The 144,179-nt window shown below is 35.6% G+C and overlaps 10 protein-coding genes, 3 long non-coding RNA genes and 3 pseudogenes across 25 annotated transcripts; 9 read left to right on the forward strand and 7 right to left on the reverse strand.

Annotated features, from left to right (window-relative positions):
- Window positions 1-4,919: 4,919 nt before the first annotated feature.
- Window positions 4,920-6,083, reverse strand: LOC137722094 (uncharacterized). Its single transcript, XM_068461076.1, has one exon. It carries the CDS (start codon window positions 6,081-6,083, stop codon window positions 4,920-4,922), a length of 1,164 nt encoding a protein of 387 aa, XP_068317177.1.
- A 4,630-nt stretch (window positions 6,084-10,713) lies between these two features.
- LOC137721660 (pyruvate decarboxylase 2-like) lies at window positions 10,714-13,599 on the forward strand. Its single transcript, XM_068460680.1, has 6 exons — window positions 10,714-11,385; window positions 11,569-11,732; window positions 11,835-12,485; window positions 12,573-12,690; window positions 12,892-13,080; window positions 13,193-13,599. The coding sequence occupies exons 1-6, from the start codon at window positions 10,864-10,866 to the stop codon at window positions 13,361-13,363; spliced, it is 1,815 nt and encodes a 604-aa protein (XP_068316781.1). The 5' UTR covers window positions 10,714-10,863; the 3' UTR covers window positions 13,364-13,599.
- Window positions 13,600-21,069: 7,470 nt separating this feature from the next.
- LOC137722095 (uncharacterized) lies at window positions 21,070-21,843 on the reverse strand. Its single transcript, XM_068461077.1, has 2 exons — window positions 21,614-21,843; window positions 21,070-21,448 (listed from the first exon to the last, which is right to left on the reverse strand). Exons 1-2 carry the CDS (start codon window positions 21,841-21,843, stop codon window positions 21,070-21,072), a joined length of 609 nt encoding a protein of 202 aa, XP_068317178.1.
- A 910-nt stretch (window positions 21,844-22,753) lies between these two features.
- On the reverse strand, window positions 22,754-26,212 carry LOC137723796 (transcription factor bHLH140). Its single transcript, XM_068462982.1, has 6 exons — window positions 25,927-26,212; window positions 25,725-25,849; window positions 24,617-25,566; window positions 23,665-24,319; window positions 23,405-23,575; window positions 22,754-23,246 (listed from the first exon to the last, which is right to left on the reverse strand). Exons 1-6 carry the CDS (start codon window positions 25,955-25,957, stop codon window positions 22,911-22,913), a joined length of 2,268 nt encoding a protein of 755 aa, XP_068319083.1. The 5' UTR covers window positions 25,958-26,212; the 3' UTR covers window positions 22,754-22,910.
- Window positions 26,213-26,909: 697 nt separating this feature from the next.
- On the forward strand, window positions 26,910-29,970 carry LOC137723799 (uncharacterized). 2 transcript variants are annotated; one of them, XR_011066969.1, is made up of 4 exons: window positions 26,910-27,066; window positions 27,848-27,916; window positions 29,291-29,338; window positions 29,683-29,970. It is a non-coding gene; the product is annotated as an uncharacterized lncRNA (long non-coding RNA). The 2 variants fall into 2 exon arrangements; XR_011066968.1 differs by having other exon boundaries at window positions 29,690-29,970.
- Window positions 29,971-30,826: 856 nt separating this feature from the next.
- Window positions 30,827-38,839, forward strand: LOC137723797 (uncharacterized). Of its 9 annotated transcripts, none has more exons than XM_068462987.1 (10): window positions 30,828-31,965; window positions 32,043-32,186; window positions 32,581-32,628; window positions 33,395-33,592; window positions 33,868-33,974; window positions 35,075-35,165; window positions 35,262-35,405; window positions 36,178-36,285; window positions 37,393-37,476; window positions 38,310-38,839. In XM_068462987.1, exons 4-8 carry the CDS (start codon window positions 33,409-33,411, stop codon window positions 36,207-36,209), a joined length of 558 nt encoding a protein of 185 aa, XP_068319088.1. In that variant the 5' UTR covers window positions 30,828-31,965; window positions 32,043-32,186; window positions 32,581-32,628; window positions 33,395-33,408; the 3' UTR covers window positions 36,210-36,285; window positions 37,393-37,476; window positions 38,310-38,839. The 9 variants fall into 9 exon arrangements, with proteins under 9 accessions (XP_068319092.1, XP_068319088.1, XP_068319085.1 ...); XM_068462984.1 differs by having other exon boundaries at window positions 36,178-36,275; window positions 36,876-37,476; XM_068462986.1 differs by lacking the exon at window positions 38,310-38,839 and adding an exon at window positions 37,761-38,292 and having other exon boundaries at window positions 36,178-37,294.
- Window positions 38,840-39,450: 611 nt separating this feature from the next.
- On the forward strand, window positions 39,451-40,645 carry LOC137723798 (receptor-like protein 33; annotated as a pseudogene).
- Window positions 40,646-41,537: 892 nt separating this feature from the next.
- LOC137722096 (receptor-like protein 43) lies at window positions 41,538-56,843 on the forward strand (annotated as a pseudogene).
- Window positions 56,844-57,532: 689 nt separating this feature from the next.
- LOC137723781 (uncharacterized) lies at window positions 57,533-59,839 on the reverse strand. The gene is made up of 3 exons (XR_011066961.1): window positions 59,387-59,839; window positions 58,217-58,394; window positions 57,533-58,070 (listed from the first exon to the last, which is right to left on the reverse strand). It is a non-coding gene; the product is annotated as an uncharacterized lncRNA (long non-coding RNA).
- Window positions 59,840-62,543: 2,704 nt separating this feature from the next.
- LOC137722097 (uncharacterized) lies at window positions 62,544-64,431 on the reverse strand. Its single transcript, XM_068461078.1, has 4 exons — window positions 63,960-64,431; window positions 63,767-63,868; window positions 63,039-63,628; window positions 62,544-62,942 (listed from the first exon to the last, which is right to left on the reverse strand). Exons 1-4 carry the CDS (start codon window positions 64,429-64,431, stop codon window positions 62,544-62,546), a joined length of 1,563 nt encoding a protein of 520 aa, XP_068317179.1.
- A 25,311-nt stretch (window positions 64,432-89,742) lies between these two features.
- Window positions 89,743-90,261, reverse strand: LOC137722098 (uncharacterized). Its single transcript, XM_068461080.1, has one exon. The coding sequence runs from the start codon at window positions 90,259-90,261 to the stop codon at window positions 89,743-89,745; it is 519 nt and encodes a 172-aa protein (XP_068317181.1).
- Window positions 90,262-93,701: 3,440 nt separating this feature from the next.
- Window positions 93,702-96,933, forward strand: LOC137723575 (receptor-like protein 7). The gene has a single exon (XM_068462773.1). The coding sequence runs from the start codon at window positions 93,714-93,716 to the stop codon at window positions 96,879-96,881; it is 3,168 nt and encodes a 1,055-aa protein (XP_068318874.1). The 5' UTR covers window positions 93,702-93,713; the 3' UTR covers window positions 96,882-96,933.
- A 15,328-nt stretch (window positions 96,934-112,261) lies between these two features.
- LOC137723633 (receptor-like protein 7) lies at window positions 112,262-115,919 on the forward strand (annotated as a pseudogene).
- Window positions 115,920-123,658: 7,739 nt separating this feature from the next.
- On the forward strand, window positions 123,659-127,223 carry LOC137723634 (receptor-like protein 6). Its single transcript, XM_068462830.1, has one exon. The coding sequence runs from the start codon at window positions 123,779-123,781 to the stop codon at window positions 126,980-126,982; it is 3,204 nt and encodes a 1,067-aa protein (XP_068318931.1). The 5' UTR covers window positions 123,659-123,778; the 3' UTR covers window positions 126,983-127,223.
- Window positions 127,224-129,868: 2,645 nt separating this feature from the next.
- LOC137723111 (uncharacterized) lies at window positions 129,869-133,250 on the reverse strand. Of its 4 annotated transcripts, XR_011066850.1 has the most exons (9): window positions 132,591-133,250; window positions 132,071-132,451; window positions 131,810-131,889; window positions 131,627-131,723; window positions 131,142-131,235; window positions 130,960-131,050; window positions 130,772-130,875; window positions 130,182-130,312; window positions 129,869-130,046 (listed from the first exon to the last, which is right to left on the reverse strand). It is a non-coding gene; the product is annotated as an uncharacterized lncRNA (long non-coding RNA). The 4 variants fall into 4 exon arrangements; XR_011066852.1 differs by having other exon boundaries at window positions 130,772-131,050; window positions 132,071-132,363; XR_011066851.1 differs by having other exon boundaries at window positions 129,869-130,035; window positions 130,772-131,050.
- Window positions 133,251-135,670: 2,420 nt separating this feature from the next.
- On the forward strand, window positions 135,671-139,722 carry LOC137722844 (receptor-like protein 7). The gene has a single exon (XM_068461946.1). It carries the CDS (start codon window positions 136,166-136,168, stop codon window positions 139,565-139,567), a length of 3,402 nt encoding a protein of 1,133 aa, XP_068318047.1. The 5' UTR covers window positions 135,671-136,165; the 3' UTR covers window positions 139,568-139,722.
- The last annotated feature ends 4,457 nt before the right edge of the window (window positions 139,723-144,179 follow it).

Consider the following 144,179-nt stretch of genomic DNA (forward strand, 5'->3'; position numbering starts at 1 on the left):
CGTAGAAGTTTATATCGATGATATGGTTGTGAAATTGAAACGTCGTCGAACGCACCTGGATGATCTTCGGCAAGCATTCCTTCGTATGCGTCAACATAATCTCAAAATGAACCCGGCCAAATGCGCATTCGGTGTATCGACGGGTAATTTTTTTGGGCTTTCTGGTGCACCATCGTGGCATCGAGGTCGACGAAAATAAAGCTCACGCAATCATTAACACTCCACCCATGATGACCAAGAAGCAACTACAATCGTTGCTCGGGAAGATAAATTTTCTCTGCCATTTCATAGCTAATTTGGCAGGCAAAATGAAAGCATTCTCTACACTCCTCAAACTTAAGGACTCCGATAAGTTTGAGTGGTGCAAAGAACATCAAATTGCTTTTACGCAAATCAAGGTCTCCCTTACCACGCCACTAGTACTAGTTCCACTTCGTCGCGGTAAGCCTCTCAAACTGTACATTTTGGCAGCCGCCAAGTCCATCGGTTGCCTCATCGCGCAAGATAACGATGTTAGGCATGAACAAGCTATCTTTTATCTCAGCCGCAATCTGAATTCATTGGAGATCAATTATTCACCCGTCGAGAAACTTTGCTTAGCTCTGTTTTTTGCCGCATCATAACTTCGGCACTACATGCTCCCATCAATTTTGCAGGTCATTGCCCAAATAGATGTTATTCGTTACATGCTCACTTGACCTATCGTCAAAGGCCGAATTGGAAAATGGACAATGGTTTTATCAGAGTTCAGTTTGCAGTACGTACCCCAAAAGGTCGTCAAAGGTCAAGCCCTCGCCGATTTTTTGGCCCAACACCCATCTCCCTATGGCTTTGGGGGCAGCAACGTTGACATCGGCTTAATCAAAACACGCGACAACCACTAGACAATGCATTTTGATGGCTCCAACACCTCGACCTCGGCTGGTGTTGGTATCACCATTTAATCCCCTAACCACTACCGCTGGTATTTTTCTCTCAAGTTAGATTTCGGCTGTATGAATAATCAAGCCGAGTATGAAGCTCTTATCATCGACCTTCACGTCCTGCACGATTTAAGAGCAACCCGTGTCCTCGTCCTTGGTGATTAACCAACTCAATGACGTTTTTCGTTGCATGAGTTGTACTCTGGCACCCTATCACATGGTCGCCACCTATTTGGCCGAGTCGTTTAAACGAATTGCATTTGAGCACATTTCGGGTGTTCAGAACACTGACACTGACGAACTCGCCCAAATCACCTTTGGAGCATAACTCACGGAAGGCAAGCTAGGCCAGGTAACACCCATAGTCCTGTAATCTTACCCAGCCTTGGTCAATCAACAAGTTCTCCAGCGCAATCACGTGATACGCACGAGAGTGATGTCTTTACCATCGTTACTAGAGCGAGGAGACCCTGTAGAAGTATGTGCCGTCGAGACACTACCAGACGATTAGAGAAGGGCGATTTTACGATATCTCGATAACCCCAACGATAAACATGACCTGAGAACGAGGGTCCACGCGACGAATTACGTGTCATACCAGAATGAATTATATCAAAAGGGTAAGGATGGGTTAATATTGCTATGCCTCGGCCCACAGGAGGTTGTCCAAGCAATGGTCAATGTACATGAAGGAATTTGTGAAGCTCACCAATTAGGACGCAAAATGCATTAGTTGCTCCGACGACATGGTTACTTCTGGCCGAGTATATTAAAGGATTGCATCGAATACGCACGAGGATGCATACAGTACCAGATTCATGGACCAGTACAGAGAGCCCCGGCCGAATTACTCCACTCAGTTACTAAACCATGGTTGTTTAGAGGATGGGCAATGAACGTAATCGGTAAAATCACACCATCTTCTGGAGCAGCAAAACACGCATGGATATTAGTGGTAACCGAATACTTCACTAAGTGGGTCGAGGCAAAATCATACACTAAATTAACAACCAAAGAAGTTTACAATTTTGTAGAAGAAAATATTGTGACCAGATTCGGCGTGCCAAAAACGATCATAACCGATAATGGCACAATCTTCACAGCCGACAGGTTTAACGAATACACGGCGAGTTTGAATTTCCGAATTGAGCAGTCTACACCGTATTACCCACAAGCGAACGAGCAAGCTGAAGCAACCAATAAGGTATTAATCGGCATTCTTGGAAAAATGGTAAGAGAGAGGCCTGGGATGTGGCATTTAAAGCTAAACGAAGCATTATGAGCCTACCGAACTTCTCCCCAATCCGCCACCAGAACAATTCTTTACACGTTAACTTACGAACACGATGCTATGTTACCAGTCGAGCTAAGTATAAACTCATTATGAGTGATCGAGCAAAGTAGTTTGTTCAGTGCCGAATACAGTCAAGCCATGAGACAAGAGTTAGAAGACTTGGAAGAAATTCGACTCGATGCGTGTAATTTATTAGTAGCACAGAATAAAATTGCCGAGCGATCTTATAATCAACGCGTCAGACAAAAAACGTTCGGCGAGGGAAAGTTGGTTTGGCAAACTGTGTTGCCCGTAGGGATTAAAGACCCCAGGTTCAGCAAATGGTCGCCGAATTGGGAATGACCATTCATCGTCCACAAAGTTCTCGGCAAGGGGGCATATCATCTTAGAGACTTGACCAGTTTAATTCACAAATTACCAATCAATGGGAAATTTTTAAAGAAGTATTATTTGGTCATGTGAGAGATGCAAGAATAGTCTACTTCATTAATAAGCTCACAAAAACGAGTATACAAGTACGGATGGTCGATTTGTTTATAGCTAAATACCCTTAAGTGAGGAGGGAATGAGAGTTTCAAGAACAGCCTTCAATTCCAACCACCTCAAGCAGGATTTGCCGCCCGACTCGAACTCTCTTGCTAGCTCGAAAGCAACTGCCGACCTCTAGTTTTGAAGTTCAGTAATTTGACGATCGAGGTCGGCCAGCGCTTCCTTTTTCGTTTTCAGCATGTCGACCCGTGGATGCAAAGCTTCTTGAACGACCATTGCAGCTTTCAAGTCATCTTCGGCCCTTTGGCCCGAAGAGCTCTTTCGAAAATACCAAAATATTCTCGAGTTTGTTCCAAAGCAGAAGCTGCTTGAGTAATAGCTTCGTTGCTTAACTGACCATCAACCGTAAGATCGTTCAGATATACTCCTACGGAGTTGAGGCCCTGGCACTCAAGAATTTGTGACACCGAAAGGGACAGCAGTTCCTGCAGCTTGATGAGGGCATCTGGTTCGACCGTTGACACGGAAGGTTTGGTTGCGGTCGTTGAAAAGCCAGCCCCTCCCGATGTAGTCACAATCAAGGCGTCGAGCTTGACCTCCCACGAAGCCTGCACAGGAAAAGAAAATTTGTAAGCAGAAGGAAAGTTATATGGAATGCATAATAGAGGGAATTTGTTTCTAAACCTGCCGAGAAGAGACTTCGGCCATGTCTTCTGGTTCAGTGCTTGAACTTAGAGAACTTAAAGGCCGAGCCCAGTACCTAAAATTGCTTTTCAATTCACGCGGCCGATGAAGTTTATCTACATTTGATGGCCACTGAGGTGGCCAGGAAATGTAGATCACACCCTTCGGCGCATAGAATTGTTAGTGAAATGAACGTTCGGGCACCTGACATTTAATATTTGCCTGGGTTCAGATGCGTTATAATAAAATTAATAAAGAAAAAGGAGTGAGCCTTACAAAAGCTGAGGTAACATTTTGTGGAGGAATGTTAAGGTTTTCATCTTGTGGATGGAGCGGCGTTTCTGCGTTCGATTCAGGTTCAACCAGGGGTCTCTTTCCACGATTGGCCGTAGGAGGATCTGGTTGAATAGCCGCCTCTACCACAGGGGGAAGATTGGCGAAAGTAAGTTTGGTTGGTCGAGGACGACTCATCAGCGAAATCTCGTCACCCTCATCGCTCTCATCGTCCTAAAATAAACAGCTGTTAAGATTTGTAAATTTGATAAAATGAAGAAGGGTCATTAGCGACATAGTCATACCTCTTCCAAGATTATCGTCGACTGTTTCTTCGGGGAATTTATCCCGACGGGTGGGGTTATTTTTTCCAGGATAGGTGCAATCGTTGTCCCCAGGACTACAGGACCCTCGACCAGCCAAGCAGTCCCTAGATCAGCCACGACCCCAAGGATGGCCTGGGTTGCTTGGCAAGATGCCGTTAGCCGTTCTTTCGTTGGGGCCGGGACGACCAGGGCGGGGGGAGAATTGCTTGTTGCGGTTGTCCTAGTAGCGTGGCTGGAAATCAAATGGATCTCTCGTTCCCCCTTCTTCGCCAATTTCTTAACGCGTTTTGAGGGTTGGAGAGCTTCACCGGCCACTTCAGCTTTCGGGCGAGGCCATTTGCCTTGTGAAGGTTGCACGACGGTTTTACTCATTTTAGAGAGAGCAAATTTCTTCTTTGCCGCAGCCACGACGATCACATCCGCTTTCTTCAACGACCAACCATCTGAGAAAACGAGATCACATTAGCAAGGATCAGTGACAATCGAAAAGAGAAAAAGAAGAAACGGTAGCCATCTACCTCGGGCCGGCTCTTTGGATTGGGTGGCAGAGATTTTCTTTGGTCGATCGTCGAAAATTTTATCGGTGATGTTTTTAACCGTAACCCCAAAGAAAGTTCCAGTGTACTTTTCCCACCAATCGCCAAAGGTGTCTGTCACATCCTGGCCCGGGACGAATCACTTCTTGGGCCCGCTACACCACCGTAGTACGATATTGTCCGCTTTGGGCTTACCATTCCCTCACGGTTTTGTTTTTGGGAACTCACGAGCAACTTCCCAGTAGGTCACCCATCATGGGATTGCTCTAGCCCCCTTCTCGCTTAACTTCGGAGTTCCTACGGAACCCGAAGCCAGTGAGCTCCCAAAAGGCCTCATGCTAGGTAAGGATGGGAATATACATATAAGGATCACTCCCCTAGGTGATGTGGGATGTCACATGTCTGTGCCAAGAGATTCAGGAAGAGTTGGTCGGAGGTGAAATGTTTTGCACCGATCTTGAAACTCTTTCTTGGAGTCTCTGCACTCCCTCTCCCATGAGCCAGAAAGGCGTTCTCGGCTGAGGAGGGAACGGGAAGTGAGTAAAGGTATCAGACAACCTTGAAGGTATCCAAGTTGTCGGTCTGTGAAGTGGGGGTGGTAGACTTCCCAACTCGCTTGGCAAGAATCACAACCAAGGGGAAGGTCGCGTGTTAGTACGATCGACCCCCAATTTTGGCAAAGGGCAGCATCTTCATTTTCATTCCAGGCTGATGTTGGAAGCCTGATGGAGCAAGGGTGCTCTTGACGACGACACATTAAAAATTCGTCATCGGAGAGGACTTTTAGGCCGAAAAGGTACTTGAAGACTTCTTTGGCCTGGTGAGAAGGCGGCGGCCGAGATGCCAATTGAAGGCCGAGCGAGGTAGTAAGTTGGAAGGCAGAGATATCTAGCCGAAGTGTGGCGAAATAGACTTGTAGCCATAGTTGGAAGACCCAAAGGGGACCATTCTGGTTTGGACCAATTTTTCCAATGGTCGCCTCGGCCAGGCAGCGGAGAAGATTTGTGAGAACGGCCGAGCTAAGAGCCAGAGTATGACCATTGGCTAGGGCTTCGGCCACTAGCATGTTTTCGACCAAACATTTAATTGACCGGGTGCAACAAATAAATTTGTTGTACCAGTAGAATAGGAAGGCTTCGTGTTTTCCCTTCCGAAGACTTGCCTCGCCTCGACCAGCGAAGTGGTGGATAAAAGTGTTGTAGTTGAAGAAGTTCTTGTGTAGCTTTTGAACCTCTTCCTTCGAGGGCTCTTGACCATCTCGACTCAATGTTTCGACAGCTCGATCGTTAAAAAGCGTCTTAAGGTCGAGGTTCGACGGGCGTCCAAAGAGAGCGGCATCTATCGGGATGCCAGATAGAGGAGTCCTAAGAATAGCTGAGACATCGAGGATGGTAGGGCCGAGGGGGCCAAAGAGAAGGACCATGGTATTGGTGGCCGAGCACCAGAGACTCAGCGCTGCCATAAGGAGTTCTTTATCCATGACTAGCTCTATGGTCGAAAGTTTGATGGCATTGTAGATACCAAGAGCCTTCCACTCTTGGCCGAAGAAATTTTCCATTCGGATGACCCAAGCCGCCCAGTTGGCATTGGTCGTAGGCTAGGCTTTTTGGGGTTTCGATAGGTCCCACTTTGACCAGTCGAACCCTTGTAGTAAGGGTGTCAGGTAGTGAGCCTTGAAGAGGTTAGTGATAGACGAAGGTACTGCATCTTTGAAGAGTGGCCCCAGGATTTGATGGGTAGTGCTCAGGTCACTCTCGAAGCGCAGGGTTTTGATGGCGCTCCGATCGATGAAACTTTTGCATTTGCTACATTCGTCGTTGAGCTTGGAGATAAAGGTGTTGGAAGTCATTTTGGAAAACCTAGAAGAGTTTGGAGGAATGCTTGGGAGGATTTCTAGGATAAAGAAGTTGTTTTCTGGGATTTCGAAAGCAAAATGGCGAAGAGATTTTTCGAAGTTTTCTAGAAGCGTGAAATATACGAATGGGAGGATTTTAGGTATTTATAGGCGTATCGAGAGGAAGGTCAAACGTTTGATAATTTGAGGTGTTTTGATTTTCAAATTTGAGGAAAAAAATCAACCAGGAAATGGCCAATCATTTCAGATATCTCGGGAATCTCTAAGGATAGGATCAAGGTTCTCTAGGTTTTAGGACGCATGATTGTGTGCTGTGGCGGAATCAATGTATTAATGTAGAAGAGACGTTCCGGCTGGTGCATGTTTTCGAGGATCATGATTGAGAGCTACTAGGTTAATCAAGGAAGTGACACGTGGCAGGGTGTGCAGGAGAATTCGAGTCTTGTGATCACACTTCATAAACGCGCTCGATGGATAAGACGTGTGAGGCTTTTTCGTTATCCCATGGGTATCTCATAGGGTTCGTTTCTTCGAGGTCGAAATTGTCTAATGATTTTTGGCCAAGGACATCAGAAGCGAGGGGGCAATGTTTGGGCCCAAAATAATAGTATTGGGTCGAGTGTAGGTTTATGTTCGGCCCAAAGCTGTTTCAAATATACTATGGGCTACCTGGTGGTCCTGGGCTATTCAACAAGGATGGTCGAGTCTTATCGCAAGAAGGAGTAGTTTGGATGAGCAAAGGGGTCGAAGAAGTCCAAGTGCAATTTGGATTCTTGACCAATAATGAATATGGGCTCAAAAGGAGGTGAGTTCAAAGTCCTAATAGAAGTGGGATTGGCCAAGATAAGATGGATAGGGGTAAGGAGTCCTAGTTCGAGTATGGTTAGGGTTGGGTTTTGCTGCTAGAAATAGAGAAATTAGGGTGCAATTCAAGGACCTCCAATTCAACACACAACTACCCTGCGCAAAACCTCTCACACATCTTGAGATTTTTTATTTTCTTTTTTCTGCCGACACATTTTCAGTTTAGATAAACAGCATTGTGAAGGCAATCGGCAAACATCTTCAGTTTGGATAAACAGCACTGTTGCCGTAGAATTAGCCGTTCCCAAAGCACCTTCAGTTTGGATAAACAACACTGCGTCGAGGCCGACTGGTTATTTATCCAAGTCTCGATCGAGAAGGATTTTCGAATCTTTATTGGAAGAGGTCATCTCATTAGCCTTCTCGGCGAAGTGAGGTGTTACCAGGTTACTACATTCGGCACCTTGAGAGCCGAATTTGATATTGAACTTCACAGAACTAGCAGTCTTGTCTTCAGGCTCCAGAATCCAAAGGCCGAGATTTGTTCCTTCCTCGGCCACAATCGTAAGATCAAGAAGTCAGCATCGCATTCAACGTAACATCAACAAATTTTACTCCTCGGCCGAGCTCAGCCGACGAGTTGGCACACCCCGCATTCAACCGAATGACGTTAACATATTAGTTATTCGGCCTACGCGCCACGTAAGCTTGGTGGTTTTTAGGGTCAACAGTTCCACAAATTAGGATTGCAGTGGGACTTTTCAAAATTATATGGCTGCGCCACACAACATTTGCCTATAAATACAAGACTTAGTGTAACTGAAGAGGCCTATCCAATTCAACACACAAATTGCCCTACATAAACCTCTCAAGCATCTTGAGATTTTTTATTTTCTTTTTCCGCCAACACATCTTCAGTTTGGATAAACAGCACTGTGAAGGCAACCGGCAAACATCTTCAGTTTGGATAAACAACACTTTGCCATAGAATCAATCGTTTTCGGAGCACCTTCAGTTTGGATAAATAGCACTGCGTCGAGGCCGACTGGTTATCTATCCAAGTCTCGATCGAGAAGGATTTTCGAATTCTTATTGGCAGAGGTCATCTCATTAGTCATCTCGGTGAAGTAAGGTGTTACAGGTTACTACATTCGGCACATTGAAAGCTGAATTTGATATTGAACTTCGCAGAACTAGCAGCCTTATCTTTAAACTCTAGAACTCGAAGGCCGATGCATGTTCCTTCCTCGGCCGTAGTCGCGAGATCAAGAAGTCAGCAGCGCGCTCAACGCAACATCAACACATTTTACTCCTCAGCTGACGAGTTGGCAAGCCTCGCACATAACCTAAGGACATAGTTAACTAATTAATTAATCAGCATGCGCGCCACATGGACTTTGTAGTTTTTAGGGTCAACAATTTTATTTACGAAAATAATTTCTAGAATATAAATCAAAATCAAGGATACGATAAAATCATACAACCAAAATCAAGAATTAGTAGGATCATTATGGAAAAAAATAAGATCATATTTTGAGTGTGTTGATTCTAAAATTTTTAAAGTCTATATGGCGCGTGGTCTGAGTAACTACTGAGCTAACTATGTCATTTTGATGATGCATGTGTGCCAATTCACAATCGAACTCGGTTGGGTGAATGAGATGAAAATGTGGTAGTGTACACTAGCGGAGCCACATTAAGGGCTATCATGGGCTATAGCCCAGTTAGCATTCGGGAAAAAATAAAATTTTACATGTACTTTTCATTGATTTCCGAATGTAGCCCACCATATATTTAGTCAATAATCTTAGTTGTCTCAACTTAATTATATAAAATTATATAATACAGTTTACAAATCATCTATTTTTCTTATGACTTCTTGTACATATATGTTTCAAGTTTGGATTTGTTTGAATTTTAACATGTATTTTTGAATAAAAAAAAAATTATTGGCTCACTTTGTGAAAGTTTTCTTAAGCTAGCTGATACTGTGAAAAAATACAATATCAAGTTTCTTTTGTTTATAAAAATTGAAATCTTTAAACTAGCCCACCCTATGAAAAGTTCCTTGCTCCGCTATTAGTGGTGTGCTAATGAAATGGGCTACTGACTTTTGCACCGAGCGATTTTGGTCGAGGAAGGAACACTCTCGACCTTGGGTTCTGAAACATGAAGATAAAATTATGCCTTATGGCTACAAAATTCAATCTTTTGCATGTGGTTCAACTGCTTCAACTATATTTGTGAAAATATAAGTTTGCCGAATTGGTATCAGGATGTAGGGACAAAGATACTCAAAAGAAATGATTGTCTTTATGATGAAAGTAGTTTGGATGTCTAAACGACGAACTCTGAAATATAGTTGTTAATAAGCAATCATGGAACACCTAACTTTACTAGGAACGCTCATGAAGTGATCTCTTTCGATGAAAGAATTGATGAATCTTCGACGCTTGTATCTTGGGATAGATAATCAACCAAACTAAAAATAGTGTTGTTTAACCAAACTGAAAGTACTCCTAGACCGACTAATTCTACAGCTTCGGTGATGGTCAACCGAACTGAATATGTTGCCGGTTTGTTAACCCATTGATGTTTAATTAAACTGAATATGTGCTGCCAGAGGGGTTAATGGAGCAGTTAGTTAGTATTTTTCTCATGACATGAGAAGATTTAATGTAGAGCAAGGATTCAGCGTAAAGTGTTTGTTTATGTGGGTTGAAGATTGCAAAACCACTTATATTTATAGAGGCGAGTTTCATGATGTCCAAGTTTGCCGAGTGGTATAATTTTGGTTACATTTCAATTCATCAACATATACTTCAAAATACAAAATTATCTTCACATTTTCCTTCACCAAAACTCATCACCATCGAGTTTCATTTGCACTAGGGTTCTGAATCTAGTTGCATGAAGTGATAAAGTGAACCCTGATTTAAAAACCAATCATAATTCTTTAATAGATAACTCGAACCTCATCAGAAACCGATTTTGATCTCAAGACAGTCATACTTTATCCAGTATCTAGTCGAATCATTAGCATCTCTCCACTGGGTTGAGACTTGCAGCCAACCTTCTGAGCTGATTTCAATTAAGTAAAAAATGTGAATTTCAGGCCCGACAAAGTGATAGCCATCTATTAAGCATAACACACATTACACAGGGTATATTTTATAACAAAAATGACTTATTATAGAATACAAACAAAATCAAGCTTTAGTAGGATCATCAAAGAAAAAATCAGGGTTATAATTTGAGTGATATTAATATACTAAACATAACACACATTACAAAAGGTAATATTTTATTAACAAAGTAATTTCTTCCATAATACAAATCAACATCAAGGTTTAGCAAGTATAAGGAGAAAAAAATTAGAGAGTTTTAATTGGATAATTAGAAATATCTATGTCCATTCCCATCTAAGATTTTTGAACCAAAAATTAATATTATAATACTTGCGCGCCACTCATTCACCCCAGTATTTATTATCTTCCTCTCACTTCCCCTATAAAAACTCACCTCCTTCCAAACCATTTTACCAAACCAAATTCCATAAATCCCAGAAAAACCCTAATACCATTTTTCAAATCCCGTCGCGAAGTTCCCATCATTTCTGTTTTCCGAGTAGTTTTCAAGTACGGTTTTTGAGTACGATCAAAACCCAGTTCAGAAACCCATGGACACCAAAATCGGTTCCCTCGACGTTTGCAAGCCGGCTTGCACCGACGTCGGCAGCCTCCCGAACGGCGCCACTTCGGCAATCCAAAGCACTGCCCCCTCCACCGTCAACTCCTCAGATGCCACTCTGGGTCGCCACATCGCCCGCCGACTCGTCCAAATCGGCGTTACTGACGTGTTCACTGTCCCTGGTGACTTTAACTTGACCCTCCTCGACCACCTCATCGCGGAGCCCGGGCTCACCAACATCGGCTGCTGCAACGAACTCAACGCCGGGTACGCTACTGACGGCTACGCTAGGTCGCGGGGAGTCGGGGCGTGTGTTGTTACTTTCACTGTGGGTGGGCTCAGTGTTCTCAATGCTATCGCCGGAGCTTACAGTGAGAATCTGCCATTGATTTGTATAGTTGGAGGACCCAACTCGAACGATTACGGGACGCACAGGATTCTTCACCACACTATTGGGTTACCGGATTTTAACCAAGAGCTGAGATGCTTCCAGACCGTCACTTGCTATCAGGTTTGCATGAAATCAAGATTTTGGTTTTTTAATTTATTTTTTATTTTGAATTTTGATGTTGGGTTATTGATGGGTTTTTCGAAAGATTTCTAGTGAGTTTGGTTTTGCTAAATTTGGTATTGTTTTGCTCCTTTTTGGTTCGTTTTGAAAGTTGCTAATTTTCATATGGTGGGTTTTTACTAGGCTGTGGTAAATAATCTGGAAGATGCTCATGAAATGATTGATACCGCAATTTCAACCGCCTTGAAAGAAAGCAAGCCTGTTTATATCAGCATAAGCTGCAACTTGGCTGGAATTCCTCATCCTACTTTTAGCCGGGATCCTGTTCCGTTCTCATTGTCTCCAAGGTACACATTTTCGGGTTTCTGTTCCATTTAGTTGAAGTGTCTGGAAATGCTTTGTAACTTTTTAGGTGTGAAATTTATATATTTGTTTGTTTTGGTCTGCAGATTGAGCAATCATTTGGGCTTAAAGGCTGCCGTGGAGGCGGCTGCAGAGTTCTTGAACAAGGCAGTGAAGCCGGTTATGGTAGGGGGGCCTAAACTTCGAGTTGCACACGCTGGCGATGCCTTTGTTGAACTAGCTGACGCTAGTGGTTATGCTCTGGCTGTCATGCCATCTGCAAAGGGGCTTGTGCCAGAGCACCACCCCCATTTCATTGGAACATACTGGGGTGCTGTGAGCACTACCTTTTGCGCCGAGATTGTGGAGTCTGCAGATGCATACTTGTTTGCTGGACCGATTTTCAATGACTACAGCTCTGTTGGATACTCTCTGCTTCTGAAGAAAGAGAAGGCAATTGTGGTGCAGCCTGATCGCGTGACCATAGAAAATGGCCCTTCATTTGGTTGTGTTCTCATGAAGGATTTCCTCCGAGCTCTGGCAAAGAGGCTCAAGCGCAACAAAACTGCTCATGAGAACTACAGCAGGATCTTTGTTCCCAATGGACGTCCTCTAAAGTCTGCACCGAAAGAACCTTTGAGGGTTAATGTTCTGTTCCACCACATCCAGAATACGCTGTCAAGTGAAACTGCTGTGATTGCTGATACCGGGGACTCATGGTTTAACTGCCAGAAACTGAAATTGCCGGCTGGTTGCGGGTAAAACAAGGAGAGAATGCGGTTTTTCATGTTTCTTTCTATGTTATGGTTTTTTATTCAATTGGGAAGTTGAAATTGGGTTTGCAGGTATGAGTTCCAAATGCAGTATGGATCAATTGGTTGGTCAGTTGGAGCTACTCTTGGGTATGCTCAAGCTGTTCCTGAGAAGCGTGTGATTGCTTTCATCGGCGATGGGAGTTTCCAGGTACATTTAGTTCTTTTTCTCTAGCACGCTGTAAATTGTAAAGTACCCATTAGGAACCTTATCAAATTTTCTCGGTTGATATTATCGGATTTGCAGCATAACATTTCATCAATATCGCGAATCACCCGTCTTTTGAATTTAAATTATGCACTGTATTTGAAAGAGCTTGTTTGAACTTTTCTATTTTTCGCTCGCCAATAGGTGACTGTTCAAGATGTGTCCACCATGATCCGAAATGGGCAGAAGAACATCATCTTCCTGATAAACAACGGCGGATACACAATTGGGGTGGTGATCCATGACGGACCCTACAATGTGATCAAGAACTGGAACTACACTGGACTAGTTGATGCCATCCACAACGGGGAGGGCAAGTGCTGGACAACCAAGGTAATTAGTTTGTTAATGCATTCTAATCGTCTCCTTAATCTGTTCCAACTAACCAATCAAAGGGTTTCCCGGATCGTAAAACTCCTTGTAACCGAATCTGTCAATTCTGCAGGTCCGTTGCGAAGAGGAGCTGATTGAAGCGATTGAGACTGCAACCGGGGCGAAGAAGGATAGCTTGTGCTTCATTGAGGTGATAGCCCACAAGGATGATACCAGCAAAGAGTTGCTTCAGTGGGGGTCTAGGGTTTCTGCTGCCAACAGCCGCCCACCCAACCCTCAGTAAAGTCTCCCATCTCGTTTCCTTTCATCATCGTAGCGTCTTTCGATCTGGAAGAAGAAAAAAAATTAGTATTTGTTCCTTCTTGTGAAGGGTTTCTTATGTTTTGTTTTTAATATTTTTCCTTGAAAAAGGGTTTCTCAAGTACATTCCCCTTTGAATTACAGTATCCTCTCATATCTTAATTAGTTTGTGCGATCTAGTTTGCGTATTACATATTAATGCAAAAACTTGCATTTCAAGTCTGACTCTCAACACATCTGTTTAAGTGTTACGCGTGAATCTTTTTTATTTAACATGTGCATACTTTTTATTAGATAACGCGATACAATAATATTACTGGGCCTGTTATGTGAATAGCATTCTTTACTACCATGTTATGGTGTGTATCTAATCAAAACTAACTGATCGAGAAAATAAGTATTCTTGGCAAATCCACTTGTTTGAGAAGCAACATTATTGACTGTAATTTGTAACCAAGCGTAATGTTAGATAGGCTAATTTTTTAAATAATAATTTGATTATTAACTATATTTATAATTTATAAAATGTAATGTGAATATCCAACATTACCAAAACTCTTGATTTTATTTTAATTTCCAACTGATATAATATATTGAAATGTCAATATCATATAATTTCTGGTTAAATTAATTGTCAATTTTGTACTCATGGAGTGGTATAACTCTGTCGTGGTACTTTTTCAGTGCGTTATGAGAAGGAAAGGACAAAAGAGAACTATAACAAAAGTGCACCGACGTCGTTGGTTTTTTCGCCATGTTGTTTGTCGATTTGATCGTATGACAAGAATATAAAACGACAGTTTACCTCTGAACTTTCACCCGTGAAGGGGTCTATCAAAACGGAACTTTTTATGAACTATCTGCAACTAAATATTTTTAGCATAATATTTTATAATGTGGATACAAAAATTTTGTCAAAATATAAGGTGTCGAAAAATACATAGAATTCAACTTTTAAGATAGTTTGCTTAGTATTTCCCTTCACCCTAATATTGATCCTAAACTTCAATTTAGTTTAGATTTAATTCATGATCACATATTTAGATATATGAAACCAACATGAATGGCGAATTATTATATTAAGAAATCTTAATGAAAATTAGCGACATGGACAAAAATAGTGCATGTTTGTTAAGTTCAAGAACCTCAATCAAGAAATTTTTCGTTCAAGAATCGGTTATATATTATAGCGAAAGTTCAAAGACAAAATATAAAATTTCCTATTGCCAACATGTTTCCCAATTTTAATTTTTTAGAGATACTAACAATCTTACGGTTGACAAGTTTGTGGAGAAAATTTTTAGTATGCCCGTAACACGAGGCGGTGCATCCATGTCATCATACAATTAGAGGGAAGTTTACTTGGGCTCTTGTTTCTCAGTTGCCAGAATTTTTTTTTTTTTTTTTTTTTTTAAGTTTTGCTTGACGTTTATTGAAAATAAAGCAGAAAATACATTATAAATTATTACAAAACTAACTAGAGCTAGTATAATTCACTTAAAAGGTGAAAGTAGAGAGCACACTTCTTTGTTTCTTGGATCTTAAGATACCTCAAAGCCATTTCAACTTCCTTTGATTTATGTGAACATGTCTTCAGTGGCGTCCTTTTCTTTCTTCAAGCTGAGCAAACACATTAACAAGGATCTTATACATGGCTTCGTAATACCATTTACTCCATCTCCTGCACAACACAAGTGAGCCAACGACAACTCCGAACGCAAATGCGAATCCAATTTCGATACTGATAAGATCTCAGTCGATCTCATCTCCACAATTTTGTTTACTTCCATTTAATGTTGGTGGTGGTGATGATGATCCTACTTTGTTGTCCACAGCCAACGGAGGCTCCTATAATCCTTTGTTTTCGGTAAAGGAGGTTTTTTGAAATGTCGAAAACTAAGTAATAGTTGGAATCCTGCCGACCAATTGATTGTTCGAGAGATTCAAGAACAAAAGGAAAGTAAGCTTTGTCAACTACGATGGAATTTTGCTGCTTAGCTTGTTTTGTGATAAGTCTAAGGACTCGAGCTGTCTCATTTTCCCAAATGATGATGGGATTTCCCTTGTGGATGCATTACTTGTTTAGGAAATACAATGACTTGAATTCTCCCACTTCCTCAGGTATTGGTCACTGAAATTGTTGCATGAGAAGTCAATCAAGGTATAGACTGTCACAATCTTTACCATAACCATCTCTAAACCTTTGCCGGCAACTATTATAACATGCTCATAAGAAATTCTAGGTCCTCCAGCAATGTGTGGATTTTCTTGGAAATCGACTGTCAATAGGGAATCATCTTAGTTACCATCATTATCCTTCACGTTGTCAAGGCTACTCTCGGTACTTCACCACTGAAATTGTTGTAAGCTAGGTCTAGGATTTGAAGCACTCGCCAGGTGCCATTGGTCTCTGAACATCCAATGCCCCGTAGAAGTTGTTGGACTACAAAGCAAGGACACGCAAGGTGGAGATGTTCTTCAAAAAGCATGGGAATGTATCTGTCATCTGATTGCTATCAAGTTTTAGAACTTGTGAATGTTTGCAGTTGGTTGACGACTTTGGAAATTGACCTTGTATTTGATTTCGATTAAGCTTTAAAGTTTTCAAGTCACTAGTTTCAGGAAATTCAAAATTAGAAATAGTTCTCGTAAGGTTGTTTCTCTTTAAATTGAGTAACTCTAAGATTGCTCATTGCACCCAGGCATTGGGGAATCCTACCACTTAAAGAATTATTCGACAAATCAAGAATGATCAATTCATTTGCATTGCATATTGATACTGGAATAAGCCCATGCAAGTTCTTGCTTGAAAGAGACAAGAACAAAGTGGAACCAAGAAAATCAGAAACGGGACAAGTAAGAACATAACCGATGTTAGATGGTACACTCGAGTGCTCGACCAATCCATATAAACCGCACATGATAGGAAAAGTAGGATAGGCCTCTTAAGTTGGTTTGAATGAAGGTCAAGGATGTTCACCGGTGATGTAGATTTGATTAAATGACCTTCAAGACTTACCAAGGCGTTACAAGAAAGATTTAGATCATAAAGATAACTGACCCCCAAAATCCAATTGGGAACTTGGCCTTGAACTTGGTTTTTCGAAAGGTCCAACTTTCGTAAATAGGTTTGAATTCTCAAGAAATCTGGTAATGTTCTCAACTTATTGGAACCTAATCCAAGTTGTCTACTTGAAGGAAGAACAACAAATGTGAGGAACTTGTTCGAGTATTGTTAATTACTTAGCTATTGTGGGAAATATCAAGGTACAAAAAGGTGGCTGTTTAGAACTAACATTGGAAGGAAAGCTATTAAAATTGTTGGAAGTAAGAAAAAGTTGTTTAAGGTTTTGAAAGCTAAAGACAGACACTGGTACTGGTCATTCCAAATTGTTGAAACTCAAATCGAAGGCAAACAAGTTGGAAGAGACATTACGAAAATTAGGGAGTCGACCATAGAATTGATTATGGGAAAGTGATAGTAATTCAAATATGGGAGGAGAAAAGATAGATGACGGAATACTCCCGTTGAGAAAATTTTAGTCCAACTTAACATTCACTAGACCATTAGTCATTCCGAGTGTCCAACTTAGAACCAATGACCCATGAGATCCATTGTTGTATAATTCTGGCAAGGAACCATGAAGTTTTGGATTATAGGAAAGGTCAATAGTTTGCAGTAACCCTGAAAAGCTTGTCCCACTTAGAACCAATGATCAAAGAGATCTATTGTTGCGAAATTCTGGCAAGGAACCATAAGGTTCCGGATTAGAGGAAAGGTCAATAGTTTGTAGATCAGGTATCTGACAGATTTCGGTCGGAAATGTTCCTTGCAAACCACAATTACTAAGATTCAAGGAAGTCAGGTTTGAAAAGTTGGCAAAGAATCCTGGAATTGGGCCGGAGATATTGTTGCTATCTAATTTGTAAAACCTTTTATTCTGTGTGAATGGTTTTCATTAAGAAAAGAGTAATTGGTACAAAGAGAGACTTATACAGATACATGGATCAATCAAGATCCTGGAATTAAGTCATATACAAGCTATTACATAAGTTAGAATCCTATGTGGATGAAAAGCAATCTGAGATGAATGTACAATAATCAAGGAGATGGACTCCTTAAATCAAGGGACTGATGACAGACTTTGCTTTACTCGACACTCCCCCTCAAGTTGGAATGGATGTTGATTATTCCTAACTTGCAAAGCAAAGTCGTGAACTGGTAGAAGCTCAATGACTTTGTGAAGATGTCGGCTAGTTGTTTCATGGTTGAAATGTGAGATGTCCTGATCATTCCACTTTTAACATTTTCTCGTACAAGGTGGCGGTCAATTTCTATGTGTTTGGTTCTTTCGTGAAAGACCGGATTCAAAGCTATGTGAAGTGCCGCTTGATTATCGTAATATAGCTTGACTAGATGTTTATGTTTGATACCCAAGTCTTGTAAAACATATTTCAGCCAAGTGACTTCACAACAAGTTGCAGCCATTGAACGATACTCTGTCTCTGCACTAGAATGTGACACAGTGTTTTGTTTCTTGTTATTCCAGGAGATCAAGGAATCTCCAAGAAATGCACAATATCCGATGGTAGAATGACGTGTGTCACGACATCTGGCCCAATCCGCATCACAAAAAACATTCGGTTGAATTGGACTTCTTGCAGAAAGAAAAATACCTTGCCCTAGTGTATGCTTAACATATTGTAAAACTCTGGGTTGCCTCCAAGTGTGGAGTTTAAGGCTTCTCCATAAATTGACTAAGAATGTGGACATCATAGACCAAATCAAGGTGCATGATCGTCAGGTAGATTAGTCTCCCAACAAGTCGTCGATAAGAAGAAGGACCAGTCATGCAATTTTTTCGTCATTCTTGAGTGATAAACTTTGCTCCATGGGAAAGCTGCCTGGTTTCACGCCAAGGTAACATGCATCCTCAAGTATTTCAAGGGCATATTTTTGCATTGAGAGGCTGTTCACCTTAATAAAGCGAGCAATTTCGATGCCCAAAATCTATTTTAATTGCCCAAGGTCTTTCAACTTGAATTGCTTCATATGAAAAGACTTGGTATCCTTAATTGCTTGTATGTCATTCCCTGCCAAGATAATATCATCAACATAAAAAAGGACGACAGTGAATTTACCATCATGGTTTTAGACGAACAATGAATAGTCTACCTTGGAGTGTTGATAACCGACCTTTCTAAGAGCACAAGAGAGTTTGATAAACCATTGACGGGAGGCTTGCTTAAGCCCATACAAAGATTTATGAAGTTTACAAACTTATGTCTTCTCATTTCGTCCGAAACCAGGAGGCAAAAACATGTAGACATCTTCTTCAAGATCACCATGGAAAAAGGCATTGTTGAAGTCAAGTTGGTGGAGGCATTGTTGGACCGAGGCATGGCAAGGAGAAGGCGGACTGTAGTTAGTTTTGCAACCGGAGCAAAAGTCTTGCGATAACCTAAGCCTTCAATTTTGGCTATAACCTTTGGCGACCAAGCGTGCTTTATATCGTTCAATGGATCTATCGAATCGAAATTTGATTTTGTAGACCCACTTACATCCAACCGGTTTCTTTCTAGGGGGCAACAGTTGAAGAGACCACGTTCTATTCGCAGCAAGGGCTGCCAGTTCTTGTTCCATGGCTAAACATCATTGGGGGTCGCGTATAGCCTGTGAGAATGAATTGGGTTCTATGGCAGCTGAAATGGAAGTGGTGAAAACATAGTGTTAAGCAGATAAACGATCATATGTGAGCACATCAGACAAAGGGTAAGAAGTACCTATCACTTTGGCCAACCCGAGTGAGATAAAGGGATGGACCGAGAAAGAAGGTTGACGTCAATGTGATATTGTTGAAGATAACCAGGTGCATGAGTGGGTCGTTTAAGACGTGACGATGATGTTGAAATAATAGGAGAAAGAACTGAAGCAGGACTCATCGGCAAAGAAGGCGACGAGTCGATTAAATCATGCTCTGGTGGAATGGACTGATGAATGATGGTGTCATGAAAGTCAGTATCTTGAGCATGTGGATGCACAAAAGGTGAAACTACAGCGGAATATGAAAAAGGAAACACATTTTCATGGAAAATAACATCACGAGAAATAATATTTTACCTGTTTAAAGGTCGTAAACCCGATAACCCTTAGTGCCATATGAATAGCCAAGAAAGAGACAACGAGTGGCTCTTGCATAAAAAATGACAGAACGATGATGGTGTGTGGAAGCAAAACATAAACAACCAAACACTCATAAATGTGCATAAGCTGGCTGCTTGTGATAGAGTACTTCATAGGGTGATTTGCTATGAAGAAGAGAAGTGGGAGTCCTATTTATGAGATAGGTGGCAGTGAGGGTTGCATCACCCTAAAATTTCTTGGGAAGACGAGATTGAAAAAGTAAGGCTTTAGCAACATTGAGCAAGTGACGGTGTTTGCCCTCTATTACTTTGTTTTGTTGTGGAGTAGAGACACAACTTGTTTGATGTATAATTCCCTTATCCGAGAAAAATTGTGTCATAAAAAATTCTAGACCGTTATCACTGCGAAGAACTTTAACTCGTGTGAGAAATTGTGTTTCAACAAGGTTGATGAATGTGATGAGATATGATCGTGCATCCAATTTGTGATTCATTTAATAAACCCATGTGCAACGTGAGAAATCATCCACATAGTTAGGAAATATTGTGCCCCAGTGATAGTGGGAACATGGTAACCTCCCCAAATGTCAACATGAATTAAATCAAAAGGTGCATTTGTATTAATAGAACTCAAAAGGAAAAGGAGCATGTGTTTGTTTGGCTAATGGACAAATCAAACAATCATCAATACTGCAAAAATTCAAGTTCTTAATGTAAGGAGAGATAGCCTATTGGAAAGGTGGCCAAGACGTTGATGCCAAAGTTGATGAGACGAAGGAACAACTGATACTGAATTGCACCCAATTTTTGTCACATTATCAAGGTAGTAGAGTCCTTCTCGTTCAGTTCCCATCCCAATCATCTTCCCGGATTGTTGGTCCTGAAGTAGACACATTTTATCAGTGAAGATGACAAAGCAAAATGAGGTATTAGAAGCCTTGCTGACAGAAATTAAATTTCGTTTAAATGATGGAACACAAAGCACATTGTGAAGGATGAGATCATTCGAGAGACGAATTGTGCCAATAAATGTGACTGCTGCAAGTGCATGATTGGGTAGGTGCACTTGTCGATTGGAAACTAGAATGCTTGTAGTCATTAAACTCGGTGAGCGGTATCAAAGATCCAGTTCTTTCCCTCATTGAAAGCAGAAGCACACAAAACTCTACCTGAGAAATCATTCATAGTAGAGGTGGTACCGACATGATTGGCTGTGGAGTTGGATTGGCTCTTATCAAGGAGTGCAAGCAGGTTGTGATATTGCTCGAAAGTGAGACTATATGACGAATGAGATGTTGCTGAAGGTATTGGCTTGATGTCAACATGATTAACCTTGGAGTTGGAAGCCCTGCGATCTTGATAATCTCCCCTATCGCTGTTGTCCTTTGCCTTTTTCAGTTTGCGGCATTAATCAATGGTGTGACCCCTCCAATTACAGTAGTCACACTTGAGGTGTGCTCGACAGATATCTGAAGTGTGTCTGGTTGCATCACAACGATCACATTTGAGAAGAGGATTTTTAGGAGAAAAATTCCTACCAGAGTTTCACATGTTGTCCCACACAGCGAAAGCTGCTGCATTTGTGATTGAGGACCTTCCAGGAGCATGTGTTGAGACTGTTTTTTGCTTCTCATCTTGAATAATGAGTAAGAAAGCCTTGTTGATAGCAGAAAGGGGATCCATAAGTAAAATTTGCTCACGAACTGCAACATAGTGTTCATTGAGACTCATGAGAAAATTCATGGTTTTCTGACTTCGCTGAAACTGCATCAATTCCTTCGCAGCACCACATGCACAAGTTGGGAAAGAGCACAAGGCATCATGATCATCCCAAAAGCTTTTTAGTATGGTAAAATACGCACCAATGTTCATATTTCCTTGAACACTTCCATGTATCTCTTGTTCGATATGGAAGAGATGTACGCTGTTTGTGTGAGAGAAACGTTCATTTAATTCATTCCAAATATCATATGCAACATTGTTGTAGATGACACTTGCTCCGATATCTTTCGAGACAAAGTTGAGCGGCCAGGATTTCACGAGGTTGTTGCAACGAGTCCACTGTTAGAATTCAATTGTGGATGCCAACGCAAGCTCTTTAATGGTTCCATTAATGAACCCTTCCTTGTTCTTGGCATTAAGGGCCATGGTCATGGCACGGCTCCAAGTGGAGTAATTTTCGTCATTTAGTGGATGTGTGACGAGAATCGCTCCAGGCTGATCGGAGTGATGAAGATAAGGAGGATCATTGGGATCTTCGTATTTGGTGGTCTCAAACTTGGTTGAGCCTTTTTGTTTGTTGGAATCTTCGGTCGCCATGTTGGCGAGAAGAGTAGTGCTATGATTTCTTGGTATGTTTGAACGCTAAGGATTTTAGGTTATCAGGTTCCCAAAAAGACTCAACTCTGGTACCATGTAAAACCTTCTATTATGTGTGAATGGTTTCCATTAAGAAAAGAGTAATTGGTACAAAGAGAGACTTATGCAGATACATGGATCAATAAAGATCCTGGAATTAAGGCCTATACAAGCTATTACGTGAGTTAAGACTCGTGTGTGGACTCCTTAAATCAAGGGACTGATGACAGACTTTGCTTTACTCAACACAATTGAATCACGATGAGACTCTGAAGCTTGGAGAGGGACTCATCACGTTTGGTAAATTCGTTACTAAGGCCAAGGTTGACAACACGCCCCCTTAGTACTACTGCAAGTAACACCATCCCAAGAATAATAGTCGCTACTTGAATTCCAGGATACGAGCTTGGTGGACGTACAAGAATTGAACAGAAGTCTCTTCTTGAAATGGAGGAGTGCTGATAGCTCATCTTCAAGACACCGGCTGTGAAGCGGGACAACGATCAAGAAAAAGAGGCACAAGTAGTGGAACAAAGTTTTCGTTTTTGGTAGTGATAAATGATAACGTACTAAATTTGGAAAACCTCATTTCATTTTCATCTTAGGACTAAGTTTGCATTGAGACGGCTCTGCCGTTTAGGTTGGGGCAAGTTGAAAACTTGTCTCACGATATGACGAAGTCACTTTGAAGAATCGAAAACTGGTCACACGAGATGATGAAGACACTTTGACGAAAAAAATCAAAACAGGGTGATCACACAATTTAATTAGATCCCAAATGCTTTCTGAGAAATTGTTGACTTTTGTTGTTTTAACAAGTTCAAAAACACTGTAATTTTGACAACTAAAAACGAAATGGTAATCAAATGAGTACTTGAAAATGCATTTTGTTACTACTAACCCCTACGAGAACACAAACTTGTGAGAATCATGGAAAGCCATACCAAAGATCTCGATGCAATAACGTTTAAGCCACCAAAAAGCATTTATATACAGCAAAATTTCGATGAGATGCGATGGATTGTCACCTACGGACCAATGCTGACATTGCTTGGTGCGTGAACAAGACGACCATTTTGGAGCAAGGTGCTTGGAAAGGTGGCTCGACAGTTAGTTATGTGAGATTTTAATCGGGGTATGTTGGGGTGAGCGCTTCTACATCGGTGGCATCGCAACTCCATAGACAACATGCTATCGTCTTCTTTTAGCTTTGCTTTTCCATCACTACTGACTTCCTCCACCACATCCACTGAGTCTCGAAAGAAAGCAGTATTGAAGGAGTTCCAATGTTTCTTATTCTTCAAGTATGTTGAATCAAAATCCTGGCTGATAACATGCAGATGCAGCTGTCGCATTGAGGGATCCTGCAAGAGATGATGTCCCGAAACACTTAATTTATTATTTACATCTAGTCTGTTGTATTAATACTAACCTCACGAGTCCTTTAGCAAAAAGGATTCCAAAAGGCAATGTTGGAGCAAACGAATATAACAGCAAGCTCTCAGAAAATTAGCATGCGTACCAAGTGATATCCAAGACGGAAGACCAAAGATGAATCATCATGGAAGAATTTCTCAACCCACTTCAGACCAACTTCATGCATTGTCCTTAACAATGGAAGGTGTTCTTTATGAACATCTGACAGTCGATCAAGACCTGCACATCGTGCCACCACCAAAACATGCCTTTTTGCCTGCGAAATTCCGAAGGTTTTTTTTTTTTTCATCAGACAGAAAGTTGAAGAGGATGATAAACAATATATGGAAACTAGGTATCATTTACCTTTGGATAAAGATCATTCAGCACAACGACATCATCTGATATCTCTAGCACTGCATCCTTGTGCTTCTCTGGGTGCATAGCAGTGTTGTAGAGAGCCTGAGCCCATGACCCCCAGGATTTAGTCCTGCTTCCACCAGACTTGTTGCTCAGGTTTGGTTTACCAGTGTTAGAATCTTCAGTATCATCCTGATATGCTTTACTTCTTTTGCTCCTCTCATATTTGTGAGGATCCTCTCTCTTAGTCTTTTGATCGCTGTTTGTAAAATGATTTCTAGAGGCATCAGAATGTTCTTGTGACTTTGGCAGCTTTGCCTGCAGGTTCTCAATGCTTCCCTTGGGTGACTTTGCTTGGGTCCTCACAATTGTTGCGAAACCTTCGAAAAGTGAAGTGTAAGCCTCCCGGAGAACTTTGCAGCCTTTACTATAGTCATTGTTCAGACAATTTGGTCTGTGTGGGTTCATGTTGGGTCCAACAACATGTATGACATGGGTTACCCCCTCCCTACTAAACAAGGGTGAAATTGAAGGGAGAGGCACAACCACAGCACTCCCAGGATACAGAGATTGGGCTTGTTCTTTGGTTGCAACCTCCAAAGATGGACCTCCAGCACTGAAGATTGCAGCATTGACACCTCCACCTCCAGGTTTAAGACGCCTGCACCAGAATAAATATTTATTTTCAATATACTTTATATGTAAAACATATAATCACATTTTTTTCGTACTAACTTAAAGTAAATATTATAAAGGTGAAGAAAACATATCAAACTTTACATTTCAACTGCAGGGGTTACATATGCAAAACTCGAATTCAGCATAATTCTACTACACCATGTTTTGGTTTAACAGAGGGGAAAAATGCAAAATCCTACAGATCTGTTATTTCATATTGTGAACTAGCACCGCAACAAAATATTTACATTTATATTGCATAGTATTTCTAAATGCTTACCAATTAGCAGCATTAGCTATTACATTGCAGTGTAAACCTCCTCCTGAATGAAGCCGAGTGATATCTCCCACAAATGTGAAGAACTTGTTGGAGTTAATGTTTTTCTCTGAAGCTTTAGCCCTTACCAAAGACAAAATCTTTGATTTATGACTCAAGTCCACTAAAACAAGCCTAGCATTTCCAAGCTTATTAAAAAATTCTATAACTTTCTCGACAATAATATCAGACGCCTTCTCAATGTCAAATTGAAAATCTGCTGTCGATATGGAGGGAAATGCCAGAGTGGGGGAATCGTTTAGAGAAACATCACCGCCAACTGAGCCTACAAATAGCTCTCCACCTTCCTTTGACTCCTTACGAGAATTCTCGGACAATGAACCTGTTCCCTTCGAAGAGGTTTCCTTTTCTTCAATAATTCGAGAAGCATTAGAATCTGGTACACTCTTCGAAGTGGATTCACTATTAGCAGGACCATCTGTTTTCTTTAAGAACCTCATTATACCTAGTTGTACTTTCGCACCGGCGTTCTTCTGGCCAAAATAACCACTGGGAAGTGTATCCAACGGACCAAGTCCACTATATGCATCAACAGCAGATTGAACATCACTCTCACTCTGGCAACAAGTGATTCTAGCAAACCCTTCACTCAGTTTGGGCAGTTCTTTCTTCTGCAGCATTCTATTCACAACCACAGCAGCTCTCCCACCTTGCAAGTTTCCCTCGTGGCCCGTTCTCTTCACAGACCGCGATATACAAAGCTTGGCAGGAAGATCAAGCACCACAGCATGAACATCAACCTGGGCACTACCACCAAGCTTCACAAACTCATCCCTTTGTTCTTTCTCCATATTACACCTATCTATAAAAACACTCTTCCCATCCTTCAATGCATTCATTGCACTCTCAATACACTGCGCTTTCGTCCCGGCTTTACCATTTTTTATAGTATCCTACAAAAACATAAAAAATGAGAACCCAACAGCATAAAAACAATAACCCATATGAACAGCAATCCGGAGTATCCAGAGTATCATATGAATTACTGAAAATACTAATCTTGAGCTCTCTGAGCCATTTCATCGAACATATGGTGTGCACATAGATATACCTGGCAAACTCGAACCCAGGGGCGAGCGGAGGAGGAGCGCATGACATGCTCACAGAAGGTGGACTTTCCGCTTCCGGGCGCACCCACCAATATTACTGCGACGGACTTTCCTTGCTTTTCTTCCCCTGTCAAAAGTGCATATAGGTTTTGTAATCGAAGGTGACGACGACCCAGAATTATTAAACGCGGAGAAAGGGCGTACCTTTGGCTTTTTCGTCGATATCCATGTCCATGTTTTGGGAGACTCTGTGTGGCACGTTTGAATTAAGGGCTGAAAACCAACGGTTTCTTCTTCCACTGGGCTGGAAGCTTCTATCGCCGGTGCCTCGTGCTTGGCGGCGTAAAGGGACAAATTGCGTCGACCTGAAAATTGACCCGCCCGATTCGATTTGGATTTATTTCTTTAGACTAGCAAAACCCCAGTTACGACTCACACGAGCACTATCCATATTTGGATTGAGGGCCTTTCCAAGGATATTAGGCCATCTCCACCGGAAAGACTGGTTCATTTTAGACCTCTCACCTCCTAAATATTAATATTTTAATAAATAATGCAGATGGTATTTCTTACCATCTTCAACCAAAAGTCATAAGATTTGTTTTAGTTCTGTCATAAAAAATCATCTCAAACTGAAAGTCATATGGCAAAACATAATTTATTAGAGTAAATTATAGCAATGATCTCTTAACTTTAACTCAATTGGAGCATTGATCGCTCAACTAAAAATTCATTATCATTAGTCCCTGACTAAGTTGACGAAAATAATCATAGCTACACGTTTTGATGAGTTGAGAGATCCTAATTGTAGCAATAGTCATTCCAACATAACTTATTTTGACAAAATTCTAACGAAGTTGACAAAAAAGACCATAGCTCCACATTTAGATGAGTTGAGAGACTAATGGTAATAAATTTTTACTTGAAGGACCATTGCTCCAATTTGATTAAAGTTGAAACCATTACTACAATTTATTCAATTTATTATTCCAATTTGATTATATAATACATATTCTAATCTGGTTACTATTATATGGCAGCATGCGGACCAAAATGCCCCTCAATTCGTTTGTTAAGCCATTTTTTTGCCTTTTTTTTACAGTAAAATGACTTCTTTGCCCTCTGAGGCCAAGCTTTTATCCTCACCGGTTTCGACCTTTTGGTTCTACGTGTCTTTCATCCTCCTTTGCTTTGGCTTTGATTGTTGTAGATGTCTTTTTGCAGTGATTCCTTTTCACTGCTTTTGGTCCATTTTTTTTCCCATTTCTTTTGCTGCTTTTCTTTCGTAGCCGTCTACTCTCTCCTCTTTTCGTCTCTGTTGGTCTCGAAGTGGATAGTTTTGTGGTGAGTTCTTCTAATCTTGCATCTACAACTTTTTTATGCAACTGTATGGATTGTGTTTTGTTCAATTTTAGATGTTAGAAGCTTTTAATTTCTTTGGGTTCAATTTTAAATGGGTTGTTGCTTTCGGAGTTTTCGTTTGATGACAGAGATGGGGTTTTTGGGGAGAAACTTTTAATCCGTGTGTTTTTTGGTTAGGTTGTATTGTGGGTCTTAACAAATGGATTTTCTGTTGAAATTGTTTCTCTTCTCATTTTTAGATTTTTTTTTTTTTTTTTTTTTTTTGGGGTGCCATCGGGTTTTGCAGGTGGGTGTATAAGTGTATAATCAGGTTTTTATTTTTCTGGAACTTTTGTCTGCAGCTTTAGAAGACATTTGTGCTTAAGGTAAGAAACTTTGGTTGCTCGCTTTTGGGTTTTGTTGTAGAATTAAATATATATATATATATATATATTTTTTTTGTAAGAGTTACATTCGTGGGAATTCATTTGTTCTTTTTTCCTGCATCTGAAAAATGCCACATGATGTGAGTTTATAATTAAATATGAATATCAAAATGGGTTTTCTGTGCAATTTCTTTTGTTTGATTTTATAGAACCGAAGAGGATGTTAACAATAACATTATTGTGTGATATGTGATCTAAAGTTCTTTGGTGAGTTATTTGGTTTTCTTGCCACATGGGATTTTAATATTTTTCTGGTGAATTTTCTATTTTTCTGATTGTGTGTGATTTAATTTTTTTCAAGCTTTGGGTGTACTTTTCTGATCTGCTTTGATTTTTAGTTGCAGCAAAAGTTGTTGCTCGAATTTTCCAGTTTTTATCTGCGGCTTTGCAAGCTCTTTATCAACAAGGTATATCATTTTTATTCTTTTTCCTGAATCTCTTGTTGGATGGAATCGTTTTTTTGTTTTTGGTGTTCTTCTAATCTCGCATCTGGTACTGTTTTTTTTTTTCCGACTGTATAGATTGTGTTTTGTTGAATTTTAAATGGTAGAAGATTATTGGGTTCAATTTAAATGGGTTGTTATCAACTATTGAATTGCTTTCGATGCTGTTTGGCTACTCTTTTAACGCCCTTTTTCCTTTTCTTTTCAGCTTCTTCGATTTGCAGCCCCTTCTTTTTTTTCCTTTTCCAGATTTAGCTTTTTTCCTCTATTTTGTATCTTTTGGCTGATTTTGTGGGTCTTGGTCAGTGCTGTGGATATTGGTGAATTTCTAGCATGTTGATGCATGCAGTTTTTGTTATAATGTATGGATTGTGTTTTGTTCAATTTTAAATGTGAGAAGCTCTTAATTTTTTTGGGTTCAATTTTAAATGGGTTGTTATCAACCATTGAATTGCTTTTGGAGTATTCATTTGATAAGAGAGATGTGTTTGGGGGGGGGGGGGGGGGGGGGGGGAGTTGGGGAGTTCTTTTGGGTGAAACTTTTGATCCGTGAGATTTTTAGTTAGGTTGTGTTGTGGGTTTTCGCAAATTTTTATCGTGTTTATGCATGCAGTTTTTTGTTATAGATTTGGAAGAACATAGCATTACAGGGTGTTTAGGGTTTGCTGGCGGGGGAAAGTAGCAGCGTTAAGATTTTGCAGGTGAGATATTAGGGTGAGAAAAATGGGACAAAGAGCATCGAAGACACATTTGGGATTAGGGGTAGCGAAACAGGGGAAAAGAATATGACAGAGGAATGGACTCTTAATTTTTCTTAACTGGTTTGGGATTTTGCTTGCCTTTGGGGTCGTCATTGGCGTCAAGTGGCGTCTGTTTTTTCATAACTTTTATTACTAATTTTTATGTCGTTTGCGATTTTGTGTCTTGGGATTTCTGAATTTTATTGTTCATTGTCGGTTTTTAAAAACAAATTTGTCTTCATTTGTTTGTTTAATATGTTGTGTTTGTGTTGGGACGCTGTTTTGCAAGTTCTCTTTCCATTGGGACCTCTACATTTTATAAGTGATGAGGGTGAGGTTTAGATACTCAAAACACTCCATTTTTTTTTTTTTCCAAATATGCATGTTTGGTTCTCTTTGGTTTTAAATGTTTAAAATTTAATGGTTATTTTGATAAACTGGTTTATTAGTTTATCTTATGTGTTGTGATCAGGAATTCAATTGGATTGGGTAAAATGATTTATCAATGTACGTTATAGGGAATTTTGTGTATTATGGTCTGTGAATTTTATTGCTCATCTTTTGTTCTTTTTTCTTTGTTTGCCGGTTTCTTTTGCAGGGGATCACTATAGTTTGGGCATCTTTTCGAGTTTTAAATTGCTTAAGGGTAAGATTTAGATAATAAAATTCAAAATGAGGCGTTACTTTTCTTTTTGGAAACTAATTTAAAAGCACTGCATAGATAGTTAACTGTGTTAAAATGTCTTGATAAAACCTGAACCTTTTGTTATATGTGAATGTTCATTCCCTGCTACAAATATAATAGGCATAGTGGTCTAAAAAAGTAAAACCCACTGACACATGACATCAGAAATTCAAACCAATTTCTACTGTTACTATTACGTTCTTTCATTCAGATCATCAGCATGTAGTTCAAATCTAGATCAAACCTAGATGAAATCTAGGTGACAAGATTTATTGTCGTTGTTTCAATAATTGACTTTGTTTTAGTACCCAGGTTTACAACATGAGCTGAAGATCCAAGATCATTTTGGCAGAGACTTAGATATTGAAGACACTAATTTTGCTCCTTATTTTGTACTTTAATGTCCAACTTTTTACATGTTTTATACACTTATAACATCGGTAGCAACACGCGGTCACTATGACTAATAAATCTCCTAAATGTTGATGGTCATTGTAACTCATAGTATGTGTATTGTAAGATCTCTTAATAATCTATAATAAGTTGACATGTGTAATCAATAATTACAAAAATACATGATCGGTTTAGTTTGATTTTAGTCGATTTCAATAATATCAAAACTAAACCAAAAGTAAATAAGTTTGATTCGGCTTTAAATCGTTTGACTTATTCCTTGTTCAAAACCAAACCAAACTAAACCAACCAATATGCTTTGGGTTGGTCAATTTGTTCGTTCGGTTAGTTGATGCCCACCCCTATCCAAAATAAATAGAAAAAGAAGAAAATAATTTACACGAAAATATACAACGTTATGAATACATATTAAATACAAATAATCTAGAAAGCCATGTCGATGGTGTCTTAGAAAAATCGGATAATGTAGTGAGTTGGCCAACTGTGTGAGGTCGTGTGGGGCGTATTAGACAACTTAGATAAAGCAGTAGAATTCTTTAATTGCTTAATGAATTCCTTCAAAATCGCAAGGACATATGTAAGATTTGTGAAGCTTAAAACACAATGCGAATTGTGTCAATTCTCTTGGATTGGAAAATTTTCGCAGTGCATTTTATTATTCACAAATCTTACATTTCTTTTTGAGATTTTGAAGCATTTCACTAAAAAATTTACATGAAAATACTTAAGAATCAAACTCAACCGAATTATTAAAAGCAATCTCACAATTCCACAATGTCATGAATTTAGACAATCCAATCAAGACTTCCAAAATCAACATTAACCGATAAAAGCAATCTCACAATTCCACAATGTCATGAATTTAGACAATCCAATCAAGACTTCCAAAATCAACATTAACCGATAAAAGCAATCTCACAATTCCACAATGTCATGAATAAATCCAATTATATCAATTAGCACATCTCATGTGACAAATTTCCACTTGCATTGTATTAACTTGAGGTTATTGTAAATTTGTAATTAGGGTTTGGTCAAGGGCCTTACCAACACTCACGGTCACACAAAAATTACTTTAGTCGAAAGGAAGGATTCCAATTTCACGGTTTAAATAAACAGTGTTTTGGAGTACATTTCATTTTATTTACGAAGCTGCCACTGTCTCTCTCTGTCGCTGATCTTCATGCCATCGTGGAAAAGCAGGGGAGCGATGGTCATTTTAGAGAGACTTTCATGCCCTTTTCTTTCTGAGCTGCGGTGGGATTCGATGAGACCATGCCGTAAGCAGAGAGAGAGAAGGGAGAGAGAGGGAGGGAGGCAGAGAGAGGCCGCTGGTACTGACGACATGTAAATCGAAGCCGTTGAGAACGGCGGCGGAGAAGCTTAACTCGACCCAGAGTTGGGTATCTGAAAAACGAGAAGGGTTTCTGTAACAGGCTCTTCTTCTTCCTCTTCATCTTCTGGTGCTTCTTTCCCTCCAAGTTTGCAATTTTTTTTTAAATGTTAATTGTTTGGTTGGTTTGTTGGGATCTTTTCATATTATTTTGATATGGGTTGTTGATTTTTCTTTTCTTGCATTTTAGTTTGATTAATATTGTGAATCAATGAGTAATTTCCATCGGGACTATAAGAACAAAGAGTAATTTAATTCTCAGTACCCAGATTCTGATAATTTGCTTCAAATTTGTCATCGGAAATGTTAAGTGTTTTATGTTGGACACATGAAGTGATAAATGTGTGTTGATACCGAAAAAGAAGATGAATTTAAAAGAATAGAATCTTTAGGACCAACTGATGAAAAGGAGCAGAGAAAAGGTTGTGGAATGCACTCTTGGTCATGCATCTGTGATGTTGTAAGAGCTCTAATACTGTCGATGTAACATGGAGAAAGGAACAGTCCATAGATATCGAAGTTGTACTAGAAGTGCTGTTATAGCACTGGAGGGCTTTGGTGCATTTTTGTTTTGTCTGATTGTACATTGTTATTATTGTTATTGTTGTTTTTTGGTGTTGTGGGTGGAACCGTGGAAGCGAGGGAGTGGTGGCTTACATTGTGATTCTGTCAGTCGTATTTCTTTATGTTTGTTTGATTTTGGTTTCTGGTTTAAAATCTCGATGTCTAAGGTGCAAAATGAGGAGGGAATCATCACCGAGCTCTACATCCTGGGAAAATGGTACGTAATCGAATCTAATCCGCAATTTTTTTGTATGATTGTTTTTGGGATTAATTTGTGGTTTTTTGTGGATACAGTTCAGAGACGAATAAGTGATCACCAAGAAGACGTGATAAAGGATGGAGGGAATCAAGTATTGTTTAATGACCAAATCACGAAGCCGAGAACAACATGGAGTGGTTCTGATTCTCATGCCCTGCCACATGCTCAAACACATCAAAGTAATTGAGAGCTAATTGTACAATATTTATGATTTAGGGCTTGCATTCATTAGAATGGAAACACATTCTAAATTAGGAATATCATAACATTGTCTTACGCAAATTCCAAATGGAAAGCAGTCCATAACTTCATTAGAAGGGAAACAGAAAGTATATGAATTATGAAGTGCAGAACTTCAAAAATGAGGGACAAAAATTTTGTGTAAGCTAAAGATAGCATACTGCATAAACCTCAGTTTTAAATATGACAACATGATAATGCATTTTAGTGCATATAAATGTAGTTCCACAAATTAGGCTCCATCTGAATTCAATTGGTTTCTCTGCTAGATTGCCATGGATGAAGTATGATGTTTTATTTACCGCATCTAATGATCTTACTTATGGATTGCAGGAAGAAGTTGTCAACTTAAATGAACAATTTAGCCATTTGAAAAGTTTGGTAAGCATCTTATGCCTTGGTTTATGTTCAAGCTTGAGCTTCTTAGTTGGCCGTCAATCACTATATTTTCATTCATTTATTTGGGATGTGGTGGCACTGTTGATGCCATAGCTATCAATCCCAGGATTTTTCATTTATAACACTTAGATTTATTTTAATCTATTAGTTTATAAAGTTTCTATGTAAAAAAGTGTTTGTGGTTTCAGACAGCCAGTGGGGGAACCGTCTTTACCAAATAAAAGAATCCAGTTTTGTATTTTCAACATCTTAATCCTTTTCGTTTTGATTTTTTACCGAACTATGTATTGCATCTTTAAATACAATATTGGTGACACAATACCATCTACAAATGAATGGTTTCTTATAGCATGCATAACCATATATTGCCAATGTCACTTCATTGGTTCTTAGGTACCAAACCAGGAAGGATTAATAAGGATTCAATTCGTCCTAGAATTGGATTTTGTTTTCCACTTCATTGCATTTGAATGTTAAACTTTGTCCATAATTCGCTAAAAAACATTGTCTATTATGTTTGTGTATGGATGGTTGAGTTGAAGGCTTTATTCGAAGATTTTTGACAATCTCAGCAATTGCCGTTTGTGGAAACTACTGAATAAAATGGCAGTCAGTGGTGTTCTTTGTTATTCTATTTTCATATAAACAATAAAAATTCTTTATTTCTCATATTCTGTAAATTTTTTAGTTTAATGAAATGGAACTAATTTGTTCAACATACTAATGTATATAACCTTATGAATTTTAGGTAATTAATGTGACATGGTGATCATATTCGATTTGTGTTTGTTACAAGACAGTGGAGCTTTCTATATGTTTATATCCGCAACACCAGCTCACGAACAATCCCAACCCTTCTTCCTTGCTACTCGACTTAACTTTGAACAAAAAAGCTCCTCCAGGAATCAATTTTCTCCCCCTCTTCCTTGCTGCTCGACAAAGGAAGGTTAGTTTGTGCTCCTAAATTCTTTTAGGGTTATTTTTCTGCTATGACAATGGTTGGTGACTGAGAAACCTGAATTAAACTGTAATTTTGTATTACTAAAGCATCTACATTGTTTTTTCGGTCAAGCATGTTGGTTATTTGTTCTCAGAAATGCAACTTTTGCTAAGTATTCTATGTTGCTGCACGGGGATCATATATGTTACCAAACTAAACTAAACTAATATAAACTGAGATAATGCATTTTCTGACTTTGATAAGTTGTCGCATCATCCTAGGAAATAGTGTTTGGTGCCATTTTCATGGATTTGAGCTGTATTTCTATATCAACTATTCCCTCAAAATCGCCCTTGACGATGTATCTAGGTTTCATCGAATTCTTGAGGTAATGTTTTGACTTTATTTCTTGAACAGCTAGATGTCTTTGTTTTTGTTAAGTTGCATTACTTTAATTCGTTATGTCTTTTCAGTTTCATTAACATTCGGCAGCATGCAGGAGCATGAATTACTTTCTCGAATGAAATGCATAGGTTTATTATCACATAATTTCTTTGACAATAAATGTTCTCCCACTTCTTTCATGTCTTGCTTTGTGTATCATTGTACTGGTCTAATTTACTCTTTGTAAGGACTATATTTGGGAAGCAGTTCTCATGTGTCTTGCACCTTGCATATCAATGTGTACTGCAATGTTTCCATCATGTGGCTTATGCCTAATAATGTTTTACTCCTCTTCTATGCTTCCCCAATCTGTCAGGCATTCTTGAAAAAGGCATACAAATTGATGGCCTTTCAAATTTATATTTTTGGTGTCCTGAAATTGAATTCACCTAATGAAAGCCAATATCTTTTGTAAATGTGAATTGCTGGCACTATTTATATGTCTCCTCTTACCGTTTTTGTCAAAATTATGGGGAATTCCATTTCGTTAACTGCCAAACTATCTTAAAGATGGTGTAGCTTGCTTTCTAAACATGGGGATCTTATCAACTGGTAAGATATTAGCTGCTGCCTTCTCTTCTCTTTGAAACTAAATATCTTTTAATTTCTCATGCTAAATATCATATCAGCTCAGCCTACTGGAAAAAAAAAAAAAAAAAAAAAAAAAAAAAAAAAAAAAAAGAAGATAAGTTATATGTGGCATAGCATGTGCATATGTCGTATTTTGCATAGGTTGATGTTGTTGTAGGAATGACTCTTTAGCTGAGTTGGTTGTAACATCTCCCTCAACAAGAAAGAACCAAACATAATTGATTCTTATCGAACAATGCAATTTTATAAGATTTCATGAGTGTTGAAGTTTGTCCTCAATGTCCTCATATTGTCAAAACTATTATGCATGTTATGTATGGTCTGATAGTATTCATTTAGGGTTTAGGGCTCAGTGTTCATATTCTTGCTTCGTGTGTTTTTAATCTTATCTAACCAACTACTATGTTCTGATTCATTATCCTGTTACTTAACTCTCTATGTACTTTTGTGTAGCCATGGGTAATGAAAAGGGAAACAGTTATTGGGAAAAAGAATTGCCACCAAATTTTGACAGAAGTGGGACTGAGAAATTTATTCGTGCCAAGTATGTTGTTTTCTAAAATTATGAGCTTTATGTGCAACGTGGAGAACGTGTGGGTTATTATTTCTTTCTGCTCTTAACTTTCTTGGGAACTTTCAGGTATGAGGGAAGGTTGGGTTGCGAAAAATGCAAAACAACCAGCTCCTAAACCAGTAGATATGAGCGTCAATTCCAACAATTTGGTAAAGGATGGAGCCAGAGGAAGCGATGCTTTTTACGGTGGCGGAAGCCGCTCCTCCTGTGGTAAGATCCCGTGGGGTAGATTTTAACTGTTGCAAAATAATGGTCAGTTGGTGGGACAATATTGACTTTGCCAAGGGACATGGAAAGGAGACATGGTATAGTAAATATGAAGTACAACTCTTTTGTTACGTATTAGACCGAATTGGTTTGAGCATGATAGACTTGATTGGTATGAGTACGAATGGTTTTAAATTTTTTGATGAAAAGGTGTTGTTTGAGACGTATGATGGCTATAAGATAAACAATGGGTTTCAATAGAAAACATAGACAATTCAAATTTCAGATTTATGTTAGTGAATTTTGTTTGAAAATTGGATTTATATTTGCAATTAACATTTATATTATATTTTTCTTCGTAAGTGGTCTTCTCCAATTTTGAAACTACATTCTCCTACCCTCTATATCTACTAAATGAATGATGTGTACCCAGTATCTAACGATGTTCATTAGCCTCCGTATCCATGAGCATGCCTTAATATATTCTCCATCTTACAAATAAGTGGCCAACTTTTTTACATATTTGTTCTCAGCTGGACGATGTTTGTAATTTTATAGTGGCTTGCTTCTTCTTCCCTCCACTCTACCATGACTATTCAATCCTTTTTTAGGTTTTGAACAATACTATCAAATGGGTTTCAACATTGGATTTAATAAACCTCTAATACAGGTTTATAGTTTTGGTTTGGCCTTTATGTTTTTCACCATCACAGATTTTCCCTGATTCTTTTTATTTTTTTTATACTTATAAATGACATGGTTCCCTGGATTGCAGTTACTTTTCAGCATCCGACAACACTTATATAGCATTTGGTTTACACTCCACTTTTGAAACCCAATCAGAATTATGGCCTGGTCAGTATTGAGGATCCGGTAATTCCAGGTCTCTCTTTTCTCTCTTCTCTCTTTTGTCTCTTTCCCCCTCCCTATATGTAGTTTAATATAATTGAACAGCTCTATTTAATTTTAGATTTAGTTGGAAGTGTTTGAGATTTAATTAAGTGATAGTTTGGTTTCATAGATCAATAGTAGAAAAGAAATGTAAGATTCAAATAGTGGAGAAAGAAAGGCCTTTTACGATTTTAGAAGATGCGGTCCATGAAGATGATTCACTGGATATGAGCATTGTGATTTGTGGGTTTTCATATTTGAATTAGTTCTATTATGTTTGCAATGCGAGTTCCTGTAATGGTTTGGTTCTTCTTGGACCCTGCAATGAAAGAAGGTTATTGAAAATCTTTTAGTAAGTTTGGGGCGTTCGTAATTACTAAAATTTGTTGCAAGAAATTGGAGGATGAATTTGGTTTCAGGGGAATGTTGTCATTTTTTATTTTTATGCTGCACAGAAAAGAAAAAGAAAAACAATGCATTGGTGCAAGTATGTGTTTTTTTATCATTTATTTATGTAGTGTGAAAGTCAATTGTGTTTTTGTTGCTGCAATTGGGTTGCACTTACTCTTGGTCTACCGCCAGCATTGGTCTTCAATTCACCATTAAATGCGGAAGAGGAAGTCCACCCTGCTATATGGTTAGAGCGTTAGAGGTGAATGGTTTTTGTTTTCTTTGAACAAATTTTTTGGAAACAATATTATTTGAACTTTTTATATTCTGACAAAGCAAGTGAAGTCAAGACTTGGTGATTTTGATGCATATTGGGTTTATGCATATTTTATTAGTGATTTTGAGGCCTCCAACCTTATGTCAACGTATCAATTTTGACATTTTATTCAGTTTCCTCTGGTAATTGTACTTAATTAATAGAATTTAGATGTTTTCATTCTCGATTCATTTAGTTAGTGAAGGTATTAATCTTCTGCAGATTACGACTTACATTTTGTTGTTCATCGGTTTTAACACACCTTGATCAGTGGCTGCCAAGCTTACTTGAAAGGGTTTGGCATTTTAATTAGCTTGGATCTTTGGAAATCACGTTTTATACACTAGTATTCCGAATATATTGTAATTTATTTCATTTCTGTTATTTTTTTAGGCAAGTGAACACCTATGTACAGATATGATTACTCAATTTCCAGAATATACCAGGCCTTTTCTTAGGCTACTTGAAACTGAGCAGGTAAATGCATTTTTGCATCATATTCTCAGCTTTTTAATTTATTTTCAAGCTGGTCTTTAATTTTTCAATTAGGCTCATGAAGTTTGATTACACTCTTCATTTTCAATTGTACCAATTAGGCTCATAAAGTGGTTCAAAGAGCTCCAAGAGCTTGATTCACCCAATTTATACATTTCATGTAAAACTTATTTCAAAAAGCTAAAACATTTTTCGGTGTAAATAAATTTAACCATCTGTAACAATCTTTTATCCCTTCTTTTGATTTTTTTTATTGCATTGTTTAGGTGGTGAATTGCGCGGAAAATGGGGGAAGAGGGGTACAATTTATTTAATTTGAGCAAAATAGTTGCATTTAAGCTTGGTTGGTTAGTGAGGATTAGAGTCAATAAGGCGTCCTCTATCTTTATCTGAAATTTTAATACATTGAATGATGTTGTAGTGTGAGAGAAATTGAGAAAGTAAAGAAAAGACGAAAGATGAAGCTACAAATATACGACAAACAATAATGATAATTCATCTATGCTGGTTTATTAAACTTGGTCAAGCAGGCTTTTTGTTTTGATTGGGAGTTATAATAGTTACCAACTAAAAATGCTTTCTTTCGATTATTGTCCAATATATTTTGGCCATTTGACAATCCTAAAAGATTTACATAGGCGCACATCAAATTTGTGTATTATACATGTACCTAAGATATAATGCTAGATATCTCTTTATGGTTGTCTCATACTCTATAAAAAGATTTAATGTACTCTCTGCATGAAAACTATGTATCCATTTCTTCATGCATTTTTTAGTGAAGCTACTAAGTTTTTGTAATTTGGGAGGAACAGAGGCTAAACTACCTCCATTTTGTTCAAGAGGCTTCAGCTCATGCCGCAGTGTACTTCACAAAGCTCTACGGTTAGCTTCCATTCAAAGTTAACTTCCTTGAGTCTCTTTAATTGTTTGTTGCAAGGTACATTTCCCAAAGAGATCTTTCAGGTACCTACTCTGCGAATTATTGACCTTTCATTTAATGAAGAACTTCATGGTTCTTTGCCGGAATTACCAAACATTGGATCTCTTCGGTCCTTGGATCTAAAAGTCACAAAGTTTTCAGGATCATTGCTGAGCTCTATTGAAAACCTTAAGCTTTTGGAGACAATTGATCTTTCATACTGTAGTTTCACTAGATCAATTCCAAAATCAATGGAGAACCTAACATAATTGGTTTTTTTGGACATGTCCTCAAACTTGTTCAATGGTCCAATTAGTTCTATACACTGGGAAAACCTTATTAATCTAGTTGTGCTTGATTTGGCCGACAATTTACTCGAAGTGAGTATTCTGTCGTCTCTGTTTTCTCTTCCTTTGTTGCAAAGAATAGTACTTTCCAATAATCATTTCTCTGGTCAACTACCTGAATTTTCGAACATTTTTTTCCAACTTAGTAACTTACTTTGATTTGAGTTTCAACAATTTGGAAGGTCCAATACCTGTATCTATCTTCAAGTTTCAGGGGCTTAAAAGGCTTTATCTATCTTCCAACAAATTTAGTGCCTTTCCTTTCAATGGTCCACAAAGGTTGAAAAACCTTACCATACTTGATCTTTCCCACAATAGCTTATTGTTTTTCTATAGTGATACAAATTCCTCTTTTCCTCTAATCGTTGTATTAGAATTGGCTTCTAACAAGTTGAGAACATTCCCAGGTTTTTTGAGAAATCAATCATAATTAGATTACTTGGACCTTTCAGATAACCAGATTCAAGATGAGATACCAAATTGGATTTGGAAGCTTGGTTATCTTAGTTACTGAAATCTTTCTTGTAACTCCTTTGTAACTCTAGAAGCTCCTCTAGTTTGCTCATCTGATTTGACAGTCATTGACCTTCATTTAAACCAACTTCAGGGAAAATTCTCAATTTTCTTTCCAATTGCTACGTATCTGAATTACTCTAGAAATAATTTCAGCTCTAGTATACCAAATGAGATCGGGGATTCCTTAATAAGACTTTGTTCTTCTCTCTATCAAGCAATAACTTGCATGGGCCCATTCCAGTTTCAATATGCAATGCTACAGTTCTTCGGCTTTTTTATTTGTCTAATGATTCTTTGAGTGGCATGATTCCCAAATACTTGATCACAGGCAGCCTTGGAGTACTTAATTTGAGGAGAAACATTCTTATTGGAAATCTTTTCAATTTTATTTTTACTTAAGATTACTCATTAGAATCTCTTGACCTTAGTGGAAATCAGATCGAAGGTTAGCTTCCAAAATCTCTCATCCACTGCACAGGTTTACAGACGTTGAATCTTATAAACAATCATATAACCGATAGCTTCCCATGCTTCTTGAAGAACATATCCACTTTGCGTGTCCTTGTTCTGCAATCCAACAAATTTTACGAACGCATTGGACGTCCTGAAGCAAATTGAACTTGGCCAACGCTTCAAATCATAGAAGTTGCTGACAACAATTTTAATGGTAAAATATCGGCAATATCTTTGATAACATGGCAGACAATGATGGATAGAAAAGATGGTGTCAATGTCTTGGGATTTACACAGGTACATGGGGCATATTCAAGTGTTTCTATTCAAGATGATGTAACAGTTACTAGTAAAGGTTTAGAGATGAATCTGCTAAAGATTATCTTTATTTTTACCTTGATTGACTTCTCATGCAACAATTTCAGTGGACAAGTACCTAAGGAAATGGGAGATTTTGAATCACTATATGTTCTTAATTTGTCTAAAAATATTTTCACAAGTGAAATCTCATTGTCATTGGGCAACATACAGAATCTCGAATCCTTAGACCTATCACATAACAAGTTGAGTGAGAAAATTCCACCATAGTTGGCAAACTTTAGTTTCCTTTCATTCATGAATCTGTCAAACAACCAACTGGTCGACATGATCCTAATTGGCACTTAGTTCTCAACATTTCCAAGTATCTCCTTTATAGGTAACAAGGGATTATGGGGACCACCATTGACGGTAGACAACGAAGAGCACAGGGTTAGTGTGAATGTGATTGTCATCTACGCTTATCTTCCACTTGGCTGTGCTGGTGTTTGTAGGGGCGAAATTTCTCGCTCTCTTCCCCACTTCCCTTTTTCTCTTTGAGCACGTTAATTAGTCAGGCAGATGTGGTAAGACTTCAAGGTCAAGTAGCGCACAAGTCTTCTGGACCTGTAGTTTTGTGCAATTTTCAGTCTGAATCATAATTATACACAGATAAATGAAGAAACAAGAGAAATAAAGACAATGAAGATTGTAATCAACAGCTGCGGGGCACAATTGTGCCCTATTATGAAAATGTGAAGTTAAAAGAGTCTCATATCGGTGAAAAGGAGAACCCTTGCTCAATCGTGCCTTATATGTGCAATTTTCAGTCTCAATCAAAATTAGTAAGGTCTCTAAATAACCTATAATAAATTGACATGTGTAAAATAAATAAAGTAATAATTAAAAGATACATGGTCGTTTCGGTTTAGTTTTGGCCAGTTTCAAAAGTATCGAAACCGAACCAAATTAAAAGTAAATCAGTGTGGTTCCCATTTTTAAATTGTTTGACCTTTTTCTAGGTCAAAACCAAACCAAATCATCCAATATGGTTCAGATCAGCCGCTTCGGTCAGTTGGATGTCCACTCTTATCCAAAATAAATAGAAAAATAAGAAAATAATTTAGGCTTAATTTTAGCTACGCCTCATGAAACTCTGTTTGGGTTTCGCTTTCTTCCCTTAAACTCAAAATTCATTCAACTTTGACTTGTAGACTCTCTTCTCCCTAAAACTTATAGGTTGCCTCCGCAAACATATGGAGGACCCAACACCCAATAAGACTATGTCACATGGTGCAATAAATCTGTTTATAAATCTCTATTATGCATTAACATTGCACAATCCATGAATATTAAGTTTAAAAGAAATTGAAGAGATGAAAAAAATAAAAAGAAATTGATTAGCTTGGCGCACTCAAATCAAACCCACATAAGAAACAAACAGATCTAAGGTAATGTAGAGCGAATTTTGAGTTTTATAGAGACGACTTTCAAGTTTCAAGGGGAAAATGGGATCAAAATCGAGTTCCAAAGAGCACAGTGGAACGAAGTTTCAGTTTCAAGGAATGAAGTAACGACTTTTGAGTTACAGAGAGTAGAGTGAAATTAAAATCGAGTTCCAAGAAGCATAGCTTAAAATAAACCAATAATTTTTATGAGAATATTTAGAATGAACACGTATTAAATGCCATATAGATGTTGTATTAAAATCAGATGACAATTCTTATAAGAGAAAGTTATAAAGACATTACAAATTTTAAAAGAAAACTGTTAAGATTAAGAAAGGTTTTTTCAGCTTTTTTCATCGTACCAGTGTTCGTGGTCTGTTGATTTTTTTTGTTCTTGTGGGGGTAGGCAGGATTGGCGCATCTAACTAGTCCTAGCAAAGATAATGCCCCATCTATTCTAGCAAACCAAGGGAGACTTGTGAAAAACAGGAACTTGCCGATTCTGATTAACTTGTGATAGCCAGGAAAACCGTACTTAAAACATTTATTACTGTGTGGACCATAGGCGTTGCCCCATAATCATATTCAACCGAATTTAAAGTGAAATACAAGTTTATTTATTTTATATTAAAAACATAATTATATAGATTTTTTCTTACTATATGAAATCTACATTTTGGCTAAATTCGTTAGGATCTGTTGACCCTAAAAATTACAAAACCTATGTGGCGCGCAGACCGAGTAACTAATAAGCTAACTACGTCCTTCGGTCGAATGCGGGGCGTGCCAACTCGTCGGCCGAGCTTGGCCGAGGAGTAAAATTTGTTGATGTAGCTTTGAGCGCGTTGTTGACTTCTCTATCTTGCGATTGTGACCGAGGAAGGAACACTCTCGCTCTCTGAGTTCTACAGCCTGAAGACAAGGCTGCTAATTCTGCGGAGTTCACAAGTCGTCCAAGCCCGATTCGGTCACTGTGATTATATTCGTAAGAGTATAAGCACGTTGAATCGAGACCAAACTATATGGGCACAGGTACTCAAACGTGATGTATGTCTTGATGGTGAACGTAGTTCGGCCGTCGGAATGCCGAACCCTGAAACTCACTTGCGAGTATCCAATCATAAAATCGTTCGGCGTCCAGTACGCCGAGTAATGCAATTCGTAACACCTGACTATGCCGAGAAGGCTAGTAAGGTGACCTCTGCCAAAAAAGGTTCGAAAACCCTTCTCGACCGAGACTTAGATAGATAACCGGTCGACCTCGACGCAGTGCTGTTTATCCAAACTGAAGGTGCTTCTTGGTCGGCTGATTCTGCGGCAGCAGTGCTGTTTATCCAAACTGAAGATGCTCGCCGGGTGCTTCCACAGTGCTGTTTATCCAAACTGAAGGTGTGTCGGCAGGAAAAGAAAAGGAAAAATCTCAAGGTGTTTGAGAGGTTTTGCGCAGGGCAATTGTATGCTGATTTTTAAGGAGGCTTTTCTGTTGCATGACTTCTTGTATTTATAGTACCCCATTCCTTGAAACCAATTCCGATTTGGATTGGGAGTCCTTGTCCCATTTCGATTCTAACTCGAACAAACCTACTCCCACTGGGATTCTGAATTTTCCTTCTTTTCGGGACTCCATTCCTTGCCGGTCGAGAATCCTGGTCGTACTAGGATTTCTTCGACCTTTTCTATTCATCCGGACTACTTGGGATAGGATTTGGCCGATCCTGCCAGCTTACCCGGGAGTTATTATTCGGCCCATAGTATTTACCATCACCTTGGGGCGAGTACATCTTGCTGCTCGGCCCAACAATAATATTTTGGGCCCAAACAGGATCATAAGAACAAATGAAGATTTTTTTTCTCCATTTTTTACAAAAATACCTTTGGTAACATATTTAAGGGTAGCCTAACTGGTTCCTAACAAGCTTAGTAATGTGTACAGATATTTTAAATGAATTTGCTCAAAATCGTAGGGAGAGATGTAAAATTTGTGATGCGTAAAATAAACTATGAATTATGTCCAATTCCTTTGAATTAGTGAGATTTTATAGTGCAGTTTAAGCATTTACAAATCTCACATTTCCTCTCAAAATTTTGAAGAATTTCACTCATCAAAATCCATAACTTTAGACAATCCAATCAAGACTTCAAAAATCAACGTCAATCCGTAGAAGCAATCTCACAATTCCACAATGTTATGAATAAATCCAATCATATCACTTAGTATCTCTCATCTCACATTACAAATTTCGACTTGCATTGTATTAACTTAGCGGTTATTTCCAAATTTTTGTGATTAGGGTTTGGTCAAGGGACTTACCTACACTCACGATGCAATAATAGATCACTACTGATAAAATTATATAACTGAACATAATAAATTATACACACTTTTTTTTTCTCTCTCTAGACTCTTATTTAATTGTCTTTGTTGATTTTACAAGAATTTTAATTTAATGATCTAAAATAAAGAGGCATATGTCTAAGAGAATAAAAAATGTGTGCGATTTTCATTTTCGCATTCGCCAATCAATGCAAAAAGAAAAAGAGAAAAAAGAAAAAGACTAAGACTTCAAAATTTATAAGTAAACCAAGCAATATCGCAATTCCACAGCATGACTTATCTCATCTACTCCCAACCTTACGCTACATTAATGGCTCAAAGAATTTAATGGCAACCCCAGAGAGCACGTAGTCAAGCCACCAAAACGTAACGCCTTTTTAACAGTTCGCTGGCCAATAGTCATTTAATGGGACGTATGAGGAGATATTCACATTTTAGTCGTTCATCATATATCGTGAGAACAATTTTCGTTAGGGCTGGACACGAATCGGGCCGGACCAGGCCCAAATTTGAAGGGATCGGACTGGACCCGGTTTAAAAGAAAAGGGCCAAGTACAGCAAATTCTAATACATGAACAGGACTCAACCCGACCAGTTCGAAATGGACCGGTTTGGGCCCGGTCCACGGGTGTTTTTTTTTTTATTTTTTTATTTTTTTATTTAAGGTTTTCAAACATTTGTAGCATCACCACCGCTTACCAGTGACCCAGTGCGCTGGTTGTGGCTAAGATTGAAGTATTTAATAGTCTCAGAAAGGCGGGGTAGAAACTTCTGCTGTTGTGAACTGGAACTAGAACTAACAAACATATGGCCACTCAAATCAACATCAGTGATCTCAGATAGCTTAAAAAATTCCAGATCGATATGCCCATTGAGCATGTTCCCATGCAAGTCAAGCACATCGAGACTTGAAATTAACTCAAACTCTTAGGTATTTTCTTGGTAAAGCCATTCAAAAATTCCAGATCGATATGCGGCATGCCCATTGAGCAGGTTATGTACATGATTCATAACCTAACAATTTGCATGAAACCCTCCACTGATCTAATTTGCATGAAACATTCAAATCCAGTTTACATAATCTAATTAAAAATACCCAACAGAATATTCAAATTCAATTAAACAAAATATTTGAAATTGGAACAGATTAAAAGTCAAGATTCAAGAACCCCACAAAATCCCTAAATCCTAATTTAATTTTCAATCCTAAATCCCTACAACATAATACCTTGAAACTGAAAAAGACCGTCAGCAGAGCTTGGCTTCCATGCAAATCTGAGTCGGACAGAGGAGATGACTGATTTGTCGTTTCCAGTTGTTCGACTTCGTTGTTTGTCCCCTCGAGTTCGATAGAGAGAGACTGACTCCGTCGTCCGTCCCTTAGAGTTCGATAGACAGAGACTGATAATCGAGAGGGATAAGTCGAGTTCGATAGACAGAGATTGATAATCGAGAGGGATAAGAGTCAGGGAGGACTCTAGGAGAGAGAGATCGAGAGGTAGGACTATGGGAGAGAAAGATCGAGAGGGAGGACTGAGGAGAAAGAGTTTCAGACTTTCAATTCGAGTGTGTGTGTGTGTGTAATTTAAGCGTATGTGGTTATTGGATATGGTTCGGGCCGGGGGCCTGTGTCTTCAGAAAACTGGATCCACCCTCCCCTATGTTTACTTGGACCAGCTCCGTCCCGTTTTGTAGGTAAAATAATATAGACCTACCCCGTACCTGTTCCGAACTTCTAATACTTGCCCCTACCCGCAGGTCCAGAGCCCGTTTGCCCACCCTTAGTTCTCGTTAGGTACTGTTTATGTTTAATTTTAAATAAAAAATTTAAAATAATTTGTGGTCCACATTTGTAACATATTTAATTAAATCTCTAAAACCAACAAATGTTTATCTTCATTTTTTTTTTTTACAAAGATACATTGGCAACATATTTAAGGGTAGCCTACCTGGTTTCCCAACGAGCTTGGTAACATGTATAGATATTTTAAATGAATTTGCTCAAAATCGCAAGGAGAGAGGTGCAATTTGTGATGCTTATATACGCTAAGAATTATGTCCAATTCCCTCGAATTGCAGAGATTTCATAATGCATTTTAAGCATTTACTAATCTCACTTTTTTTTTTCCCAAAATTTTGAAGAATTTCGTTCATCAAAATCCATAACTTTAGACAAACAAATCAAGATTTCAAAAATCAACGTCAATTTAAAAGCAATTTCACAATTCCACAATGTTATGAATACATCCAAATTCCAATCATATCAATTAGTATCTCTCACGTTACAAATTTCCACTTGCTTTGTATTAACTTGGAGGCTATTTGTGAATTTGTGATTAGGATTTGGTCAAGGGATTTACCTACAGTGACGATGCAATAATATATCGCTATTGATCGGTTGCTAGTTGCAGATATAGATGGGGTCTTGTGACCTTGTGATATTCTTATATAATCTTCATTTTCTTTCGGGCTTATGCCCCGTTTTCAACCAAAAAAAAAGTGTGAGATTTTCATTTCACATATGCTAATCAATGCAAAAGTAAAAAAATGACTAAGACTTCAAAGTCAACAACGCACAAGTCTTTTGAAACATAAAAAATCAATCTTTCAAAATTTTGGACTAGCTTTAATTGGTACTTAGGCACTGATGATGTCTGGTTTAAAATCCTCGGATTCCAACCCCAAAGTTCAATAACAACTGTAGTCGGAAGCCATGAAAGGATGTCTACAATTTACATAGTACTGTATGAAGGGATGTTGAGTTTTGGAGATACTACGGTCTAATGCTCAATCCTAAACAATCTGTAATATACTGAAATGAATAAGATATCATTCTTCGCTACGATTGCCATTTTCTCAAGTGATGATGTTCCTTTCATGTCTAAGCAACGAATCAAAGGGGTTAGAATTGCGCATGCTAGAAAAGAAAAAGGCAGCAGTCTTCTCCTTTTTTTCTTTCATCTTAAAGTTGAAGCTTGACTGTTTTTGGTTCATGATTTCCTGCACCTTTGCAAAGTGAGTTGAAGCTACGTTTTTTACCACAAAACTACATGGAATATTTTTATCACTTACAATTAAAAGTATTTGAGGGGCCTGCTGTCCAGGCCGGCCCTGCAATAATACTTCAAATTCAAGCCGGTTTTAAAACCTGGAAACAATCAGATAAAAGATGCCTTGCCTTGTTTGTAAAGAACAAATCCACTTTGTGTGTACCTGTTTTTCGATCCAACAAAATTTATGGACACATTGCATGTCCCAAAACCAATGGCAAAGAGGGCTAATGAAGATGATTCCCTTGCCAAGATCAAACTTCTAGAATTTTCAAGTTAAATAGGAAGAGGCAGAATTGATTTTTATTTTGAGGATGTTATAACAATTACCATAAAAGGTTCAAGGATGGATAAGGTTAAGATTCTATCTTGACCTTGGTTGATTTCTCATGCAACCAGTGGACCAATACCTGAGGAAATTGGAGAGTTTAAGTCACTATATTTCCTTAATTTGTCTAGTAGTTCTTTCACAAGCTAAATCCCATCGTCATTTGCCTACATGCATCAACTCAAGTCATTAGACCTCTCACAGAACAAGCTGAGCGGGCAAATTCCACTGCAGTTAGCAAACTTTCCTTGAATTCTTTAATCTCTCAAATAATCAACTTGTTGGCAAGATCCCAAGTTGAACTCAGATTCCAACACTTCCGAAAGCCTTGTTTATAGGTAACAAAGGACTATGGGGGCCTCCTTTGTCTGCCGACAAGAAAGCGGGATTGTCACCACCACCACAATCAAATGGAAGCCATTCAAAATCCTGTCGCAAGATTGGTAGCGATCTTATCAGTGTTGAAATTGGATTTACGTTTGGCTTAGGAGTTGCAGTTATTATCTTTCCGGGAATAAGTGAGTTGAAGCTATGTGTAAAATTAATCTAAATTCTAGCTTAGTTTGGCTTAAAGTTGTGTTCTGCTTTCAAATTCCGGTTTTGGGACTAAGCAAGTGCATGATGCAATGCAAATACCAATAAAATGAAAATCCATCGATTTGAAGAGAAGCTTCGTAACAATATTATCCTAAACTACATGGAAAGCTTTAGATTATGTACTTGCCGGATGCATGTAGTTTTTTCTTCAAATATGAAAAAAATTAATGCCATGTTATGTCTGCTATACCATTACCTCTTCCAGCCTTGGAAAATCAACATTCACAGTCATTTAATGGGAACCTGAAGAGCACGGGGGTAGTGTGAATGTGACTGTCATCTACGCTCATCTTCCACTTGGCTGTGCTGGTGTTTGTAGGGAAGAAATTTCTCGCTCTCTTCCCCACCCTTTTTTTATTTGTGCACGTTAATTAGTCAGGCAGATGTCGTAAGACTTCAAGGCCAAGTAATGCACATGTCTTCTGGAGTTGTAGCTATCTGCAAATTTCAGTCTCAATCATAATTATAGACAGATAAACGAAGAAACAAGAGAAATAAAGACAATGAAGATTGCGGGGCACAATTGTGCCTTATACATACAAGAATGTGAAGGCAAAAGAGTCTCATATCGGTGAAAGGAGAACCCTTGCACAATCTGTTGGAATTTATATGTTATAATATTAATAATTATAATATTTAAATCAAAATATTGAATGAAAAATGCATAACCGTTTGAAAGGGATCAAGGCAATCCTTGGTAAACGGTATCATCTAATAGATGTATGTTTGCATCTCTTAATCAACCAGTATCTTAGGTTTTATATAAACTCATGTTAGTATAGTCGTGAGATTATTATGAGAAGAGTTTTTCTCTAAGGTCTTTTATTCTTGGTTAGTCAAATTCCGAGCCGTGGTTTGAGAGTATGAAATATATGAAATTCGTCAGAGTCCGATGATTGAAGTGCTTTGACTTCGGATTATAGATTGTTGAATCCTGGGAGACGGACGCCTACCAAACTACAAGCACAAGACTAGGGGCGAAATTCTATTTTTAGGACATTGCATTTATGCAAGCCTCAATCTCCAAGTTTGTCAGTTTTTCTAACTTTCTCTCTAGTTGTTTATATTAATGTTGAATTTCTTTATGATTATTATTATTGGAATTCTTTTATATTTCTCATATTTTCTAATATTGCTCCAACACAATCGTGCCTTATATGTGCAATTTTCAGTCCCAATAAAATTAGTAAGGCCTCTAAATAACCTATAATAAATTGACATGTGTAAAATAAATAAATTAATAATTAAAAAATACATGGTCGGTTCGCACGTGCCCGTGTTCACGGTCTATTGGTTTTTCTGTTCTCGTGTAGGAAGGAGGGATTGGCATATCTAACTAGTCCTAGCAAAGAGCGGTATTGACCCATCTATTCTAGCAAACCAAGGGAGACCCAAGCAGCAAGAACAAGAGGGGATCTTGCCGATTCTGAGTAACCTGCGGAAAAGTGGGAAAACCATACTTCGAAACAATTATTATTGTGCAGGCCATAGGCGTTGCTGCATATTCATATATATTCAACCGGACTTAATGTGAAATACAAGTTTTTATAAAAATTATAAGATTATATGACTTTTTCTAACTATATGAAATCCATACTTTCCCTAAATTCTTTAGGATCATTAGAATGCATCGAGACTTTTATCTCCATTTCTTAGAAAAATACCACTGCTTACATCTTTAAGGGTAGCCAACCTGGCCTTCTAACAAGCTTAGTAACATATCGAGATATTTTAGATGAATTCTCTCAAAATCACAGGGGAAAGGTGAAATTTGTGAATGCAAAAAATACATTACAAATTAGTCCAATTCCCTCAAATCAGAGATATTTCGTAGTGGATTTTTCAGCATTCACAAATCTCACATTCCTCTGAGATTTTGAAGAATTTCACTCAAGATTTTACATGAAAATATCTAAAAATTAAACTCTATCAAAATCCATAAATTTAGACAAACCAATGAAGACTTCAAAATCAACATCGAGTCATCAACCCATAAAAGCAATCTCACAATTCCACAATGTCATGGATAAATCCAATTATATCATTAGTATCGTCTCAAGTGATAAATTTCCACTTGCTTTGTAATTGCCTCTAGGCTATTGTAAATTTGTGATTAGGGGTTGTCAAGGGACTTACCTACACTCTTATTTAATCTTTTTTGTTGATTTTATTGAAAATATTCAATTTAATGATAGGAAATTTTAAAAAGATATTGATAGTTTAATTAAAATTAATATGTGTAGAGAGGAAAATGGATGTACAAAAAGATTATTATATGAGTTCAAATAAAACGGCATATGCCTAGGAGATAAAAAGTGTGTATTTATCTTTTTCATATTCACTTATCACTTAAAAAAGAAAAGAAAAAAACCAAGACTCCAAAATCTATAAGTCAACAAGTCAACCCAAAAATATCACAATTCCACAACGTTCTCCTCTAGCCCCTGCTTTATGATACATTTATAATGGCCCGAAGACTTCAATGCCAATCCTATAGAGCACATAGTCAAGCCACCAATACCTGAGGCCTTTTTTCCAACGAAAAATTCTATTTTAATCCTTGTCTAAGATTACTTTTTGAATAAAACACTGTCAAAAATTAAAAATTAATTCTAATCCTTGGCACTTAATTGTAATTTTTTAATAGTAAATAGGTTGTGATAATTATTGAGTTTTTTTTTTGTAGGTTATACATTGATTTCCTATAAATAATAAAAATGTTATTTATCATATATTTTTTTTATTGTGTGTAAATTTCTCCGTACTTATGTATATGCATATTGCATACATATGTATGTTTAGATACTAGAATTACCTAGCGATACACTTGTACCAACACAATTATATTGATACATTCGTACCAAAAGTTATGTACTGATACAATTGTACCGAAACTTACGTACTAATACTTCTATACCTATGAGTAAAATAACGTACCTAAAGTTATGTACTGATACATTCGTACCGAAACTTCTGTACCAATACTTTTGTACCTATGAATAAAATAAGGTACCGAAAGTTATGTATAAATTATTTTTGTTTTGTTGTTGAATTTTTTAATAATAAGAATTTGTTTTTTTTTTATTAAATTTTTATCTACTAATATGATTGGAGCACAAAAAAGTACATTTATTATGGATGGGTAAAGAATTTTGAATGGTAACAGAAATAACAAATGTGTTATAATTACTCATAGGTTTCGGAAGTATCAGTACATAAGTTTCGGTACGAATGTATCAGTACATAACTTTACGTACTTTATTTTACTCATAGGTATAGAAGTATCGGTACGTAATTTTCGGTACAAATGTATCAGTACATAACTTTCGGTACGAATGTATCGATACAAATGTGTTGGTACAAATGTATCAATAAGTAATTATAGTATCTAAACGTACAAATGTATGTAATATGCATATACATAAAAAAAAAATGATAATATATGATAAATAACATTTTTATTATTTATGGGAAATTGATGTATAACCTACAAACAAAAAATTCAATAATTATTACAACCTCTTTGATATTCAAAAATTACAATTAAATGCCAAGGATTAGAATTAATTTTTAATCTTAGACAAGGTTTTATTCAAAAAGTAATCTTAGACAAGGATTAAAATAGAATTTTATCGGCTAAATTGAGGCTTTGAAGCTGTTGAAGATCAAAGAGGTTGCTCGAATTGTCAATCCCACCGGAGATAGATTGGTTGCTAATGTCAAGACCAACAACATGTCCATTAGTACTGCAAGTAACACCGAACCAAGAACAACAGTCGGTACTTGAATTCCATGATATGAACTTGGGTGGGGGAGTAGCTTCCAACTGGGGATCATAGAATGTAAGGGTTTTCTTGAGATTGAGCAACAACAGTTGCTGGTGTTGAATACATTGGTTGTGAACTGCAGGGATGGTATTACCACGGGTAGTAGTGATGGTGGAGATATTGAACAAGAGTAGGAGGAAGAAATTTTGGAGCAAAGTTTTCATTTTTCAGACACTTAATTTGCTAAGCTTAATTAGCAGAGAAAGTAATAAAAAACAATTGGACAACTGAGAACGGTTTTATAGGAACGGCCATTGGCCACCGAATTGGAAAAATAGAAAATTCTATTTTAATCCTTGTCTAAGATTACTTTTTCAATTAAACCTTGTCTAAGATTAAAAATTAATTCTAATCCTTGGCATTTAATTGTAATTTTTGAATATCAAAGAGGTTGTACTAATTATTGAGTTTTTTGTTTGTAGGTTATACATTGATTTCCCATAAATAATAAAAATGTTATTTATCATGTATTATCATTTTTTTTCATGTATTTGCATATTACATACATTTGTATGTTTAGATACTGTAATTACTTATCGATACATTTGTATCAACACATTTGTATCGAAAATTATGTACTGATACATTTGTACCGAAAATTACATACCGACACTTCTATACATGAGTAAAATAAGGTGCCTAAAGTTATGTACTGATACATTCGTACCAAAACTTTTGTACTGATACTTCTGAAGCCTATGAGTAATTATAACACATTTGTTATTTCTGTTACCATTCGAAATTCTTTATCAATCCATAATAAATGTACTTTTTTGTGCTCCAATCATATTAATAGATAAAAATTTAATAAAAAACATATTCTTATTATTAAAAAATTCAACAACAAAACAAAAATAATTTATACATAACTTTCGGTACCTTATTTTATTTATAGGTACGGAAATATCAGTACATAACTTTAGGTACAATGTTTTACTCATAGGAATAAAAGTATCGGTACATAAGTTTCGGTACAATTGTATCAGTACATAACTTTAGGTACGTTATTTTACTCATAGGAATAAAAGTATCGGCACATAAGTTTCGGTACAATTGTATCAGTACATAACTTTTGGTACGAATGTATCGACACAATTGTGTTGGTACAAATGTATCGATGGGTAATTATAATATCTAAACATACATATGTATGTAATATGCATATACATAAGTATGGAGAAATTTACACACAATAAAAAAATATATGAAAAATAACATTTTTATTATTTATAGGAAATCAATGTATAACCTACAAACAAAAAACTCAATAATTATTACAACCTATTTGCTACTCAAAAATTACAACTAAATGCCAAGGATTAGAATTAATTTGTAATTTTAGACAAGGTCTTATTCAAAAAGTAATTTTAGACAAGGATTAAAATAGAATTTTCCGTAATATAAGTAGCTATGGCTCTCGCATTCCATCTGCAATTGGAAAGCTTACAAACTTGAGGTACCTAAATTTATCATATAGCTATTATGACTGTGAGGGGAAAATTCCAGCTGAGATTTCACAATTGAGAAGGTTGGCTGTCCTTGATATTTCTCAATCTTACAATCAGGGTGCACGCCACTTGAGAGCCCTAATTTAAACATGCTCTTTCACAACTTCACAGATCTCACAAAGCTATATCTTGATGGTGTGGATATATCAGCACAGAGGATTGAGTGGTGTATCATTATTACTCCCAAACCTGAGGGTGTTGAGCTTGTCTAACACTCTTCTTTCAGGTCCTGCTGATCAGTCCCTCGCCAAGCTGCAATCTCTATCCGTGATTCAATTGGATGGTAATCATATCTCGGGTCTAATTCCAGGATTTTTTGCCAACCTTTCAAACCTGAAGGAGTTCAACCGGAATGCTAACAATGTCTTCGCTCCATTTCTAGGATTCTTTGCGAAATTTTCAAAGTTGACTTCCTTGAGTCTCTCCTATTGTTCGTTGCAAGGTATATTTCCCAAAGAGATCTTTCAGGAACCTTTCAGGTACCTACTCTGAAAATTATTGACCCTTCAGGTAATGAAGAACTTCATGGTTCCTTGCCGTAATTTCCATACAATGGATTTTTCAATCCTTGGTTATAAGGTTCACAAATTTTTCAGGGTTATTGCCGGGCTCTATTGGAAACCTCAAGCATTTGGAGAGAATTGATCTTTTCAATTGCAATTTCACTGGATCAATTCCAAAATCAATGGAGGATCTAACACAATTTGTTTATTTGGAAATGTCCTCAAACCTGTTCAACGGTGCAATTATTTCTATACAATGGGAAAATGTTATTAATCTAGTAGAGCTTCATTTGGCCGACAATCTACTTGAAGGTAGTATTCCGCCGTCTCTCTTTTTTCTTCCCTTGTTGCAAGAATTAGTACTTTCCCAAAATCGATTCTCTGGTCAACTCGATGAGTTTTCTAACGCCTCTTCCAACTTGGCTACCCTTATTTGAGTTATAATAAATTGGAAGGTCCAATTCCGTCGCCTATGTTTTCTTTCCCCTTGGTCCAATTCTGTTGTTCTCAGTTGTCCAATTGTTTTTTTATTACTTTCTCTGCTAATTAAGCTTACCAAATTAAGTGTCTGAAAAATGAAAACTTTGCTCCAATATCTCCATTATCACTACTACATGTGCTAATACCACCCCTGCAGTTCACCACCATTGTATTCAACACCAGCAACTGTTATTGCTCAATCTCAAGAAAACCCTTACATTCCATGATCCCCAGTTGGAAGCTACTCCCCCACCCAAGTTCATGTTATGGAATTCAAGTACTGACTGTTATTCTTGGTTTGGTGTTACTTGCAGTACTAATGGACATGTTGTTGGTGTTGGCATTAGCAACCAATCTATCTCCAGTGGGATTGACAATTCCAGCAGTCTCTTTGATCTTAAGCATCTTCAAACCCTCAATTTAGCCGATAACAAATTTAGCTATGGCTCTCACATTCCCTCGGCAATTGGAAAGTTTACAAACTTGAGGGAGTTCAATTGGGATGGTAACAACGTCCCTGCTCCGTTTCCAAGATTCTTTGCGAATTTTTCGAAGTTAAGTTCCTTGAGTCTCTCCGGTTGTTCGTTGCGAGGTACATTTCCCAAAGAGATCTTTCAGTACCTACTCTGCAAATTATTGACCTTTCATTTAATGAAGAACTTCATGGCTCCTTGCCAGAATTTCCAAACAATGGATCTCTTCAGTCCTTAGTTCTACACGCCACAAATTTTTCAAGGTTATTGTCGGGCTCTATTGGAAACCTCAAGCATTTGGAGATAATTGATCTTTTCAACTGCAATTTCACTAGATCAATTCCAAAATCAATGGAGAATCTAACACAATTGGTTTATTTGGACATGTCTTCAAACCTGTTCAACGGTACAATTAGTTCTATACAATGGGAAAACCTTATTAATCTAGCAGATCTTCATTTGGTCAACAATCTACTTGAAGGGAGTATTCCGCCATCTCTCTTTTCTCTTCCCTTGTTGCAAGAATTAGTACTTTCCCAAAATCAATTCTCTAGTTAACTCAGTGAGTTTTCTAATGCCTCTTCCAACTTGGTTACCCTTGATTTGAGTTATAATAATTTGGAAGGTCAAATTATGTCGTCTCAGTTTTCTTTCCCCTTGGTGCAAGAAATTGTGGTTTTTAGTAATCATTTCTCTAGTCAACTCAGTGAGTTTTTGAACGCCACGTCCAACTTAGTTACCCTTGATTTGAGTTTTAATAATTTGGAAGGTCCAATTCCTTTGTCTATCTTTAATTTTCAGGGGCTTGAGCAGCTCTATTTGTCGTCAAACAATTTCAGTGCCTTCCCTTTCAACAGTCCTCATCATCTAAAAAATCTTACCAATATTGATCTTTCGTACAATAGCTTGCTGATTTTGTACAATGGTATCAATTCCTCATACTCCTCATTTCCTCAAATTGGTGCACTGAATTTGGCTTCTATCAAGTTGACAGAAAGACTAGGTTTCCAGAATCAATATACAATGGAGTTCTTGACGTTATTGATTTGTCCAATAATTCCTTGAGTGGCAGGGTTCCTCAATGTTTGTTTACAGAAACGAGTCTGGGAGCACTTAATTTGAGGAGAAACAACCTCACCGGAACTATTTCAAATTTTGAGTTTTTAGAATCATGTGAATTGCACACTTTAGACCTTGGGGAAAATCGGAGAAGTTTCCAAAATCTCTAGCCAACTGCACATCATTAGAGGTTTTAAACCTTGGAAACAATCAGATAAAATATGCCTTTCCTTGTTTTTTGAAGAAGATATCCACTTTTGCGTGTTCTTCATTTGTAGTCCAACAAATTTTATGGAGGCATTGCATGTCCCAAAACCAATGGCACCTGGCTAGTGCTTCAAGTCATAGACCTAGCTCACAACAATTTGAGTGGTGAAATACCGAGAAGATCTTTGACAACATGGCTGGCAATGAGGGCTAATGCAGATGATTCCCTTGGCAAGGTCAGACACCTAGAATTGCCAGGTAAAGGAGGGAGAGCGGGGGTTGGTTTTTCTTTTCACGATGGTATAACAATTACCGGAAAAGGTTCAAGGATGGATATGGTTAAGATTCTAACTATCTTGACCTTGGTTGATTTCTCAGGCAACAATTTCAATGGACCAATACCTAAGGAAATGGGAGAGTTTAAGTCACTATATTTCCTTAACTTGTCCAGTAATTCTTTCATAGGCAAAATCCCAACGTCATTCGACAACATGCATCAACTCGAGTCGTTAGACCTCTCATAGAACAAACTAAGCGGGGAAATTCCACTGCAGTTGGCAAAGCTTAATTTCCTTGCATTCTTGAATCTTTCAAATAATCAACTTGTTGGCAAGATCCCAACTGGTACTCAAATTTCAACATTTCCAAAAGAATCATTTATGGGTAACAAAGGATTATGGGGGCCTCCGCTGACAATGGATAACAATGCAAGATTGTCACCACCACAAGCAAATGGAAACCATCCAAATTCTAGACATGAGATTGACTGGGATCTTATCAGTGTGGAAATCGGATTTGTGTCTGGCTTTGCAGTTGTTCGTTGGGTCACTTGTGTTGTGTAAGAGATGGAGTAAATGGTATTACAGGACTATGTATAAAATCCTTGTTAAGATATTCCCTCAGCTTGAAGAAAGAATTGGTCCTCACAGAAGGCATGTTCACATAAATAAGAGGTGGTGGAGTTGGAATGTTCACATAAAGCATTTCGGGGTAGCGTAATTGGTAAACCCTCAGGAAACACAACTCCTCCTACTAGGGACACCTAGAGGTTTAAAGGCTTGTTGCATATGCTCAGTGTAATTGTTTCGCCAGCGAAAGTGAGCCTTCATTTTTGCTTTTTGTTTTAGTTAATTTCTTGTTTTTGTTCAATGTTTTGCTCGAGGACTAATAAAAGATAAGTTAGGGTTGTATATTTTGTATTTCTTTTTATCTATAAAAGTAGCTCTGATTTTATGTTAAATTGCTGAAATAATTTGTTTTATATGAGTTATGTAGAAAAGTTAATTTGTGAACAAAGCATGGAATTTGAGTCTTAAATTGGAGAAACACAACGAATCACCGAGTGGACCGTGAGCTGTGATGGGCTGGAGCAATTCAACATGAAGTGGTGCAACTTTAGAGGAATTGGATCACTGAAGTTTAGCCCAATTAAAGATGGCGGTGCTGTTCATGTTTCCTAAAAATAATGGGATTTGGATCACTCAAATCATTAGTAACACAAACAAAAAACTGACTATTACCTCATTCAATATCGGACAGAAGAAATCATCACTCTTCTTGGTGACAAATGTTTTTGATAGACATGCTTGCATGCATAAACATCGGACAGAAGAAACAGATAACCCAATCACAACTGGTTCATACTCACAGGAAAGAAATATCAGATAACCCTATCACAACTGGTTCATACTTGCAGGAAAGAAATGAAATTGCAAATCGGAGAGAAGAAACAGAAAACACAAACACCCACCATAGATTTGAGCTTATAACAACACAAGAAAATATAAAATCTGTGGCATAGCTTAAAGATTTAATAGACAAAGCATAGGACGAGCAGATTCAAACATGTTCGATTTGCAGAGGATGTTGTTGTCTTCCTAATGACATCTCTCAGCTAGTAGTATCAAAACATCCATATGACTGTTCTAAGATCCTACATGCACATTACACCGTCTGCTGAGACGATGCACTATACATAATTACATGCACATTACACAGTAGTCCATTAAGAAAAATACATACATACATACATGTATGTTTTCTCATTTCCGATATACAAATTAAATCAGGAAATGTCTATTGAAAACTTCAAGCTATGTCAAAACTACTTCATCTTACATTTACAGAGGAAAAGAGAGAAAAGCGACTTTCTGATCTGAGCTTACTTGTAATGATGACTGCAATTGCAATTCAGACTGTAGTTGGACTTGCGCTTTAAAATTGAATCTGCTATTGCGAAATTGACCTTAGCCATGCAATTAAACGCCACAAAACCAAGATTCTTCATCAGAACTCAAGGCTAGATTACCAAAACTGGTTTGCCAAGAACCCTAACCAAAACTGAAAATTAATTTACCAAAATTTTTGCATACCTAGCTTCCAATGACGATTAGGGTTGCGGTAGATTGTGGAATCAAGCTCGAAGAATCGGCGATGCAGATCGTATAATAAGCTTGAAAAATCGGAGATGCAGATCGTAGAATAAGCTTGAAGAATTGGAGATGCAGATTGTGGAATGTGGAATCAAGCTCATAAAAATGTCGATAGAAACTGCAATCAAGACTCGCAAAGAGTCTGCGATTTCAGAGCTGGGTGAGAGAGTGAGAGCCGTCATCGAATTCTAAGACGGGAGTTCTGTTTTTTAATGGCCTTCATTTTTTCTTTCCTATATAAATGTGATGGCTTTTGCTGAAGAATTGTAAACAAATAGAGTAATACTAGAGAGACTAAATTTGCAAATTAAATGATAAGTTATCAATAGAAATAAGCACATACAGGTGACAAAACTTAAAAGTCAAGCCAGCCACAAGAACAAATAATTAATCTTATCATAGCTAGTCGGAGTGCCTATTCTCATTCGTCGACCATGCATATTAAAGCCACCACAACCATTCTCAGTTGTTCAGTTATTCTTAGTTACTTTTTATGTTCAGTTGTTCAGTTGCACCCATATTTCCTCTTATTCTTCTTCAACATCATTACTATCACTATATGCAGTTCACCACGAGTGAATTCAAGACCAGCAACTGTTATTGCTCCATTTCAACAAAAAAACCTTACATTTTATGATTCTTCTCCTATTCCGTCAACTTACATCAGGGTATTTAAGTACTGACTGTTGTTCACGGGATGGTGTTACTTGTAGTACTAATGGACATGTTGGTCTTGACATTAGCAACCAATCTATCTCGGGTGGGATTGACAATTCGAGCAGTCTCTTTAATCTTCAGCATCTTATCCAAACATATCATATAACTAATGATATCTCTCAGCTAGTAAGTACCAAAACGGCCATATGACTGTTCTAAGATCCTACATGCACATTACGCCGTCTGCTGAGACGATGCACTCTACATAATTACATGCACATTACGCAGTAGTGCATTAAGAAATATACATACATACATATATGTTTTCTCATTTCCGATATACAAATTAAATCAGGAAATGTTTATTGAAAACTTCAAGCTATGTCAATACTAGTTCATCTTACATTTACAGAGGAAAAGAGAGAAAAAAGCGATTTTCTGATCTGAGCTTACTTGTAATGATGACTGCATTTGCGATTCAGACTGAAATTGGACTTGCGCTTTAAAATTGAATCTGCGATTGCGAAATTGACCTCAGCCATGCAATTAAACGCCACAAAACCAAGATTCTTCATCAGAACTCAAAGCTAGATTACCGAAACTGGTTCGCCAAGAACCCTAACCAAAACTGAAAATTAATTTACCAAAATTTTAGCATATCTGGCTTCCAATGACGATTACGGTTGCTGTAGATTGTGGAATCAAGCTCGAAGAATCGGCGATGCAGATCGTAGAATAAGCTTGAAAAATCGGAGATGCAGATCGTAGAATAGGCTTGAAGAATCGGAGATGCAGATTACGGAATGTGGAATCAAGCTCATAAAAATGTCGATAGAAACTGCAATCAAGACTCGCAAAGAGTCTGCGATTTCAGAGCTGGGTAAGAGAGTGAGAGCCGTCATCGAATTCTAAGACAGGAGTTGTGTTTTTTAATTGCCTAGAAATTTTTAGTTGAGACGCAAACATAAGTGGTACACCACGTATTTTAGCACGCATATCCCACTATTTGTTTAGTGACATGTGATGTACAATCTCATGTACCGGTCATAGTGAAAAATCTCTCATAAATGTGATGGCCCTTGCTGAAGAATTGTAAACAGATAGAGTAATGTTAGAGAGATTAAATTTACAAATTAAATTATATGTCATCAATAGAAATAAGCACATCTAATAAATCAATCATCAGCTGTCATGTTAGTTTTCAAAACTGCCTCTAAATTTAATCTCTCTAGCATTATCCATACAAATATATATATATATATACACACACACACGAGCCGGATCCATTGCACCATCTTTTTACATAATTTTTTTTACACACTTTTTTGTGAAGTCTACTTTGTATTGCATTTGAAGGCAATGCAATTTCGACAAACAAAATGTCAAAAACTATGGGTTAAACAATTTTTAGGGGGTCTAGTCAACGATAGTATTTTAATGGATGCAATTTCGTTTTAGGTTGTCACTAAAAAGTTATGCACCAAAATAAGGGGATGTACTCAAATTAGGATTTAATAAGATTTTAATAAACTTTGAAATCTAGGTGTAGTCAATTAAGATTTTAGAAGAGGATTTTAAAAGATTTTGAAATCATGCTGTAGTTTTGAAAATTCATCCAAATCCGGAGGTAATCAATTATGATTTTTAAAAAAAAATCGCATAAGTAAAGGTGTAGTCAAAAGCTCAAAGATTTAGTAGGATTTTATTTGGTGAATGATTTTGATGGATTTGAAAGAGGTGGTATAAATACCAAATGCCATCCAAAATCCAATCCCAACCCTCTGATTTCTTTTCACGCTAGACGAAGATGAACATGTCATTCCATATATCTGTCTTTTTCACTGATGCTCAGATCAAGCAGAAGAAAGTGTCCGACGCCATTTGGCTTTTGATCTCTCTACTGAAGACGACGCCATTGCTGCTCCAATCGAGTTGATTCTCTGAAATGTCTTAGGTATGATTTTTCACCTAGATCTTGAAAATTTTCTTTTCAATTCTTCAGACTATGACTATTATTTTTCTTGCGTTCTATGTTTCAAAAATGAATAATATTTTGAACTGACACAAAAATAAAAAACCTAAAAATTCTTATTTTCCACCCCAAACCTAACACACATTGTCCTCAAGATGTGAAAAATAAAATAAAAGTAATAATAAACTTAAAAGAACAAAAAGAAAAATAAACAAAGACCCTATTTTACGAAAAAGAAAGGACAAAAATGAAAACTAGATAAAAAATAATATCTACTAATTAACAAAACACTCATTGTCAACCAAAACCCTATGAAATTATCAGCTTAACCCTCTAATTAAAACAGAACATGAATAAGAAATATGGGGTAGAAATGTAATTTCACACAACCAAATTTTGCTTTTTTTTTTTCCAAAGCCTCACCTACATGTAATCCTAACATATCTCTAATTAAAATAAAAAAAATAAAAACTTCCCATTCCCACATTCTCTATTACTCTCTTCCTCTCTCCTTCTATTTCAAAAACAAAAATAAAAAATTTTCTCACACACTTTGTGTGTGTCCACAGTGGTGAAGCCAGGAATTATAAGGGGGATGGGCGATTTTTTTTTCTTTTCGAACAAATGATATTATTTACACTAAGGGGATAGGGGAGTGGGCTAACCTTGACAATTTGCTAGCAATAATGTAGTTCAAATTTGCCTTTAGTGAGAATCAAACCTAAGTCCTCTCACTTACAAGTGAAGAGAAATACCACTAGACAGTAGCACTAAATGGCGGGTTGGGGCGAACTTAAAAGAGTACAAGGTTAAAAAAGATTAGCCAATATTTCATCAAATTCAGTGTCCTCGCTTTGTGGGAACTACCCGGAATAGTCGAAAAGGACTACCTAAAATATTTGAAGGATGACCATTTGGAATATTTGGAGGAGGGTTTAAACATTGTTTCTTATAGTATCATTTCATTACGTAATTGTATACTATGAGAAGATAAAAAAGTCTTAGATTCTTAATCAATACCAATATCATATAAATTATTCATGAAACAAAGTTCAATTCAATTAATCAATATCAATGGTCAATTAATCAATAATCAAGAAATCAATTTTTACTTTAAATAACAAGTTTATTCATCAATAATTATAAGATTTCATATTCATAATCAATAATTAATAACCATATTGATTAATTACTCTATGATTCTATATAAAATAAACAAAATTTCAAATTAAATAAGCAATTAGGGTTAAGGCTAATATAAATTTGGACATTAAAAACTTCATCTAAGAGGGGGGCCAAGAATGGCGGCTGGAGGCTGGCTACTTGTGGCTTGGATGGCTTAAAAGTTTGAAGTTGAAGCCTTAATGTTTGGTAGCAGGGAAATAAGGGGGCCAATGGCAGTGGCAAAGCCATGATTTCTCGAAGGGAGGGGCGAACTTAAAAGAATGGAAGGTTAAAGAAAAATGACAACAACTAAATCTTTTTATATAGTAATGTCTTCCATAATTAATCAATACAAACAAATTACAATTGTTGCCGGCGATGTTTCATGTCATGAAAACGTTGCATAATAGGCTCATTATCAATAAAAGAAAATACATTTCTCTCAATGTAAACAACCATGCTATCACTCAACCATTAATCTCCCATTTTGTTACGCAATGGTGTTTTCACAATCTTCATAGCAGAAAAAGCTCTCTCCACCGAAGCAGTTGCAATAGGTAACACCAAAACCAATGTAAGAAACTTATACACTAACATATAGCTTTCACACCTCCCGGTCTTCACTAACTCTTTTGCAAGATCACTAATTCCTCTCAATGATGAAAACTCACTATGCATCTTCATATCATGAATGTAATTGTCAAGTTGAATTGGAAGATTCATGAGGTCCATACGATCAAAATCTTGAGGATAAAGTTGGGCTAAACGAACAATTTTTGCTTTGTCAAAAGATGCAAACTTATTCATCGGACTCAAACATGCCATACAAAGAAGCAACTTGGTGTTTACCTCATTGAAACGATCATTCAACTCCTTTAGTTGCATATCAAGGATTTGAAAATAGAGGTCCACACGATAGTAATGGAAGTTTGTGATTCTTGGAGCTTTACGCCTTGATTTTCAAGGTACGAAATGCAAATCCTCCATGTTAGGAACGATAATATCATGCTCCTCACAAAACTTTTCTACATCAGGAAACAAGTCCCCAAAGTCATCATATCTCAAGGATTGTAGTCTTTGCTTGCATACTGCCACTAACGCCATCACATTTAGAATATCTTGATCTTTCTTTTGCAATGCTTGTGATAACTCATTTATAATTCCCAATATAAGTCTCATCAAGAAAAGGTGAAACGCAAAATCAAAAGTTTGTATGTCTTTGAATAACCTAGTTGCTTCACCAAGATTATCTTGGTTGTGATCACTTTTAATCCATTTAACCACCTCCACCTCAGCTTCAAACATAACAATAATACTAACTATAGTACCATAATGTGAGTTCCACCGTGTATCACATGGACGCATGAGACTGCTTTCTTGATTTAACCCTTTACCCGTTTCAAGATTACCAAAATCAAGAGCTTTCTGAATTTGTTCTTGTTGCTTCTCTCTAAATGCATCACGACACTTACACGATGATCCAATAAGATTCACCAAACTACTAGCATTGATGAAGAAATTGGCAACATCCTCATTTTCCTTTGCCACGAATACAAGAGCTAGTTGGAGTTGGTGTGCAAAACAATGAATATAAATTGCTTGAGGGTATTTGTTCAAAATCTTTGTTTTAAGACCATTTAACTCACATTTCATATTACTAGCTCCGTCATAGCCTTGTCCTCATAACTTGGACATACTCAAATCTGTTGTGGCAAACAATCTCTTAATGGCCTCTTCAAGTGAGCTACTAGTTGTAGATGAGACATGTTGAACACCCAAAAACTTTTCAATTGCTTCTCCTTTTTTGTTCACATAACGCAATACCATTGCCATTTGCTCTTTAGTTGAAGAATCACGTGCTCCATCAACCAAAAGAGAAAAAAAATGCACCTTTCATATCTTTAGTAATTGCATCTACAGTTTCAATGGCACAAGCACGGACACAATCTTTTTTAATATTAGAAGAAGTATACTTAAGATTCTTGGGAGCATTCACAAACACAACCTTCATAACTTGTTCATTATGCTTGGAAAGAAATTGCATAAGCTCCAAATAATTACCTCTATTGCTTGATTTCAACGATTCATTGTGGCCACGAAAAGGCAAACATTGTCCCAACAACCATCTTGTGCACTCAAGTGAGGCACTCAATAAAGTACGATAATTAATGCGAGCTTCATCGGTTTGCTTAATCACAAATGTTTCAATGTGTTGTTTTTGTGTCATCCAATCTCTAGCTTGTTGTACAGCTTTGTTATGAAGACTTCCAACACCTCCCTCATGGACTTGAAGATTTTTGGGTCCTTTCTTCCAATTTGTTAACCCTATCTCAGTGAAGACATCACTTCCAGTGCTACCCATTTGATCAAAATCACATTTGAAGGGAGTTGCTACGAATATAGCGATCATATGGAAGCACAGTCGCTAGCTAACTAGCAATTTAACTGAAATAAAGTCACTAATTTCATACCGATCCCCCTCTTTTCAATTTTTTTATTTTTTTTATTTCTCTTACCATAACTACAAACTATCATATTCATGTTCTTCAAAATATATTTTCCCATGCTAAATCTATTATAATTAATATTTAAACAATTGAAATTAATGATTTAAAACCTAAATTTAAAGATATTCTCATATTTTCAACTTTAAAAATCAATAAAAAATAGTTTTAGGAAAACAAAATTCAATGGAAAAAGAAAAAGAAAAAAGGAGGGGTAAAAATGTTACGATCGGTACTTTTCTTCCTATTGTCCTTGAAGGGAGTTGCTAGTACGATAGCGATCATATGGAATCACAGTCGTAGGCTAACTAGCAATTTAACTGAAATAAAGTCGCTAATTTCATACCGATCCCCCTCTTTTCAATTTTTTTATTTTTTTTATTTCTCTTACCATAACTACAAACTATCATATTCATGTTCTTCAAAATATATTTTCCCATGCTAAATCTATTATAATTAATATTTAAACAATTGAAATTAATGATTTAAAACCTAAATTTAAAGATATTCTCATATTTTCAACTTTAAAAATCAATAAAAAAATAGTTTTAGGAAAAAAAATTCAATGGAAAAGAAATTCAATGGAAAAAGAAAAAGAAAAAAAGGAGGGGTAAAAATGTTACGATCGGTACTTTTATTCCTATTGTCCTTGAAGGGAGTTGCTAGTACGATAGCGATCATATGAAATCACAGTCGCAGGCTAACTAGCAATTTAACTCAATAAAAGTCGCTAATTACATACCGATCCCTCCCTTTTCAATTTTTTTATTTTTTTTATTTCTCTTACCATAACTACAAACTATCATATTCATGTTCTTCAAAATATATTTTCCCATGCTAAATCTATTATAATTAATATTTAAACAATTGAAATTAATGATTTAAAACCTAAATTTAAAGATATTCTCATATTTTCAAGTTTTAAAATCAATAAAAAATAGTTTTAGGAAAAAAAATTCAAAGGAAACAGAAAAAGAAAAAAAGAAGGGGTAAAAATGTTACGATCGGTACTTTTATTCCTATTGTCCTTGAAGGGAGTTGCAAGTAAGATAGCGATCATATGGAAGGAGGTCGCTACCTAACTAGCAATTCAACTCAGTAAAAGTCGCTAATTACATACCGATCCCTCTCTTTTCAATTTTTTTATTTTTTTTATTTCTCTTACCATAACTACAAACTATCATATTCATGTTCTTCAAAATATATTTTTCCATGCTAAATCTATTATAATTAATATTTAAACAATTGAAATTAATGATTTAAAACCTACATTTAAAGATATTCTCATATTTTCAAGTTTTAAAATCAATAAAAAATAGTTTTAGGAAAAAAAATTCAATGGAAAAAGAAAAAGAAAAAAAGGAGGGGTAAAAATGTTACGATCGGTACTTTTATTCCTATTGTCCTTGAAGGGAGTTGCTAGTAAGATAGCAATCGTATAGAAGTACAGTCGCTGACTAACTAGCAATTTAACTGAAATGAAGTCGCTAATTTCAAACCGATCCCCCTCTTTTCAATTTATTTAATTTTTTTTTTCTCTTACCATAACTACAAACTATCATATTCATGTTCTTCAAAATATATTTTCCCATGCTAAATCTATTATAATTAATATTTAAACAATTGAAATTAATGATTTAAAACCTAAATTTAAAGATATTCTCATATGTTCAACTTTAAAAATCAATAAAAAATAGTTTTAGGAAAAAAAATTCAATGGAAAAGAAATTCAATGGAAAAAGAAAAAGAAAAAAAGGAGTAAAAATGTTACGATCGGTAATTTTATTCCTATTGTCCTTGAAGGGTGTTGCTAGTACGGTAGCGATTATATTGATGTACAGTCGCTACCTAACTAGCAATCCGATTACGGAAAAGTCGCTATTTACATACCGATCCCCCTCTTTTCAATTTTTTTATTTTTTTTATTTCTCTTACCATAACTACAAACTATCATATTCATGTTCTTCAAAATATATTTTCCCATGCTAAATCTATTATAATTAATATTTAAACAATTGAAATTAATGATTTAAAACCTAAATTTAAAGTTATTCTCATATTTTCAACTTTAAAAATCAATAAAAAATAGTTTTAGGAAAAAAAATTCAATGGAAAAAGAAAAAGAAAAAAAGGAGGGGTAAAAATGTTACGATCGGTACTTTTAATCCTATTGTCCTTGAAGGAAGTTGCTAGTAAGCTAGCAATCGTATAGAAGTACAGTCGCTGGCTAACTAGCAATTTAACTGAAATGGAGTCGCTAATTTCATACCGATCCCCCTCTTTTCAATTTATTATTTTTTTTTTCTCTTTCTATAACTACAAACTATCATATTCATGTTCCTCAAAATATATTTTCCCATGCTAAATCTATTATAATTAATATTTAAACAATTGAAATTAATGATTTAAAACCTAAATTTAAAGATATTCTCATATTTTCAACTTTAAAAATCAATAAAAAATAGTTTTAGGAAAAAAAATTCAATGGAAAAAGAAAAAGAAAAAAAGGAGGGGTAAAAATATTACGATCGGTACTTTTATTCCTATTGTCCTTGAAGGGAGTGGCTAGTAAGCTAGCAATCGTATAGAAGTACAGTCGCTGGCTAACTAGCAATTTAACTGAAATGGAGTCGCTAATTTCATACCGATCCCACTCTTTTCAATTTATTTATTTATTTGTTTTCTCTTACCATAACTACAAACTATCATATTCATGTTCCTCAAAATATATTTTCCCATGCTAAATCTATTATAATTAATATTTAAACAATTGAAATTAATGATTTAAAACCTAAATTTAAAGATATTCTCATATTTTCAACTTTAAAAATCAATAAAAATTAGTTTTAGGAAAAAAAATTCAATGGAAAAGAAATTCAATGGAAAAAGACAAAGAAAAAAAGGAGGGGTAAAAATGTTACGATCGGTATTTTTATTCCTATTGTCCTTGAAGGGTGTTGCTAGTTAGATAGCAATCATATGGATGCACAGTCGCTACCTAACTAGCAATTCAACAAAGTAAAAGTCGCTAACAACGTACCGATCCCTCTCTTTTCAATTTTTTTATTTTTTTTATTTCTCTTACCATAACTACAAACTATCATATTCATGTTCTTCAAAATATATTTTCCCATGCTAAATCTATTATAATTAATATTTAAACAATTGAAATTAATGATTTAAAACCTAAATTTAAAGATATTCTCATATTTTCAACTTTAAAAATCAATAAAAAATAGTTTTAGGAAAAAAAATTCAATGGAAAAAGAAAAAGAAAAAAAGGAGCGGTAAAAATGTTACGATCGGTACATTTATTCCTATTGTCTTTGAAGGGAGTTGCTAGTAAGCTAGCGATCGTATAGAAGTACAGTCGTTGGCTAACTAGCAATTTAACTGAATTCAAGTCGCTAATTTCATACCGATCTCCCTCTTTTCAATTTATTTATTTATTTTTTTTCTCTTACCATAACTACAAACTATCATATTCATGTTCTTCACAATATATTTTCCCATGCTAAATCTATTATAATTCATATTTAAACAATTGAAATTAAGGATTTAAAACCTAAATTTAAAGATATTCTCATATTTTGAAGTTTAAAAATAAATAAAAAATAGTTTTAGGAAAAAAAATTCAATGGAAAAAGAAAAAGAGAAAAAGGAGAGGTAAAAATGTTACGATCGGTACTTTTATTCCTATTGTCCTTGAAGGGAGATGCTAGTAATATAGAGATCATATGCATGGACAGTCGCTAACTAACTAGCAATTTGACTCCATGAAGGTCGCTAATTACATACCGATCCCACTCTTTTCAATTTTTTTATTTTTTTTATTTCTCTTACCATAACTACAAACTATCATATTCATGTTCTTCAAAATATATTTTCCCATGCTAAATCTATTATAATTAATATTAAAACAATTGAAATTAATGATTTAAAACCTTAATTTAAAGATATTCTCATATTTTCAAGTTTAAAAATCAATAAAAAATACTTTTAGGAAAACAAATTCAATGGAAAAAGAAAAAGAAAAAAAGGAGGGGTAAAAATGTTACGATCGGTACCTTTATTCCTATTGTCCTTGAAGGAAGTTGCTAGTAAGATAGCGATCATATGGAAGTACAGTCGCTGGCTAACTAGCAATTTAACTGAAATGAAGTCGCAAATTTCATACCGATCCCCCTCTTTTCAATTTTTTTATTTATTTTTTTTCTCTTACCATAACTACAAACTATCATATTCATGTTCCACAAAATATATTTTCCCATGCTAAATCTATTATAATTAATATTTAAACAATTGAAATTAATGATTTAAAACCTAAATTTAAAGATATTCTCATATTTTCAAGTTTAAAAATAAAAAAAAAATAGTTTTAGGAAAAAAAAATTCAATGGAAAAAGAAAAAGAAAAAAAGGAGGGGTAAAAATGTTACGATCGGTACTTTTATTCCTATTGTCCTTGAAGGAAGTTGCTAGTAAGATAGCGATCATATGGAAGTACAGTCGCTGGCTAACTACCAATTTAACTGAAATGAAGTCGCAAATTTCATACCGATCCCCCTCTTTTCAATTTTTTTATTTATTTATTTTCTCTTACCATAACTACAAACTATCATATTCATGTTCCACAAAATATATTTTCCCATGCTAAATCTATTATAATTAATATTTAAACAATTGAAATTAATGATTTAAAACCTAAATTTAAAGATATTCTCATATTTTCAACTTTAAAAATCAATAAAAAATAGTTTTACGAAAAGAAATTCAATGGAAAAAGAAAAAGAAAAAAAGGAGGGGTAAAAATGTTACGATCGGTACTTTTATTCCTATTGGCCTTGAAGGGAGTTGCTAGTAAGATAGCGATCATATGGAAGGACAGTCGCTACGGAACTAGCACTCTAACTCGGCAAAAGTCGCTATTTACATACCGATCCCCCTCTTTTTAATTTTTTTATTTTTTTTATTTCTGTTACCATAACTACAAACTATCATATTCATGTTCTTCAAAATATATTTTCCCATGCTAAATCTATTATAATTAATATTTAAACAATTGAAATTAATGATTTAAAACCTAAATTTAAAGATATTCTCATATTTTCAACTTTAAAAATCAATAAAAAATAGTTTTAGGAAAAAAAATTCAATGGAAAAGAAATTCAATGGAAAAAGAAAAAGAAAAAAAGAAGGGGTAAAAATATTACGATCGGTACTTTTATTCCTATTGTCCTTGAAGGAAGTTGCAAGTAAGCTAGCAATCGTATAGAAGTACAGTCGCTGGCTAACTAGCAATTTAACAGAAATGAAGTCGCTAATTTCATACCAATCCCCCTCTTTTCAATTTTTTTTATTTATTTTTTTTCTCTTACCATAACTACAAACTATCATATTCATGTTCCTCAAAATATATTTTCCCATGCTAAATCTATTATAATTAATATTTAATCAATTGAAATTAATGATTTAAAACCTAAATTTAAAGATATTCTCATATTTTCAACTTTAAAAATCAATAAAAAATAGTTTTAGGAAAAAAAATTCAATGGAAAAAGAAAAAGAAAAAAAGGAGCGGTAAAAATGTTACGATCGGTACATTTATTCCTATTGTCTTTGAAGGGAGTTGCTAGTAAGCTAGCGATCGTATAGAAGTACAGTCGTTGGCTAACTAGCAATTTAACTGAATTCAAGTCGCTAATTTCATACCGATCTCCCTCTTTTCAATTTATTTATTTATTTTTTTTCTCTTACCATAACTACAAACTATCATATTCATGTTCTTCACAATATATTTTCCCATGCTAAATCTATTATAATTCATATTTAAACAATTGAAATTAAGGATTTAAAACCTAAATTTAAAGATATTCTCATATTTTGAAGTTTAAAAATAAATAAAAAATAGTTTTAGGAAAAAAAATTCAATGGAAAAAGAAAAAGAGAAAAAGGAGAGGTAAAAATGTTACGATCGGTACTTTTATTCCTATTGTCCTTGAAGGGAGATGCTAGTAATATAGAGATCATATGCATGGACAGTCGCTAACTAACTAGCAATTTGACTCCATGAAGGTCGCTAATTACATACCGATCCCACTCTTTTCAATTTTTTTATTTTTTTTATTTCTCTTACCATAACTACAAACTATCATATTCATGTTCTTCAAAATATATTTTCCCATGCTAAATCTATTATAATTAATATTAAAACAATTGAAATTAATGATTTAAAACCTTAATTTAAAGATATTCTCATATTTTCAAGTTTAAAAATCAATAAAAAATACTTTTAGGAAAAAAAATTCAATGGAAAAAGAAAAAGAAAAAAAGGAGGGGTAAAAATGTTACGATCGGTACCTTTATTCCTATTGTCCTTGAAGGAAGTTGCTAGTAAGATAGCGATCATATGGAAGTACAGTCGCTGGCTAACTAGCAATTTAACTGAAATGAAGTCGCAAATTTCATACCGATCCCCCTCTTTTCAATTTTTTTATTTATTTTTTTTCTCTTACCATAACTACAAACTATCATATTCATGTTCCACAAAATATATTTTCCCATGCTAAATCTATTATAATTAATATTTAAACAATTGAAATTAATGATTTAAAACCTAAATTTAAAGATATTCTCATATTTTCAAGTTTAAAAATAAAAAAAAAATAGTTTTAGGAAAAAAAAATTCAATGGAAAAAGAAAAAGAAAAAAAGGAGGGGTAAAAATGTTACGATCGGTACTTTTATTCCTATTGTCCTTGAAGGAAGTTGCTAGTAAGATAGCGATCATATGGAAGTACAGTCGCTGGCTAACTACCAATTTAACTGAAATGAAGTCGCAAATTTCATACCGATCCCCCTCTTTTCAATTTTTTTATTTATTTATTTTCTCTTACCATAACTACAAACTATCATATTCATGTTCCACAAAATATATTTTCCCATGCTAAATCTATTATAATTAATATTTAAACAATTGAAATTAATGATTTAAAACCTAAATTTAAAGATATTCTCATATTTTCAACTTTAAAAATCAATAAAAAATAGTTTTACGAAAAGAAATTCAATGGAAAAAGAAAAAGAAAAAAAGGAGGGGTAAAAATGTTACGATCGGTACTTTTATTCCTATTGGCCTTGAAGGGAGTTGCTAGTAAGATAGCGATCATATGGAAGAACAGTCGCTACGGAACTAGCACTCTAACTCGGCAAAAGTCGCTATTTACATACCGATCCCCCTCTTTTTAATTTTTTTATTTTTTTTATTTCTGTTACCATAACTACAAACTATCATATTCATGTTCTTCAAAATATATTTTCCCATGCTAAATCTATTATAATTAATATTTAAACAATTGAAATTAATGATTTAAAACCTAAATTTAAAGATATTCTCATATTTTCAACTTTAAAAATCAATAAAAAATAGTTTTAGGAAAAAAAATTCAATGGAAAAGAAATTCAATGGAAAAAGAAAAAGAAAAAAAGAAGGGGTAAAAATATTACGATCGGTACTTTTATTCCTATTGTCCTTGAAGGAAGTTGCAAGTAAGCTAGCAATCGTATAGAAGTACAGTCGCTGGCTAACTAGCAATTTAACAGAAATGAAGTCGCTAATTTCATACCAATCCCCCTCTTTTCAATTTTTTTTATTTATTTTTTTTCTCTTACCATAACTACAAACTATCATATTCATGTTCCTCAAAATATATTTTCCCATGCTAAATCTATTATAATTAATATTTAAACAATTGAAATTAATGATTTAAAACCTAAATTTAAAGATATTCTCATATTTTCAACTTTAAAAATCAATAAAAAATAGTTTTAGGAAAAAAAATTCAATGGAAAAAGAAAAAGAAAAAAAGGAGGGGTAAAAATGTTACGATCGGTACTTTTATTCCTATTTTCCTTGAAGGGAGTTGCTAGTAAGATAGCGATCATATGGAAGCACAGTCGCTACCAAACTAGCAATCTAACTCAGCCAAAGTCGCTATTTACATACCGAGCCCCCTCTTTTCTATTTTTTTATTTTTTTTCTTTCTCTTACCATATCTACAAACTATCATATTCATGTTCTTCAAAATATATTTTCCCATGCTAAATCTATTATAATTAATATTTAAACAATTGAAATTAATGATTTAAAACCTAAATTTAAAGATATTCTCATATTTTCAACTTTAAGAATCAATAAAAATAGTTTTAGGAAAAAAAATTCAATGGAAAAGAAATTCAATGGAAAAAGAAAAAGAAAAAAAGGAGGGGTAAAAATGTTACGATCGGTGCTTTCATTCCTATTGTCCTTGAAGATAGTTGCTAGTAAGATAGCGATCATATGGAAGTACAGTCGCTACTGTTCTAGCAATCTAACTCTCAAAAAGTCGCTATTTACATAACGATCCCCCTCTTTTCAATTTTTTTATTTATTTTTTTTCTCTTACCATAACTACAAACTATCATATTCATGTTCCTCAAAATATATTTTCTCATGCTTACGATCGGTACTTTTATTCCTATTTTCCATGAAGAGAGTTGCTAGTATGATAGCGATCATATGCAAGCATAGTCGCTACCGAACTAGCAATCTAACTAGACCAAAGTCGCTATTTAAATACCGATCCCCCTCTTTTCAATTTTTTAATTTTTTTATTTCTCTTACCATAACTACAAACTATCATATTCATGTTCTTCAAAATATATTTTCCCATGCTAAATCTATTATAATGAATATTTAAACAATTGAAATTAATGATTTAAAACCTAAATTTAAAGATATTCTCATATTTTCAACTTTAAAAATCAATAAAAAATAGTTTTAGGAAAAAAAATTCAATGGAAAAGAAATTCAATGGAAAAAGAAAAAGAACAAAAGGAGGGGTAAAAATATTACGATCGGTACTTTTATTCCTATTGTCCTTGAAGGAAGTTGCTAGTAAGCTAGCAATCGCATAGAAGTACAGTCGCTGGCTTACTAGCAATTTAACTGAAATGAAGTCGCTAATGTCATACCGATCCCCCTCTTTTTAATTTTTTTATTTATTTTTTTTCTCTTACCATAACTACAAACTATCATATTCATGTTCCTCAAAATATATTTTCTCATGCTTACGATCGGTACTTTTATTCCTATTTTCCATGAAGAGAGTTGCTAGTATGATAGCGATCATATGCAAGCATAGTCGCTACCGAACTAGCAATCTAACTAGACCAAAGTCGCTATTTAAATACCGATCCCCTCTTTTCAATTTTTTAATTTTTTTATTTCTCTTACCATAACTACAAACTATCATATTCATGTTCTTCAAAATATATTTTCCCATGCTAAATCTATTATAATGAATATTTAAACAATTGAAATTAATGATTTAAAACCTAAATTTAAAGATATTCTCATATTTTCAACTTTAAAAATCAATAAAAAATAGTTTTAGGAAAAAAAATTCAATGGAAAAGAAATTCAATGGAAAAAGAAAAAGAACAAAAGGAGGGGTAAAAATATTACGATCGGTACTTTTATTCCTATTGTCCTTGAAGGAAGTTGCTAGTAAGCTAGCAATCGCATAGAAGTACAGTCGCTGGCTTACTAGCAATTTAACTGAAATGAAGTCGCTAATGTCATACCGATCCCCCTCTTTTCAATTTTTTTATTTATTTTTTTTCTCTTACCATAACTACAAACTATCATATTCATGTTCCTCAAAATATATTTTCCCATGCTAAATCTATTATAATTAATATTTAAACAATTGAAATTAATGATTTAAAACCTAAATTTAAAGATATTCTCATATTTTTTTAACTTTAAAAATCAATAAAAAATAGTTTTAGGAAAAAAAATTCAATGGAAAAAGAAAAAGAAAAAAAGGAGGGGTAAAAATATTACGATCGGTACTTTTATTCCTATTGTCCTTGAAGGAAGTTGCTAGTAAGCTAGCAATCGCATAGAATTACAGTCGCTGGCTTACTAGCAATTTAACTGAAATGTAGTCGCTAATTTCATACCGATCCCCCTCTTTTCAATTTTTTTATTTATTTTTTTTCTCTTACCATAACTACAAACTATCATATTCATGTTCCTCAAAATATATTTTCCCATGCTAAATCTATTATAATTAATATTTAAACAATTGAAATTAATGATTTAAAACCTAAATTTAAAGATATTCTCATATTTTCAACTTTAAAAATCAATAAAAAATAGTTTTAGGAAAAAAAATTCAATGGAAAAGAAATTCAATGGAAAAAGAAAAAGAAAAAAAGAAGGGGTAAAAATATTACGATCGGTACTTTTATTCCTATTGTCCTTGAAGGAAGTTGCAAGTAAGCTAGCAATCGTATAGAAGTACAGTCGCTGGCTAACTAGCAATTTAACAGAAATGAAGTCGCTAATTTCATACCAATCCCCCTCTTTTCAATTTTTTTTATTTATTTTTTTTCTCTTACCATAACTACAAACTATCATATTCATGTTCCTCAAAATATATTTTCCCATGCTAAATCTATTATAATTAATATTTAAACAATTGAAATTAATGATTTAAAACCTAAATTTAAAGATATTCTCATATTTTTGAACTTTAAAAATCAATAAAAAATAGTTTTAGGAAAAAAAATTCAATGGAAAAAGAAAAAGAAAAAAAGGAGGAGTAAAAATGTTACGACCGGTACTTTTATTCCTATTTTCCGTGAAGAGAGTTGCTAGTATGATAGCGATCATATCAAAGCACAGTCGCTACCGAAGTACCAATCTAACTCGACCAAAGTCGTTATTTACATACCGATCCCTCTCTTTTCAATTTTTTTATTTATTTATTTTTCTCTTACCATAACTACAAACTATCATATTCATGTTCTTCAAAATATATTTTCTCATGCTAAATTTATTATAATTAATATTTAAACAATTGAAATTAATGATTTAAAACCTAAATTTAAAGATATTCTCATATTTTCAACTTTAAGAATCAATAAAAAATAGTTTTAGGAAAAAAAATTGAATGGAAGAAGAAAAAGAAAAAAAGGAGGGGTAAAAATGTTACGATCGGTACTTTTATTCCTATTTTACATGAAGAGAGTTGCTAGTATGATAGCGATCATATGCAAGCATAGTCGCTACCGAACTACCAATCTAACTAGACCAAAGTCGCTATTTAAATACCGATCCCCCTCTTTTCAATTTTTTAATTTTTTTATTTCTCTTACCATAACTACAAACTATCATATTCATGTTCTTCAAAATATATTTTCCCATGCTAAATCTATTATAATGAATATTTAAACAATTGAAATTAATGATTTAAAACCTAAATTTAAATATATTCTCATATTTTCAACTTTAAAAATCAATAAAAAATAGTTTTAGGAAAAAAAATTCAATGGAAAAGAAATTCAATGGAAAAAGAAAAAGAAAAAAAGGAGGGGTAAAAATATTACGATCGGTACTTTTATTCCTATTGTCCTTGAAGGAAGTTGCTAGTAAGCTAGCAATCGCATAGAAGTACAGTCGCTGTCTTACTAGCAATTTAACTGAAATGAAGTCGCTAATGTCATACCGATCCCCCTCTTTTCAATTTTTTTATTTATTTTTTTTCTCTTACCATAACTACAAACTATCATATTCATGTTCCTCAAAATACATTTTCCCATGCTAAATCTATTATAATTAATATTTAAACAATTGAAATTAATGATTTAAAACCTAAATTTAAAGATATTCTCATATTTTTTAACTTTAAAAATCAATAAAAAATAGTTTTAGGAAAAAAAATTCAATGGAAAAAGAAAAAGAAAAAAAGGAGGGGTAAAAATATTACGATCGGTACTTTTATTCCTATTGTCCTTGAAGGAAGTTGCTAGTAAGCTAGCAATCGCATAGAAGTACAGTCGCTGTCTTACTAGCAATTTAACTGAAATGAAGTCGCTAATGTCATACCGATCCCCCTCTTTTCAATTTTTTTATTTATTTTTTTTCTCTTACCATAACTACAAACTATCATATTCATGTTCCTCAAAATATATTTTCCCATGCTAAATCTATTATAATTAATATTTAAACAATTGAAATTAATGATTTAAAACCTAAATTTAAAGATATTCTCATATTTTTTAACTTTAAAAATCAATAAAAAATAGTTTTAGGAAAAAAAATTCAATGGAAAAAGAAAAAGAAAAAAAGGAGGGGTAAAAATATTACGATCGGTACTTTTATTCCTATTGTCCTTGAAGGAAGTTGCTAGTACGCTAGCAATCGCATAGAAGTACAGTCGCTGGCTTACTAGCAATTTAACTGAAATGAAGTCGCTAATTGCATAGCGATCCCCCTCTTTTCAATTTTTTTATTTATTTTTTTTCTCTTACCATAACTACAAACTATCATATTCATGTTCCTCAAAATATATTTTCCCATGCTAAATCTATTATAATTAATATTTAAACAATTGAAATTAATGATTTAAAACCTAAATTTAAAGATATTCTCATATTTTCAACTTTAAAAATCAATAAAAAATAGTTTTAGGAAAAAAAATTCAATGGAAAAAGAAAAAGAAAAAAAGGAGGAGTAAAAATGTTACGATCGGTACTTTTATTCCTATATTCCGTGAAGAGAGTTGCTACTATGATAGCGATCATATGGAAGCACAGTCGCTACCTAGCTAGCAATCTAACTCGACCAAAGTCGCTATTTACCTACCAATCCCCCTCTTTTCAATTTTTTTATTTATTTTTTTTTCTCTTACCATAACTACAAACTATCATATTCATGTTCTTCAAAATATATTTTCTCATGCTAAATTTATTATAATTAATATTTAAACAATTGAAATTAATGATTTAAAACCTAAATTTAAAGATATTCTCATATTTTCAACTTTAAGAATCAATAAAAAATAGTTTTAGGAAAAAAAATTCAATGGAAGAAGAAAAAGAAAAAAAGGAGGGGTAAAACTGTTACGATCGGTACTTTTATTCCTATTTTCCATGAAGAGAGTTGCTAGTATGATAGCGATCATATGCAAGCACAGTCGCTACCGAACTAGCAATCTAACTCGACCAAAGTCGCTATTTAAATACCGATCCCCCTCTTTTCAATTTTTTAATTTTTTTATTTCTCTTACCATAACTACAAACTATCATATTCATGTTCTTCAAAATATATTTTTCCATGCTAAATCTATTATAATGAATATTTAAACAATTGAAATTAATGATTTAAAACCTAAATTTAAAGATATTCTCATATTTTCAACTTTAAAAATCAATAAAAAATAGTTTTAGGAAAAAAAATTCAATGGAAGAAGAAAAAGAAAAAAAGGAGGGGTAAAAATGTTACGATCGGTACTTTTATTCCTATTTTCCATGAAGAGAGTTGCTAGTATGATAGCGATCATATGCAAGCACAGTCGCTACCGAACTAGCAATCTAACTCGACCAAAGTCGCTATTTAAATACCGATCCCCCTCTTTTCAATTTTTTATTTTTTTTATTTCTCATACCATAACTACAAACTATCATATTCATGTTCTTCAAAATATATTTTCCCATGCTAAATCTATTATAATGAATATTTAAACAATTGAAATTAATGATTTAAAACCTAAATTTAAATATATTCTCATATTTTCAACTTTAAAAATCAATAAAAAATAGTTTTAGGAAAAAAAATTCAATGGAAAAGAAATTCAATGGAAAAAGAAAAAGAAAAAAAGGAGGGGTAAAAATATTACGATCGGTACTTTTATTCCTATTGTCCTTGAAGGAAGTTGCTAGTAAGCTAGCAATCGCATAGAAGTACAGTCGCTGTCTTACTAGCAATTTAACTGAAATGACGTCGCTAATGTCATACCGATCCCCCTCTTTTCAATTTTTTTATTTATTTTTTTTCTCTTACCATAACTACAAACTATCATATTCATGTTCCTCAAAATATATTTTCCCATGCTAAATCTATTATAATGAATATTTAAACAATTGAAATTAATGATTTAAAACCTAAATTTAAATATATTCTCATATTTTCAACTTTAAAAATCAATAAAAAATAGTTTTAGGAAAAAAAATTCAATGGAAAAGAAATTCAATGGAAAAAGAAAAAGAAAAAAAGGAGGGGTAAAAATATTACGATCGGTACTTTTATTCCTATTGTCCTTGAAGGAAGTTGCTAGTAAGCTAGCAATCGCATAGAAGTACAGTCGCTGTCTTACTAGCAATTTAACTGAAATGAAGTCGCTAATGTCATACCGATCCCCCTCTTTTCAATTTTTTTATTTATTTTTTTTCTCTTACCATAACTACAAACTATCATATTCATGTTCCTCAAAATACATTTTCCCATGCTAAATCTATTATAATTAATATTTAAACAATTGAAATTAATGATTTAAAACCTAAATTTAAAGATATTCTCATATTTTTTAACTTTAAAAATCAATAAAAAATAGTTTTAGGAAAAAAAATTCAATGGAAAAAGAAAAAGAAAAAAAGGAGGGGTAAAAATATTACGATCGGTACTTTTATTCCTATTGTCCTTGAAGGAAGTTGCTAGTAAGCTAGCAATCGCATAGAAGTACAGTCGCTGTCTTACTAGCAATTTAACTGAAATGAAGTCGCTAATGTCATACCGATCCCCCTCTTTTCAATTTTTTTATTTATTTTTTTTCTCTTACCATAACTACAAACTATCATATTCATGTTCCTCAAAATATATTTTCCCATGCTAAATCTATTATAATTAATATTTAAACAATTGAAATTAATGATTTAAAACCTAAATTTAAAGATATTCTCATATTTTTTAACTTTAAAAATCAATAAAAAATAGTTTTAGGAAAAAAAATTCAATGGAAAAAGAAAAAGAAAAAAAGGAGGGGTAAAAATATTACGATCGGTACTTTTATTCCTATTGTCCTTGAAGGAAGTTGCTAGTACGCTAGCAATCGCATAGAAGTACAGTCGCTGGCTTACTAGCAATTTAACTGAAATGAAGTCGCTAATTGCATAGCGATCCCCCTCTTTTCAATTTTTTTATTTATTTTTTTTCTCTTACCATAACTACAAACTATCATATTCATGTTCCTCAAAATATATTTTCCCATGCTAAATCTATTATAATTAATATTTAAACAATTGAAATTAATGATTTAAAACCTAAATTTAAAGATATTCTCATATTTTCAACTTTAAAAATCAATAAAAAATAGTTTTAGGAAAAAAAATTCAATGGAAAAAGAAAAAGAAAAAAAGGAGGAGTAAAAATGTTACGATCGGTACTTTTATTCCTATATTCCGTGAAGAGAGTTGCTACTATGATAGCGATCATATGGAAGCACAGTCGCTACCTAGCTAGCAATCTAACTCGACCAAAGTCGCTATTTACCTACCAATCCCCCTCTTTTCAATTTTTTTATTTATTTTTTTTTCTCTTACCATAACTACAAACTATCATATTCATGTTCTTCAAAATATATTTTCTCATGCTAAATTTATTATAATTAATATTTAAACAATTGAAATTAATGATTTAAAACCTAAATTTAAAGATATTCTCATATTTTCAACTTTAAGAATCAATAAAAAATAGTTTTAGGAAAAAAAATTCAATGGAAGAAGAAAAAGAAAAAAAGGAGGGGTAAAACTGTTACGATCGGTACTTTTATTCCTATTTTCCATGAAGAGAGTTGCTAGTATGATAGCGATCATATGCAAGCACAGTCGCTACCGAACTAGCAATCTAACTCGACCAAAGTCGCTATTTAAATACCGATCCCCCTCTTTTCAATTTTTTAATTTTTTTATTTCTCTTACCATAACTACAAACTATCATATTCATGTTCTTCAAAATATATTTTTCCATGCTAAATCTATTATAATGAATATTTAAACAATTGAAATTAATGATTTAAAACCTAAATTTAAAGATATTCTCATATTTTCAACTTTAAAAATCAATAAAAAATAGTTTTAGGAAAAAAAATTCAATGGAAGAAGAAAAAGAAAAAAAGGAGGGGTAAAAATGTTACGATCGGTACTTTTATTCCTATTTTCCATGAAGAGAGTTGCTAGTATGATAGCGATCATATGCAAGCACAGTCGCTACCGAACTAGCAATCTAACTCGACCAAAGTCGCTATTTAAATACCGATCCCCCTCTTTTCAATTTTTTATTTTTTTTATTTCTCATACCATAACTACAAACTATCATATTCATGTTCTTCAAAATATATTTTCCCATGCTAAATCTATTATAATGAATATTTAAACAATTGAAATTAATGATTTAAAACCTAAATTTAAATATATTCTCATATTTTCAACTTTAAAAATCAATAAAAAATAGTTTTAGGAAAAAAAATTCAATGGAAAAGAAATTCAATGGAAAAAGAAAAAGAAAAAAAGGAGGGGTAAAAATATTACGATCGGTACTTTTATTCCTATTGTCCTTGAAGGAAGTTGCTAGTAAGCTAGCAATCGCATAGAAGTACAGTCGCTGTCTTACTAGCAATTTAACTGAAATGAAGTCGCTAATGTCATACCGATCCCCCTCTTTTCAATTTTTTTATTTATTTTTTTTCTCTTACCATAACTACAAACTATCATATTCATGTTCCTCAAAATATATTTTCCCATGCTAAATCTATTATAATTAATATTTAAACAATTGAAATTAATGATTTAAAACCTAAATTTAAAGATATTCTCATATTTTTTAACTTTAAAAATCAATAAAAAATAGTTTTAGGAAAAAAAATTCAATGGAAAAAGAAAAAGAAAAAAAGGAGGGGTAAAAATATTACGATCGGTACTTTTATTCCTATTGTCCTTGAAGGAAGTTGCTAGTAAGCTAGCAATCGCATAGAAGTACAGACGCTGGCTTACTAGCAATTTAACTGAAATGAAGTCGCTAATTTCATACCGATCCCCCTCTTTTCAATTTTTTTGTTTATTTTTTTCTCTTACCATAACTACAAACTATCATATTCATGTTCCTCAAAATATATTTTCCCATGCTAAATCTATTATAATTAATATTTAAACAATTGAAATTAATGATTTAAAACCTAAATTTAAAGATATTCTCATATTTTCAACTTTAAAAATCAATAAAAAATAGTTTTAGGAAAAAAAATTCAATGGAAAAAGAAAAAGAAAAAAAGGAGGGGTAAAAATATTACGATCGGTACTTTTATTCCTATTGTCCTTGAAGGAAGTTGCTAGTACGCTAGCAATCGCATAGAAGTACAGTCGCTGGCTTACTAGCAATTTAACTGAAATGAAGTCGCTAATTGCATAGCGATCCCCCTCTTTTCAATTTTTTTATTTATTTTTTTTCTCTTACCATAACTACAAACTATCATATTCATGTTCCTCAAAATATATTTTCCCATGCTAAATCTATTATAATTAATATTTAAACAATTGAAATTAATGATTTAAAACCTAAATTTAAAGATATTCTCATATTTTCAACTTTAAAAATCAATAAAAAATAGTTTTAGGAAACAAAATTCAATGGAAAAAGAAAAAGAAAAAAAGGAGGAGTAAAAATGTTACGATCGGTACTTTTATTCCTATTTTCCATGAAGAGAGTTGCTAGTATGATAGCGATCATATGGAAGCACAGTGGCTACCGAACTAGCAATCTAACTCGACCAAAGTCGCTATTTACATACCGATCCCCCTCTTTTCAATTTTTTTATTTATTTATTTTTCTCTTACCAGAACTACAAACTATCATATTCATGTTCTTCAAAATATATTTTCTCATGCTAAATTTATTATAATTAATATTTAAACAATTGAAATTAATGATTTAAAACCTAAATTTAAAGATATTCTCATATTTTCAACTTTAAGAATCAATAAAAAATAGTTTTAGGAAAAAAAATTCAATGGAAGAAGAAAAAGAAAAAAAAGGAGGGGTAAAACTGTTACGATCGGTACTTTTATTCCTATTTTCCATGAAGAGAGTTGCTAGTATGATAGCGATCATATGCAAGCATAGTCGCTACCGAACTAGCAATCTAACTAGACCAAAGTCGCTATTTAAATACCGATCCCCCTCTTTTCAATTTTTTAATTTTTTTATTTCTCTTACCATAACTACAAACTATCATATTCATGTTCTTCAAAATATATTTTCCCATGCTAAATCTATTATAATGAATATTTAAACAATTGAAATTAATGATTTAAAACCAAAATTTAAAGATATTCTCATATTTTCAACTTTAAAAATCAATAAAAAATAGTTTTAGGAAAAAAAATTCAATGGAAAAAGAAAAAGAAAAAAAGGAGGGGTAAAAATATTACGATCGGTACTTTTATTCCTATTGTCCTTGAAGGAAGTTGCTAGTAAGCTAGCAATCGCATAGAAGTACAGTCGCTGGCTTACTAGCAATTTAACTGAAATGAAGTCGCTAATTTCATACCGATCCTCCTCTTTTCAATTTTTTTATTTATTTTTTTTCTCTTACCATAACTACAAACTATCATATTCATGTTCCTCAAAATATATTTTCCCATGCTAAATCTATTATAATTAATATTTAAACAATTGAAATTAATGATTTAAAACCTAAATTTAAAGATATTCTCATATTTTTTAACTTTAAAAATCAATAAAAAATAGTTTTAGGAAAAAAAATTCAATGGAAAAAGAAAAAGAAAAAAAGGAGGGGTAAAAATATTACGATCGGTACTTTTATTCCTATTGTCCTTGAAGGAAGTTGCTAGTAAGCTAGCAATCGCATAGAAGTACAGTCGCTGGCTTACTAGCAATTTAACTGAAATGAAGTCGCTAATTTCATACCGATCCCCCTCTTTTCAATTTTTTTATTTATTTTTTTTCTCTTACCATAACTACAAACTATCATATTCATGTTCCTCAAAATATATTTTCCCATGCTAAATCTATTATAATTAATATTTAAACAATTGAAATTCATGATTTAAAACCTAAATTTAAAGATATTCTCATATTTTCAACTTTAAAAATCAATAAAAAATAGTTTTAGGAAAAAAAATTCAATGGAAAAAGAAAAAGAAAAAAAGGAGGGGTAAAAATATTACGATCGGTACTTTTATTCCAATTGTCCTTGAAGGAAGTTGCTAGTACGCTAGCAATCACATAGAAGTACAGTCGCTGGCTTACTAGCAATTTAACTGAAATGAAGTCGCTAATTGCATAGCGATCCCCCTCTTTTCAATTTTTTTATTTATTTTTTTTCTCTTACCATAACTACAAACTATCATATTCATGTTCCTCAAAATATATTTTCCCATGCTAAATCTATTATAATTAATATTTAAACAATTGAAATTAATGATTTAAAACCTAAATTTAAAGATATTCTCATATTTTCAACTTTAAAAATCAATAAAAAATAGTTTTAGGAAAAAAAATTCAATGGAAAAAGAAAAAGAAAAAAAGGAGGAGTAAAAATGTTACGATCGGTACTTTTATTCCTATATTCCGTGAAGAGAGTTGCTAGTATAATAGCGATCATATGGAAGCACAGTCGCTACCTAGCTAGCAATCTAACTCGACCAAAGTCGCTATTTACCTACCGATCCCCCTCTTTTCAATTTTTTTATTTATTTTTTTTTCTCTTACCATAACTACAAACTATCATATTCATGTTCTTCAAAATATATTTTCTCATGCTAAATTTATTATAATTAATATTTAAACAATTGAAATTAATGATTTAAAACCTAAATTTAAAGATATTCTCATATTTTCAACTTTAAGAATCAATAAAAAATAGTTTTAGGAAAAAAAATTCAATGGAAGAAGAAAAAGAAAAGAAGGAGGGGTAAAAATGTTACGATTGGTACTTTTATTCCTATTTTCCATGAAGAGAGTTGTTAGTATGATAGCGATCATTTGCAAGCACAGTCGCTACCGAACTAGCAATCTAACTAGACCAAAGTCGCTATTTAAATACCGATCCCCCTCTTTTCAATTTTTTAATTTTTTTATTTCTCTTACCATAACTACAAACTATCATATTCATGTTCTTCAAAATATATTTTTCCATGCTAAATCTATTATAATGAATATTTAAACAATTGAAATTAATGATTTAAAACCTAAATTTAAAGATATTCTCATATTTTCAACTTTAAAAATCAATAAAAAATAGTTTTAGGAAAAAAAATTCAATGGAAAAAGAAAAAGAAAAAGAAAAAAAGGAGGAGTAAAAATGTTACGATCGGTACTTTTATTCCTATTTTCCATGAAGAGAGTTGCTAGTATGATAGCGATCATATGGAAGCACAGTGGCTACCGAACTAGCAATCTAACTCGACCAAAGTCGCTATTTACATACCGATCCCCCTCTTTTCAATTTTTTTGTTTATTTTTTTTTCTCTTACCATAACTACAAACTATCATATTCATGTTCTTCAAAATATATTTTCTCATGCTAAATTTATTATAATTAATATTTAAACAATTGAAATTAATGATTTAAAACCTAAATTTAAAGATATTCTCATATTTTCAACTTTAAGAATCAATAAAAAATAGTTTTAGGAAAAAAAATTCAATGGAAGAAGAAAAAGAAAAGAAGGAGGGGTAAAAATGTTACGATTGGTACTTTTATTCCTATTTTCCATGAAGAGAGTTGTTAGTATGATAGCGATCATATGCAAGCACAGTCGCTACCGAACTAGCAATCTAACTAGACCAAAGTCGCTATTTAAATACCGATCCCCCTCTTTTCAATTTTTAAATTTTTTTATTTCTCTTACCATAACTACAAATTATCATATTCATGTTCTTCAAAATATATTTTCCCATGCTAAATCTATTATAATGAATATTTAAACAATTGAAATTAATGATTTAAAACCTAAATTTAAAGATATTCTCATATTTTCAACTTTAAAAATCAATAAAAAATAGTTTTAGGAAAAAAAATTCAATGGAAAAGAAATTCAATGGAAAAAGAAAAAGAAAAAAAGGAGGGGTAAAAATATTACGATCGGTACTTTTATTCCTATTGTCCTTGAAGGAAGTTGCTAGTAAGCTAGCAATCGCATAGAAGTACAGTCGCTGGCTTACTAGCAATTTAACTGAAATGAAGTCGCTAATTTCATACCGATCCCCCTCTTTTCAATTTTTTTATTTATTTTTTTTCTCTTACCATAACTACAAACTATCATATTCATGTTCCTCAAAATATATTTTCCCATGCTAAATCTATTATAATTAATATTTAAACAATTGAAATTAATGATTTAAAACCTAAATTTAAAGATATTCTCATAATTTTAACTTTAAAAATCAATAAAAAATAGTTTTAGGAAAAAAAATTCAATGGAAAAGAAATTCAATGGAAAAAGAAAAAGAAAAAAAGGAGGGGTAAAAATATTACGATCGGTACTTTTATTCCTATTGTCCTTGAAGGAAGTTGCTAGTAAGCTAGCAATCGCATAGAAGTACAGTCGCTGGCTTACTAGCAATTTAACTGAAATGAAGTCGCTAATTTCATACCGATCCCACTCTTTTCAATTTTTTTATTTTTTTTTTCTTTTACCATAACTACAAACTATCATATTCATGTTCCTCAAAATATATTTTCCCATGCTAAATCTATTATAATTAATATTTAAACAATTGAAATTAATGATTTAAAACCTAAATTTAAAGATATTCTCATATTTTCAACTTTAAAAATCAATAAAAAATAGTTTTAGGAAAAAAAATTCAATGGAAAAAGAAAAAGAAAAAAAGGAGGGGTAAAAATGTTACGATCGGTACTTTTATTCCTATTTTCCTTGAAGGGAGTTGCTAGTAAGATAGCGATCATATGGAAGCACAGTCGCTACCAAACTAGCAATCTAACTCAGCCAAAGTCGCTATTTACATACCGAGCCCCCTCTTTTCAATTTTTTTATTTTTTTTCTTTCTCTTACCATAACTACAAACTATCATATTCATGTTCTTCAAAATATATTTTCCCATGCTAAATCTATTATAATTAATATTTAAACAATTGAAATTAATGATTTAAAACCTAAATTTAAAGATATTCTCATATTTTCAACTTTAAAAATCAATAAAAAATAGTTTTAGGAAAAAAAATTCAATGGAAAAAGAAAAAGAAAAAAAGGAGGGGTAAAAATGTTACGATCGGTACTTTTATTCCTATTGTTCTTGAAGGAAGTTGCTAGTAAGATAGCGATCCTATGCATGCACAGTCGCTACATGACTAGCAATCTATCTCAGCCAAAGTCGCTATTTACATACCGATCCCCCTCTTTTCAATTTATTTATTTTTTTTTCTCTCACCATAACGACAAACTATCATATTCATGTTCTTCAAAATATATTTTCCCATGCTAAATCTATTATAATTAATATTTAAACAATTGAAATTAATGATTTAAAACCTTAATTTAAAGATATTCTCATATTTTCAACTTTAAAAATCAATAAAAAATAGTTTTAGGAAAAAAAATTCAATGGAAAAGAAATTTGTTGAGTCGGCATACATTATGCTCCCCCTACCGACGAAGACCAGGAGGCAACTGCATATACATTTCTTCCTCAAGATCGCCATGGAGAAAGGCATTTTGGACGTCCATTTGGTGAAGAAACCAATGGCGAACAGAGGCGACGGCTAGTGATAAGCTTGGCAACAGGGGCGAAGGTCTCAGTGTAGTCAAGACCTTCGCGTTAGGTGAAGCCCTTAGCAACAAGGCGAGCCTTATAACATTCCACGAAACCATCAGAGTTGTACTTAATTTTATAGACCCATTTGCAACCAATGGCTTGATGACCTGGTGGGAGACGAGTGAGAGTCCATGTGCTGTTTTGTTCAAGGGCAAGAAGCTCGGATTGCATGGCAGCTTGCCACTTAGGATCACCATAAGCCTGCTCAAAATTGGTTGGTTCGACAAGGGCATAAATACCACAAGCAAATGAGCGATGGGATGATGAAAGGTGAGCATAAGAAACATAGTGAGATAAGGGATAGCGAGTACCTGACATGGATGAGGAGTTAGCACCAGGAGCAAGCGATTGGACGTGATATAAGCGGTAGCTCTGGAGTCGCACAGAAGGTTTGGTGGGGTGGTGAGAGTGTCGGTTGGCAAGGGGAAGTGGGGAAGATGGTGTCGGTGAAGTGGGAAGCATGGGATGGGATAATGGTGGAGGGTTGGGCTCGGGAATAAGTGGGTCTATGGGAGGGGTAATAGTGGGAGGTGGTATGGACGTGTCAAGCTGAGGAGCTATGGGGTTGTTGGCTTGCGACGAGGTAAGTTCCAAAGGTAAGGTGCTGGGAAGATCAATGGTGGTAGTAGGAAGAGGTAAGACTAGACTATCGGTTTGGTGATCTGGTGGCTGAGAGATGAAAGGGAATTGATCTTCGTGAAAAACAACATCACGAGTAGTGGAAAATTTCTGTGTAGTAAGATCATAAACACGATAACCTTTTTGACCAAGAGGGTATCCAACAAAAATGCATTTTCGAGCATGAGCATCAAACATATGTGCGGGGGTGAGATTTGTGGCATAACATAAGCAACCAAAGACTCGAAGGTGGGTAAAATATGGAGGTGTATGATGCAAGAGTTTGAAAGGAGTTTTGTGATGGAAAAGTGGTGTGGGTAAACGGTTAATTAAGTAGCAAGCTGTTTGAACACTTTCCTCCCAAAAGGATAAAGGCAAATTAGCTTGAAATCTAAGTGATCTCCCAACATTTAAAAGGTGGCGATGTTTCCTTTCAACGACCCCATTTTGTTGGGGAGTTGAGGGACAAGATGTGTGGAACACAATACCCGTGTTGTCAAAGAAGGGTCGTAAGGAAGTAAATTCAGCCCCATTATCTGCCCTAATGGTTTTGATCATGCGATTAAATTGTGTTTAAACCCAAGCGATAAAAGAACGTAACAACCCTTGTGTTTCAGACTTTAAACGCATAAGATGAATCCAAGTATAGCGAGAATAATCATCAACAATGGTTAAAAAATATCGAGCCCCCGAATGGGAATTGACTCAATAAGGTCCCCAAATATCACAATGTATTAAATCAAGTGCGTTACATGAAATAAAACTTGATGGAAAAGATAACCGAGTTTGCTTGGCAAGAGGACAAACGTCACATGAATGGCTAGAGTCAAACATGATGGTTGGAACTTGCTTGGTCAAAACTTGAAAGGGATCGGTAGATGGATGTCTTAAGCGTTGGTGCCAAAGGTTGGAATGTCGGCTTACGTTGTGAGCAAGGTGGGGGTTTTGTTCTGGCGACAAGTAATAGAGCCCATTATATCGCTTGCCCAGGCCAATCGTCCTCATCGTATCCATGTCCTGTATCACACAAAAAGTGGGAAAGAAAATCACTATGCAGTGTAAGGACTCGGTGAGTTTGCTAACGGATAACAAATAAACGCGAAAATTAGGCACATGCAACACTTCATCAATTTTAATAAAATGAGTGACTTGGACTGAACCAACAGATTCTATAATTGCCTTTCCCCCATTCGGCATTTGTACAGAATCAAATATGGACAAAGCTTTCTTATCTAGTAAGTGAGGTGAAGGAGAGATGTGGTCTGTTGTCCCACTATCAATGATCCAATAGTGGGTTTAAGTTGATAAAACTTTGGACATATTAGACAGAGGTGTACCTGCGGCATTTGAAAAGTGTTGCGGGTTACCGTCAAGGTTGTTTTTCTTAAGCATCGCCATGATTTGATTGTATTCTTCAGTAGTAAATTTTGGCCCGTCACTAGTGGTTCCCTTGTGGTGCTGGTCACCAACTTTGGTGGTTTTATCATCAATTTGTACTTGGTTGGCTGCATGCTTCTTCTTGTTGGGGGGTGTTACTTTCTTGCCATGGTATTTGTGCCCCGGTAGGAAGCCATAAAGATAGAAGCAACGATCCACAGTGTGGTATTTTTGGTCACAATAAGAGCATTTAAAAGATAGGTTCCCTGAGTTTCCTCATTGTGCAGCGGGTTCCCTGTTGCTTGTAACATTCATAGCATGCAAATTATTATTATTACGAGTGAGAGATACCTCTACTTGCTTCTCTTGTTGTAGGACAAGAGAGTATGTCTTCTGAGTGTCTGGAAGCGGCTGCATCAACAAGATTTGCCCACGTACTGCGGCATAAGATTCATTTAATCCCATGAGAAACTGCATCACCCTTTCCTTCCCGTCTCATTCATTAATTTTCTTTAAGCCCCCATAAGTGCACGTTGGAGGCTCATGATAGGACGTCAATTCATCCCATAGTGCTTTCAGCTTCGTGTAATAAACTGAGATCGATTTTTGCTCCTGTCTGTGTTCAACAATCACACATGAATCGTTTCCCTGAGAAAAGCGATCACGCAAATCTGCCCACACATCTGCTGCTGATGTGTAGTAATAAACACTGTTTGCGATGTCTTCATGCACAGAGTTCAGAATCCATACGAGGACCATGTTGTTGCATCGTTGCCACAATGCAAATTGCTTATTTGTTTCAGCAGGAGGGTCAATGGTTCCATCGATCAAGCCCAGTTTGTTCTTCGCGCTTAGACTGATGCGCATAGCACGGCTCCATGTGCTGTAGTTGTCACCTTGAAGGGTTTTGGAGACCAAAATATTCCCAGGTTGATCAGAGGGATGTAGTACGAACGGATTTGAGATGTCAGTAGCCATCTCTGTTGGTTTTGGATTGGCTGCTGATTCACTCATGGTGATACCGTCTGTTTGATGTGTGCAGAAACATTGGGTATTCAGAGTCACCAGAAACGGTGCTCTGATACCATGTTAAAATTATAAAGCTGCTAAGGTTTTGGTTCTTTGGGTTTCAGAACAAACAAGTAAATAATAATAATGGTAGTTTATTCACATTCAAGTTCTACCTTACATGGACTATGTAATTTATACTACAATACAAGAGACTATTCTAGGAAGTCAACTATGAATGTTAATACATGATTAACAAATATCAATCTACTTCTATAATCAAGGAAAGCCAGCAATCTTAGGATGCTCCAAGATATTGTCGTTTAATAAGGGATATACATTTAAGAATTAAAATATTTACCTTTGAAGGCTGGAAGCCGACGGCTTAGCGGCTAGAGAGTAGCTTGTGAAGGCTCAACAGGAATCAGCCTAACAAAAATTAAAGGGGAACGGTTGGTGTTGGAACTTGGTTGGCTGCTGGGATTTTGGGAGCAGCCTTACTCTCTCTCTCCGTCTCTGATTGGTGAACGGGATGGGAGGGATTGAAGTAAAGGGGAACGGGGGACAACCAAGAGGCAACACGCGGTCCCCCTTTATAATATATATATATATATATATATATATTTTTTTTTTTTTCAAATATACAAAATGGCACCGTTTTATTTTAAAATTTTTAATTTTTTTTTATCAGGACCAAAAAGACGTCGTTTTGGCCTGGATTTAAAAAAAAATAGCAATCTACTGCTACTGCACGCAGCAAAACAGATCGCCCAGCAAACAGAGGAGATGAACCAATGGGTTTTCTGGTGCGGGGAGTGGCGAACCCAGCTCTCCAGTGGTGTTTCCTGGCGAGGGGAGTGGCGGCTGCCACTCCTGCTTCGCCACTGTATATGAATTGTGCTTTTTGGTTTCACTGTCACATTTTAATTTAACTATGTTGTAGTTAGTTTTGGAAGTCACTTTGTATCGTTCTATTTTACTTTCAGTAAATTTCCTTATACCGTCGAGGTTTTGTAATACTGATAAGTCTGGTAATTTGTCCCCAATGCTAACCTTTCCATTTCCTTCTTAACAATTTTCTAGGATGGAAATTCAAACATATATAGAACCCTAAGTCTGTAAATTTGTTATCAATTTTCTGTTATGAAATGAACTTAGCTAAACCTGTATCACAAATAATATTAGCTCTCTGTGTAGAATTGAGTTGAGCCGCAAAGGCTTGTTGCCCCTCAAAAGCAAGCAATTTGGTGCGAAGGTCAGAAAAAGGTGGGAGGGGCGGGAAATTGAGAAGAGCCATCACAAGCATCTGGTAATCAGGTCCCAGACCACGAAGGACGTAAGTAACCAAGTCAGAATTGGACACAGGTTCTTGGATAGCAGTGAGTTCATCAGCCAAACTTTTGGCTTGAGCAAGGTAATCAGAAACGGGTTTGGAGCCTTTGGTAAGAGAGAATAGACGAAATTTCAGTTGTGCAGCATTGGCAAGTGACTGTTGAGAGAAATTTTGCTGGAGACAGTCCCATATATCTTTTGAGGTGGAGAACCCAATGACTTGAGGAAGGACGGTTTCAGACAATGTGGCACGAAGGATACTAATGAGACTTTGATTTGTTTGAAACCAAGAGATGTAGTCAGGATTAGGCGTAGGTGTAGGAGTAGTTGTTTTGTCATCACTTGAAGAAGAGGCCAAAGTGGATGGAGGACAGGGAAAAGAGCCATCAACAAAATGCCAAAGATTTTGGCCTAGCAAGAAAGGTTTGACTTGGCTTTCCCACGACAAGATGAGAGATATTGGGGATAGAGATAGGGGGAAAAGCCGATGCACTACTTGAAGCCATGTCGAAAAAAAAAATAAAATTAGGCTCTAGATACCATGTAGAAAATGTGTATTCAATCTATTCATTTGAGGGATTACAGCCCATATTTATACATAAACTGTAAGCTATCTACCTAAACTGTAAGCTATCTACCTAGTGGTTACAATGAAACGGAAAGCTAATTATATCCTAATAAAAGCTAATAACAACATAACAGCTAAACAATAATGTATTGTTCTTGAATAGACTTAACTATGGTAACTCTTGTAACCTCCTAACATCAGTCTCGGTACAAATTCTCCACCTGCCTGAATTGCTGCAATTAGTAGTCAACTTAGTTGAACTGAGCCAATTATAATGTCTGAATTTTAAAGGGAATTCATAATATTTTGCCTTGATTTTTGGATGAAGACTTATTTGTCCGAACCGAAGCACAATAATGCAGATCAGAAAAATAAAAATGGCCTTGACAAGAAAAAGAACAAAACAAAACTTGCGATGATATTAATTTTGCAATGAGATTATATTAATTTGTTTCATGAAAAGTGGTCTTGTTGAGAATGAATCTCATGTTGATGAGAGGAGAGACCTTGCATGTACTTATAAGAGATTGAGTTACTCCCTATGTTGCCAATTAGTTTTATGTTTATGGTGGAACCTCAACTTTCTTCAGGTCTTATATATAGATAGACTGATCTATGTAGAGACAGAATTTTGTGCCTTCTTCTCTCCGCTATCTAGTTGCTTTTCTCTACGCCATCTAGTTGGTTTCCACATCGTAATTAATCGAGCCGAGATCAAAAGTCAACAAGCAAATGAAAATGCATAGGAAATCAACAATGAATCAAACAATTTTACTTAATTATATATGCTTCTGTGGCTGTAATCGCTTGTTTTGGCTTTGGTTTTTGGAAATGAGATCTTTGCGTTCATGTATTTTGCATGTAGCTCTTTTTTTGTTTGATAGCATAAACATCTAGTTTGTTTTGTCTTTGATTTTGGACTGTTTGTTCTGTTTTCATGGTCACACAAAAATATGACCTAACCCAAAACTAAATTGAATTCTTTACTCCCGCTGTCAACAAATGCGTCCGTATTGGCAATGCAATTTTGACAAGAAACTTTAGATGACCCAATAATATCAGTAATTGAAGTAATCTTAAGTGAGTATCATATTGGGAATCCCTCGTTCCTACAATTGATATATCCTCCCTCTCTCTCTCTCTCTCTCTCTCTCTCTCTCTCTCTCTCTCTCTCTCTCTCTCTCTCTCTCTCTCTCTCTCTCTCTCTCTGTGCCTCTATCGCCATGTGAATTAAGATAGAATTTCTCTCCGGCCCTACACCTATCGTAGTTCTAACCTACTCCCTACACCTATCGTAGTTCTAACCTACTCCATTAGAAAAATGGGGGAAATACTTCAAAGTCAGCAACTCATGCCAACCAAAAACCTATTTTTCCACGATATTGAAGGCACATCATTGTCTAGTTCATTTCTGCAACGTTTTAATATTACTAGCAACAGTTTACAGATATAGATGGGAGATAGACTTCGTCAAGTCAGCAGCGAGGAAAATTAATTTAAAGCCACCACAACAATCCTTAGTTCTTCACCAAACACTTCCCTTGATCAGCTTGCAAAAATGAAAACTTTACAATCTTTCGTCCTCCTATTCTTCTTCATTATCTGTGATAATATCACAACTGGAGTCTACAGCCAGTGCGTCAAAGACCAGCAACTTTCATTGCTCCATTTGAAGAAAAACCTCACGTTTGATGATGCTGATGACTCAGTGGGACAGTCTCCGGTTTTGTCCAAGTTTATATCGTGGAATTCAAGTACCGACTGTTGTTCTTGGGTCGGTGTTACTTGCGGTACCAACGGGCGTGTTGTTAGTCTTGACATTAGCAGCCAATACATTTCGGGTGGCATTGACAGCTCCAGCAGTCTCTTCGATCTTCAGCATCTTCAAAGCCTCAACTTGGCCAATAACTATTTTGTCGACGGCTCTCTCATTCCATCTGCAATTGGAAAGCTGACAAACTTGAGGTATCTAAATTTATCAAATAATGTTTATTTCGGGAAAATTCCCATTGAGATTTCACGCTTGACAAGGTTGGAGGTTCTTGATATTTCTCAACGTTACAATAACGGGCGCCGCAAACCACTTGAAAGCCCGAAGTTCAGCATGCTTTTCCAGAACCTCACGGAGCTTACAGAGCTTTATCTTGACGGTGTAGATATATCAGTAGAGAAGACTCACTGGTGCCAAGCGATATCATCTTCACTGCCAAACCTAAAGGTGTTGAGCTTGTCTCGAACTAATCTTTCGGGTCCTATCGATCAATCCCTCGCTAAGCTTCAATCTCTATCCGTGATTCAATTGGGTGGTTTTGGCAACAACATCTCCGGTCCAATTCCAGGATTCTTTTCCAACTTTTCAAACCTAACGGTGTTGAACTTGGACGGAAACAATATCTCTGCTCCAGTTCCAAGATTCTTTGCCAATTTTTCAAAGTTGACTACCTTGAGTCTATGTCATTGTGGTTTACGTGGAGCAGTTCCGAAGCAGATTTTTCAGGTACCTACTCTACAAACTCTTGACCTCTCCCTTAATCCTGAACTTCATGGTTCTTTGCCAGAATTTCCCAAGAATGGATCTCTTCAATCCTTGATTTTAAGAGAGACAAGCTTTTCAGGGTTCTTGCATGACTCTATTGGCAACCTCAACATGTTGTCCACACTAGACCTTTCCAAATGCAATTTCACTGGATCAATCCCAAAGTCAATCGGGAACCTAACTAAATTGGTTGGTTTGGGTGTGTCATCAAACACATTTAATGGTCCAATTAGTTCTATTCATTGGGAAAACCTTATTAATTTGGTACATCTCCATTTGGACAGCAATCAACTGGTGGGGAGTATTCCGTCATCTCTGTTTTCTCTTCCCTTGTTGCCGGACTTAGTACTTTACCATAATAATTTCTCTGGGCAACTTCCTGAAATTTTTAACGTCTCTTCTAGTTTAGTTACTTTCATTGATTTGAGTTTCAACAATTTAGAAGGACCAGTACCGGTGTCTATCTTTAATTTTCAAGGGCTTGAAACCCTCACTCTTTCTTCAAATAATTTTAGTGCCTTTCCTTTTAATGGTCCTTATCAGCTGCCAAATCTTACGAGCATTGATCTTTCACACAATAGCTTGCTGGTTTTATACAAGGGCGGCAATTCCTCATACTCTTCATTTCCTCAAATTATTGATTTCAGTTTGGCTTCTAACAAGTTGAGAACATTCCCAGTTTTCTTGAGAAATCAAACTAATTTACGAAGTTTGGACCTTTCGGATAACCAAGTTCAAGGCCAACTACCCAATTGGATTTGGAATTTTGATTCTCTTGAATACCTAAATGTTTCATGTAACTCTTTAGTAACTCTAGAAGCTCCTTTCCTCAACTCCACATCTCATGTAACTGAGCTTGACCTTCATTCGAACCAGCTTAAGGGGCCAATTTCAATTGTCCCACCGTATGCCCATTATCTGGATTACTCAGACAATCATTTCAGTTCTAGTATTCCAATCTCAATATGCAATGCAAGTGATCTTCTCACTCTTGATTTGTCCAATAATTCTCTGAGTGGCGAGATTCCCCAATGCTTGGCTACAATGAGTACACTCAGGATACTTAATGTGAGGAAAAACAACATTGCTGGAATTATTACTATTCCTGAAAAATGTGACTCATTAGAAACTCTAGACCTCAGCCAAAATCAAATCAAAGGTCAGTTACCAAAGTCTCTAGCCAGGTGCAGAAGGTTAAGATTTTTAAACCTTGAAGAGAATCAGTTAACAGACACCTTCCCATGCTTGTTGAAGAACATCTCCACCTTGAGCGTTCTTGCTTTGCGGTCCAACAATTTTTATGGAGGCATTGGATGTCCAGTACAGAAGACCAATGGCACCTGGCCCGTTCTTCAAATCATAGACTTAGCATACAACAATTTCAATGGTGAAGTACCGGGATTCTCTCTGACATCATGGCAAGCAATGAAAGATAACAAAGATATTGGTTTCCCGTCAACAGTTAGTGTTTTTCAAGGTGAAAACCTTCATGGAGGAGGGGGTGAATTTTTTTATGAGCATGCTATAACGATTACAAGCAAAGGTTTAAAGAGTGATCTGGCAAAGATTCTTACTATCTTGACCTTGATTGACTTCTCATGCAACAATTTCAGTGGACCAATACCCAAGGAAATGGGAGATTTGAAATCACTATATTTGCTCAACTTGTCGAGTAACGCTTTCATAGGTGAAATCCCATCATCATTTGGTAACATGCAACAACTCGAGTCTTTGGACCTGTCACAAAACAAGCTGAGTGGGCAAATCCCACAACAACTGGCAAAGCTTAATTTCCTTGCATTCTTGAATCTTTCAAATAATCAACTTATCGGCAAGATCCCAGCTGGTACTCAAATTTCAACATTTCCAAGAGACTCATTTACAGGGAACAAAGGATTATGGGGGCCTCCGTTGACAGTAGATAACAAGGCAGGACTGTCACCACCACCAACATTGAACAGAAGCCATCCAAATTCTACAAATGAGATTGATTGGGGTCTTATTAGTATCGAAATTGGATTTGCATTTGGCTTTGCAGTTGCTGTTGGGTCACTTGTGTTCTTCAAGAGATGGAGTAAATGGTATTACAAGACTATGTATAAAATCCTTGTGAAGATATTCCCTCAACTTGAAGAAAGAATTAATCCTCATCGAAGACGTATTCACATAAATCAGAGGTGGAGACGTTGAAATGGTTATGAGAAGCAATGCAGCTGGACTCCATGTTATGCTTAGGGTAAGATCCAACAAATAAAAACTATGCTTTATAGTTTCACATTTTAATTTATAACTTGTGTTGTAGTTAGTTTTGGAAATTATTTTGTATCTTTCTGCATTATGATTAATAAATTTCTTGTACCGTCGAGGTTGCTTTAAAAACGATAAGAATGAATTCCATTTTAACACTTTTCTCAGATGGACATTCAGACATGCACACGACCAAGGAAAAGGGGTTATTATGGTTAATTGTGCTTCTTTTGTTTGTTCTCCCTTGTTTTGGCTTTGGTTTGTGAAAAAAATAGCTCTTTGCTTTTATGTGTTTGTACTCCTCTGTTTGTTTGAAAACATGAACGTTTATTCATTTTTGTCTTTGATTTTTAAATGTTTGCTGTTTTTTCATTCATTGGTCAAGTTTTGTTTACATATTATCGCTCAGTTTTCTTTGATTGATAAGGATATGGAAAGACAGCTCCTCAGCAGTTCCTTCAGTTTCTGTAAAAACGAAAAATTTATGCCAAATGAAGATTTTGATCCGGTTTATTAATTCTTGGTGATGACTGTTAAATTAGTGCACATGATTGTTTATCACGGTTGAGCTGAATAGACTTTGCTCTTGCTTCCTTTAAATGGGATGGCCGTTACTCTGAGAAAAGAAGAGTGTAAATATCATAACCCTACTTAAACTAAAATCGAGGTTTTTTTATGATAAAACCTCACACTCGTCCTACGATGCAAGTGATAGTTAACAAGTTGAAAAAATATCGATGTTGATGGAAGTGGACCTTTGGCCTGTCTTTCTGATAATTTGACATCACCATCGTAATCAGTCGAGGTTAAGAGTCAACATGGAAACAAAATTAAATGGGAAATCAACATTGAATCAAACAAATTTTTTTTTAATTATTTATTTTTAGCAAACAATATTATCTACACTAAGGGGGGAATGTGACCTTAGCCTCGTAATGGATTAAATATAATATGGTTCAAATTTGTCTTTAGCGAGAACCAAACCTAAGATCTCTCACTTATAAGTGAAGATGAATACCACTATATTGTAGTACTAAGTGGCCGAATCAGACAGTTTTACATATTGAATTGTTTCTTCTCCCTTGTTTTGGCTTTGTTTGTCCTCCCTTGTTTTGTTTATATTCCTCTATTTTCTTTGTTTGAGAGAGACATGGAAATCTTTACAGGTACTTGCCGCATCTAGTTTTTTGTTGAAATTAATTCATCCAAGGCATGGCAATGCTATTTCAACATTCAAAACTATATATATAATAAAAGCATAAGTTATCGCCATCAATTTAAACTTGTGTGCTGCATAGATGGAGGAAGAGTTCAAAGTCAAGCAAACCACATATTCTATCCCATTTTTACCTGCTGGTTCTAGATAGATGGAACAAGACTTCAAAGTCAGGCCGGCCGCGAGGACAAACAATTTATATCTTATAATTACTTGGGGGAGGCAGCTTCCAATTCGTTGACCATGCAATTAAAACAAAACAGAAAAAAAATGGTTGGCTACAGCCATGTAGATTCTATTAGGAAAATTATACTTTCATTGATAAGAATAATAATATAACAGAGGGGTATTTATACTTAGATTACTGCACACGCTTGTGCTAATAAAAGATTCTAACTAACTACTGGCAGCTGTAATAAAATTAACAAACCAAGATTCCTCTTGTACAATATGATACTTAGTATGCCCCCCAAATTGAAATAACCGAAGAGAAAGTTTGGTTATTTATTTATTTATTTATTTATTTAATTTTCTTTTTTTTTTAAGAAAACCTTGACAGTACGAGAGATATTTTATTGATAATGAAAAAATAAGTTACACTTAATTAGGTAGGACATAAACCTTACTCCTCATTATACCAAGAAAAGTAGAAAAAGTACATGAATAAGAAGGGGGACATAGATCTTACCCCTTTAGAAACGAAAACAAAAATGATACAAGGAAAAGATGGGGGACATGAAACCTAACCCCTCTAAAACCAAACCTGAAAGGTCTATAACCTGCAAAACAAGTCAAACAACACCACAAGGGTAGGAAAAAACAAGAATTGGAGACATACTTGCATGGCGAGATGCACATCAGTTTGAGAAGCAGAAGCTAGGCAAGCCAACATAGTATGAAAACAAAGCAGCACAAGCTGCTAGCAGAGGGAAGTCATGTCACACCAAGTTAGAGAAGACAAACCTATGTTAGCAAATTTATCTGAAACAACATTTCCTTCATGATATATGTGAGAGGCTTACTCCGAATGCGATCCAGACAAGTAGACCATTGTGTACGAAGAAGCCAAGGATGATCAAAATCGGTTGATTGGAGAGCAGAAATAACACTGGAAGATTCACTTTTCGACCAAAGGCAATGCCAACCCAGTTGATATGCAAACCCAACACCAATAATAATTGTTGATCATTCTTCCAAAAAGGAGTTGCAATGACCAATCCATTGGCAAAAACACCAAGAAACTAACATGACAATCCCTGAAAACTCCTCCACATGCAACAGGATCAGGATTTCCTTTAGACAAACCATATGTATTAAGTTTAATCCAAGGAAACAAGGAGGAGACCAAAGCACATGAAGAATAGTAGGCACTTTGCGAGGGATAGGTCGGATCCCTATAGAAGAAATGATACGAGTGTCTAAACCCTAAGAGTAACCAGGAATAAACTTCCCAATACGAACGATCCTAGAATTAATAGACATGCAAAGATGATGAAAGTAGATTGGTCGACCCTCAAAAATATTAAACTTGGACTAGGCCGGATGTCTCATTTACAGTTAATCTTGTATGCCGGCTTATGCACTATTCAGAAACGACCTTAACTTGAACCATTTCTGATTTTCAATTTCCTGAAAGTTGTGACTTAGAAACTCTATCCCTTAACCGAAATCAGATAGAGGGTCAATTTCCAAAGTCTCTAGCCAACTGTGCACGTTTAAAGGTTTTAAACCTTGCAAACAATCAGATGACAGATATCTTCCCATGGTTGTTGAAGAACATCTCCACCTTCCGCGTCTTTGTTTTGAGATCTAACAACTTCTACGGAGGCATTGGAATCCCAAGACTCTTGGCACTTGGGCAGTGCTTCAAATCATAGACCTAGCTTACAACAATTTCAATGGTGAAGTACCCGGAATACGTTTGACAACATGGTGAGCAATGATGGCAAATGAAGATGATTCCCTATCGGCCGTCAAAGTTGATGAAAGTGAAACCAGCTTTAAGAAAGGAGGGGCTGAGGCTTATTTTGAGCACGCTATAACAGTGACCAGCAAAGGTTCAGAGAGAGATATGGTAAAGATTCTAACCATCTTGACATTGAATCACTTCTTATCCAACAATTTTAGCGGACCAATACCTAAGGAAATGGGAGAGTTCGAATCACTATATTACCTCGACTTGTCAAGTATTGGTTTCACAAGTGAAATTCCAGAGTCATTTGGTAACATGCTAAAACTCGAGTCCTTGAATATGTTACACAACAAGTTGAGTTGGAAATTTCACCACAGTTAGCTAAGCTTACTTTCCTTTCATTCTTGAATCTCTCAAATAATCAACTGGTCAGCATGATCCCGCTTGTACTTAGTTTTTGAGATTTGAAAATGCCTCTCTTATAGGCAGGGTTGGTCCTAAGTTTTTGGGTGCCCAGTGCGAAAGCTCAAAGTGTGCCCTTTTTTAATACGAAAACATATGTTTAAAAAAATATATTTAACGAGGACTGGAACCCAGTCAATGTTGGGGGGGGGGGGGGGGGGCGGCTAGTCCCTCACGCCCCGTTCGTAATTTTTTATCATAGTAGTGTGAAGAAAACGTTCTAGAGAGTTTGTCCTTAGGATAGGTGATATTAGTTTCTCGAATTGGTCCCTTTTCTACAAGTAAGGCTCTCATTTCTGCATTAAGACTATCCCAAACTCTTGAATCATTAATGTTTAAATGGAAAATAGGTTCAGGGGATTCAATATTTTTCTCTACATCAATATGATCATTATCAACATTTAAATTCACATCAGCACCATTTTCATGGTCTTGAGACTCATCACCAACATTTTCCTCCAAATCACCACCATTTTCATGGTCATGATACTCGTCATTAACATCTTTCTCCACATAACCACCAATTTCATGATCATGAGACTCCTCAACAACATATTGTGACTCTTCACCAACATTAGTTTCTCTCAAATTTTCAACCGACTCATTCTTTGTAGAAAAAAAATTATCAAGAGATCCTCTTAAAGTTTCCGTAATTTCAATATCCTTTGCCTTTTTTTTTTCCTTTTCATATTACCAGAGAGTTGTTTCCTAAAGGACATGGCTTTGAAAAGTTGTTTGTAAAAATTACCTACACATGATATAACAAAAATTTTCTATCAAAATTATCATTCCAACACATATTATATATTATAAAAACCCTAACATCTATTATATATTATAAATGCACTAACACATAGTCTAACATTTTAGAAAATTTGATAAAATTGAACTTAAAAATTGGGTTTGAAATGAATCAAATAATTCAATTAATCAAGAAAAGGACAGAGACGGCAAGCAGGGCAATGGGGAAGTGGGAACAAAGAGAGGTGGGGAATCGGGAAAAAGAAGGTTATGTTAGGAACTTAGGGTTAATTAGGGACAAGTGGTCCCTCTTATGTTTTTATTTTATTTTAATTTTTTTTTTGTTTTTTTAATGACCCAAAACATGGGCCATTTAACTTAAGAAACGGATTATGTGTAGAAAAACTGGGCCGTTCAATTTAGGCTCTAGATATTTTTTATTTTAATACCTAGTTATGTGGATTTTTAACTTTTGGTGCCCCTCTCAATCTTGGGCCCCTGACAGTTGCCCTGTTGGGCCTGCTTATAGGGAACAAAGGATTATGGGGGCCTCCTCTGACGATGAATAACAAAGTAAGATTGTCATCACCACCAACATTGAATGGACCCCTTCCAAATTATGGACATGAAATTGATTGAGATCATATTAGTGTCGAAATTGGATTTACGTTTGGCTTAGGAGTTGCAATCGGGACATTTGTATTCTGCAAGAGATGGAGGAAATGGTATTACAAAGCTGTGCACAACATGGTAGTGAAGATATTCCCTCAGCTTTAAGAAATAACTGGTGTTCATCAAAGACATGTTTAAATAAACTAAAGGTGGAGGCATTGAAATGAGCAACGCAACTGGATTCCATGTTGTTAGAGTAAATGTAGAATTGTGGAGAATAATCTGAATGATAATTTTGAGGTACAATTTGAATCGTTTCCTTAAAGTGTTATTTGCCCCCACTCGAATGAGTTTGCTAAAGGGTTCTTGGCAAGTCACTTTAAGGATACAACAAAGTATGGAATATTCGATTAGCAAAACCGAATTATATTCCCTTAGAAATAACTAAAAAGAAATTGTATGAATGTGATGGAGAGAGAAGAGAGAGAAAAGAAATTGTGTAGACAACAAATTTCTGAATGAATCATTTTCTACTAATGTCACCGATATATATAGGGAGAATTACACCCGTTCGACACATCCTTTGATTTGAGTATGTCTTTTCACCATGGGATACAACACATTGCAGCAGTATGTCCAATGGATATATCTGATACAAAACACCTCTTATCCAAAGGTCATATATGTTTTAAAGCATGCAGTTAGATACCCGGTCAATGGGTATGTCTGTTAGCCATAATGAAAAGCTGCATGGCTTTTCTTGAAAAGATGTAATTATTGGGCAAAGAACCCAACTCTTTTCTGCTAACTCAAAACGCACGCATATACATATGCCTATAATATATATATATATATATATATATATATATATAAGTTTTCTGTATTTTGTTTGCTTGATTTGTGAATTTCATGAGTAGATTATTTAGATCTAATTCAATGGCCAGCACTAGCCCTAGATCCAGTTTAGGCACAATACCATATATTGTTAATGAAGAACAAAAACTTGATTTTCAAACTGATGACAGCATTGATTTTTCAGATTGGAATATTCCCAAAGTTTCAAGTAAAAATATTTACAAAAAGAAATGATTAGTAGCCTCATTTAGAAGTGAACATCATGTTAAAACTGTTGAAAAAGCATATGCTCTTAGCAAAGAACATGAAACTTGTCAATTGTTTTCTCAAGAACAAATTAAATCTCATAGGAAAGATAGTCATAACTACATTCACATTGGCTTAGTTCAGATAGCCATAAAACCATTAACACGTAGAGGACTTAATACCTCTATTTTGTTATGTCTCCGAGATGCTAGATTTACTAACTTTAGTGATAGCATACTTGGAGTGATCGAGTCAAGTTTATACAATGTACCTATCCATTTTGATTGAATTCCAGACCTTACCATAAGTCTTTCAAACCCCCCACATGCTGAAAGCACTCACCCTCAACATCAAAACTTCAGGATACCAAGTCCTTGAAGGAACACAGCCCTTGGCCTTAATATACAAAGTATATTATAAAGTCACCAGCACAAACATGAATTTTCAAGCTTTAACCAAGAGTCCTAGAGACCACACACTTCTAATTCAAACCAACCAAGAAAATGCAAACATTAAAATTCTCAGAACCATTAGGTGGTCAGATATCAGTCTACCTTCAGATTGGTATTTGATTAATGAAAGCAAACCAGTTGCCATCCAAAACAATCTATTTAATTTAGACAACATAGAACAATATTTTGATGGAACTGCTAAAATCAATTTTGATTATCCAGCAAGAAGATCTTGTGAATCAGTTCACTCACATAAATCTTTTACTCCAAATAGAAATTCTTTTTCTGGATCCATACCAACTGATAGGATGGGTCAAGATCAAGAGTTAATCAATTCAATAGCCAATAAGAAATTAAAGGTTGTAGCCTCCAATTCGTCTATCACCCAACAAGAATTAATTAATGACTTAATTAACATTAAACTAAAATCATTCGAAACGACCTCTCAGGTTACACATCTGGTTTACCAACCTCAAGATCAAGGAGAACAACATTCTCCTACAAAATCTGATTTTGACACAGGTCAGATTCATCATCAGCTTTTAGCTTTAAACAAACCCTTTAAACTGGACAGAAAAAAGCTCAATGCCGATATTGAAGCTGAAGAAAACATTCCAAGAAGGAATATTTTCAGAAATAAATACACTCAAGAAGAAAAATTAGAAATTCATAAAAAAAATGGAAAGAATTTATGCAAACACACAGATTTGAAGTATTTTTCTTCGATTATGTTGAAAAATATTATGAGTCTGATAAGAAGTTAAAAGTAATAACTAAAGAAAATTGGTTTAAAGAAGACAAGACTATTATCTCCTCTAGTCACTCTCCACAAGAAACAATTCTTATTACCACTGCAAATACGCAAATCCCAGCAACTCCTTTTAAGCTTCCTAAGGAAGATGCAGGAGTTAAACCTGTCATTGAACAAAACAATTTTACCAATCAGAGTCTTCACACTATTGGTAAACAACTTGATAAAATTGAAACTAAAATTGACAAACTTTCTCAACCAAAATCCCTAATCAGGGAGAAGCCCCTAGTTAATTTCCCAGAATCCATTTCAAAGGCAATAGCCTTAAAAACTCTTTCCACAAGTCAAAAAATTGACCAAATGTTAACAGAATTAAAACAAGAAAAGACAGTCCATGTCTTAAAACATCCCTCTGATCAATCCCAATCAGAAATATCTTCATCTTCATCTGAGTCAGACAATGATTCAGATTCCATTCAAAAAGTTGAACAAGCATTTCAAAATTTTGAACTCAAAAGGATTACCAATAGAAGAGTCAACCCAACATCCCTTACTAAAAATTGGTATCCTAGGCCAACACCTCCAGATTTCCAGTTTGAGGAAAGAAATATCCAAAACGAATTCTCAGTCTTTTCTGATAAACTTTATGAATGGAATATAGATGGTTTGTCAGAACAAGAATTTCTAAACAAACTTCAACATATCTCTATGGTTGCTAATAGATATATTACCAATCATAATCTCAGCCAAACACAAGTTGACGACCTTTTGGTCACTGGATTTATAGGAATGCTTCATTCCTGGTGGGAGAAACATCTCACTAAACAGTTCAGAAATGAAATAAAAAACGCTGTTAAAAAAGACGAAGAAGGAATACCAATCTTTGACGAGCAAATTGGACAAGGAGTCCCAGATGCAGTCAATACATTGTTATTCACAATAATAGAACATTTTATAGGAACACCTAATAATGTCACTTCTAGGATCCATGATCAACTTTGCAATCTGAGATGTCCTACTCTCAGGGACTTTAGATGGTACAAAGATGTGTTCATGTCTAGAGTCATGCTCAGAGAAGACAATAACCAACCATTTTGGAAAGAAAAATTTATAAATGGATTACCAAATCTTTTTGCACATAAAATTCAAAGTGTCTTAGTTAACGAAGAAGATATCATACCATATCATACCCTTAGTTATGGAAATATAATTAATATTATCCAGAAGGAAGGCTTGAAAATGTGTATTGATATGAAAATTTCAAAACAAGTTAACAAAGACAAATCCATCGCTAAATATGAGTTAGGAACGTTCTGTGAACAATACGGATTACCTCTTATTGCTCCTTCTAACAAGAAGAAAAAATCCCAGGTCTATCACAAGTACTCTAATAAGTACTCAGGTAGATCTTATCCCAAATATAATAAATATAACTCAAAAAATAAACATTTTGAAACTAATAAGTTTTATGAAAAATCAAAATCCAACAAGTGGAAGAGGAAATCCTCTCGGAAAAATCCACTCCAAAAATCCCAAACAAAAAGGAAACTACTACAAGTGTGGCAAGTATGTCCATTACGCCTATGATTGTCGTGTTAAGAAAACCATTAACCAATTGAAGATCTCTGAGGAAGAGAAGCTTCAGTTAATCAGAATCTTAGAACTTAAGGACACAGACAATAGTCAATTAGATGATGGTTTGGAATTATCCTCTTCTGGTAATAGTTCTTCAACTAACCTTTCATCTCCAGACATCAAGCTAAGATGTACCGATGCTTGCTGTAACAAAATTTCAGTGCTCAATAAGCAAGAAGAACAAGAAGATCTTCTTATTGAATTAATAAATAAAGTCGATGACCCTGAACTCAAATCTTTTTATCTTAAGAAACTAAAGAAGTTAGTTTCTTCTAAAGAATCTGGCAGTAGCCAACCTCAGCCAACTCCGAAAATCTCTCTTAGCACAACCTTGGAAAGGTTCAATAAGACTAAGAAAGAAATCACAATCAAAGATCTTCAACGAGAAGTTAATAAAATCAAAAATGAAATTAGGTTTCTAAAGTCCGAAAACCTAGAAATTCGTACACACCTCAGTAGAGTCCGAACCCAAACTCTTGTTGATAATCATGATGAAGGACAAAGTAGTTCTTCTTCAGATCCCCACTCTGATGCTCACTCGAGCAAATCATCTTCAAAAGATTTAATCTTAGGTCTTTTAGATAAGATAAGAATCCAGAAATGGTATTCTAAAATAAAAATAATAATTGATGATTTTCATATTGAAACTATTACTTTGATAGATTCGGGCGCAGACTTGAATTGTATTCAAGAAGGGTTAATTCCTACTAGGTATTATCATAAGTCCAATGAAATACTTAGTGCTGCAAACCAATCACCAATGCAGTTAAATTTTGAAATACCAAAAGCGCATGTTTGCCAAAATGATATTTGTTTTAAAGCCTCATTTGTTTTAATCAAAAATATTTCTGATCCTGTCATATTAGGTCTCCCTTTCTTGGCACTTATATATCCTTTTAAGGTTCATCACAATAGGATCACCACCCATGTCTTAGGACAGAAAGTCACATTTAAATTCTGCAAGGAAACAAATCTCAAAAAATTAAAACACGTATAGAAAAATAGTTTTCACGATCCCTTAATTTAATCACTCATAAAACACAACAAATTAATTTCTTAAAGGAAGAAATTAATCACAAACGAATTGAAGAACAGCTAACAAACAAGTCTTTGTTAGAAACTATTAATAATTTTCAAATGAAGCTTATTAATGACATCTGTTCTAATATCCCCAACGCCTTTTGGCATCAAAAACAACACATTGTTAAACTTCCTTACATCAAGGAGTTTAATGAATCAAAAATCTCAACCAAAGCCAGGCCAATCCAAATGAGTCAAGAATTTTGGAATTCTGCAAAACAGAGATACAAGAACTTCATAATAAAGGAATTATCCGAAAAAGTCAGTCACCATGGTCATGCCTGCATTTTATGTTCAAAAGAACGCAGAGTTAAAAAGAGGTACTCCCCGATTAGTTATTAACTATAAACTTTTGAATGAAATTTCGGGAATGGATTCGGTATCCAATCCCCAACAAAAGAGATTTGATAAAAAGACTTTCTCAAGCAGTTATTTTTTCAAAATTTGATATGAAATCAGGTTTTTGGTAAATTCAAATCCATAAATCTGATAAATACAAAACAGCTTTTGTAACTCCTTTCGGACACTATGAATGAAATGTAATGCTTTGCGGCCTCAAAAATGCCCCAAGTGAATTTCAAAATATCATGAATGAAATTTTTAACCAATACAGCCATTTTTCGATTGTTTATATTGATGGTGTGCTTTTTTATTCAAAGTCTATATATGAACATTGGAAGCATTTGCATTTATTTGCTAGAATCATTAAGTCCAATGGATTAGTTGTTTCTGCATCCAAGATTAAACTGTTTCAGACCAACATTAGATTCTTAGGATATAATATCCACCAGTCTACTATCCAGCCTATTGATAGAGTCATTCAATTTGTTGATAAATTTCCAGATCAAATCACTGATAAAACACAACTTCAAAGATTCCTTGGATAATTAAACTATGTTTCTGAATTTTATCCTCGTCTCCGTCAGCAGTGTAAACCATTGTTTGATTGTCTTAAAGATAATCCTCCAACATGGTCTACCATTCATACTTCTATTGTTAAACAGATCAAAACACATGTTAAGACTTTGCCTTGTCTTGGCATTCCAACTCCCAACTCATTCAAAATAGTTGAAACCAATGCTTCTGATATCGGTTATGAAGGTATCCTCAAGCAGTTAGTTTCTTCCAGATCTCCTGAACAAATTGTTCGTTTCCATTCAGGAATATGGAATTCTACACAAAGTAATTATAGTACTATTAAGAAAGAGATTTTATCTATTGTATTATGCATTAGCAAATTTCAAGATGATTTATTAAATCAAAAAAATTTAGTCCGTGTCGATTGCAAATCTGCAAAATATGTTTTACAAAAAGATGTTCAAAATATGTCATCCAAACAAATTTTTGCACGGTAGCAAGCCATATTAAGTATTTTTTATTTTGACATTGAGTATATTAAAGGTAGCCACAATTGCATCCCATATTTTTTAACAAGAGAATTTCTGCAAGGGAAGAATGACAGGAAACAGCAATAGCCAAAGAAGGCTTCCAACCACTTTTCCACCTCCACCACTAGTAAAACATGATTTTATTCCCGATTTCTCGTCAGCCTTAGCCATCACCAACCGATTCACTCCCTTAGGATCCACAGTAGGAAATTTCCGACCAAACTACCAAAAGGCCTTAACCAGGTCATATGATCCATATTCATCCATGTCAACCCCATCATCATCCAAACCACCTAGCTATGCTAAAACATCCCCATATGTCAAGAAAAACCCAATAGAATACCTATTTTGCATCCCACACCACATTGACAAAAAACAAAGCCCAAAAAAAATAGCCAAAACTATTTTTCCTCCAAATTTCCATCATCACCCAACTGAATCTTTCAAAACCCTTAAATACTATCAAGCCATTCTCTCTGAGACAGAAAGCATTGCTATTAAGCCAATTTACAGTACCACCCATGATCATAAAATACTTTACCATTCCCTCTATATTGGAAGGTTTATTACTGAACAAGATTGGGGAATCTCCCTCTACCAAACCAAACCACTTCATACCCAGCATGTTCTCTTTCTGAACAACCATTATAATTATTTTGATTACATTCAAGCCTAGACTAATATATTTCTTCATCAGACGGCTGATTTCAGCCATTCATGGTTTGTAACCTTTGACAGAAATTTCAAGCTCATCTTTCTAGCATGGTTTCCTAATTGGTAGTCAATTACATGGCCCAACAGCCAGCCTATTACTTGAAGAACTCATGCAGGTCTTATCATCTGGTTTCCAGCAAAGGTTTGACAGAAGCCAGATCGATGGCAGAATCACCCTTCTATCATTGTTCATAGCCAAATACAAGATCCCCTGGATCATAAGATAGAACTATGAAGCCAAAACAGGCCAGATTTTGGGACAAATTCAACTATCAAAAAATTATCGGTTTGTTTCATTCGAGTTCCCCATTGTTCCTGTTCCAATGGTATCTCCACTAGCACAGAAGGCATTGCCAGAAATCCAGAGAATACTCAATCTTATCGGACATTAGTCTTTCGTCCTTTCTTAAGGGCAAAACCAAGTCATCCAGATCATCCAAAGTGACAAGTTCGAAGAAAAAAGAGAAATCCTCGCAACTTCAAGATTTGGCAGATAAGCTTATGGCAGAAGCAGCCTTGTTGCTCAAGGAAGAAGAAGAAACAAATTCAGATTCATCAGACGCTTCGTCTCAACCCGTCAAGTGGTCCGCTTACCAAGATTCTCAGGATCCATTTGAAATTTGAATTTTGAAATGAAATCATTTGTAATCATTTTAAGGGTTTTACCCATGTAAATCGCACAGTTCTAGCCATGTGATTAACATAGCAGCAATCATTCTGACAAGGAACCATTCATCAGCAGTAACAGCAAACAAGTCACTATTCATGAATAGTAAAATCACTTTTTACTAATCATCCATCATGTCGAAGTCAGAACACATGAATACACAATAAAAGCTTCATCATCAGCCAACCTTTATAGCTTGTGGCAGCCTCAATCATTCCTCTCAGCAGGATAAAAGAGGAGCACATTTTCAGGGCAGGAGGACTTTAGTCGAAAGGAGAAAAATACTTCTAAAAATTCTCATAACAGAAGTAAAGAAGCTCCATCCCAATATCAAACATCAAACACTTGTATTTTAATTTTCAATCAAGGATGCCTACGAGCACCATCTGTTTTCTTATCAATCGTCAGTAGACAAAATTGTAAGTTGGTTTCCAATTTGAAATAAAATTATTTTCAAAGTCATATTTGCATCATTAATTTAAATTCATTAATTTCATTATGAAAAATATTTTCATCACCACTAATTTTAATTGGCATTTGTGTTTAACTCCCAATCAGTTCATTAAGTATCTCAAGTATAAAGTAAATACCGATCAATCATTCGTTCAATTCTTCTTATTTGTTTATAACAGTTGGTATCATGGTATATTCATCCCAGAAGTTTATGAACCTCATCTTATCCCTTTTCCATCTAACATCTCTGATGATAATTGTGATGGTGATTGCCTATTTCATAATCATATATAGCTTCCGCCCCAATTTGGTATCGGAGCCAAGTGAGTGGTAATTGCATTAGCATCTTTATAATCTGCAAGTTAGGTTCGTAATCAGTCTTGCAATTTACAGTCTATCTTATCTGTCGGTCCTCATAGTTGTTTGTTCAACTCCCCATGCAAACAGTAAGATGTGGTCCAAATAATAAGTCCCAGGTAGAGGCATGAGTGGAGCACCTGAGCGGGGAAGGAGTTTAGCGAATACGCGAGGAAGATGAATCAATATAAGTTTCTATATATATATATATATATATATTCTTGAAATATTCTACACATGTTATGCCCAGGCGCATCCTCTCTTTCTTTTTCTTTATTTCAAGACCAAGGCCCAAGAAATAAGAACTTTCTTCACTGTAACATTTTAGTTTTAAGTGTGTCCTAGCCATTTATGTAAAATATTATGTAATGCGACCTTCGTTCTTCTTTCGCTTCAGGTTTCATGGTGCTTAAAAGTAATCTTTATCAATCCACAAAGAATGCTTTTGAACAAGAACTTGAAAAAAGAGTGTCGTATTCCGAATACCGTTGTAATCTAATTATCAAATCGCTATAAAAAGTGTTGATTTTTCAGGTCAAAGATTTTGGTAAGTTAAAAGGTATAAAGTTGTTCGATCATCAAATATTGCAACAAGCCAGAACAATACAATTGCAAAGTAGTGGGAAGGGAAGAGGGCGTACCTCTATCTAAAAGGTTGGTTGTCTAATGAAATTTGTGTTATGTAATATTATCTCCTCTCTAAATATGTAATCAGTTGTCTGATATGATCTCTGAACTTAGGTAATCCAAATTGTTCAACAACAAATTGCTGTCCTTATCTTGCATGCAAAATTGCTGTCATTATCAGCAGTTATTACTGGTGTAGAGTTCGCATATCAGTGGGTTGGCATTGTCTTTGGCTGGAAGGTGAATTTCTGCTCTCCAGTTGACTAATTTTGATCTTCCTTGGCCTCTTTGTACGCAATGGTCTATTTGTTTGGACCGCACTTGGAAGATGGCTTTCTATGCCTCTCACATATATCACGAAGGATATGTGGTTGAGGACAATTTTGCTAATATGGGCTTGTCTTCTCCAACTTTGGTATGATTTGATTCCCCTCCGATGGCGATTCTTGCTACTTTGTTTTCAGACTATATTAGCTTTCTTGGCTTCCACTTCTCAAATTAATATGCATCTCAACACATAGGTTCGTCTTACTTTCTTGATTTTTTCTTTAACCTTGTGATGTTGCTTGTTCTGTTTTGTAGGTTTAGACCTTTAGGTTCGGCTTAGGAGGGGAGGGTTAGGTTTCATGTTCCACTCTTTTCCCTGTGTATCTTTGTTGATTTTGTTTCTAAAAGAGTAAGTTTTATGTCCCCCTTTCTTTTCATGTATTTGTTTTATCCTTTTTTCATGTATTATAAGGGGTTAGGTTTATGTGTGCACTCTTTTTTTATATCAATAAAATTCCCCTTCTACTGTCAAGGTTTTCTTAAAATTAAAAATAAAACAAAAAATCTTTATGATTTAGTCCATAGTCAACAGTCACCACAAACTGAGATTGGGAAAGCAACAATGCTGCCCCACAAGACAGATTGGGAAATAATTGCAAAATTAATTGAACAAGCAACCCACAAGTCTTGTGGAGGTATTTTTCCACGATATTAAAAAGCCACTAAATTAACTGTCTGAACTGATACACTTTCTTAACTTTTGGTTTAACTTGATCTCATTTGGTGGATTGAATTGTATAACAAGCTCATTTGGTGGATTGAATTGTATAACAAGCTCATTTGGTGGATTAGATTGTACAACTCGCTACATTCAAGATATGTTGGTGGATCAATAGATTGTATAACTCGCTACATTCAAAGATATGTTGAGGGCAAGGGCGAATGATTTTTTCCGTTTGGTGCCTAAATCTTCAACATGCCTCGAAATTCATGAGTTATCCAATCCCGTGAGCGTGGGGCGTGAGATTCTTGTGATCATCCTATTTTTCCTAGTTGGCTCTCATGTCAGTCAATGGTGACATTAGTCAACAAAGATCTAAATGGAAATAGCAAGCTTTGCAGCCCCACTTCCTTTTTCCTTCCTTCTCATTTTTCCAGAATAGATGGGAGGAGACTTCTAAGTCAAATAATTCATAAATATAATGGTCTGGCTATGTTCCTCAAAATTAAGCCTCCACACCCATTAAAGTTTAAAAAAAAAAAAAAATGAAAAGTCTGCTGCACTTCTTCCTGTTCTTGATAATTATCAAGTTAGTTCACGGCCGGTGTGATGCAGATGACCTATCGGCATTGCTCTGCTTAAAGAAGATAAGCCCGCCACCAGAAGTTTATGCTCCCCCCAAGCTTCTGTCATGGAATTCAAGTACGAACTGCTGTGCTTGGGACGCCGTTACTTGCAGCACTGACGGTCATGTCATTGGTCTTCACGTTTGCCGTGAATTTCTCGAAGGCGGGATTGACAATTCAAGCAGTCTCTTCGACCTTCAATATCTTCAAAGCCTAAATTTGTCCTACAATTGCCAAGTAGGCAAAAGCTTTCCAATTCCACCTGCAATAGGAAAGCTCACGAATTTGAGGTACCTAAATTTATCCGGCACTTGTTATTCGGGGCAAGTTCCATTTGTGATTACACGCTTGTCAAGGTTGGTTACTCTTGATCTTTCCGGAAATTATCATTTTGGATACACTCATTTAAAACTCTATAACCCAGATTTAAGCACGTTGGTTCAGAGCCTCACGGAACTTAAGAGAGTTATATCTTAATGGTGTAACTGTATCAGCATGGGACACTGAATGGTGCCAAGCCTTATCATCTTCACTTCCAAACCTGAGGGTGTTGAGCTTGTCAGCTTGCAATCTTTCAGGCCCTATTGATCAGTACCTCGCTAAACTTCAATCATTATCGGTGATTCGATTGGACGACAATGACCTTCCTGTGCCACTTCCAGGAGTCTTTGCGAACTTCTCAAATTTGACATCCTTGAGTCTCCGTTCATGTTTGATGCGCGGAACATTTCCTGAAGAGCTCTTCCAGGTACCTACTCTACAAACTATTGACCTTTCCGATAATCCACAACTTCATGGTTCCTTTCCAGAATTTCCTAGGAATAATTCTCTTCAGTCCTTGGTTCTAAGCAAGACAAAGATTTCAGGGATATTGCCAGAATCTATTGGCAATCTCAAAATGTTGTCGATGATAGATATTTCGGGTTGTAGTTTCTCTGGATCAATCCCAAAGTCGATTCAGAAACTCACACAATTGGTTCATTTGTATATGTCATCAAATGGGTTCAGTGGTCCTATTGATTCTATTCACTGGAAAAACCTTGCTAATCTGCTAAATATTGTGTTGGACTCGAATTTACTCAGTGGGAGTATTCCATCTTCGATCATTTCTCCACCCTTTTTGGAGGAAGTACTGCTTTCCCACAATCAATTCTCCGGTCAACTCCATGAATTTTCAGATGTTTCCTCCTACTTAGTTACCCTCGATCTAAGTTTCAATAATTTGGAAGGACTAGTACCCTTGTCTATATATAATTTTCGAGGGCTTGAAACCCTTGATCTTTCTTCAAACAATTTCAGCGGCTTTCTTTTTAACAGTCCTCAACAGTTGAGTAATCTTTCGGTCATTAATCTTTCGAGCAATAGCTTGTTGGTTTAATACAATGGTACAACTTCCTCATATTCCTCATTTCCTCAAATTGTGAATTTGAACTCGGCTTCTAACAAGTTGAGATCATTCCCAGATTTCTTTAGAAATCACACCGGCTTAACTGTTTTGGACCTTTCACAAAACCAGATTCAAGGCACGATTCCTAATTGGGGGGCTCATTTCACTTTATAGTGTCAATCTTTCTTGCAACTCCTTCATGACTCTAGAATCGCCATTAACTAATTCTTCCAGCGTGTCTGAGCTTGATCTTCACTCAAATCAACTTCAGGGACAAATCCCAGTTTTCCTACCCTATGCCGGTTATCTGGAGTACTCAAAAAATCATTTCAGCTCAAGCATACCAACTGACATTGGTAATTTCCTTAGCATGACTAGGTTCTTGTCTCTTTCAAGCAATAACTTGCATGGGATCATTCCAGTTTCCATATGCAATGCAAGTTTGGAGTTTCTTGATATGTCCAATAACTCTATGAGTGGCATGATTCCTCAATGTTTGACTGCAATGAGCAGTCGAGTACTTAGTTTAAGGAGAAACAACCTTACCAGAGCAATTCCTGGTGGAGTTCTTGAATACTGTCGTTTCAGGATTCTAGACCTTGGTGAAAATCAGATAGAAGTTCAAGTTCCAAAATCTCTAGCCAACTGCACAGAACTAGAGATTCTAAACCTTGGAATCAATCAGATAACAGATACTTTTCCATGCTTTTTGAAAAACATCTCCACCTTGCGCATTCTACTTTTGCGATCCAATAATTTATATGGAGGGATTGGTTGTTCAGAGACCAATGGCACCTGGCCAAAGCATCAAATCATAGACCTAGCTTACAACAATTTCAGTGGTGGAATACCGGCCATATCTTTGACAACATGACATGCAATGATGGCTAACAAAGATGATTCCCGATCAAAGGCTAGGGCTCTAGAATTTCCAAATGATCCAGGGAGAGCTGTGGTTGAATTTGATTATTATGCTGCAATAACAGTTATTGGGAAAGGTTTGGAGATGGATCTGCAAAAGATTCTAACCGTCTTCACCTTGATTGACTTCTCCGGTAACAAATTCAACGAATCAATACCTAAGGAATTGGGAGACCTCAAATCCTTGTATGTCCTCAACTTGTCAAGTAATGCTTTCACTGGTGAAATCCCATCATCCTTGGGTAACTTGCAAAAGCTAGAGTCCTTAGACCTGTCAAGGAACAAGCTAAGCGGGCAAATTCCACCAGAGTTTGCAAGGCTTAACTTCCTTTCGTTCTTGAATCTCTCAAATAATCAACTGGTCGGCAGGATCCCAACAAGTACTTAGTTTACGACATTTCCCAAAGCCTCCTTCACTGGAAACAAAGGATTATGGGGGCCTCCTTTGATAGTGGATAGCAAAGCAGGATCACCACCACCACTAGCATTAAAAGGAAGTCAGCAAAATTCTGGATATGAGATTCATTGGGGTTTTATCAGTGTCAAAATTGGATTTGTATTTGGCTTTGGAATTGCATTCGGGTCACTTGTGTTCTATAAGAGATGGAGTAAATGGTATTACAAAGCTATGTATAAAATCCTTGTTAAGATATTCCCTCAACTTGAAGAAAGAATCAGTCCTCACCAAAGACATGTTCACATAACTCAAAGCCCAAGACGTTGAAATTGTTACGAGGAGCAATGCAGCTGGCCTCCTTGTTATGATTGTATTCTGTAAGAAATAAGATATTTGCTTCTGCTGTCACATAATTATAAATTACGATATGTAGTGTGAGCTTGTTCTGTTACTTTTTTATATATTCTTGTTGCAAGTCTTTAATCTTTTTGAATGCCAGGATTATCAATGTTTTCAAAATGTATTTCAGTCTTCTTTTCATTTCAGTACAGAAATCAGCATTGCTATAAGATCGATATATTTGCCATTAAATTTTCGGAGTATGGAATTCGACACATAAAACACAACCCAAAAACAGAATAAAATAAAATTGGCGATGCAAGCGACATTGAATCAATATAGCTTTACATAAAAAGTTATGCACCGAAATAAATTCCTTTTAGATTGGATACTAATAAGTCAATATTATATTATATATTTTATCCTAATCTTAATATTAATTTATTAGTTATTTTATGAGAATTTTGATACTTCGATTTATATTTTCAATGTAGGACATTCGATTTCCTTTGGAGTGAAACGTGGTCAAACAGATGAATTTCAGAGTGATTCCAATTGGAGGACGTTCATGTGTCTCTCAACTAGTTCATGTCAAAGTTTCACATTTTTCCACCTGATAGTTATTTATGGCGATGAAATAAAGCAGCAGCGCACAGTGCTGTCAAAGTGACGTTTTGGGTTTATTAGGACTTTTTGGTGTCCAAGATGATGTCTTTTGGATTCGAGGCCTTCTGCAATTATGTTCGGAACATCTCAAGCTTTATTTCTAGTCGTTTTGAGCCTGTTTTGGAGGCCTGAAGGTCCAAAAACGTGGCTGTTTTGAGACTGTGCAGATTTTGGGCGAACTTTACTAGTCAATTTAGGATTATGTTTCCTAATTTATTTTAATTTGTTTGGTTTCCTAGTATTATTCTAAGACCTTTTCTAGGTAGGGTTTTATTTTCTAGTAGTATAAATAAGGCTTTTTAGCCGTTAGGGTTTAGAGACATAGGGAGGATAAGAATGCATAATATTTCAGAGAATTTTGCTAGGCTTTGACGATTTGTATTTCAAGGTGTTTTCTATCCTTATTTTTAATAATATTTTTTTATGATTGTTAGTAACTAATTCTCTTTTGCTAGAGTAAGGTCACGAGCCTTGGCAAGAATATGTTGTTTCTTTTCAATTTACTTATGATATTATGTATGCAAGTTTGAATTATTAATCACCGGTTTATATTGTCTGTCTTAATGCTTATCTACCATTAGGATTTAAGAAAAGTAATTTGATGCAATTTTGGTCAGAAGTCAATCTTGTGGTTAATATGTGCAAGTTTACGTAAGATGAATATCACGTCTTAAGAGTTGTATGATTTTTCAAAAGGTTCCACAAAACTTAATGAGTTATGCATGTTTAAATTTAATCTGAATACCACAAACGGATTACATATTAAATATACGCTCTATCTTGGGGGTCCAAGTAGGCATATATTAGGAAACCTAACCTTCAAATATGCATATGTAAGTCATAAGTAATTGGAAGAACTACGTAGGATTGTTAAGGTAACGGCAGAACTCTGGTACTTTTACAATTTAACTTTCAAAAATCATTTTCTTTTAGTTTATTTTATTTTGTCAATTTATTTAATTCTTTCTATTAAATTCGTTTTTATTATTTTGAATCACAAAATCAACTTTTTCTCAAAACATTGCTTTAAGTAATTAATTAAGATTTGATTTGACATAAATTATTTAATCAATTTCTGTGGAGAACGGCTTTGCTAGAGTTGGGTATACTACAATAACATTATACTCTTGCAAGTATTTAAAGTGTTTTTATTTCTACTTTGCAGGTGGTAAAAATCTCATCAAGAAATTGATGTCGTTGCCGGGGATCAAACCCGAGTCACCCGCATGACAGGTGAGAATATTTACCACTATACTACAACGAATGAAATTTTTTAAACTGACACAAAAATTAAAACCTAAATCACTACAACGAATGAAATTTTTTAAACTGACGCAAAAATTAAAACCTAAATCACACATTGTCCTCAAGGTGTGGAAGATAAAATAAAAGTAATAATAAACTTAAAAGAGCAAAAAGAAAAACAAACAAAGACCCTATTTTACGAAAATGGAAAAAAAAAAAAAAAAATATATATATATATATATATATATATATATAATAAACAAAACAGAAAATAAAAGAAATGAGAGGGAATTGGACACACCTAGATGGATTCGAAGGATAACCTCGTGCTTGATAGATTGATGTGAACTATTGGGCTAGGAGAGATCCAAGTCAACTACAAGCCTGAGCAGCCGATTTGTTTGTTGAAATCCAATCTCGGAAGCAAGCCCAGAACCAAAAAGAGATGAAAATGCTGAAGACGTAAAAAGAAAACACCATCATGAGGGGTCGAAACCCCAGCTGCTCCTCCATAGCTGCCTCACCTCTTCTCTTCTCTCTAACCTCTCATCCGTTCTTGCATCTCAGAACCAAAACCACACAAATATCCCGAGGTAAAACCCCCAAACTTTTTCTTTGCTGTCTCCATTTCTTGATTTCGGAAAGAAAAATAAAATGCTAACACATGCAGGTGGTCTTTCTTTGCTAGGTGAACATGGATCTAAAACCCCAACGCCGATCTGCGCCTCCAAGGAAGACAAACGAAACCGCTTAAAGTCTCCAGATCAGTGAGCCAAAGGGATAGATTTGTACGCAGTGCATGCTCAGTCGTGATTTTGTTTTCTGAAAAGTCTGAATCTGTAAACTCTGAATGAATTTGTCATGCATGAACCTATAGATCTGTGAATTTTCATCAATGCTCATGGATCTGTCTTGTTTGCTTGCATGGACCCCCTGATGTATGTGTGAGCGCAAAACTGTGCATAAACCTGGATCTGAGCTCTGGAGTTGACAGATGGCCTTCCTTTGAATGTCCGCCCCCAAAATTGTATGTAATAGAATGAATGCTGCTGAAGGCATGATTCAGTTGAATGTGCGCACTCATTGTGGATGTCAGGGCCGAATCAAATCTGAATGCAACCTACAATCACTAAAAAAAAAAAAAAAAAAAAACAAAAGTCCAATTAGATAAGTAAAGAAAAATAACAAGAATTAAAAGTTGCATTTTTTTTTTTTTCAATTTTCTGATTTTTGTTTTTAATTAATTTTGTGATAAATAATCAAAGCAAGGAAATAAAATGAACGAAAATAAAAATAAGAGTTTTTGAATTTTAATTCTTGAAGAATATTAAAATTAAATAAAAACCTAGTGTTAGATTGGATATTGATTTTCATTCTTTAATATGTACTTAATTCAATTCATATTATATTTTTGTTTTAAAATTTAATAGATATCTTATTTAATGTCATTAAATTAAATTTTAAATTTATTATTATACAAATTTTAATTCATTAATTTTATTTTACTTCTTCTAATTAGTGTACATAAACATCTGTATCATAATATGTTTTATTAAATTAGTGTCCTAAAATTCCGTACCTAAATACATTGTAGTGAATTAGTGACACATAAAAAAATATGCAAAAACATAAGTGTACCGAAAATTCCGTATTTAAATATATGATACTAAATTAGTGTACCGAAATGTCTATACTTAAATATGTTACACTAAACTAGTGAACTGAAATGTCGGTATCTAAATATATTATATTAAACTAATGTATTGAAATGTTCGTACCTAAATATATTACAATGAATTAGTGGCACATAAGACAATATATAAAAATATAAGTGTATGGAAAAATCTCTATAAAAATATTTTCTTATATAAGATACTTACTATAATGAGAATTAAATTTTATAATATAATTTTAAAATTTTTATTATGAACACCATAACATTAAAAAAAAAAACATTAAATAAATATACCGGCATTAAATAGAGTCTAAGGACTAAAAGTACAATACTTGGGCATTGATTATTCAGTACCACAAGTGTACTGACTCTGACGTGGCCCACTAACAAGCATACACGTACGTGTTTGTAAAATGCCTACTATTCTTGCAACCAAACAACTATCATCTCTCTGACTTCTACCATAGAGAAGCACAGACCCATTTTTACAGACCACTTTAATGGCCTCCCTCCCAGAGGCAAGTTTCGAACCTTCCTCTTTGTTACCCTTACGTACCATCCTCCTCTTACCAACCCCAATGGCCTTAGATCTCTTTACTACTACTGATAGATTTTTCATTCACAATCAATAACGTATAATCCAGATCCGTGGGGATGGGTCTTCTTTTCTCCATGTTTGTGGTTTGGGAATGGGTTAACAGAGGTCCGGAGGAGAGTAGAAGAAGGGATTACGGTGGGGACGACGAAGGAGGGGGTGGGAGTGGGATCGACGGGAAAGGAGATGCGGTTGCGATGGACGGAGGAGAGGCTGAGGGAGGAGGTGTGGGGATGAGATTGACGGAAAGCCGTTGGGGTGCCTGGTCTGGGACAGAAGCAAGGAAGAAGATGGGTGTTTGGATGTGGTTGAGGTTAAAGTTGGGTGTTTGGTTAACAAGATAACAAGTATTCGCGAAGAGTTTTAAAATGACAGGTGTTTTAATATTACTGGGCCATGTCATTGGGTCAGTATTTTGGGTACTGAATAGTCAGCACCCAAGTATTGTATGGACTCACTAGATAATTATTCCACTGCTTCCTTTTTTTATATTTTTTTTTATAGAAAAGCTAATGCTTTGTTCTAACGGAGTGACTAGTTAAATGAAATCATCACAACTCATCCAAATAGCAATAGATTTCGTGTAGGGATGGCAACGGTTCGGTTTGGCCGACAGAAATGCTATATCCATCTCTATAATCACAAAAATTAACCATCGGAAATTATTCATAATCATACTTACCGGGTTACGGATTCCCTATAGGTTAACAGTTATATCTATCTACGTCAAAATCAAAAATATATTCGTTTTTTTTTTCAAAAAAATATATTCGTTCAATTGATGTATTATAATATAATGAATACTAATTCGTCATTATAATATAATATATACATTGATGATGTTGGCTGATCTTTGATCTCTCCCATAAGCACCATTGAATTCTCATTAATTTTGATTCAAAACTTTTGAACTTTTCCACAAAATGCAATTTTTGTAATCAAGGTAATGGGTTAAGTGAATATCCATATATATATATATATATATATATATATATATATATATATATATTATACAATACTATATATTTTATATAAATTATATGGATTTTCCTTGTTTTCAAACTATATTTATATTAGTTTTCTTGACTTCCGCTTCTTAAATTAATGTGCATCTCAACATACATGTTCGTCTTACTTTCTTGATTTTTTCCTTAACCTTGTGATGTTGTGTCACATCCCGACCGGGGCTCTACCACATCCCGGGTTCAACTCTGCCGTAACACGATATTGTCCGTTTTGGGTTCCGACCACGCCCCCACGGTTTTGTTTCTGAGAACACATATGAGAACTTCCCAATGGGTCACCCATCTTGGGATTGCTCTCGTGCGAACTCGCTTAACTTCGGAGTTCCGATGGAACTTGAAACCAGTGAGCTCCTAAATGACCTCTTGGGATTGCTCTCGTGCGAACTCGCTTAACTTCGGAGTTCCGATGGAACTTGAAACCAGTGAGCTCCTAAATGACCTCGTGTTATATGGAGGTGAGCAAGTACATATAAGGCATAGATGATTTACTCATCTGGGCGATGTGGGATCTAACAATCCACCCCCTTAGGGGCTCAAAGCCCTTGTCAGCACACTTCCGACCAGGGATTGACTTTGATACCAAATTGTCACATCCCGACCCGGGCTCGACTCCGTCGTAGCATGATATTGTTCGCTTTGGGCCCCGACCATGCCCTCACGGTTTTGTTTCTGGGAATTCACACGAAAACTTTCCAATGGGTCACCCATCATGGGATTGCTCTCGCGCGAACTCGCTTAACTTCGGAGTTTCGATGAACTCCAAAGCCAATGAGTTTCCAAAAGACCTTGTGCTAATGGAGGTGAGTATGTACATATAAGGCATAGAGGATCCACTCCCCTGTGCAACGTGGGATCTAACATGTTGCTTGTTCTGTTTTGCAGGTCTAAACCTTTAGGTTCTGCTTTAGAGGGAGGGGAGAGGTTAGGTTTCATGTCCCTATATTTTTCCTATATCTTTGTTGATTTTATTTCTAAAGGGATAAGGTTTATGTCCCCCTTTCTATTCATGTATTGTTTTTTTATCCTTTTTTCATGTATTTCGAGGGATTAGACTTATGTGTGTACTCTTTTTTCGATATTAATAAAATTCCCCTCAAGCTGTCGAGATTTTAAAAAAAAAAAAATACATACATACATATATATACATACATACATATACATACATACATATATATATATATATCTTTATAGTTTAGTCCATAGTCAACAGTCACCACAAACTGAAAATTGGGAAAGTGACAATGCTGCCCCACTAGACGTATTGGGAAATAATTGCAAAATCAATTGAACAAGCAGCCCCCAAGTCTTGTGGAGATATTTTTCCACGATATTAAAAAGCTACTAAATCAACCGTCTGAGTTGTCACAATTTTTCGACTTTTGGCTAAACTCAATCTTATAACGAGTTCGTTTGATGGATTAGATTGTATAATGAGCTCGTTTGGTAGATTAGATTGTATAACTCGCTATATTCAAGATATTTTGAGAATAAGATCGAATGATTTTTTCCTTTTAGTGCCTAAAATTCATGAGTTATCCAATCCTATGAACATGGGGTGTGAGATTCTTGTGATCATCCTATTTTTCCTAGTTCGCTCTCATGTCAGTCAATGGTGACATTAGTCAACAAAGATCGAATTGGAAATAGCAATCTTTGCAGCCCCACTTCCTTTTTCCTTCTCATTTTTCCAGAATAGATGGGAGGAGACTTCTAAGTCAAATAATTCATAAATATAATGGTCTTGCCATGTTCCTCAAAATTAAGCCACCACACCCATTAAGTTTTTCCCCAAAAAAAAAAAAAAATGAAAAGTTTGCTGCACTTCTTCCTGTTCAAGATCGACATATTTGCGATTAAATTTTCGAAGTACGGAATTTGACACATAAAACACAAACGAAAAACAGAATTAAACAAAATTGGCGATGCAAGCGACATTGAATCAATATAGCTTTACTTAAATCGTGCTTCATTCGACTCTGTTTTCTCTTGTTTGGCTTTGGTTCTTAGCTTTCTTTCTTTCGTGGTTTCTCCTCTTGTTTGTATTCTTCTGTTTGTTTGTTATCATAAACGTTCACTCTGTTTCAGCTTTAATTTTTCCGGATGAAGACTTGGTAGTCTTTGATACAACGTAAGGCCCGCCACCACATCAATACGAGCGAAGCGGGGAAATTTCTTCGTATTTTGGTGACCAATAGCATGTTGAATCTCCACTTCTCTCTAGATTAGCTGTGAGCCTTTGGCATCTATGAAGTGAGTTGAAGAGCTTTACATAATGCTATCTAAACTGTTTAAGAAACAAAATTCTTGCACTAGAAATTGTACGCCCTGTGTATTTGAATCAGTCTCTCTCTTCACATGACAATTAGGAGCGGTGTACATGTAAGTTTTAGCCCGGATGCAGAGCGGAAATGTCACCCTCTCTTCTCCGCTTGCCTACTTGTTTCAGCACCTTAATCAAAAGTATGTCGACATCGAATAAGGACCCTACTTGTTGCATATTGTAAACCCCACTAGGACATTGGGAAAGGACTTCGACGTCGACAAGTCAAGCAAGCCACAAGTCTCGTAGAAACCTTCCCCACAAAGTTAATACAGTAGCAATCTCATTCTTCCACAATATCTGTCTCAATCTAACTGCGAATTAGTAGCCAATGAAAAAAGTAAAATTACGAAAAACAAAAAGGAAATCTATGCACAAATGAGTACGAACGTTGATGTTTCCTCCGTGACGACTGCTGAATATATTCCTAATACCCTGAGCCTAAGCTCTTTCCTACATTTTCTGTCATATATCAGCCAGAGCTTCCGATGAAAATTCCTCCGTTTTCATGGCTTTTTTTAATACCCTTTTACTACTTTTCCATCAGCATCAACGTATTTCTCGTCTACGGCCAATGTCCCGGCGATCAGCAATCTTTGCTGCTACAATTGAAGAACAACCTCACATTTGACACTGCAACATCTAAGAAACTTGTCAAGTGGAACAAAGGCTCGGATCACTGCTCTTGGGAAGGAGTGTCCTGCAAAAAGGGTTGTGTTTCGAGTCTGGACTTGAGCAGCGAGAAAATTACTGGTGGACTTGATAATTCGAGTTCTCTTTTTGGTCTCAAGTCAATTGAGTACCTGAATTTGGCTTACAATTTCTTCAACTATACTCAGATTCCATCCGAGTTCAAGCAGCTAACCGGTTTGAGTAATCTGAACTTGTCGAATGCTGGCTTTGCGGGGCAGGTTCCAATTGAGATTTCGCATCTGACGAGGTTGGTAACTCTTGATTTGTCTGCCTTTTATTTCCCCGGAACTCCTTCGTTGAAACTTGAGAATCCAAGATTAGATGTGCTGCTTAGGAACTTTTCTGAGCTTGTTGAACTTTATCTCGATAGTGTGAATATATCAGCACAGGGGACTGAGTGGTGCCAAGCGATATCATCTTCATTGCCAAATTTGAGGGTGTTGAGCATGTCCACTTGTAACCTTTCAGGCCCTATTCATAATTCATTACTGAAGCTTAAGTCACTCTCAGTTATTCGTATTGAGAACAACTATTTGTCTACTCAAGTTCCAGAGTTCTTCTCGAAATTCCACAATTTGACTTCCTTACGAATCATGAATTCTGGATTATATGGTGCATTCCCAAAGAATATCTTCAAGGTGCCGACACTGCAGACTATTGACTTATCCGGTAATCCGCAGCTTCAAGGTTCCTTACCAGAATTTCCAAAGAATGGCTCTCTTCGATCGCTGGTTCTCCATGGGGCAAATTTCTCAGGCCAGATGCTTCCGAACTCTATTGGGAACCTCAAATTGCTGTCCAAAATAGATATTGGAACTTGTAATTTCACTGGGTCAATCCCGAGATCAATGGAAGACCTTACACAGTTGGTTTATTTGGATTTGTCGGCTAACAATTTCAATGGTTCAGTTCCATCTTTCAGCATGGCCAAGAATCTGACCCTACTAGATCTTTCTTACAATCAGCTAACGGGTCAGATTAATTCCTCACGCTGGGAAAACCTGACTAGTCTGGTGAATCTCGACTTGCGACACAATCTACTTAATGGGACTATTCCACCATCTGTGTTTTCTCTTCCCATGCTGCAGATGCTACAGCTTTCTGACAATGAATTTTCTGGTAAGTTGCCTGAATTTGGTGCTATAGCTGTACTGGACACACTTGATTTGAGTAGAAACAAGTTGGAAGGGCCAATTCCGAAGTCTATCTTGAAATTCCGTCAGCTCAAAATACTTTCACTTTCTTCGAACAACTTCACTGGCTCTTTTCTTCTGAATGATATTCAGCAGCTAAGAAATCTTTCGAGTCTTGATCTTTCATTCAATAGCTTGTCTATTAATTACAATGACACCAATTCCTCTCATTCCTTGTTTCCAAATATTACCACATTGAAGTTAGTTTCTGGCAATTTGAGACGAATCCCCGGTTTCTTGACAAATCAATCAAAATTAGCCACTTTGGACCTATCACAAAACCAGATTCATGGTGAGATACCCAACTGGATTTGGGGGCTCAGTAATCTTTCCCAACTAAATCTTTCTTGCAACTCTCTGGTAACTCTACAAGGTCCCTTCCTCAATCTCACTTCTAATTTGTTTGTGCTTGACCTTCATTCCAACCAGCTTCAGGGACAAATCCCATTTTTTCCACCATCTGCCTCTTATCTGGATTATTCGAGGAACAACTTCAGCTCTAGCATACCGGCAGACATTGGGGTTTTCCTTAATTACACAATATTCTTCTCTCTTTCAAGCAATAAGTTCCAAGGCAGCATTCCAGAATCAATCTGCAAGGCAACATATCTTCAGGTTCTTGATATGTCCAATAATTCTCTAGGTGGACCGATTCCCCAATGCTTGACTGAGATAAGCAGGACACTGGCAGTACTTAATCTGAGGAGAAACAGACTTGGTGGCTCTGTCCCTAATAGATTTCCACAGCATTGTAGTTTAAAAACTCTCGACCTCAGTGGAAATCAGATAGCAGGTCTATTTCCAAAATCTCTTGCCAACTGCTCAATGTTAGAGGTTCTAAACATGGGAAACAATCAGATAAAGGATATCTTTCCTCGCTTGTTGAAGAATATATCCTCCTTGCGTGTCCTTGTTTTGCGATCCAACCATTTTTATGGACAAATTGGATGTAGCACGACCAGTGGCCCCTGGCCAAAGCTTCAAATTGTTGACATAGCTCGCAACAATTTTAGTGGTGAAATATCAGGAACATGTTTGATAACCTGGTCAGCAATGATGGCTGACGAACATGATGCCATGGCAAAGATTAATTACCTCCGAGTTGAAGTTCCGCATTCCAGTCTATATTATCAGGATGCTATAACAGTTACCACCAAAGGTCTAGAGATGGAATTGGTAAGGATCTTAACAGTCTTCACCTCAATTGACTTCTCCTGCAACAAATTCAATGGATCAATACCTGAGGAAGTGGGAGAGCTCAAATCCCTCCATGGCCTAAACTTGTCCAGTAATGCTTTCACAGGCACAATCCCATCATCACTAGGTAATCTACGACAACTCGAGTCCTTAGACCTTTCAAACAACAAATTGAGCGGACAAATTCCACAAGAGCTTGTCAAACTTAATTTCCTCTCGTTCCTGAATCTCTCAATAAATCAACTAGAGGGGAGGATTCCAACTGGCACTCAGATTCAATCTTTTTCAGCAGCTTCTTTCACATTCAACAAAGGATTGTGGGGGCCTCCTTTGACAGTTGATATCACCTCACAATTGCCACCACCACCACCACTAGAAAAAGGTCATTCTAATGCTCAACCTGAGATTGATTTTGATCTTATAAGTACTGAGATTGGATGTATCCTTGGCTTTGGAGCTGTCATCGGGCCACTCGTGTTCTGCAAGAGATGGCGGAAATGGTATTACAAAACTGTGGAGAACATCTTCTTTAAGGTATTTCCTCAGCTTGAAGAAAGAATCGGTCCTCACCGAAGACATGTTCACATAACTCAAGGGCCGAGACATTGAAATTATTATGAGGATTGAGGAGCAATGCAGCTAGCCTCCTTGTTATGATTGTGTTCTGTAAGAAATAAGATATTTTCTTCTGCTGTCACATAATTATAAATTACAAGATGTAGTGTGAGCTTGTTCTGTTACTTTTTTATATTTTGATGTTGCAAACTTTTTTAGTAAAATGTGGATTAGAGTTGCCCGCATTTCATTCTTGTTTTTGAATGCCAGGATTATCAATGTTTTCAAACTGTGTTTCAATAGGAATCAGCATTGTTCGCTATAAGATTGACATATTAGCGATTAAATTTTCAGAGTATGGAATTTGACACATAAAACACAAACCAAAAACAGAATTAAAACACATAAAACACAAGCGACATTGAATCAACATAGTTCTACTTAAATCACGCTTCATTTGACTCTGTTTTCACTCGTTTGGCTTTGGTTCTTAGCTTTCTTTCTTTCGTGGTTTCTCCTCTTGTTGGTTTTCTTCTGTTTGTTATCATGAACGTTTACTCTGTTTTAGCTTTGATTTTTCCGGATGAAAACTTGGTAGTCTTTGATACAACCAACGTAAGGTCACCACCGCATCAACACTAGCTAAGCGGGGAAATTTCTTCGTTTTTCGGTGACTTGCAGCATGTTGAATCTCCACTTCTTTGTAGATTAGCTGTGAACCTTTGGCATCTATGAAGTGAGTTGAAGAGCTTTACATAATGCTATCTAAACTATTTAAGAAACAAAATTCTTGCACTATTAGTGTATTCTCCGTGTATCAGAATAAGTCTGTCTCCTCATGCGAGAGGTAGGAGGGGTGTACGTGCAAGTTTTAGCCCGGTTTTAGGGGCAAAATGTCACCCTCTCTTCGACGTCAACAAGTCAAGGAAGCAACAAGTCTCGAAGAAACCTTCTCCACAAAGTTAAACCCACCATTAACTTACCATCACCAAAGTTTTCCTTAGCCTCTCAAAGAGGAATACAATGATAAACAAGTCAATCCCTTAATGCAATCTCATTTGTCCACAATATCAGAGTCTCGATCCAACTATACACATTAATGCATGCGAATTAGTAGCCAATGAACAAGTAAAAATACGAAAATGAAAAAGGAACTCTATGCATAAATGACTACGTACCGTTGATTTTTCATTTGTGACAACTGCTGAAGATATTCCTAATACCCTAAGCCTAAGCTCTGTACTACGTTTTCTGTCCCATATCAGTAAGAGCTTCCGATGAAAACTCCTCCGCTTTCTGATGCTCATTTCCTACGCTTCACTCAGCTTCCATACATTTGTGGTCTCTAGGCAATGTCATCCCAGCGATCAACGATCATTGTTGTTGCAATTGAACAACAGCCTCGAATTTGACCCTATACAAACTAAAAAAATTGTGCAGTGGAATAATGGCTAAGATTACTGTTCTTGGGAAGGTGTCTCCTGCAAAGATGGTTGTGTTTCTCATCTTGACTTAAGCAGCGAGTCAATTTTAGGTGCACATATCAAGTGCTCTTTTCCATCTGCAGTACATCGATGACCTAAATTTGGCTTACAATGACTTCAACTACACTCAGATTCCATCCGAGTTTGGGCAGCTAACTGGTTTGAGTAGTCTGAACTTGATGAATGCTGGCTTCACGGGGAAGGTTCCGATTGAGATTTTGTACTTCACAAGGTTGGTAACTCTTGATTTGCAAGAGAAGATCTTCCAGGTACCTACACTGCAGACTATTGATTTATCCATTATGCTTGACTTGATCAAAGGTCAATAGCCATTATGCTTGGCTTGATCAAAGCCCTGGCTTTTCTGGTTTCAAATTTCCAATACCTAGCATATAAGAAGCCTTCTGATCAAATCGACGAGCTGATCTTGTTCTTAGTAAGATACTAGTAAGAGATGCCCACGCGATGTTGTGGGATTGAACTGTATGGAATTTTGTGTATAGCACTATTTACATACAAAAATACTTGATCTGTATGGACATACTATTTTACGTGCAAAAGATTTGGTAGATAATCCTATTTACATACAAAAGAGAATGCCAGATGCATATGTATATAATATTTACATACAAAAGATTTACGAAATTGTCCTATTTACGTACAAAAGATGGTCGAAAGATTATGAATAGATGTTTATGGATATGCCAAATGGTACAGCAGGAGTTGTTCATTCTTATTCATCCGGTTGCTGAGGTGCCTTTTTTTGTCTATGTAACCTTTTCTACCAAGTTGTTCAAATATAGACACAGCGTTTTCAATCAAGCGATCAGAACCAGTACTGTAAAGTGCCTAAAGACAGACTGCCCAAAAATTTATGTTTTGCATTTTGGTTTTAGAAAAATGAGATAGAATTTAAAACAAAAGAGAAAAAGAAAGTATGGAAATCTAATGGACTGTTAAAATTTGAAAAGTGTTGATACAAATTTGAAAAAATGGCAACTGTTAAAATAAAGCAGCAAAATGAAAATTTCAAATGGACTGGAAGTTAAAAAAGGAACTGTGCATTTATCAATCAGATTAATATAGGCATGTGATATGAAAGATTGGAGGATCTATATAGATGGTCGAAATTGTAGAAAGCGAACTAAAATGTTAACAGAATTTTTTGTTCTGAATTGAACTCCCTATTTTTTTGGTAGATTATTTCATCAACTAAATAGGAGGTATCAGTTAAACCATTCATAAAGGAATAGCATTGAGTAGTTGAACAATGCATGCGACATATGAAGGTTATGCAGCAAAATTCATCAGTATTCATTGATGAAAAATTAACATCCTCATAGATGCATACCAAGCAACTGAAATGAAGAATCTGAATTGAATAAAGTACCGCATCATTTCCAATTGACTATGATAAAGAAATCTGGTGAACTATTTGAGTTTTAAGCGAAGGGGATAAAAAGATTATGTTTAATAGATAGTTAATAATTCAAAAAATATAGAACAATGAAAGGGTATACACTCTGTTTTGCAGCCATACATATGGTTTCAGAAATGCTTGGGGAATCTGATCATTTCTGGCGGGAGCCTTTGGAGTAAGAGTTGTGTCTGATATTTCGTTTGCTGCAACATCACTAATAGAAAAGTAAATAGAGGAAAATAAAAGTGTTATCAAACATTAAGTAGTGTGGAATTTCGAACAGTGAAAAACCATGAACTTGATATGAACATTTGTGAGATGAATAAATTTGAGATGAAGATATATATACCGTATTTTGGGACACGTGAAAATGATTCCGGAATTGTTTGGGGTTGCTTTGGTTTTCGGAGAGATGATAGGGGCACCGTCAAAATTTGAGTCAAAAGCTGACACGTTTTCTATGGAGCTTTTGTGTCATCACTGAGATGTAAAACAGGGGACAATTAAAGGCATTAGTGAACACTGAAAATGCGGAGATTAAAATTGAAGGCATTAGATAGATGTAAAATACACTCACTTTTATACGTAAGCAATAATGCCAACATGACACTATAGATGTAAAAAAAAAAATTAATAATAATGTCAAAACCCACTTCCATGTCAGGTCCTAATTTTACAACCACCAAAAAGTACAGGAAGGGCAATGCCATGATCTCTAGAAAATGATAATCGCATTTTTTCTGAAATTGCTCACCTTCCTTAATCTTTCTAAAGAAGCAATGATTCGCATAATGTAACCAAATCAGAAAATAACAGATGATTACCCAAAACCCATCTCAGGTAAACTAATCCCAATAAAATTAAAAGACTGATGCATTCAATTTTCAAAGAGCAAACAAAATTAATAATAATAAAATTGAGAATTGAAGGCTCACAGACCTTGAGATTGAACCTGTCCTTCCTTTTGGATCTCTCGTTATAAATAATGCGTCAACACAGTGAATACAATCTTTTCACTTGCACTCTCTGCATATCCTCAATAACTAAAAAGCAGCAGAAGCACAACATAATACTGAGCATTAAATCTAAACCCAACTAAGGAGATCAGGTAATCTGCTCAAACATACCAACTTAGGGTCCTTGGGCCACTTTAACTTTGCAAATAGACGACCTTCCGTCCTTGCATTTGACAAAAATTTCCATGTCTCATAGTTTTCCCTAAAATTGGCAGCCAATAAAGTGATATAAGTAGAGGAGAATCAAGCAATGGAAACTCTACCCATACGCATATAACACATGTTTAACTGACCTCAGGTCCATAGAAAGGATGTCATGGACAACGTCATAAAGATCTTGAACAGCCTAACTGTACCTTTCTCCAGTTCAGGCGTTCCCCCTTCTTTCTGTGCATTATATAAAACGAAGCAAAAAATTTGAGAAAAAAGAAATCGATATATCAGAACAAAGCACAAACAAATAGCTATATGACAATATCAATTTTATGTAATTAGAAGAAAAGAAAACTCTGAAATATAATTTAAATTTTAGAGAGCTGCCTTCCAAGTGTTAGACAACTATCACTTGCCCAAACCGTGTTCAAGATTCGCTAGAAGGCATTTCATACTTTCAGGCCAAAAGTATCAACCCATTTGAAAAAGAAAACCCTCACCTAATTTCCGTTTTATGTTCCTAAATGCAAAGGATTAGGTATAACATTTAGATGAATTGTCATATGCACACATGTACAGACCTAAAAAGAAATATTTGAAATTTAGAGTAGGATAAATTGCTTACCTATTGGTGGTGCGGCGCGATTCATCAGATTCGGGTGAACTGGTGGTGGCAGTCGTTTGGGTGAACAGTGAACTGGTTGAGAAGCACTTGATAAGACCTAGAAAATTGAATAACAATGAGAAATTAAATCCAATGAATTCAAAGATAGAAGAAACTAAACAACGGGATAAGAAACAATTGTACCTTCTTTACAATCATGTTCACACTTTTGTTTTGCTTTAATCCAACCGCAAGGGCCAATAAGTTGTTGATGGCTTTGAGTTCTAAAATAAAACGAATGCTATCAACATTCAAATTAGATTGCTTACAACCCTAATCATCAAATTCTTCAACCCTAATCATCGCACAAAAATCATAATAAAAAAATCCAAAACATCAGCAGAGATAACGAAAATGATAAAAACTCTAAAAAAATTTAAACAAAATTTTAAAACTTTAACTCACAGGAAGCTCTGTAACCAGTTGCACTGGCTGCCCAGTTCACAATTGTGAAGTCTGAAGAGAACCCAAAACTTGAATACTGGAATCTTGAGTTTTCTCAGACAATGGCAGATTTTCCATAGCTGATTTCAGTAACCCAAAATCAATTTAAAAATGTAAATAGATTTAAATTCCAAATTGGGCATGAAATTACTTGCCTTGCGTAGGGAGGGTTTTACAAAACGCCACCTTTGGAGACCCAGCCTTTGAGCGGCTGCGGCGCCTGGTAGTGGCGGTGCGAGACAGAGAGAGAGAGTCTGAGAAGCAGCGATCAATTTTTTGGATTAGAGAAACGGAATGAAGCACAAGACTCGAGAAGAGGCATCTTCAACGATGATGGACGCTCTACAAACAAAATCCCCAAAATCACAAAAAGGAAAGTTGAACACAAAATCCATTTGTAAATCCAAAATCACAAGAAAGAAATTCAAACAAAATAAAACCCCCAGATTATATCGACATTGTTCTGATAACAACAGAAAACCAGGAAACGGGAGCTTTTCTGGGTAGAATTTTCTTCGAATCAACCTCAAAACCAGAAGAAAATTCTACTGTTGATTGGTTCTTCACCAAGAAACTTCTACCGGTTCGTTGGTAGCTTGTGAGAAAAAGAACGCAAGGATTCAGAGTGAAGCCGAGCTTCAGAGCGACAGAAGCCGAGTTCGATAAAGTTTCAGAATACATTAGCTTGTAGCTGACTTGCTCTATTTGTCGAATATTGTCATGTTATCTTAATGTTTGTGAAGTGAGTTTGTTCAAACCAAAATATTTGCGTCATTCCATAAGTTTTCATTTTTGTGAAGTTTGAATGAATGTAAAGCTTCAATTTCTACTGAATTTATTTCAATTTTAATCTCATTTATTTACATGGCTGATTGTTTTAAGACGAAAGATCATAATTTAAAACATACTTTCTCGTCATCGGATTGGTTAATCGCTTCATCGGTCACAATCTAATACTTAAAACCTAAAATCAAAGCTGTAAAGGCGATTACCCCTCGTAACTAACCGGATCAAAATTGAAGAAAATTGTACAGTTTAGAGTGGACTTTGTGGATGAGTGAGCTAACTGATAAATTGAAATTTCAAGTCCGTTGTTACTCGGTAGTGACAACATATCTACCCTTGCCTAACGGGCAGGAAGACTCAGGGTGTCCAAGTCGAAGGGAAACCGGGGCAGTTGGGGTAGGACACACCACATCGCATGGGACCCTTTTTGACCGTTTTAGGCAGAATATTTAACCCAGCTACAAAGACCCCAAAGAATGGGGGACCACATGTATCAAACGACTCCTTTTATTCCTTTTCACTTGCTAAACTGGTATGAAACTCCAATCATTAACCTTATTCCTTGATTTTTGGACGTGTGTTTTGGTGCAAATACGAGTTCGGACATGTTTGGGATTGCATCTGATTGTATTTGGTAAAAAAAGGTAAAAAGTATTTACCAGTCCTTATAAGTGTTTATGAGCTATAAAAGCACTTTTTGAAGAAGAACTTGCCAAATGTTTCTTCTTAAAACACTTTAGAAGACTTTTTGAGGAAGCACTTGGAGTTCTGATAAAAAAAAACCTTCAACCTACTTCTTACAAAAACAGTCTCTGAGCCCTCATTCTTCCTTTATATGCAAATCAAAGTATCACATAGTTATGTGCTTCTTACAAAAAGCACTCTAAGTGCTTTTATTTCTCAAACGAATCCTAATTCATATGACCAAAACAAGGTAAAAAATATTTAAAGCATTGTATGTACATATCAAACTGTGATTAGTCTTCAAGAAGAAATAGGTCCTTCCACATAAGGAGCCAAGTATTTTGTGCAATTCCTTGAGACGGTTTTTTTTTTTTTCTTTTCTCAATCAATATATATAGTTTGGTTTTTTTTTTTTTCTCAATCAACATGTAGTTTTTTAAGAAAGTTGAGGTTCCATCATAAAATTATTTGACGATATAAGTAGTAACTGAATTACTTATAAGCATACATACAAGGTCCGTCATTTCTTCGGTATGAGATTTATACCCTCAACAATTTTCCTATTCCTGAGGTTTTGAAAGCACCAACTATACGACTAAATGTAATATTCATACTCTGAATGGTTTACAGACAAAATTGCATGACTTTCTCTCTTTACCAACAACGACACTGAAATCAGCTTCAAAATCATCCATAATTACAAGAACAAATAAATAATGTATCCATCTCTCTCAAGAGTTGACATCCATTTCAAGATGGCCAACTTGTCAATGACTTTACACTTTATAGCATTTAATGCGTCAGGTGCCGAAATCAACACTTCTGGCCAAGAAAATGATGCATTCCAAATTCATGTTCATCGATTAACGCGCAAAGCATCAATTTGAAAACCAAAATAATGAAGATATTTTGTATAAAATAACGTATGTACATACTTTTCAGCAATACGATTCAGAGTAGCATATTACATTTTATTAGTTTAGCCCTAAAGTACTGTTGTTGAAACATGCAAACGAATCCCACTTAACTGTAAAAATCTAATAACCACCACGGGATGGCTTAATAGACGGGATCGAATTTCAGTTTCGCATTTCACATAATCTGTATTCGATTTTTGACACTGATAAATCACATGATGGTGGTTAGAAAGAAGCTGAAATTCTTCTGTGAGTCTTTCATGTCTTCAAAATGATGGAATGTTAGACCAAGCTACCAGTTAGTCCATTTTTTTATTAAAAAAAAACTTAAAAAATCTAATTATTTAGCGATGATGACGGTCTGGTTTTGCAACAACCACGATTACAAGAATTGATTAATATTTGAGAGACAGCCACAGTTAGCCGGAGTTGAAGACTGATTCATCTAATTATTTTTCTAATTATTCTACAATGCTATATTATTGTTAACATTTGTTAATGGGTAATACATGAGATTCTATGATTATGTTTCCCAGAGTTATTTAAACTTTAAAATGCAAATTAAAAAATCAATAGTAGTAGTCTTCACTTGATTTCATGAGGGTTCGACTAACTTGTGATGAGTTCGATACCTTATTGTTATGTAATTTGTTGCGTGTGTGTTTGTTAATGACATGCCTGATTATTATGTCATTTGTTGCGTATGTGTTGGTTCGTTGTCATTAAGAATTTTTTTATGCATCAATAAAACAATCCTTTTAGTTTTACGTATCAAAATTTGTGGCAATTAAGGTGATTCATCTGTTTTTTTTTTTTGAACAAACGATATTATCTACACGAGAGGAAGGTGATGAGTTTAGCCTTACAATAGGCTAATAATAATGTGATTCAAATTTGTATTTATCGAGAATCGAACCTAAGATCTCTTACTTACAAGTGAAGATGAATACCACTAGACCGTAGTACTAAGTGACCAAGTGATTCATCTTAAACTAAATGATGTGATGGCTAATGATTTGATTATTACTTACATGTTAATCAACTTGCTTATTTCCTATTATTGACACATCATTTATTTTGCAAATTAAAATTTTAGTTTTCCCAATCTTCACCAGCATGACTACAAGTGAGCTTCTCCAAACGCGGACATAAAACGTCATACCCAGAGCCCCACCATTGTAATAATATCTCCATAAACTTCTTATTTTTCCAATAAAAAGAATTAAAAGTATCCAAAATCTTCAAACGCATTGTGCATGCCACTAAAAAATTTGGATCAAGAAGGGGAAAGGTTATTTTTCCAATATATAAAACAAGAAAGTCAACAACCAATCTGCGAAGAGACGAACACCATTTGGGAGCTCTGAATATTCCAAGTTTGCAACTTGCCGCAAGTTATCTAAGGCCGCCCAGAGGAAGAACGAACGAGTCAAACATTATACAAATGGGCACACGCGTTTCAGGGACTCTTCTTTCAAATCCCCATCCCAAAAATTCTCTCTGTTTTTTCTTCATCTGAATTCTTCGTCCTTCCGTGCTAACTCCGCTGGATTTTCGTCCGGTCAAGGACCCGAATCCACGGCCCAAAAGGGTCTTTCATGGATCTTTGCCTTCATGTATCCATTGAGAAAGTTCTAGCCTGCTCTGCTTCCTTGTCTCAGAGATTTCAATGAAAATTCCTCTGTTTTCATGGCTTTTCTTAATACCCTTTTACTACTTTTCCATCAGCATCAACGTATTTCTCGTCTACGGCCAATGTCCCGGCGATCAGCAATCTTTGCTGCTACAATTGAAGAACAACCTCACATTTGACACTGCAACATCTAAGAAACTTGTCAAGTGGAACAAAGGCTCGGATCACTGCTCTTGGGAAGGAGTGTCCTGCAAAAAGGGTTGTGTTTCGAGTCTGGACTTGAGCAGCGAGGAAATTACTGGTGGACTTGATAATTCGAGTTCTCTTTTCGGTCTCAAGTCAATCGAGTACCTGAATTTGGCTTACAACTTCTTCAACTATACTCAGATTCCATCCGAGTTCAAGCAGCTAACCGGTTTGAGTAATCTGAACTTGTCGAATGCTGGCTTTGCGGGGCAGGTTCCGATTGAGATTTCACACCTGACGAGGTTGGTAACTCTTGATTTGTCTACCTTTTATTTCCCCGGAACTCCTTCGTTGAATCTTGAGAAACTGAAATTGGATGTGCTGCTTGGGAACTTTTCTGAGCTTGTTGAACTTTATCTTGATGGTGTGAATATATCAGCACAGGGGACTGAGTGGTGCCAAGCGATATCATCTTCATTGCCAAACTTGAGGGTATTGAGCTTGTCCACTTGTAACCTTTCAGGCCCTATTCATAATTCATTACTGAAGCTTAAGTCACTCTCAGTTATTCGTATTGACAGCAACAATTTGTCTACTCAAGTTCCAGAGTTCTTCTCGAAATTCCACAATTTGACTTCCTTACGAATCATGAATTCTGGATTATATGGTGCATTCCCAAAGAATATCTTCAAGGTGCCGACACTGCAGACTATTGACTTATCCGATAATCCACAGCTTAAGGGTTCCTTACCAGAATTTCCAAAGAATGGCTCTCTTCGATCGCTGGTTCTCCATGGGGCAAATTTCTCAGGCCAGATGCTTCCGAACTCTATTGGGAACCTCAAATTGCTGTCCAAAATAGATATTGGAACTTGTAATTTCACTGGGTCAATCCCGAGATCAATGGAAGACCTTACACAGTTGGTTTATTTGGACTTGTCGGCGAACAAGTTCAATGGTTCAGTTCCATCTTTCAGTATGGCCAAGAATCTGACCCTACTAGATCTTTCTTACAATCAGCTAACGGGTCAGATTAATTCCTCACGCTGGGAAAAGCTGACTAGTCTGGTGAATCTCGACTTGCGACACAATCTACTTAATGGGACTATTCCACCATCTGTGTTTTCTCTTCCCATGCTGCAGAAGCTACAGCTTTCTGACAATGAATTTTCTGGTAAGTTGCCTGAATTTGGTGCTATAGCTGTACTGGACACACTTGATTTGAGTAGCAACAAGTTGGAAGGGCCAATTCCGAAGTCTATCTTGAAATTCCGTCAGCTCAAAATACTTTCACTTTCTTCGAACAACTTCACTGGCTCTTTTCTTCTGAATGATATTCAGCAGCTAAGAAATCTTTCGAGTCTTGATCTTTCATTCAATAGCTTGTCTATTAATTACAATGACACCAATTCATCTCATTCCTTGTTTCCAAATATTACCACATTGAAGTTAGTTTCTGGCAATTTGAGACGAATCCCTGGTTTCTTGAGAAATCAATCAAAATTAGCCACTTTGGACCTATCACAAAACCAGATTCATGGTGAGATACCCAACTGGATTTGGAGGCTCAGTAATCTTTTCCAGCTAAATCTTTCTTGCAACTCTCTGGTAACTCTACAAGGTCCTTTCCTCAATCTCACTTCTAATTTGTTTGTGCTTGATCTTCATTCCAACCAGCTTCAGGGACAAATCCCATTTTTTCCACCATCTGCCTCTTATCTGGATTATTCGAGGAACAACTTCAGCTCTAGCATACCGGCAGACATTGGGGTTTTCCTTAATTACACAATATTCTTCTCTCTCTCAAGCAATAAGTTCCAAGGCAGCATTCCAGAATCAATCTGCAAGGCGCCATATCTTCAGGTTCTTGATATGTCCAATAATTCTCTAGGTGGACCGATTCCCCAATGCTTGACTGAGATAAGCAGGACACTGGCAGTACTTAATCTGAGGAGAAACAGACTTGGTGGCTCTGTCCCTAATGGATTTCCACAGCATTGTAGTTTAAAAACTCTCGACCTCAGTGGAAATCAGATAGCAGGTCTATTTCCAAAATCTCTTGCCAACTGCACAATGTTAGAGGTTCTAAACATGGGAAACAATCAGATAATGGGTATCTTTCCTCGATTGTTGAAGAATATATCCTCCTTGCGTGTCCTTGTTTTGCGATCCAACCATTTTCATGGACAAATTGGATGTAACACGACCAGTGGTAACTGGCCAAATCTTCAAATTGTTGACATAGCTCGCAACAATTTTAGTGGTGCAATACATGGAAGATGTTTGATGACCTGGTCAGCAATGATGGCTGACGAAGATGATGCCATGGTGAAGATTAATCACCTCCAATTTCAAGTTATGCAGTTCAGTCAGGTATATTATCAGGATACTATAACAGTTACCACCAAAGGTCTAGAGATGGAATTGGTAAAGATCTTAACAGTCTTCACCTCGATTGACATCTCCTGCAACAATTTCAATGGATCAATACCTGAGGAAGTGGGAGACCTCAAATCACTCTATGGCCTAAACTTGTCCGGTAATGCTTTCACAGGTTCAATCCCATCATCACTGGGTAACCTACAACAGCTTGAGTCCTTGGACCTTTCAGACAACAAACTGAGTGGAACAATTCCACAAGGGCTTGTCAAACTTAATTTCCTTTCTTTCCTGAATCTCTCAAACAATCAACTGGAGGGGAGAATTCCAACTGGCACTCAGATTCAATCTTTTTCACCAGATTCTTTCATTGGCAATACAGGATTGTGTGGGGCACCTTTGCCTAAAAAATGCAGTGATACCAACATGTCACCAGATGCATCACCAACGGGTCGAAACGAAGTGTCAAAAGTTGATTGGCAGTCCATATATACTGGAGTGGGTTATGGAGTGGGAGCAGGAGTTGTTGTTATCCTCTTAATCGTGTGGGAAGAAGGAAGAAACTGGTTAGAGGACAGCATTGACAAAATTCTTCTGGCGATTCTTCCAATGATGGGATATTCTTATAAAACTCGTGCTGAATGGGATGATGAGGACGACGAAGACTTGGAAGAAGAGAGCACATATATCATTGAAGACTATAGCAGAGACGAGATTGTTTCAGAAGACAGAGTGTTTCGGGGTCCATATTGTGTGTTTTGTTCAAAACTTGATATGAGTAGGAAGAGGGCCATCCATGACCCAAACTGTACATGCCATTTCTCTCCACCTATTACGTCTTCTTCTTCCTCTTCGCACTCATTTTCTCCATAAACACAAATTGTTTTGTTTTCAACTTTCTTCTTTCCTTTTTCTTAACTTTTACTTTTGTTGGTGTTATACTTTATATAATTATAAACCGCGAATTGGCGGTCACAACAACGGAGACGAAGTATGCGTATATATATAATGTTGTAATCTTCATGCTATAGATATAATGCCCCTCAGAATGATGCAGATGTTCAGTGAGGACTTTCATCAAACATGTGGTGAGCCATCAAACATGTACACCGCATAAGGGTTTACAAGTTGAAATTTTTAGGGTAAGTACCTGAACAGAAGTGCGCCATTGATGCGCTCTCTCCCTTCTTTGCAAAATGTGGAGGGCAGCAGCATGGCAAGGTGTTGAACTTGTTAGATTTGCTATGGTTCCCGCCAGTGGCTCTTACGGAAGGGGTCGTTGTTGGACGTAAAAAAATAACAACTTGTATGGGCCATATGTGGACGTATCTGGGCTTACTATAGGCCCAATGGTTTAGGGTTTAGGAATCGATTGCGTTTTTACAATTTTTTTTTTTTTTTTTTTTCCTGACAAACAATAGATTTCTTTTGATTAGCCACCTACGGATTCGAATCCACGCCGTCATACAACAACTCAACTCATTTCTATCACTATGATAAAGGACCACTTGCAATCGCTTTTTTCGTTTATTTTTACTATAATTGACTCATTCATAGAATCACATAAAAGCAAATTACATGAGATATATATGCTACTTTTGTTTTGACATCGGAACGCAAAATAGAAAAACTTCGCTTAGGTCAAAAATATTTTTGATATTAGGAATCGAACATGTTGTCTATTTACTTTTTAGATGATTGAAGCTACAAATTAAACTTATGCACCCGAAAACATTAGAGGAAATGAACATAATTTTTTATTGGCATTAGAAAGTGAATGGTAAGAGATCTCTAATGGATTCCCTAAATGAGCTCTTAACTAGAATTAATGGAGGATTTCAAAAAATCAACTCCAATCTTGCTTCCCATAATTAGCGCTAGTTGTTTTAATAATATTTTAAATAAATACATAATTTTTATTGGCTAATTATTGACTTGTAATCATTATGATTCTCTAAGATACAGAATGTGATTGGACCGTTGGAGTACAACATGTTGGAGAGCTCTTAAAATAACTTTTTATAATTTTAGCTAAAACTTTCCTATAAAATCAAATAACATGGTTAGAGATGCTTTAAGTTTGGTAATCCTTTTGGTACGAGAGATTCTAAAAATGATTGTATGACAAACTAGAATTAAAAAGAGAAAACATTAAAACAACAAATTAAAAAAGGTACTGTAACCAGTTTTCCAACGTGCTTGGTGCATTTAATTAATTAGATTTCTCGATGACTCATTTAGTACTACGTTTTTTTTTTTTTTTTAAAGGAAAGTACGCTATTCATTAAGTAAATAAAAAAATGTACAAATTGAGGATAGCATGCAAAATAGACCTCGATAAAACCTTGTCAGGGGATTTCAACCCGGTCGAAGGGAAAAAAATGTCCCGCATAACAAGATAACCTATCCTCAAATAATAATACATACGCAAATAATAAAACATCTTTGAACAAAATATTGCTAAGCAAATCAGGGGGTTCCTCAAACCACACACACTCTTCATTGCTACCAATTCCCACACAAACTCTTCGTTTAGTACTACTTATATAAGAAGTATTTATGCTCATAAAAGGTTTTGCTAAATTTTATTTTTTAGTAGCTCGAGTGCCTAAATTGATTTTACACACTGCCAAAGCATTTCATTTTATTCATGGTAGTTTTGGGGAACTTTGTATCACTTTTATTATTTGACTACAATTTTAATTCATGGATTTGAAGGAAAAGTAAACGATACTCGTTAATAACGATCTAGTTCGTTAATTTTAACTAGAAAATTAAGGATTCAACGTTTAGTAAAAAATATATGGTTGGGCAAGGTCAACCCTAATTAACTCAAATATTAATTAAAAATTCAAGTGTTTCACAAAGAATTGCATATGCTTCTTTATAAAACGCTTTTAGGTTGTATAAACGTAATCATAATTTTTTTTTTTTTTGTTAACACACTTTTTACTCTTCCGAGAACGTTCCAAACAAACCATATCAGTGATTGATTTTTGTTTGATTAATAATTTTGACTAATTTACTCTTTGTATATTCCTTTTTCTCTCTTTAGCATAATAAGTACAACGAATTCAAAAACAGTTAAAACAACTTTCCATTACATTTGCTTCCTTATAAATGTAAGGTTTAATTTTAAAGAACTTTAACGAAAAGATTTCGGCACAGTTCATTTTAACGAAAAATCATATTTTTACACTAAAATGTCAATCTCGATACTATTCACTTTACCTTTAATGCCAACCCCAATGCTCGTAAATAGTGGGTGGGGATATGAAAAACCAATGCTCGTAAATTGATCTTTTAGTAAGAAAAACACTTCTTAGCAATATAAAAAATAAAACTAAAAACTTGTAAATAGTGGGTGGGGATATGAAATGGTTGCAAGTTTGCAACAGCATTTTGATACAAGAGAACCCCCTTAATGCCGGAGGAAACTAACGAGTACCGACCCAGAAGCTTACTTAGCAACATGATCTACTAATTCAGCCTAAAACCCACTGGATATTTTAGCTAATCCACACTTTTAGGATCATTCCTATGTTCATCAGCACACCATATTTGCACTTGATCTAGTCAAGACAGAAACCAATCAAACACAGAGAACATTCCTTTCCATTTTTAGAGCAACACAAAGTAACATTAGTTAAAAGAAACATTTTTGCTATTGAAACACACCACTACTACCATATAATCACATCTAACTCCCCAACATACTAATTCATAACCTAAGAGAGAGAGACAGAGACTTAAGCTAGCTATTTTCTGATGAAAATAAATTAAGATTAAGCGAAATTAGCTCTTCCTCAATGGACACCAAACCGTTTCCTTGAGAAAAGAACCATTGCGCGGAGAACCCTCTCGCCCGTCCCCTCTTTACTAAAGCTAGCTATAATATTTCATATAGGCTTCAATATTGCCAATTGTTCCTTGACCTTTGGAAGCAATTGTACTCGGGCATTATTGGAATATTAACTGCTGGTGGTGACGGTGGTTGCACTGAAGCAGCAGCACTAACGAAATCGCTGCGAGCGTACACATCATGAGTATGCTGATGAAGCTGGTGAGAAAGATGATCAAAGCACCCAGTTGGACAAAGATCATGATCAAGAAACCCAATTGGATGAAGATCATGATCATGAGCTGGAATATCCATCAACATGGACGGTGGTGATAATGACGACAAGGGATCATGGTAATCGTCCGCAAAGTTCATCATGGTCTGGTGAAGCCATATCTGAGTCTTGAGGAACTTCACATAGTGGATGGCCTCCTCCAGCATGGACACCGTGTCCAGCTTTGTCCCGCCAGGAACCAAGCTCTGCAAGATCTTGAAGCGGTCGCTGATCCTGTGCCTCCTCTCCCTAGCCGCAACGCTCTGTGGGTCAGTGGACAGCCTCACTCCATTACTTTTGTTCTTCCCACCACCACGATTGTTTTTTGTCACGGAAGAAGAAGAGCTGGCGAAATTATTTGAGTTAGAGTCAGTGGCAGTGAGGTAGTCCATTTAGCTAGGCAAGCACAGTAAAACTGGGCTTTTGTTGCTAGCTAGAACTTGGTAGGGATAAGTGCTTTTGGGTACATATTTATAGACAGGGAAAGATAGACTCTGGATTTCTTTATTAATTTGATGGTTTTGAATGAAGGAGAAGGAGAAGGAGAGGTGGAGAAAGATGTCGTCATGTAAGTCAGCCAATCTTTGGCGCAGGATTCGGGTGTCTACCCTAGTGTCCTATATAGCCTAACCAGGAGGCCCAGGAGTTCTTTAGCCTAGCCAAGGTTTCCTCTGCTTTTTGCTTCTCTTTTCCTTTGTCATTTGGTAAATATTATATGCTTGTACGATATGTCTTAACTGACTTTGTGGTAACGTTGCTTTCATTCAAATTATTGTTCGGTTGATGTGGTGAACAGTGGCGATAAGGGGTGCAAGTTGGAATGATATTTCTGAAGTTGAAAATAAAATTTTAATTTGAACTTGAAAATTTGAATAACTTTAGAAAAATTGGAAGGGAAATAATTTTATGAAGCTTTTGGTGATTATGTCCTCATCTGTCGACGCTTGTTGAGCATGACATGCTGAGCCCTGCCAACATCTTTCGAGCGAATATTTTATCAAACACTTGGTGGTCATTATAGGCTCCCATAAGATCTATCAAGTCATTTTACTGTCTTTCGTGTAGTATAATTCATGATCAAGTTGAGGTAATAAAGATGGTATAATACATGATTGGTTAAGATAGTAAATGTATGATATAGTAAAACCTCTCAAAAGTAATATTCTATAAAAGAATAACCTCTTTAAAATCATAGATCGCAACTTGAGACTAGTTATGCATAAATTTTCTTTGTCAAATATTAAGAAAACACATATTCACGTAATAATAATAATCAATGAGTACAAAAATATATAATATCACAAATAAATATTTAAGATGAACTAAAATATTTTCTAAAGTTTTTGGGGTCGGCGGCTGGTCCTGTTGAT

This window comes from Pyrus communis, chromosome 17, assembly GCF_963583255.1.
Source record: "Pyrus communis chromosome 17, drPyrComm1.1, whole genome shotgun sequence".
Classification (NCBI taxonomy): Eukaryota; Viridiplantae; Streptophyta; class Magnoliopsida; order Rosales; family Rosaceae; genus Pyrus; species Pyrus communis.

What these genes read in the sequence shown, in the direction of transcription:
- LOC137722094 (XM_068461076.1), bottom strand. Translation starts at nt 6,083, where the DNA reads ATGGAAAATTTCTTCGGCCAAGAGTGGAAGGCTCTTGGTATCTACAAT.
- LOC137723575 (XM_068462773.1), top strand. Translation starts at nt 93,714, where the DNA reads ATGAAAACTTTACAATCTTTCGTCCTCCTATTCTTCTTCATTATCTGT.
- LOC137722097 (XM_068461078.1), bottom strand. Translation starts at nt 64,431, where the DNA reads ATGGGTAGCACTGGAAGTGATGTCTTCACTGAGATAGGGTTAACAAAT. An exon ending in AATTACTAAAGATATGAAAG is followed by an intron (nt 63,869 to 63,959) that starts GTGCATTTTTTT and finishes TGAACAAAAAAG; the next exon opens with GAGAAGCAATTGAAAAGTTT. An exon ending in GTTTGCCACAACAGATTTGA is followed by an intron (nt 63,629 to 63,766) that starts GTATGTCCAAGT and finishes AACTCCAACTAG; the next exon opens with CTCTTGTATTCGTGGCAAAG.
- LOC137723634 (XM_068462830.1), top strand. Translation starts at nt 123,779, where the DNA reads ATGAAAATTCCTCCGTTTTCATGGCTTTTTTTAATACCCTTTTACTAC.
- LOC137723797 (XM_068462983.1), top strand. Translation starts at nt 33,409, where the DNA reads ATGGTGATCATATTCGATTTGTGTTTGTTACAAGACAGTGGAGCTTTC. An exon ending in GGTTTCATCGAATTCTTGAG is followed by an intron (nt 33,975 to 35,074) that starts GTAATGTTTTGA and finishes ACTTTTGTGTAG; the next exon opens with CCATGGGTAATGAAAAGGGA. An exon ending in CGGAAGCCGCTCCTCCTGTG is followed by an intron (nt 35,406 to 36,177) that starts GTAAGATCCCGT and finishes CCTGGATTGCAG; the next exon opens with TTACTTTTCAGCATCCGACA.
- LOC137721660 (XM_068460680.1), top strand. Translation starts at nt 10,864, where the DNA reads ATGGACACCAAAATCGGTTCCCTCGACGTTTGCAAGCCGGCTTGCACC. An exon ending in CCGTTCTCATTGTCTCCAAG is followed by an intron (nt 11,733 to 11,834) that starts GTACACATTTTC and finishes TTTGGTCTGCAG; the next exon opens with ATTGAGCAATCATTTGGGCT. An exon ending in AAATTGCCGGCTGGTTGCGG is followed by an intron (nt 12,486 to 12,572) that starts GTAAAACAAGGA and finishes TTGGGTTTGCAG; the next exon opens with GTATGAGTTCCAAATGCAGT.
- LOC137722095 (XM_068461077.1), bottom strand. Translation starts at nt 21,843, where the DNA reads ATGGCGACCGAAGATTCCAACAAACAAAAAGGCTCAACCAAGTTTGAG. An exon ending in GGAACCATTAAAGAGCTTGC is followed by an intron (nt 21,449 to 21,613) that starts GTTGGCATCCAC and finishes TCACACAAACAG; the next exon opens with CGTACATCTCTTCCATATCG.
- LOC137723796 (XM_068462982.1), bottom strand. Translation starts at nt 25,957, where the DNA reads ATGGACATGGATATCGACGAAAAAGCCAAAG. An exon ending in TATCGACGAAAAAGCCAAAG is followed by an intron (nt 25,850 to 25,926) that starts GTACGCCCTTTC and finishes CACTTTTGACAG; the next exon opens with GGGAAGAAAAGCAAGGAAAG. An exon ending in CCTGGGTTCGAGTTTGCCAG is followed by an intron (nt 25,567 to 25,724) that starts GTATATCTATGT and finishes ATGTTTTTGTAG; the next exon opens with GATACTATAAAAAATGGTAA.
- LOC137722098 (XM_068461080.1), bottom strand. Translation starts at nt 90,261, where the DNA reads ATGAGTGAATCAGCAGCCAATCCAAAACCAACAGAGATGGCTACTGAC.
- LOC137722844 (XM_068461946.1), top strand. Translation starts at nt 136,166, where the DNA reads ATGAAAATTCCTCTGTTTTCATGGCTTTTCTTAATACCCTTTTACTAC.